At 37.1% G+C, this 144179-nt stretch overlaps 2 protein-coding genes across 9 annotated transcripts; one reads left to right on the top strand and one right to left on the bottom strand.

Moving 5' to 3' along the window:
• Positions 1-30864: 30864 nt before the first annotated feature.
• On the top strand, positions 30865-80675 carry syt2a (synaptotagmin IIa). Its single transcript, XM_048178845.1, is given in 11 exon segments — positions 30865-31060; positions 56543-56764; positions 59512-59613; positions 59616-59671; positions 69799-69930; positions 70208-70375; positions 70483-70533; positions 70535-70651; positions 74741-74858; positions 76702-76835; positions 76917-80675. Coding segments are annotated over 10 exon segments (1290 nt in total). The 5' UTR covers positions 30865-31060; positions 56543-56568; the 3' UTR covers positions 77133-80675.
• A 5896-nt stretch (positions 80676-86571) lies between these two features.
• LOC125259734 (protein phosphatase 1 regulatory subunit 12B-like) lies at positions 86572-140601 on the bottom strand. 8 transcript variants are annotated; one of them, XM_048177625.1, is made up of 8 exons: positions 139640-140286; positions 106305-106321; positions 106066-106198; positions 105637-105741; positions 105216-105266; positions 102049-102099; positions 101187-101261; positions 86572-90089 (listed from the first exon to the last, which is right to left on the bottom strand). In XM_048177625.1, exons 1-7 carry the CDS (start codon positions 139742-139744, stop codon positions 101226-101228), a joined length of 498 nt encoding a protein of 165 aa, XP_048033582.1. In that variant the 5' UTR covers positions 139745-140286; the 3' UTR covers positions 86572-90089; positions 101187-101225. The 8 variants fall into 8 exon arrangements, with proteins under 8 accessions (XP_048033582.1, XP_048033584.1, XP_048033585.1 ...); XM_048177627.1 differs by having other exon boundaries at positions 101187-101258; positions 139640-140285; XM_048177622.1 differs by lacking the exons at positions 86572-90089; positions 101187-101261 and adding exons at positions 92108-92812; positions 140472-140601 and having other exon boundaries at positions 139640-139925.
• Positions 140602-144179: the final 3578 nt, after the last annotated feature.

Below are 144179 nucleotides of genomic sequence, written 5' to 3'. Positions count from 1 at the left end.
ACAGTGATGCGAACAGTAATGATGGTGGTTTTACTGTATCAATTCGAGCCTGAGTCCTTTGGAAGTGTGTGCAAAGTAGATTTGCTTTGGCAATGCAGAAAACACCATCTTCTCAACATGTCGACAACACAGACTAAAACTACTGTGTTTGAGGGTCAAATTAAATGGTGTTCACTGGCAGCCAATGAAGACCACAAGCTGGCATTATGCAAATGTGTTATAACCATAGGTGATAACACAGGAAGTGAGACTGGAATTACTGGTGACTTTTTTCAAGCAATTCAGAATCGATTCTATCTTTTGGGAAACGACTCAATTTATTGTGTATCTTTGAAACTTTGCAGACCTTTTTCATTCACAAACAGATATATTACACACTACATGATAAGGTAATATTTGATATATATATATATATATATATATATATATATATTTGAAAAAAATCATAAAATCATAATTTAAGTCTTCTCTAATATATGTTAATTTGTATGCCCATTATCTTATAGACTATTCTATATTATTTTTGGCATTCTCATCATGTAAAGATACAAAAAAGAAAGCAAACTATAAAATCAAACTTAAGAGACAACAATTTGTAATAATTGGAATATTTATTGATAAACAGTTGCTGTGAATAGCCAAAATGAGACGGTGCAGTTGCGGTTAAGCCCACAAGGGTTAAATGCTCTCATCCAGGCATTAGCCAGGGAGTATGCTGTAGTTTCCCTTCATGATGCTTCCTGCATGTCAGTGCTTGAAGCTTTGTGTGTGTGTGCATGTGTGTGTGTGTGTGTGTGTGTGTGTGTGTGTTTTTAGACAAGCTTGAATTGCATCTTTATTTCTTGTCATGGTGCTGTAAGAAGAGCAGAGCATTAAGGGAGGGAGTGAGAGAGAAGGGGAAAGAATTTAATCAAATTTAGACCTCCAAGAATAGAGGCGGTAAGAATAGAGGAGAGAGAGAGGGAGAGAGAGAGACAAGGAAGAAAAGAGAGAGGAACAGGGAGTTGTGGCAGGACAAACTGCAGGCACCACTGAAAATGCTGCAGTGAGCTGCATAATTAATCCAAAGGGAAGGCAGAGAGGAGGAGCCAGGGGCGGAGCTTAGAACAAGCATGATTGAGTGTTACCATGCTCCTCTCAAGCTTTGTATTACTGTATTCCCTTTGTACTTTAGGCTTACCATGTTGTGTTCCTCTGTGATATTGGGAGGAGGTTAAAGACAGAGGAGGACATCGCAGCTCTTCTGCCATCAATTCATATTCAAGCGATGACAGTATTCTCAAAGAGTACACACTGCCCTCTGCATGTCTGTGGAGATGCATCTCATGTTGTGCGTCCCAAATAATTTAGATTCTCCCAATCGTGCTGAATGGATGTGTTCATTTAGCCAGAAATAAAATGGCTGTTTTCCAGTAAAGGAGTGTACAGTGAGTGAACACAGTGCCTAGAGAGAATCTTAAAAGCAGTTCTCCTCTGCTGTGAAAATGGAAAAGGAAAAAAAAAGGAAAAAAAAGATATGTAATGGCTTGAACCAGCTAAAAGATCATTGAAAGGGCTAACAAGCTTTTCAAGGTCAAGGCTGTCTCCATATGCGCTGACTTCCCCCACTTATAATTCCAGCTTAAAATTCTCACATTAACTTCAATAGACCTGCAATGGAGCACAGTAACAGGGCTCTCTGACATTTGTACATCCTAAAATTCATGCAGAGGGAAGTGACTGAATTCTTACAGTTTTTACAGTTAAAATGTAAAAGTAGAAAAGGTTGTTCCACCTACACAGTGCTAGTAAAAAAAAAAAAAAAGGCAACCTCAATTTGGGGTTAAGACAATTTGGTAACACTTTATTTTACAGTGTCCTTGTTATACGTTACATGTACTTACTCCAGTAATAACAGTAAATAATGCATAGATACTTGCAACTAACCTTAAACCAAACCCGATTACTAACTGTAATTCTATATTGTGCCTTACAACATTAAAGTAATGAAAGTTATATATTATATATATAAATTACCAGATATAACCAGAATAACAAGGTTGGAAAAGTCATCAATCCCCTGATTTAATACTTCGTAAAGCCACCTTTTACTTCAAGTTACAGCCATTGTTTTTGGATATGTCTGTACTAGCTTTGCACACCTAAATTGGGGAATATTTGCCCATTCTACCTTGCAGAATTGCTCAAATTCCATGGTGAGCAGCAATGGACTGCTCTCCATCCACAGATTTTCTATGGGATTTAAGTCAGGGCTCTGACTTGGCCACTCAAGTACATTCACCTTCCTATCCTTTAGCCATTGTGTTGTTCTTTTGGTGGATATGTTTAGGATCATTGTTGTGTTAGAAGGTGAATAACCTGCCCATCTTCAGGTGTCTAGCAAGAGATGCAGGTTTTCCTCAAAAATTTGGATGTACTTGGCAGTATTCATTTTCCCTTAAATCCTGAACAATCGCCCAGTCCCTGCTGAAGAGAAACACCCCACAACATAATGCTGCTGCCACCATGCTTCACAGGAGGTATGGTGTGTTTTGGTTGGTGTGCGGTGTGTAAAACATCTATCTATCTGTCTGTCTGTCTATATTACAAATTTCCATTTCCATTTCATTACAAACTACTGTCTTTAATTTTACTTCTTATTTAGCTGATATAACCGTACAGTACGGAGTTTGTCATGTGCTCGATTCCCATGGAATTTTTGAACTGATATATGCACTTTAAAAATGATTTAGGTTTAGATATTGAACATTTGGTCTGAGGGCGCCACAGAGGTGCATTAAAGTCAAGACTTTGAGGTTTCTGTGCTGTAGTAAATTTGCTCCACGTCCACCATCTGCTGGAGAGTCGATGTGTGATCCAGGAGAGCGCGGAGGAATCATTGATCAAAGCTGCTGTTTACTTCTAGTGTAGGGCAAGAGCAAACCTACAAAAGATCTAGAGAGAGAGAGAGAGAGAGAGAGACAGACTGGCCTCCCAAGACATGAATGCCAAATGAGGTCTGTACACAGAGCAGTCCTGCCTTTTCAACACTGTAAACACACTGCACTGAAAACAACACCTATGTTAAGGATGTCTCACAATATCTAGGAAAACTGGGCATGGGGTTGTTTGAATTGAGCCAATAAGCATTCGCCTCCCATTGCCCTTGTAATACCCTACCAACCATGTAGCAACACCCTGGAAACCACCCAAAACACATTAGCATTGTGGTGGTGAGAACAGGCAAACAGAAAATGTAGAAAACTAGTTAAAAAGGCATAATGAAATATTTACAGAACCATTAAAAATCACCCAACTGCAAAGGCATTGATATGACAAATTGAATATGGAAAGACTGCATATTGTCTGGCATCATTTGCATCTTATATGACTAATAGAGCGAGAAAGTGTTCTTTCAGCGGAGAAATAATAAATTGAAAAGTTATTGGAAAAATAATTTCCCCTTTAAAGGCTGTTTTTGCATTGGCATCAGCTGCATTATCTCATAAGTCATATTAAATAGAAATTCTGCAGCAGTGAAGTGTACAATTCTTTTAGGGAGCACAACATAAATAAATGTCACAGAAATCACTGGTGGCTCCAGTTAACACTCAGATAAACATAAACATGGGGATGTTATAGAATACATTAAGTCTCCCTACAAGCATGCAACTATAAATTACAGTCTTATATGTGGAATGTCATAAACTACTAGTCTAACTGGAAAATCAGCTGACAATTCACACATTTAAGACAAGCAGCACTAAACAATGTATGTCATTTGTGTATCCAACCATTTGAGGCACTATCCACGTTCTCCCCGAAGGGCTGGAGTCATTTGTGGACTTTAAAGTTCACAGCAGTTCACCTCGGGAGGCTGATACCGCCACAATTACCACATGGCTGCTAACTGAGAATCGATTAGCCCTGTCCTCTCCTTTCCTGGCCTTGATTGATTGTTGATTCAACTCCAAGATTATAGAGCCATGTGTAATTTGGTGATAAACATTCACACCTTGAAAATGACTGCAGGTGTGTTTGTGTGATTATTTGTGTGATTGTGCATCTGCTTGCAGTGTAAAAAGTGAAAATGTGCAGTTGTTACTTTAAAGTCGGCATGAAACAGAAGTTGTGATAGTCTTTTCTTCCCTATTGTGACACATATCCAAGTAAAATGGCTTCACAAAACAAGAGAAAATGTAGGGTGGGACTTGATTTTGTCCATGTAGAATTGATTGGATGGTTGTGGTTTGCTATTGGTGGATCTCATATGAGTGACAGGTTGCCCCGCCCTCACGTCGTCAGAGAAGAGATGTTGCTGCAAGAGAGAGGGGAAGTTATTTTGATTAAAGATTACTAGGGGACATGAATAAATAATAATAAAAATAAAATAATGTCATGCACAGATAAATTATTTATAATAAATACTTCAAAATTCCAAAAAAAAAAAAGAATTGTTGATTTTCATTTCAAGGGGAATTGAAACCTACAGTGCCGGTCAAAAGTTTGGTCACATTACTATTTGTAATGTTTTTGAAAGAAGTCTCTTGTGCTCATCAAGCTTGCATTTATTTGATCAAAAATACAGAAAAAAAAAAAAAAAACAAAAAAAAAAACAGTAATATTGTGAAATTTTATTACAATAAAAAAAAAAGTTTTTCTGAAGATTTCTAAAGGATCATGTGACACTAAAGATAACACGGGGATAAATGTAATACTCTACTATTGCTTAAAGTAAACAAAGTATGCCTTAATATCTGCATTGTAAATAATGTAGGCCTCCCAGTAGACCACAACTACCACCATGATGGTGACACTAGAAAATAATCCAAGCAACTGGCTGAACAACAGTAAAGATGACTTGATACAAACATTTAGTCAAAATGTCATATTGTAATATGTTTAAAGAAAATACTAAAACTGTCATTGAGATATAGATTCCTGGTCAGAATTATTGACACCCTTGGTATATATGAACAAAGAAGTCTGTGAAAATAAATCTGCATTGTTAATCCTTTTGACCTTTTATTTAAAAAAAAAAAAAAAAAAAAAAAAAAAGTCACAATCTAACCTTTCATTGAAATAAAACAATTGAAAAGATAGCTGCAAGCAGTAATTAAGGGGCCAAGCAGAACAGAAGCAAACAAGGAAGCTAGCAGCAGACCAACAGTGTCATAATGGACTGTCAATGAATGTCAATTTTGATGTCAATCAGACCAACAGTACTGTAGTTAAAGCCAATTTCATGTTTTGTTCAAATATAGTGCCACCAAGACGCAGTCCCACCAATTTTTTTTTTTATTTTAATTTTTTTTTTTTTTTTGTCCTCAGAGTGCCCCCATACAGCGTGTCAAATTTGGTGAAAATATCTCATTTCGTTTAGGAGTTATAGACATTTTTATGTATGAACACATAAAAAATTACCCAAACCTGACTGATTACATGTGTTCATAAAATATAGCATTTTACTACAAAATTCAAAATGACCGATACCCAAAATGGCCGATATGGGAAAATTGGATATCAATGGCATGGCATGACACCCCTAATTTAATGACCACTTTTATGATTTTTAGACAAACTGTTCAGAATTATAAGCAAAAATAGCCTTTTTTTTTATCTCCGGACCAGTAGGTGGCACTACGCCGAAATGCAGCATGTAACCTTAGGTCATACTTGTGATGACATGGAACAAGCTTTGTCTGAATGCGATAAAACGTTGAGGAGTTAGGGCCTTACGTCTATTTACAAGTGCTACATAAAATTCATTTGCACGTTGTTCGAAAATAGTTTGACAAATCAACTTGAATTTCACAACTTTTTGTCGGCATGGTCTGAAAATTATCTGGTTCAATTTTCAAAACCATTTTTTTTAGCATAAATATAAGTTGAAGTTTGGACAGTTGGTGACACTAGAGGAATTGAGTTAGAGACTCCAAATTTGCTATGGTGACAGTTCAGACTGTCCTCTATCTGTGTGCCAAATTTCATAACTTTCCCGCAAGCGCTTCTATGGGCGGCCGTAGACTTCCAGAGGGCAAGAAGTAGAACAAAAACGGATACAAGGTGCCTACGCACCTTTGGTGCTTGGCCCCAAATAAAGAATGCCAATGATTACAATAGGTGCCTACGCACCTTTGGTGACCCCTTTTGTGTTTTGATTTTGATGTTTATTTTGGATCATTGTCCTGATGGAAGATCCAACCACGGCCCATTATAAGATTTTTTTTTTTTAATCTTTTGATATTTGATAGAATCTTTGATGCCATGTATCTGAACAAGATGTCCAGGACCTCCAGTAGAAAAATAGGCCCACCACATTAAAGATCCAGCAATATATTTAACTGTACACATGGGGTATTTTTTTTTTAATACCTGTGTGCACCAAACCCATCTTGTGGGTTTGCTGCCAAAAAGGGCATTTTTTTTTTTTGAGCAGATCCCTGTCCCGTTTGGAGTTCCAGTAGTTTCTGTTAACTGAATATGCTGGAGTTTGTTTTTGAATGAGAGCAGAGGATTTTTCTTTTCTTTTCTCTTTTTTTTGTTTTTTGTTTTTTTTGTTTTGTTTTTTTTATTTTGTTTTTTTTGACGTTTTCTGACCCTAAGACTCAACTATTTTTCTGCAATTTTCCAGCTGTGATCCTTAGAGATTCGTTGGCCACTCAAACTATGCTCCTTGCTGCTCATTAAGACAATATAGACACATATCCTGTTCCAGGCATATTCATAATGTTTCCTGTTGATTGGAACTTCTTAATTATTGCCCTTATGGTGGAAATAGGAATTTCTATTTTGTGAATCTCAACAATCTTTTGCTGCACATCAGATCTTTATTCTTTGGCTTTACTTATTGTGATGGATGATTAAGGGATGATTTTCCTCATATTTACTTATTGTGATGGATGATTAAGGGAACTCTGCCTTTGTATTTCCTCATATATCTATGGTCAGACAATTTGGCAGCAAACCCACAAGATGGGTTTGGTGCACACAGGTATTAAAAAAAGTACCATATGCGTACAGTTAAATATACTGCTGGATCTTTAATGTTGGAAGTCATGGCTGTCAATTTCATGTTCCTAGTCACACTAGTGTGCTAAAAATTGTAAATATGAATAGGAATATACTTCAGAGATACTTTACTCATAAGAATTTCTAGCGAGGGAACTTCTGCACTGCATCAGCTGCTAACGCTATGAGGATGCTCCCTCGCGAAACCTGGAGTCTGAGGCATGCATACAAACACACCATTCAATGGTGATGATGATGACATTGCAATGTGTGCCCCTGCAAATACGAAGGGTTCTTAAGAACACGTCATCAGCGTCTTTGTCTTTAGGAAATGTTATGTTTGTGTGCTGTGTGAAGATAGCAGTGTGTGTAAAGAAAGAAAATAGAAGATAAGCATAATATGGTGAGCAGACAATTCAAACTCTGTGTTCCTCTATACCCTCGTTTTTTTGTTTTTTTTTTTGTTGTTTTTTTAATGCCTGCCAATGGTCACGAGCTGTGTGTGTTAGTGGTGTCAGTAGAGGCAGATACAGTGCTCAGAGTTAATGAGTACACCCCCTTTGAAAAGTAACATTTTAAACAATATCTCAATGAAAACAAAAACAATTTCCAAAATTTTGGCAAGACTAAGTTTTATATAATACCTGTTTAACTAGTAACATGAAAGTAAGGTTATTAATACAACATTTTCAGTTTTACTCAAATTAAGGTGATGCAAAAATGAGTACACCTTACTGAAAGTCCCTAGAGCAAAGCTAAATTTTAGACTACAAATGTCTAATTTAACAAGAATTCAATCAATGTTAAAACCCCTTCCCATTTCATACTCTCAGCAATGGCACCACATGTAAGAGAAATGTCACAAGACCTAAGAAAGAAAATAATTTCTTTACACCAGAAAGGTGAAGGCTACAAGATGATCAGCAAAGCTTTACTTATCAGTCAGAATACTGTAGCAAAAGTGGTACAAAAATTTAAAAAAGATGGAACTGAAACCATCTCACAGAGACATCCAGGTCGTCCAAGGAAGTTAACACCTCGAAAGGAGCGCCTTCTGATGAGAAGGGTTGATGAAAATCGGCAGGCAAGTTCACTGCAGTTATCTGAAGAAGTAGAAAGCCGAACTGGGGTGACTATTTCCCGTGACACAATACGGCGTACACTGCAGAGGAATTGCATGCATGGGTGCCGTCCATGAAAGAAGTCTTTCCTAAAGCCCAGGCACAAAAAAAAAACCTGCCTAGAGTTTGCCAGGGCCCATGCTGACAAAGATGAAGACTACTGGGACTCTATACTCTGGAGTGATGAGACAAAGATAAATGTTTTTGGAACTGATGGCTTCAAAACTATATGGCTTTGCAAAGGTGAGGAATACAAAGAAAAATGCATGGTGCCTACAGTGAAACATGGTGGTGGCAGTGTCCTTATGTGGGGCTGCATGAGTGCTGCTGGTGTCAGGGAGCTGCATTTCATTGATGGCATCATGAATTCACAGATGTACTGCTTTATACTGAAAGAGAAGATGTTACCATCACTCCGTGCCCTTGGTCGTCGTGCACTTTTCCAACATGACAATGATCCTAAACACACATCTAAGGCCACTGTTGGATTTCTGAAGAAGAACAGGGTGAAAGTGATTCAGTGGCCCAGTATGTCTCCTGATCTGAACCCAATCAAACATCTATGTGGAAGAGACAAGTTGAGCATCACTCTCCATCCAGCATGCAGTCTCTAAAAGAGGTCATTCTTGAAGAATGGAAAAAGATAGATGTTGCAAAATGTCGCCAACTTGTTCATTCCATGCCTAGAAGACTTGGTGATGTGATTAACAATCATGGAGGCCATACAAAGTACTAGATGGAGTAGTTTTTGTTGTGGGGTGTACTCATGTTTGCATCACCCTAATTTGAGTAAAACTGAAAAAATGTGTTTATCTAAGTTATATTATTAACCTTACTTTCATGTTATAAGTTAAACAGATGTTATATAAAACTTAGTCTTGTCAACATTTTGGAAATTGTTTTTGTGTGCATTGAGATATTGTTAAACATATTACTTTTCATAGGGGGTGTAATCATTTACGCTGAGCACTGTATATCTGTACTAAAATATGCGTTTCCTGTTCCAAGCAGCATAACTCTGAATAGCTAGTAGAGCTTAAGACTCGTGCTACAGCCTGACTAAACTTGAACAGGTCCGGCTCGAAACGCAAGACTGCAGAAGGTTGTTTAGATGAATGATATCTGCGGAGTCATAAGTGTGCAGCTCGAGTGAGCCTTCCTTTTCTCCCAGATCTTCATACTAAGGTGTCAGTCGCGTGGAGAATTCCATACTCTACTCGCATGGTTCATTCGGCTTTGAGTTATTTGAATGTAGAGGGGCTGCAGGGTTATGGGTGGAAAGGAATTTAGGTATCATCTTTCCCCTGGGGACATCCTCATCGCTTCGGTTTTGCCCTCTAAACCATGTCAGATGACATCAAGGTTGGTGGGCAGAGTGTATGCAGTGGCTGGGCAAACTGAGCTTTGCACACTATGGCAGTACTGCAAGCTTACCAGGCAGTTCTGCTCAAAGACCTGGACCAAGGGGAGGGCTTATCCCCTGAGGAGGGTGCTGAAAAAAGGGAGAGAGTGTTTGAAAGGCTCGTTCCCTTTTTCATTTCTTTTCTTGTTCTTCCTTTATTCCAGGCTCCCCGTCCACTCCCTCCCTCTCTGAGGAGGATGTAGGGGTACAAGAGGCTGTTCAGCACTCCTTCAGAGTTTAGCTCCAATCATGATAAAACAAAAACACCTGCCTGTAGCCTTAGTAATCCTGAAGACATTGATTAGCTTGTCCAGGTGTGTTTGATTAGGGTTGGAGCTAAACTACTGAGAATTACAAGCAAGCACTGTTCATCACACTGCGTCTGCAATTGAACGGTATGTTTGTAGACACTGAGCTCCACGTGGGCGTGTCCCAATAGTGTCAGCAGCTGATGTAGCATCCCATTCCCTTTTTTTTTCACAGCCTTCTTTGATCATGTCTACCAAGGGTGCCAATAATTCTGACCACGGTTTTCTCATGTTCTGTTTCTGCAGTGAAAAAAATAGAAATCATAAGAGATGTTTATAACAGTGTTTAGAGCTAGATGCAGCACAACAGAACTGAACAGAGCTGTACAGTGCATTAATATTATGCTCACTAACATAAGATGAAGACTCCTGTCATAGTCTGATAGAGACGGTTTTTAATTTTACACAGAGCAGGTCATTTCATAGTGGCAGACATATTGAAGTCACATGACCAGCTGAATACTTTTCATTGTACTGTACCTCAGTAGTATTGGACATTTTTGAAACAAAGAAAATATTACTGACTGCACCTTAAACATAAATAAAATAGTCTTTTCTTTTGTAAATAATTCTCATTTATTTATTTAAATGAAACATCCTGCAATGAAGGATCCTGTCGTATATTCAAAAGCCTGAAGGGCTAAAGGTTAATACTCATTGCCAGTTAGTCATATTGCATTACTTTCACTGTTTGCCTCTGGGAAAGATTATAATAATTTGCATTTAAGGATGAAAAGACAAAGCATGCGCTTATGCACAAGATGAGAACTGAATCTTTTTCAGTGTGTTGCGTGTCGCATAACCTGATATTGCTGAGTTCAACATGTTCCTGGGTCAACATTTTTGTTGATCCTGGAACAACATTCAAATCAACCAATCATATTTGAGTGACAAGATTACAGATTATGTCAAGTTTAGGCTTAAAATCATGAATTGGTTCTTCTACATCAGTGTTATTCATCTATCATTTCCCTCTGATTTTTGGGATAACTTATGGGTAGGGTTAGGTTTAGGGGTAGGAATAGGGTTAAGACTAAATTTTCAGACTAGAATGTTGTTCCAGGATCAACAAAATATGTTGACCCAGGAGCGCATCTAACTCAGCAATATCAGGATGTGCGTTAAGTGTCACAGTACATTTATAGTGATCCCTGTACTTTAAGGTGAATCAGCCAAGGAAACGTAACTACATTCAAACCTTTCTTTCTTTGGCTTTCTTTCTTCTGCAGAACACAAAAGAAGATGTTTTGAGGGGAAAAAAAAAAAAAAAATTATATTATATATATATCAGTGTTTTTTTGTCCATACAATGAAGGTCAAAGAAGTCCAGTGTTGTTTTGGACCTCAATTACTTTTATTGTATAGGCAAAAACATTAATCAAAATATCTTTGCAGATGAAATTAGGGTGAATAAATCATGACAGAATTTAATTTCATTTTTGGGTGAAGTATCCCTTTAAGGCAACTTTTTGTGTGTGCGTGTGTGTGTGTGTGTGTGTGTGTGTGTGTGTGTGTGTGTGTGTGTGTGTGTGTGTGTGTGTGTGTGTGTGTGTGTGTGTGTGTGTGTGTGTGTGTGTGTGTGTGTGTGTGTGTGTGTGTGCAATTGGTAGGCCAAACAGAAAAGACAAGAGTTATTTCATAATTTTGATTAATTGAATTATGATGACAAATTTTGATTTGGATATCTCAGATCTCTGTCTTTCAATAATCAAACTCAATATTTAAAAGATAGATTTTAGTAAACTATATTTATATTTTTATTTTATATTTATATATTATAATGAAAAAAAGAATAATATAATGTCTACACCATTCTATAATTATAATCTGGAGATGGTATTCGTCTTATGTACAAAATAAGTTTGTGTGTGTGTGCGTGTGTGTGTACGTATGTGTGTGTGAGTGATTTCAAACGGCATGTCACAGCACAGTAGTATTCGATGAAATTCATATTGAGCCACAGAGAGTTGTAATTAATCAGCAGCTGAGTGAACATTATTTTCAGGTGTGACCGTTTGGAGCTGTAAAGGGAGTTGGTGATGGATGACTTTGGTTCTCCATACAAGCAGTATTGTCCAAGAGAACAGCTGTGGGAGAGCCAGTCACCGTCCAATAGATTTATCACCACACTCTTTAGGAAAAGAGGACTTTTCTTCACAGAAGCAGATAATCAAATCCAAAATAGAAGAGAAGTGAACCACAGAATTATGAATCTGGAACATTTCAGGCCTTCGGATCAGATATCTTATGCAATAGTTTCAGCACCCCAATAAACCCCCCATGGACTGTTCCGTCTGATGCAAATTGCACGCAAAAATAGCAAGAGCTCACAAAAAACAGCATGCCCAAATCAGATTGGCTGGCCTCATGCTATTTAAAGAGTTAATTCACCCAAAAATGAAATTTATGTCATTAGGTACTCACCCTCATATTGTTCCAAACCCGTAAGACCTTTGTTCATCTCAATATTGGCCGGCTCCTGCATCAGTGTCATGCTCATGTGTCATGCTGCTCACGTGAACAGCATCGGCCAATACAGAGTCGGCGTTCTGACGTAGATCCAGGAAGGGCTGCACTATGTTTACTACATCAACAGCGTAGGAGACTGACATGGAAGAGAAGAAATAGTTGAATTAAGTCGTTATTTTTTTTTATAAATATAATTGTATTTATTTTGTGCACTATTTAAATAATGTCTTTACTGCCTATAAAGTGGTAATAACATTGGAGTCTATCGGAGGTCAGAAAGCTCAAGGATTTTCTAAAAAATATCTTAATTTGTGTTCCAAAGATGAACAAAGGTCTTATGAGGGTGAGTAATTAATGACAGAATTTTCATTTTTGGGTGAACTAACCCTTTTAGTCAGCGTGCCTAAATTTTATCAGTCAATACATAAAAAGCTACTTATTCAGATTAGTTTTAGAATACATATTTACAAGGGCACAATTAGAGTAGAATTAAACAGCATGTGATATGTCATTATGTTGTTATTATTTGCTCCATAATGATCCTGGTTTTAGGCTGGCAGCCCTTAAAATGGTACATTTGTAACGTTAATGTTTTCACATAAAAAGGACATATTCAATAATATTGTTGATGATTTGACTGCACTGAAACTATTGGATGAGAACTGAACTGAGCTGGACGATGACATCACTGTTTTCAACTGCATTATATATGAGATGAACTAATTTAATAATTTATTATCTTTATGACGGAACTGAATCAACACTGAACTGACTTCAGCTATATAAATAAAGGTGACTTGACTTGACTTGACAGAACTTTTAGTTCATTAAATGAGTCAGATGTTCATTCAGTAATCACTCAAGTGAATCATCAGTAATCATCAGATTGAGTCAAACTGGTACCTTGCGAGTCTTTTTGGACAATACATAGAGATGCAGTTCATACGAATCATTTGTTCATGAACTGATCTTCACTGGTTGCATTGTTCTTATTGTAAAGAATAAGAAGCTCAGAGCCATCACCCAATAATTAGAAATGGCCAAATTGATGACAAGAAGTTTTAAAAGTTAACTTTTTAGTCTGCTTCTCAGCGGTCTTACAGCACTTACAGCATCAATGGCAAAATGATCGAGATGACCAATCAAATCAAAGGAGGCGGGGCTTACTGTTCACAGAAGACAAGTGCGAATTTCAGCGTGATGCTTTTAGCAGTGAAAGAGTGTTAAGATGTAAATAGCTAATCATTTAATATTTGACAACTGTTTTATGATAGAAGTATTCGGCAACTGACAGTAATATCCACCAGTGATGCAAACTCAACTTTTTAATGATATTTCACCGTTTCAAATTGAACATATGCTGCTATGATTCAGGCTAATTCATAAAGAGACAAGAAATGTTTTGGGCTTTTTACATATTAGACATACGAATAAGGGTAAATGTATGCATATTTTAAAATAAAATATTATTTGCAAATAGTTCTAAATAACTATGTTATTAAGTTCCCTGAAATCCCTTTTAATCCTTTAATTATTTAATTCCTTTAAATAAAAAGACCAATAACATCCCCCACAAGCAAAAAGGGTACATGAGAATCTTGTTGTGTAGCCTGCACATTTATGGCCTGCACACCACTTCACCCCATCCTGGCTCATAACTTGTCTTCTTTGCCGATTGCATCTATATATTCTGACGTTTAATGTGCATGTCAACCTGCTCCTGTCTCCTGCCCTGCTCTTTTCCACAACTCTTTCTTGGTGATTTAGTCATACCAGTTGATGAATATTTATAAAGGCCTATGGATGATCTGGAGGTTTCACAAATATGCAGGTGAACAGATGAACAGATATGATGCTAGTGAAACGCTCTTTTCTGATACTGCTTGTGAGTTCAGCAGTTGGCGATGATGACTGAGGTTTTCTATTAATTTCACGCTGACTTTCACTCACTGTTGAATGTGCTCTCAAGCTACAGGAAATGCTGAATGTCTCCTCGAATTATATTGTTGTGATTGGAGTGGCTGATACTTGTGACCTTAGCTGCTTCTTATTATATTTTTTCCCCATGCCATTGTGACAGGAATGTGACATTCTCCTCTTTCCAACTGTTGCTTAGTGTCCACTCTGTCTTGCAGCTGTCTTTCGTTGTTGACTTAATAATAATGTTGACAATAATAATGACAAATAACACACACTAAATTGTAATAATATTTCACAATATGGGGATTTTTTTTAATCGAATAAATGAGCTGAAGAGACTTACCTTACTTACCTTAATGAGTATTAACCTTTAGCCCTTCAGGCTTTTGAATATGCGACAGGATCCTTCATTGCAGGATGTTTCATTTAAATAAATAAATGAGAATTATTTACAAAAGAAAAGACTATTTTATTTATGTTTAAGAGATTTATTTTATAAACATCCCAAACATTTGAATGGCAGTGTATATTACTATTCAAAACAGTTATTTTAGATTGTAATAATATTTCACAATATTACAGTTTTAACTGCATTTTTTAACAAATAAATGCAGTATGTATTGTAATTTTAACTGTAAAAGACTGCAAGATGCTACAGTAAAAACCTGGTAATTGGTTAACAGTAAGTTACCTTAACTAAATAAATCTACAGTTTAAAAAAAAAAAAATGGTTAACCCATTTTAGCCCACCGGCAACTATAGTTGCCGCAGTGTATGGTTGTCATTTTTCTTTTGTAAGTATTTTTCTAGATGTTTTCCATGTTTTATGTCTCAATGACATGCAAGAAAACATCCAAATAAAGGATTTCAAGAACAAAAAAAAGGTATTCACTTCCTTCCTGTGACATGAGGCTGTCAATTTCCAACCCCTACTTCCAGGAAGCATATTGAAGGCAAACCCTCCCAAAGAAAAGTAATTTTCATGTTAATATTAAGAATTTTTTGTTGACATATATATATATATATATATATATATATATATATATATATATATATATATATATATATATATATATATATATATACGTAATCGTGAGGGTCTCTAGAATCATCCAAACAAAAAATTTAGTTCTAACCTTTTCCCAACCGCTAAATCTAACCCTACCCATAACTTATCCCTAAAATCAGAGGTAAATGATAGTTGAATAACACTGTTGTGGAAGCACCTAACCCTAGTTGTAAGCCTAAACTTGACATAAATGGTAAACTTGTCCCTCAAATCTGATCGGTTGATTGGAATGCTGTTCCAGGATCAACAAAGATGTTGATCCAGGAACATGTTGTACTTGGTGAAATCACGTTCACCGTGTTATACAAGACTGCGTGATACTGTGATTCGTGAGACAGAAAATAAAAATAGGCCAGAAGAATGAGTCCTTGTTGGTTGGTGTAAGAAAATGCTTTCTGATATCTGCCAACTGTTCTCTTAGGCATTCTGCACCTTTGTGAAGGTATCGAATGTAAAAAGGCAGCTCTTTTTAACCAAGCACAGCTCCACATGCAGTATCAGCAGTTTAGAGACAAAAGCCAAACTCATTACATAACCTCTATGCTAACTGTGACAGACACCCAACTGTCAGCAATCTGCCACGGCACACAAAACTCTGCCATCTTGTGCCGCATTTACTCAATGAAAAAGATCAGGACTTGTGTCTCTTTAGCGGACTTTGTGTTCGGACCTTTGCAATCAATTGAAAGTGAAGCTGAGTCTATTATTTATCCAAATACTACTCAATGTTGCTGTATTTACCAGTATTTGTTGTGAAATACATGGTAAGAAATGGTTTAGAAAACAGTTTTCAGTTTTAAGGAGAACTGAAATATTATTTCCTTGTAAAGCATCAAATAATCTTTGCTTTATTTACAACTTCGAAAAATCTTTTCAGTGTAGGCCTAAAAATCTCAACAGCGCATTGTACATTAAATAGCATGGCATATGCAATAAACAGTTATTTTCAAAGAATCCTATATTTTCTGCTAGCTGGAAACCTCTAAGTCAAGCTATGAGGACCCCTGTGGTGTTTCTGGCTGTTTTTGAGTATTTTAGCACCTTTTTTTACTTCAATTCCTCTACCATTACATAGCTGACATATCCCGTTGAGCTGGTCACACCTGTGATTGTGTGTCCCACTCCGGAGGGCTGCTTTGGTGTTGGCACTGCTTGGGAGTAAATGAAAGCCTAACTCCCAATCTCCTTCCACGGGGCTTTTCTGTACAATGTGTGGAAAGCTCTTGCAGAAGTATGTGTTTGCATAGGGGTCGTGTGGTCCTTGTGCACTGGTGGAGGCTGAACTAAGACCTGGCTTACAGGAAATTGGAGAGGAATAACTCAGTGGTGATTCAGAGCCATGTTCTTGGTTGCATGGACATGCTTTGAGGGAATGCTTTGTTTTTCATCCATCTGTTTCATCTTTATTGTATCATGAGCCTGTAATAGCGCGTTTGACAACTGCTTTGTGACCTGTAGCACTGTGTTATCATTATATTTTTTAAAATGTAAAAAGATGTTCAAATGCACGTCTTCCTTCTGACCGATATCCTCACACATCCATTGTAGTTGATTCCACTTTCATCGTCTGTTGGTTTTATTGGCATTTCTGTCTATCTTCAAGTAGTTCTTTAAAGGAGGCCTATTATGCCCCTTTTCACAAGATGTAATATAAGTCTCTGGTGTCCCCAGAATGTGTCTGTGAAGTTTCAGCTCAAACAGATCATTTATTATATCTTGTCAAATTTGACCCTCTTTAGGTGTCAGCAAAAACACTAGTGTTTTTCAATAGTGATTTTTTGTGTATCCCTTTAAATGCAAATGAGCTGCTGCTCCTGGCCCCCTTTCCAGAAGAGGGTGGAGCTTTAACGCTGCATAACGGAGGGCGTGTCTGAAGCTTGATGCTGACAAGACCATCATAGTGACAACAGCCAATCACATTACTTTCCGGTGTTGCATGAACGCAATTGGCTAGCGTCTGCACTAGGGTATTTGCATAAGGTGATCTGATTGCCTGATGCCTGCGTTGGCCTTTGAAAAGTTGAAGTCTTCAACTTCTGCCACGAGCAACAGGAGTGAAGCATTGGTACCCACAATTCAGTTCGGCAAAGCATGACATCACCCATTCAAAGCAAATGAGAAGTGTTAATGCCGACGCCCCGTGTGAATGCAGCGTAACAGCTCACTCTTCGAATACTCAACAACAACAAAGCTGGAGAATCTCACACAGCCAAAATGATGATTGTCAGTAACAGTGTTCAGCCTTACATTGTTCAAACTGGAGTTGGACACTGATTGAGAGACTCACAAAGTAGTTGCATCTTTTAGAATGCAACTGGACATTTCTGAATGGTTAGTGAATAAATTTAATCTTTTGTGCAAATCCAGTGTTGAACTGATCCTTGTTTGTGTAGCAGTCCAGCGTAAAAGGATTTTCACAAATATATAAGACTTTACTGATGTTCTTCAGTACATTTCCTTCATAATTGAAATTCAACCACGGTGTCCTCAGTGGCTCACATTCCGGGAGTCTATGGAGACTCTTATATCCGTTGGTATATCAGATAACAGAAATGGCAGATCTGTAAACGGCGAGTAAACAGATCTGCTGCTCTCTCAGAGCTCTCTCATCTATGCTAACAGGGCAGATCATCACCATGGGCAGGGCTCTTACGTAAGAGTAGGGGGAAATCTGGAACCGTGCATTTGGAGGAACTGTTTATGATTTGTGGGGATTGTAAAAAGTGGGTGGATTTTTGCATAGGCTGGTTGTTTACTCACATCTATGTTCAACACCTTATAAAAATGAATTTTGCATAATAGGTTCTCTTTAATGCCGGGTTCAGACTACACTATATTTTTGTCTGTTACGATAGTCATTTTTGACTCCTAAATTCTTGTCATGTTGTGGATAAGAAACATGTCAGATTACATCATTGCTTGCCATCTTTAACAATGTGCATAATGTCATAGAGAAGGTGGAACTAGCAACTGACTGGTCTACTATGACACGTTTTATGAGATGAAAAGATCGATTTGTGTGTCCTTGTCGTTTACGAATTGCTACGACACCCTATGTCAAAATGGATCGAGCCAAAATCAGGCTGATATTGTGTAATCTAAACTCAGCATAAATCAACAGTCTAATTATAAGTGTTGCCACCTAGTGGACCCACCAGTTAGTGGTCAATTTGATAAGAATCCTTAATGAGATATTCCACCCAAAAATTTGTCATCATTTACTCACCCTCATGTCATTCCAAACTCTGTTCATCATACAAAGTGCTTGTGTCATTTCAGAAGACTTAAGGCCAGAACAACATTTAAAATCTGAACAGGTTTTTATAATACTAGGCATCTGGCTTTGTAAACTTGGCATCACATGCACTAAAAGACTGAAGATCACACACTCAGACTTTCCCAGTCATTCCAATAAACTCATGCAGAAACATGCGCCTCATTTCTAAGAGACAAAGGACAAATGAAAACAATATGTGTCCTAAAATAGGATCCTCTGACTGGATGGAATGAAAATCTAAATGTAAAAAAAAAATCATAGTCTGTGGCCATCATACACTACACCCAAATCTACAGACTGGTTCTGATTTTCGGCAAGTAATGTTGTCTTTTCCATACTGCAAATCGGGGCAACAATCAGGACACAAGTCGTGTAGTGTATTCTAGCCTTTGCTGTGCAGCAGGGGAGTCAAATCCTGCTCCTGGAGGGCCACTGTCCTGCAAAGTTTAGCTCCAACCCCAATTAAACACACCTGAACCAGCTAATCAAGGCATACAGGAAACTTTCAGGCAGGTGTGTTGTGGTAAGTTGGAGCTAAACTCTGCTGGACAGTGGCCCTCCAGGACCGAGTTTGGACACCCCTGCTGTATAGTATACCAGTCTAATTGCTATCTTTCACACTATCTTTGTTTTCTTTGAGCTTGAAAGTATATGATCCCATTGACTATCATAATATGGAGAAAAACAGCTGAAACATTCTTCAACTTCTGTTTTATTTTAAAGGTGCCCTAAAATGCTTTTTCACAAGATGTAATATAAGTCTAAGGTGTCCCCTGAATGTGTCTGTGAAGTTTGTTTTTTTTTATTCATTTTTTTTAACTGCCTATTTTGGAGCTTAATTAGAAATGCGCCAATTCAGCTCGCTTCCCCTTTAAATTCGCTCTCCCCGCCCCCAAGCTCGCGACTCTATAATACATTGAATAAACAAAGTTCACACAGCTAATATAACCCTCAAAATGGATCTTTACAAAGTGTTTGTCATGCAGCATATCCGATTATGTAAGTATGGTATTTATTTGGATGTTTACATTTGATTCTAAATTAGTTTCATAGTGTTTCGTGGCTAACGGGCTAAAGCTAACATTACACACTGTTGGAGAGATTTATAAAGAATGAAGTTGTGTTTATGAATTATACAGACTGCAAGTGTTTAATAATGAAAATAACGACATGACTCTGATCTCCTTGAATACAGTAATAAACGATGGTAACTTTAACCACATTTAACAGTACATTAGCAACATGCTAACAAAACATTTAGAGAGACAATTTACAAATATCACTAAAAATATCATGTTATCATGGATCATGTCAGTTATTATCGCTCCATCTGCCATTTTTTGCTATTGTCCTTGCTTGCTTACCCCCATAAAGTCTGATGATTCAGCTGTGCACAGATCCAGACATTAACACTGGCTTGTCTAATGCCTTGAACATGAGCTGGCATATGCAAATATTGGGGGCGTACATATTAATGATCCCGACTGTTGCGTCACAGTCGGTGTTATGTTGAGATTCGCCTGTTCCTCAGAGGTCTTTTAAACAAATGAGATTTACATAAGAAGGAGGAAACAATGGTGTTTGAGACTAACTGTATGTCATTTCCATGTACTGAACTCTTGTTATTCAACTATGCCAAGGTAAATTCAATTTTCAATTCTAGGGCAACTATAAGAACATACAGTTACTTAGAGCGGTGGTTTTCAATCCTGGTCCTGGCAACCCACTGCTCTGCACATTTTGTATGTCTCTCTCAGAGCGGTGGGTTGCCAAGACCAGGATTGAAAACCACTGATTTACAGAACTTTTGACTGGTATTTTGTGTGTCACAAGTCACATGGCTTGCTCAAACAGGGGTGTCCAATCCTGCTCCTGGAGGGTCATTATTCTGCAGAGTTTTGCTCCAAATCTTAACACATCTGAACCAGCTAATCAAGGTCTTCAGGTTTATTAGAAACTTCCAGACAGGTGTGTTGGGGCAGACTGGCGCTAAACTGCAGGGAATTGACCTTCCATGAGCAGGATTGGACCCCTAATGTAGACTTTTGCAGATTTTGTATCTTTAGCTAAACAAATACTCGTGTGGAAAAGCACATTTGCCTTCTACTAGTAAGCAGATTTTTTTTTTTTCAGCCTCAGTTTTGCTTTGTTTCTTTTAAAGGTGCTTTGACTGTCACTTTTAAAGGGTTCTTTTGCACTTTATGCCACAAAGGAAGCAGCATGTAATTTTGTCCTCTATTCTTTCGTCTTGTATGTGTCCTTATTCCTGGAATTGAATCATCAGAGTGGACAGGAGCTCTTAGTGCTTTCAGCTTGGACACGAATAAAACAATTAACCAGAGATTCACAACCATCGGGGGCTGCTTTGCCTTCTTGCTTGCCATTTTGTCCTCTTGGGAAACAAACAAGTAGGAGAAAGATCCAATTACTTCTTTCAAGAGGAGAAGCAATTCTCCTTAAAGTGATTGTCTCAGATCTGCCACATTAGGTTTGTTTCTTCATGGTTTGGGAGGGCTAACAACCGTAATATTATCAAAGGGCTGTGAGCTTCTGCCTCGGAGTGTTTCTGTTTGGGTCTATGTGTTCTTATTTGCAATAGTCTTCTTTCGAATTTCTCTTAGAAGGTCAATGCCAGATGATGCTTCCTGGTACCTCCTGCCTGTCTGTGTACCCTACAGGAAGAGCTAACAAGACAGCGTAGGTGTAATTCTGTTACGGATTCAGCTGTGTCAAAATAATGCCATTTTTTCATATGTGTGTGGCTTGCCACAATTGTTTAGAAATGAATCGAAAGTAGAAATGTAGTCATCAAATGAAAGATTTGTCTAGTTTCTCAGGGGATGAGCTAGTCATGGACGAACAAATCTTTTAATGTGCTCTCACATTAGCACTAATTTCAAGAAATAGCAGGAGTCTGAAAAATGCTGTTGAGAGGCAAAGAAAATGTGTGTGTGTGTGTGTGTGTGTGTGTGTGTGTGTGTGTGTGTGTGTGTGTGTGTGTGTGTGTGTGTGTGTGTGTGTGTGTGTATGTAGAGAAAGAGAGAGAGAGAAGGAAATCTTGCGGAGAGAGAGATTAAACCAGTTTATCTCTGACTTTTTCCGCATCTGGAGATAGTAGTCATGGTTATTATGGGGATTGGGACTATCCCAGAGACATTGAGCAGAGCAGCTGCACTTCAGCAACCCCTAAATGCCTTTTCCTTTTCTTTTAGAGATGCTCATGTGTCCATTACTCATACAGCAATGTGGCTGTTACTAAACCAAATGCTTCTTTTATATATAGTTTTATATTTTATATATAAGTTTTGCCTCAGTGTTGACCCAACACAGTTCAAAAATAGTTTTAGTGTACAAAACGACACAAAAATGTCTTTAAAATTAAACTTCTACCAAGATTTATGAGTTTGTGCCAAAATCTGTTGTTTAATTGGACACAGCATTTGATGTCTACAACAAAAGATATTAGAAGCATTTTCTTCTCCTTTTAAAAATTGATGTCTAATTATATTTTGCTTTCCTTTGCATGAATGTATGGTTAATTGCATTTTATAATTTGCATTTAGCATTGTTTTTTTCCTGCCACCCTTATCAGAAAGTGACAGCTGAGAATGTTTTATAGTATGCTACTCTGTGCAACCTTGTATAATACAGAATATTAGTAGTCCTTTATTCAAGGCCTTAAAAGGCCTTTCTCCAAAATTTAACTGGAATATTTGAAGCTATTGTTACATTTAATGTTGTTTATTAAAGAAAAACAACTGTATTTTCCCCTTAAGGCCGGGATACACCAACCTGACGTCAAAGAACTAGCAGCAATGAAAGCCGACAGTGTTGAACACACCGAAAGAACTTCAGCCGACTGTCAACTAGCATGCGCGTTCTGTGCCTGCGTATAAAGGAGATAACTGTCTATTTAAGCAGATATATTTGCCTATATTTGTTATTCAAAAATGGAAAGGGAAACTAAGACCATAAACAAAGCAGCGCTTGCTTACCATTTTGAATATCAATCGTGCTGATCACGTGCTTTATTCCACTCCGCTCATGTTATAATGAAAATATTCATGCATTCGAGTGCTCAGGTAAGATGACGTAAAATTAGAACAACCCTCTGTCTGTGCCGTCATGACTTATTTGCTTGCTTTCATAACTTTTGCTTATATTCTCGTGAATGGACTCATTTGCTATACTAAACAGCCAATCAGAGTTCTCTCTCTCTGACAGCCTGATGCCGATTCAACATGTCGAATCGGCTGAAAAATACCCAAAGAGGACCAACTTCAGCCGACAGTGTGGAACACTGAGAAAACTTAGTCGGCCGATGTACAAAAACTGCCTGATGGCCTCCCATTGGCTTGGTGTGTTCCAGGCTTTAGTGGGCCTCAATGAACTTCCAAAGGGGGCTGTGTAGGCATCTTAAAAATATTTAAATAAAGCAATTATTAATATATTAATAATATATTTAAATAATTAGAAAAAATATTTTAATTTTAAAAGAATACAAATGAAATTTTAATAACTTTTTATTGATGAACAGAAAGTTCTTGAAAGTTTAAAAACAAGCAACTTTGTCATAATTCTAGCAGAAATACCAAAAAAATTGGCATACATAGAGGGGCATTTAAATATTGTGCTGGACAACAGTGGTCCTTCAAGTAAAAAAGGTTGAGAATAACATACTGCTTTCCACTTTATCTCCAGGGTTCTTACACCCATTTAACTGGACCATACTCATTATACAAGAAGATACATACCTAATACAGGTACTGGAATTTTGTTTATTAAACCTCTATCAAGAAATATTTTTGAGTTTAGTTTGTTCAGAGAAAAGTTCTTCAGGCCTTTGGCTTCATTTAAGCTTCAGATGTTTTTTTTTTTTTTTTTAAGAAATTGAAATCCAACCCTTGTCTTGATAAAACAATGCAGTTTTGCAATATAGATTTGTTCAGCCAGACGGCACCATGATGGGGGTGCTGGAGTGTGATAATTCAAGAGCTGCAGGGGTGGACTGTGATTTATGGGATATCTTTTATGTGTTACGAAACGTGTTCCTTGGAAACCCCACCCCCAACAATTGATCCGAGTCATTTCCCTAATTGATAGTTGCCTTGAAACTCCATGAGAGGGGCTGCTGAAAGACTAATATTGTACACGTATGGTTGTGTGTGCAGGGTCTCTCTCTCTCTCTCGCTCTCTCTTTCTCTGTGTGTATTTAGTTAAGATGGTCGATCAAGATGAGAAAAACTAAACGATCACATTTGCATTGGCTTGTTTAAGACTATTGATTTTGAACTGATATAGGTGTAAACACTGCATGTGAGGTCACTCAAAAAGACTTGTGAATTAACAATGTTTTAAATCTACTGTACAGATCTCTGAGGTGTGATGTCATTGTGCTTAGTGTTTCAAATGACGTGAATGTGCAGCGGTCAACCGGATTATTATAGGTCCTATAAGAGAGCTGTCTCATTCCCCATCATAAAAGCTATTGATTACTCCCCACTCACTCACACTCAGAGGCCTGTGCTCAGCCATTGGGTTATTGGCATCAATTTATCCCAGTCAATACTTCTAGTACTGGTCATTTGAGGTCTTTTTGAGGTCCTGTGGAGATCAGCTCAAGTTACTACGTTCAAGAGACTTTTTGATGCACTTTTTAAGAAAATTGGAAGGTAGGCAGGGAATATGGCTATATTTAAAATTGGACCTGCTGTATGATTTATCTAAATGGCGGTTGTTGGCTTTGGAGCATGGTAGCTAGTTTTTAAGTGGTCTAAGATATCTAAAAATCTAAAAAAAAAAAAATACTGCCTTCATTTACAACCAATAAATTTGTATTTTGCCTGTATATGGACAAAAAACATGGGGTAAATATATTACTTGTTTTTTTTTATCTTTTCTATAAAAAACTGCACATTTTATGAAGAAATAAATGTTATTATACATATACACCACAGTATTTTTACGTTTTTGAGAGAAGTCTCTTAAACTCATTTGGCTGCATTTATTTGATCAAAACTACAATAAAATCACTAATTTTGTGAATTATTGCAAATTATTGCAACTGTTTTCTTCGTTAATATTTTAAATAATGTAATTTATTCCTGTGATCAAAGCTGAATTTTCAGCATCATTACTCCAGTCTTCAGTGTCACATGATCCTTCAGAAATCATTCTAATATGATGATTTGATGCTAAAGGAACTCTTTCAGGATTCTTTGAATAGAAAGTAAAAAAAAAAAAAAAAAAAATTTGAAATAGAAATGTTCTGTAACATCATAAATGTCTTTACTGTCACTTTTGGTCAATTTAATGCATCCTTGCTCAATTAAAGTATTAATTTCTTTAAATCAGCAGATGTTGGTTTAGTCATGCTCACACAAACATAGAGATACTTTGGTAGCTCCACAGTGTTTATTTATACAGTGAATGATACTCATCCCCTTTAAAACGCATGTCGTTTAGCATAATATTTCAGTCTGTTAATGATAAACAAGACAAGCCCAGTGAGAGGACCTGGTTTATAGCGGCCAAGAACGTCTTGCCCGTGCCAGAGCCGCCCCGCCCCGCTCCCGCTACAAGCTGTTTGCAGGATGCTCTATCTGGAGGTATTCCCTCAGCACTCACACCCGCTCCAGAGCTGAAACACTACACCATACTGAAGAGGCCAGACACTGACACGTGGGACTGGGGAAACACTTACAAAAGCATTTTACAAAGCAAAATGAGGGAGTATAGTTTTTAGGTTACTACCGGTGGGTTTTAGATTCTTACTACTGATATAACAGAAAGCTTATGTAATAATTTTTGATTCTCCACAGCAGTTTTAGTAGGTTATGAGTCACATAGGCCTCTGGCTATGGCTGCCTTTAACTGCAAATGCACTGCTGCTATTAAAATTTATTAGATTAGAGATCTGTAACTACTCTCATGAAATGTATTTAATTGCCTCCTGGTATGAACAAAAACGTCTAGAGCAGAAAATTCTCCTTTTGGACATGTTGCTTCATTTAAATTTCAACTATTCAAATGACTGTATCTGATTAAATATGGAGAGGATTCATTGTGAATCATTTACTGCAAGCTCTCAGGAAGTAGGCAGGTTGAGGTTGAACGTTCAGTTGTCGCAAGATATTTGTTTCGCTCATTTTGGTGTTGATCTAAATCAGGGAGTCCCAAAATTTTTTGCCAGCCTCTGCGCTTTTAAGTTAATATTTCATTCATTCTTTATTCTTTGGAGCCATAGCCGTGTAGGCTAGTGTTGAGATCAAGTCTTGTCTCCAGATCCAATTCCTCTCTCTTTGCTCTCATATATATATATATATATATATATATATATATATATATATATATATATATATATATATATATATATATATATATACTGATCAGGCATAACATTTTGACCACTGACAGGTGAAGTGAATAACTGATTATCTCTTCATCACGGCACCTGTTAGTGGGTGATATATTAGGCAGCAAGTGAACATTTTGTTCTCAAAGCTGATGTGTTAGAAGCAGGAAAAATGGGCATGCGTAAGAATTTGAGCGAGTTTGACAAGGGCCAAATTGTGATGGCTAGACGACTGGGTCAGAGCATCTCCAAAACTGCAGCTCTTGTGGGGTGTTCCTGGTCTGCAGTGGTCAGTATCTATCAAAAGTGGTCCAAGGAAGAAACAGTGGTGAACCGGCGACAGGGTCATGGGTGGCCAAGTCTCATTGATGAACATGGGGAGCGAAGGCTGGCCTGTGTGGTCCGATCCAAGCAGATGAGCTTCTGTAGCTCAGATTGCTCAAGAAGTTAATGCTGGTTCTAAAAGAAAGGTGTCAGAATACACAGTGCATCACAGTTTGTTGTGTATGAGGCTGCATAGCCGCAGACCAGTCAGGGTCCCCATGCTGACCCCTGTCCACGGCCGAAAGCACCAACACTGGGCACTTTTTTTTTTTCTTTTTTTTTTGAGACAGTAATTGAAATCCTTGAGCTATTATTTTGGCAGAATACTGGTGAAATGCTGCAAATTTCAATACACAGAATTGAATTGATAATAAGCTATACCACATTTTACTTCGATTTCTATGCAGCCACATTTATTTATTTTAATTTGACTTTCTTTCACATTTTTAACTTTTCATCAACTCACAAACTCCCATTAGGGAAACCCTGATGTAGATCATGATATCAATGAGGAAATGGTGTTAAAGATAACAGGTGTTCACACTGTTTCTGCAGAGGTCGGTCTATTGTCATTGTGAGTAAACAGAACGAGTGAATGCAGAGCTCCATCCGGCCTCAAAGCTACATCTAAGGACAAACGTCATTTGGGGTCCAAGCCGAGGTCACCAGTGTGTGTAATAGATCCAGAATCAGTCAATATTCTGTGGTCACTGAAGGGCTAGTTCCTAAAAGAATCTTAATCACATCACTTATAGCTTCTACAAAGGCTGTTTTGCACCATTCAAATCTCTTCAAGACTTTTGAGGCAAAAAGACATGTTGAAATGCTAATGTACATCTTTATTTTCCAATGTAGTCTGCCAATTTTGAGACACTTGAGTGTAGCAGTTACCGTAGGCCATGTTTAGACACTTTTGAGCAAATATAAGTGTCTTTGCTACATGAAACAGACCTGTGATTTTTTTTTTTTTTTTTTTTTTTTTTTCTTCTTGGAACCATTCCAAGATTTTCCCTCTAAAAGAATCCAAGTCTCCCCGTTAATGTGAGTAATCTTGTACTTGTGTTTGCAGCAAATATTGACAGTGTGTAAGGGCCGAACGATCCACAGTGGACTAGGTGGAGGACTGGAAAAGGCCATCCCTTTCTCTCCTGCTTAGAGTGATTGAGGCGTTATTGATTTCATTTTCATCAGCTCTGAAGGAGGTAGCCACACTTAAGGGAGATGGGTAATTTTTTGTGACATGTAATAAAAGCCTTGCGAGTCTCCAGCTGTCGATCTCCGGGGGGCCGAGACTGAAATCACAGTGGACCAACACACAGTACAGGCAAACCATGAATACGCCGTCCCGTGCTGTTTAACTCTGGTGTACATATTAACACTTACATCAGCAATGAATGCTGGGGAACACTAGTTAAACCCTGGAATTGTCTACTGTACATCTTTCTCTCATTACATTTACCTCACGGCTATCGTTTTATTTTCAGTCACAAATAATGAGGGGGTTTGAGCACTTCAGTGCTTCCATTAGCTGCAGAAAAAAATGCTTTTGCATTGATTTGAGGTTGACGAAACTGTTTAATGCAGCAAAATGATACTGTATATGATGCATATGTTGAATTATAGGTTGAGTGTCTGTATTATTAAGGATTTTCAGAGCTCTTCAAATGGTGAAATGGCTTTTGTAACATATTTTAGATGTGACTGTTAGGTCACAGAGTTGCTTTACTAGTGAAACCCATTATTTAGTGTTTTACAGTGAATATTGGTTCTTTATATATCAATATTTGGTATTGACTGATAATTGTGCCTGTGTGCGATTAACCCAAGTGGTCATTTTGCCTAGTTTCAGTTCCAGTCCAAAATGGATAGTGGGATTTTTTTTTTTTTTTTTTTTTGGATTGTTTTTAGACATTTTTAGTGACTTTGGAGAATATGTTGCACAAAAAAAATAAATAAATAAAAATAAAAATAAAAAAAAATTAATTTTCAGTATTGACTCAAACTAACATTCATTTTTTTGGAACATGGTAGTTAGGTTGTAGCTGGTCAATGCTGGATTATGTGTTAACCATCAAGTGTGGACCTGGTTGACCTGCTAGACTGTTTTTGTCATGGGCTCAGCTTGAAAAACCAGGTCATACCAGTTTAAGGTAGACATGCATGTTAGGTTTTGAAAAATGGTGGCTTGGTGGTTCAAGATTATGTAGCAGTTCTAACCCGCTTGATCAAATGTTCTACCAGCTCAACCACATCTCCACCATCTGGTAGTCCAGCTGCTCCACTTAATATTTGACCAAATGACAAACAAATTATAATGTATCAAAAGCTACCTATAAGACAGAGGATGGCTATATGTTAATCACGTTTTCCATTTTAATTGTTTTCTCTCTGAGCCCACATATGGTTTCATAACAAGCATGACTTCATATGGATATCAGTTAGCACATTATGTGCCCTGTGGCTGAATAGTGTTCATTTTACCTAGTGTCAGTTCTAAAATATGCACAGCCTTGTCAATAAATTGCCAGTGCAGTGCTTTGTAGTGAATTTTGAATAAATATTGCATAAAATATTGCAAAAAAATTGTGCGTATAACAGGCTACAATGGGGCTAAAGGCACACCTTAAGAAAAATGTGCTTTTCACTATTCCCATAGTGTATGACTGAAGAAAAATAAATGTTTTTATTGAACATTGATGGAAAAAAACAATCTTGAATGTTTAACAATCTTGGTGGCAAGGAAGGCCTTTTACCCCACACATGGGGTAAAAGACACACAGTATTTACACAAATACTTTAGCTAAAGTAATATGTTTTTAAAAATGTGTAAGTTAAAACCTGTTCAAAACAACCACTTTAGCAGTTTGTACTATTTTCAGTTCATTTTTATAAATAAAATAATTATTTTTTATTCAATAAATATACTGCCATTAAAATGTTCATTTTAAAAATACAGAAACAAAATTATTTAAAAAAAAAAAAGTAAAGATTCTGTAAGCATTGAATGAGGTCCCATAATAATTTAATATAGCTTTACAATAGTAGCAAATAAATAAATATGATTAATACCATATTTTTAAATATATAATGGTTTCATTATAACGGTGATTATCTCTAAGGTGGACACCCAACCTAATATGTTAATTACCATCAAAATTTTTACCATGTCATGTCAACAAATGGAAAAGCTAGCCAGCTATTTATTATCATGTTAATTATTGTGCCTTTTGCCCAAACAGCAGATGCGCTGTTTACCCCAAACCATACTTTTACAAATTCTTCCGTTATTGAAAAACTATTGCTTTATTTACATTGAACAAAACTGAAAATCATTAGTAAGACCTTTGTCTCCAAATATAGTCAATAATTTTATCGTTTCTCATTTTCTACATAAATCTACAACATTTTTAAAAACATAAAATATTAGATCAAATCAGTGCAGAATCAACTTTCAAGGATCAGCCAGTGTATCATCAAAAGTGGTTGTTAAGAAAAGTGCTGAGCTGAATTTTATGTACATTTTGTGAATTGTAAATAAACTTAATGAATAATCTTTTTTTTTTTTTTTTTTTTTTTTTTTGCAAAGAAGTTTTTTTTAAGTATGTTTTATAAGAAAATACTATTTCACAAAGTTCTGTCATGAAACTCTAGATGGTACAGGCTGATAGTTCCATTCTCAATCTGCTTGCGATCACATCATTCTCTACAGAGCACAGATGATTGGTTCCTGCTTTATCAATAGCCAATGAGTTTACAGTGTGCTTTCAGAAACGCTCCACCTTCCCCAGCTCCACCTGTATAGATCTGCTAGGCAAAAAAGACAAAAAATATAACATAAAAATATTTTAATAATTTAATGACACTCTCATGTTCATGGTTCTCTAATATTGGTTAATGGTGAAATCACATGTATGTAAACAGATAAAATAGTAAGATTAAATAAAATGAATTAAATAATAATAAAAAAAATAATAGCTATGGTTCATTAGTACTAACATGCTGATCATTTTGTTCTTGTTAATACGCAGCTCCCTGAATGCATGTCCATTTATTTATTTATTAGGCAAGTTGTCATGTTATAAGTGGAATAATGTATAGTGAGTTACATTATCCCTTACATATCAGTCGACCGCTATTCTCACGCCCTGTCTTTATGGTTTTCCTCTGTCTTTCGTTTTCTCTACTGCAACATATTGTGAGCAGCAAAACCTCTGCAGCCCCCCTCTTTATAAATTCATTCAGTCGCTCCATTTTCCCTCCTCTGTCCAGAGAGCAGTTCAGTATTGTATATTACAGTCTCACAGCCTACATTTAAGCGAAAAACAACAGGGTGTTTTGAGGTCACCGAGTTTGATGAGGCTGTGTTTCATACTGACCCGAGCTGATTACCCCACAGCGCGAGAGATGGAGACATGAGAGAAAAGAAGCGGGATGTATGCAGAGCTGTGTGAGCAGCATCTCCAATCAGGCAGCTTAGGAAGAGGACGGAATGGGAAGGGTGGGGGAAGGAAAAACGGAGAGAGAGGGAAAGGGTGTGTGTATTTGGTGGTGATGGTGGGGGGGGGGATTTCTCTGTGGGAGAGAGAAAGTGGCAGAGAAAGCGCACAGAAGGAAGGGAGGGGTGTACGTGTGTGTTCACTGGAGTGTGTGTGTGTAGTGCTGCAGTAACGAGTGGAGAGGGGGAATGACTGCAGTTTCTCGGGCTGATGGAAGAGCACGAGCAGGAGACATCCGCACGCCGCTGAAACGTTAACCCCTAAGTGCCTCGCTGGTGTATGGCCCAGACGCTTATTGAGGATTAGGACCGAGGAGATCACTGCAGTCAGGTGTGTGGTTTTTCAGTGTGTTTTCTTCTTAAAGGTGCTGCGAAATGGGATGATCTGGATATGGGAAGGTGGGCTGTGCTGCACTGGATGCTGGAAAGATTGTCCAGGGCACTAGATGGTTATGACTTAATCGTGCAGCGGAGAGGGAAGCCCGTTCAAGAGTGGCCTCTCTGTATACTAGAGTACTGCAGTGTGATTCATACGTATGTTAGTCTTGGGTAACTCTTCTAAAGCATCTTTAATAGGCTTTTTGTGAGTCTGAAGAAAAGTGGTCTCTAAAGTGATCCCTAGTGATGCTTTAAGATGTTTGACTGGGAAGTGCTGCAATGGTCCCGAGCTTGGAGTGTTTGTCCCAGTCGGCCCGTGTCTATCAGATTTGATATGTTTGTTTAGTTGAACTTGTGTTGCACACTGATCTCGGGTCAGCTTTCTGTCACACCTCACTGAGGCTGGAGTCACAGACCCCTCACAGGAAGCTGGTCCCAGAACGGTGCGCAAGGGCAAAGTCAGCCGCGAGCTGTCGGCGGGTGGGTGTTTACTCTGTCCGTGCATGATGGGTGCAGGTCGGTTCCTGGAGAGTTTCCAAAGGTCAGTCCCGCTGACAGCTGCCGCGTTTCCCCAGAGGGGCAATGGGAACGACACCCTCCTCCCCACCGCCGAACAGCGGCAAGACAATATGCTGCGCCTCAGTGGTACGGCTGCTGTAAAAGCGGATCACAGGGATAGACCACAGACAATGGAGTGCATTAAAAGAGCTCTGCGGTACAGCAAAGAGAGGCTGGAAACTGAATACCTGCTGTTTGCTGTCATTTAAATGCACTTTGTTGTTGCTTTCAACCTTGTGTTTTGCAAAAACTTGATGATAACATTATTGTCAAACATAAAAATACTCTTCAGATATTTCCATAGTGGACAATCCAGCAGTTGTTTTCTATCAAATACTCTCAGATTGAACTGATTTTATATTTCCTGTCACATTGGTTGCTCTATGTTGTGTATCTGCTAGACGCTTGAGTTAGTGGTTATATTGGATGCTAGAAGTGTCAATTGGACACAGTGGGATGAAAAGGGAACTTCCTTAGATGCTCGGCAGCTCTCTCGCTCCCTTTCTCTCTCTCTCTCTCTCTCTCTCTCTCTCTCTCTGGCAAGCATTTTTCTCGCTCTCTTGGGATTCTCCTGCAGAGGACTGGGGATCAAAAGGAAGGGACATTCTCAAGGACAAATGCTGTGTCATCAAGGCTTCAGACCTTGAGATGGAGTACAGTACAGTGTGGCATTGAGCTTAGATATATAAGGGAAAATTTGAAGATGTTTTGAGTATATTCGTGCTTTATAGCTTGTCTGATCACTCTGGTTTCAGACATTGAAATTGCTGGGTTGTTTTTGCTCCTTTTTAGGGTGCTTGTGTTAAGTCTGTATGTCCAAATGTGTTTGAGACATGTAATGTGAAGGATTAAGACATGTAAATGGTCAATTACCATGTTTCTAATGCCACAGAGGAACATCAGAACATCCCAAAATTCCTTAGGTACAATACAATGGAATCAAATGAGATAAATGTTGGTGTTCAGTTAGAGTTATACATTCGATGTGGATACAAGTTCACACTGAGATTTTAGAATTCTGATTGAAAATATTGTTGAGATCTGAAACTGCCAGAGGAGAAACTGGTCCTTTTCTCATTTTTATTTTTAAGTCTTGCAAGTTTGTTCTATTTACAGTATCTCGGAAGTTCGGAAATGAAACGTCCATTGAGTGGTGCTATAAGGTTAATGCACTATATCCATAACACAGTATTGTGCAACTGTGCAAAAATAAGTCTTTATTAATCAATAATCTGCCCCTGTAATCATAATTTCTGTGAAAAGGAAAACAATTTGTTGGTGTTTTACTGTCACTAGTGTTCATTTCAGCTGGAAACTGCAGTGAATTGTGTGTATTGTGTGTCTATGATGATAAAGATAGTATGTCCAGTTAACTTTGCCCTTCATCTATATTTTATGGTTTCTGTCAGCAGCCAGTTATTGTAAACTAATGTATTTAAAATAATTGTTACCATAATTTTAAAAAATAAAAATGAATGTACTGAAAGCATGATGTAAAATGAAAACAGTATTTTCCCAGTATGCAGCTAACCAATAATAAATCTGAGAGAAACCATAAAACAGCTAGTGTCATTTATCATCATGGACACTTTCTCCCATCTGGTCTCGCATCACAGTTTTACGTTATGAATTACACATGATAAGACACAAGCGATGGTCAGTAGTACAATGGATCATAGCTTTTATTGGCAGGAGAACATTATTTAAAACTTTCCCTGTGGGATTGTGTTAGAGAGGTCAATTCAGAAAGAAAAAAGGACAAAATCACTGTGGAATGCCCCTCTCTTCTTCTTTATGAGGAGAAATGCCTCCTTTCAGGATATAGCTCATTACTTTGGAAACCATCACTGTTGTGTTCTTAATGTTCTGTCTCAAACTCAATCAAAAAAGTAGTGTTCTTATAAAGTTAAAGCAATAGTCCACCAAAAAATGAAAACCATGTCATCATACTTGCCCTCATTCCCTCAAATCCTGTGATCACAAAATTAGATTTTAGTAGAATTTCCAGGCTGCTGCTTTTCTTATATGGTGACCAGGGATTGTGAAGCTGCATAAAGGACAAAAATGTGCGATAAAAACAGTCATTCTCTATATTACAAGTCCTCAGAAGCCATAAAATAGTGTTTTGCATGCTACCGTCCCAACTTAGTTCACTCAAAAGTCTAAATTCTGACATTGTCTACTCACCTTCATGTCATTCCAAACCTGTATGACTTTCTGTTTTCTGCCGGAGAGAAAGAAGAGAATTTTGCAGCTGTTTTGTCCATATATAGTCATTTGGGTCCAAAAGCTTAAAGCTCGAAAAAGAATATAAAGAAGACACAAAAGTAGTCCATTGGTTTAACCCAAGTATAGGTTTAACCCAAGTATAGTATAGGTAATACAACCACTTTATGAACAGAGCGTGACATCATGACAAGTCACGTGATGCACAAGAACCAATGAGCTTAAAAAATTAGGACCCCACGACTTTTATTGTATGGACAAATAGAGCTGAAAGATTCTTCGGTAACACTTTACAATAAGATCTCATTTGTTAACATTAGTTAAAGGGATAGTTCACCCAAAAATGAAAGTTATCCCATGATTTACTCACCCTCAAGCCATCCTAGGTGTATATGACAATCTTCTTTCAGACAAACACAATCAGAGATATATTTAAAAACATCCTTAGTCCTCCAAGGTTTATAATAGTTGTGAATGGGGGGCTGCGTATTGAAGCCAAAAATAATGCATCCATCCATAAAAAAAAGTATTCCATACGGCTCCAGTGGGTTAATAAAGGCCGTCTGAAGCGAAGCGATGCGTTTTTGTGAGAAAAATGTCCATATTTAAAAATGCATAAATTCAAAAAACTAGCTTCTGGTGGACGACCATACGCAGAATGTGCAAGTCGATTTGTGGTGGAAGAGTATCCTTTTACCTGATGCACAATGTAATGACAAACATGAGGTGCAGAGGATAGTGCAAAACAAATCACCGGTCACAGATTATAAGTCTAAAAGGATAAGAGAAATTTCAGAGAGTTTTGATATAAGAGAAGAGGAGCTTGAGTTTGTTGCACAGCCCTATTTGTTTGAACCGTGGCATTTACTTATTTGGCAAAACTTTATCCAAAGCATTTTTATGAACACACATTTCCTGAGAATAGAACCCATGACCTTTCCATTGGTAACACCATACTCTAATTAGACTACCACCAAACCAGCACTAACATAATAATTCAGCATTAGCTCAGGTAGAGTCTTACCCAGGAGTGGTACCTCAGATGTGGCCATATCTGCATCATAACAACCATCCATGAGTAGAGGAAGCCAGTGTGAAACTAGCTGATTTGGCTAATGTGTATCTCTAAAAAGAGGGTGTGGTTATGAGCCTGTTTGTCATGGTGCAGTGAAGCCGTATTGCCCTCAATAAAAACAGCTGCTTAATTGAAGAGCCATAGGGATGACAATAAACTGAAAGATACAATTCGTAATTAATGATGAAGAGCAGCTTCACCCTGAGGATAAAGCGCCGAGGCTAAAACAAGCCTGTGAAACAAGTTAAAGGAGTCCACCCGGAGCTATATTTGGGGTGGTTTCTGAACAGTGTAACAGTGTAAACATTTGTTCTGAACATTTGTAACAGTGTTACAAATTTGTTTGCGTAAAAGTCATACACTGATTTGAAATTACTATTTATGACATTTCAGTTGTAATCTACAAATCTGAGAGCTGATTTAGTATATGTGATGTGAGCAGTTGTTTTGTAGTCTTTGAATAGTTTCCACCCTCGCATTTGTTTGTGTGTCCAGTTCAGCCCAAGGGCCACAGAAAACCTCATTGAGTGGCAAACAGAGCGGTCTGGAGCCGCTGGGATGTGCGGGGGAACACTCATTTTCATCTCACTGAGCTCAATCAGATGGCGTTCCAATGGAAATGTTCAACCATCAGTAATGAAATGCCCAAGGACAAGATCTGTTTTTAATACGGGCGTATGTTTGAGCATTGGTTATAGGAACATCCCTTAACCAACCAAAGAGATTAGAAAAAACACTACTGATATTTTTATCAATTTTAGTTGTGATTGAATATTTAATAAGTTGCATGATGCATGTTTTCATTTATAAACTAAAAGTATTTTATTTTATTTATTTTATTTTACTAAAAGTATTTTAGTATTGTTTTTTTTTATATATATATATATATATACTTAAATTGATAGTTACACATGAAAAACTTGTCAGAATGCACATATAATTTTGAATAACCATTTGTGGAGAAAGATGGATTGAACGTTTCTGAACGGTTAATGGATAAATGTGTTGGCCTTTCACCTTTTACATTGCTCTTTACAAACATGTGGTTATAAAGTATATAAACAAGGTTTAAAATAGACAACAGACATATGGTCTCTAAGACAACAATAGCTTTGGCCACATTTGTTGTGGAACTGGCTAACAGACACATCGACTGAAATGGTGATTTACTCAAAAATCCTAAAAAATAAACAGTGTGACATTTACTTCTTCTGGAGGATCACTAACAGTTGGTACAGATCTGTCCTTGAGTAACAACTTTTTAGCAAAGCCTGCCTTGTATTGCTCCTTGTTCACAAAAGAGTCTGGAGTGAAATGATTTGTGCAGACTTAAACGAATGTAGGTATATTTTGGGGTGCATTATCTTCAAAAATAAAACTAATCCACTGCATCCTCAGTGGCTCAGATGTTGGGAGAAAATGAAGAGTCTTATGTTCACACACGCAGAACACTGGGATTGCTTATTTTGTCACTACAGCTGCTTGAGCGTGGAGAAAATGGCGGACAGCGTACAACTCGCTGAGGGCGGAAACTATGGTAATGTAGGACTGTCAGTCAGCAACCGTGGGCGGAGCCTGAGCAGTGTGACGTCACACTGCTTAGAGAATCAAAACAGCATGTCTAATGGTTGAGTGGATACATTTTTATCATTGTAGGGTGGTTGTGTTCACATACTGCCAACACAAATTTATGTCCAAACACCATGTAAAAGTGGATTTTGCATAATAGGTGCCCTTTAGAGCCTTCTGTGTGAATGCAAGCTGGGAATTTGATCCTGATATCAGACCCTAGTAAGATTACCGGAATCAATTCTGGATTGTGAGAACAGAGCCGGAGCCGATGCCATGAGGATTTTTGTCTTGACATCATAATTTCACTTTGTCTTTACAAGACTATCCAAGAAAGTTTCAGATTTTCCAGAATCTCTAAGAGGTTTCCTCAGACTTTAAATGCCACTTCTAAATGTATATTGAAATATTTAATCGGCCACAATAATGTAATGTTATTAAACCATCTCAACAAATTTAAATTATGTGACTAATTGTGATCAATTTTAATTAAATAATTGGCATATCATGTATTTAAGTTAATTCAATTAAAGTTTATAATCATTTGACAGTTTTAATGAATACTCTTGCGGTAAAAGGAAAAAAAAAAAATAAAGATGAAAACATGCTGCATCTTGTTGCCCTTGGTGGAGAACAAGGAGTGTTCAGCCAGTCCATGTCCTCATGTCCGAGTGTGTGGTGTCTAGTACGTGTACACTGTCTCAGATGGTTTGTTTTTTACAGCGGGACTTCCTGTTCATACATCTTCTGGTATTATGTGGTGAGCTGTAGGATTTTGATAGTAAGCTCCTCTGTCTTATTGGGACAACAGTTTAGATTCTTCTCATTCTTCTTGCGTTTGACAGTAATGGTGGTTATAGCTTCCATTAATTTTTTTGTCACTTTGTGTTTCGGCTGATAGCCGGTCTGTGTTCAGCTTTCTATGTCTGTCGTATTTGCTTGCTGTCATTGGTATTTGTGACTGTGCTGCTAAGGCACAGAAATATGGTCTGCAGTCACAGCATCATTGGAAAAAAAAAAAAAAAAAAAAAAATCAGTTTTGTAATCAGTCTCTTTGTCTTGTTCTCCAGGGAAAATATCTAAACATCCTTAAAACAAGTTACATTTATTTTTAAGTAAAAATGCAAAAGATATTAATTACATTAGATATCAATATCATGTTTCCTGTCATGTGCTTCCTTTGCTTCATGTGTTTTGTTCTGACTGGTTTATTGTTTGATTGATCAGGTGTGTCATTAGTCATTGGCTGTGTCTAAAATCACATACTCTCAAGTAGGTACTTATTTTGTAATAACAAAATAAGTAATAACTTCACAACTGCTAAAAAAGTATGTTCTAATATGAGTATATAGTATGAATGTGTGCAGTATTATTGTAATCTGGACATACTACATCCGTCAGTTCTGACGCTTCACTGCCATTCACAAATCCTCTCCCGTGGCCTCATGGGATAGTAAAGTGTCCATCGTATCCTCATTTCACACTCTCGCCGAAAGTAATGGGTCATCTGAGTACTTTTTGCCTACTCTTTTATGAGTACTGTGAATTCAGACACTTCTTTTGTCACATACTGTTTTTCACCAAGTATATAGTAGGGAAGTATAAGATTTCGGATGCAGCCCTTGAGTATACAGGTGCTGGTCATATAATTAGATTATCATCAGAAAGTTGATTTATTTCACTAATTCCATTCAAAAAGTGAAACTTGTATATTACATTCATTCATTACACACAGACTGTTATATTTCAAATGTTTATTTCTTTTAATTTTGATGATTATAACTGACAAATAAGGAAAATCCCAAATTCAGTATCTCAGAAAATTAGAATATTGTGAAAAGGTTCAATATTGAAGACACCCGGTGCCACACTTTAATCAGCTAATTAACTCACAACACCTGCAAAGGCCTTTAAATGGTCTCTCAGTCAATCATGGGGAAGACTGCTGACTTGACAGTTGTCCAAAAGATGACCATTGACACCTTGCACAAGGAGGGCAAGACACAAAAGGTCATTGCAAAAGAGGCTGGCTGTTCACAGAGTTCTGTGTCCAAGCACATTAATAGAGAGGCGAAGGGAAGGAAAAGATGTGGTAGATAAAAGTAAGCAATAGGGATAATTGCACCCTGGAGAGGATTGTGAAACAAAACCTATTCAAAAATGTGGGGGAGATTCACAAAGAGTGGACTGCAGCTGGAGTCAGTGCTTCAAGAACCACTACGCACAGACGTATGCAAGACAGAAGTTTCAGCTGTTGCATTCATGCCACTCTTGAACAACAGACAGCGTCAGAAGCGTCTCGCCTGGGCTAAAGACAAAAAGGACTGGACTGCTGCTGCTGAGTGGTCCAAAGTTATGTTCTCTGATGAAAGTACATTTTGCATTTCCTTTGGAAATCAGGGTCCCAGAGTCTGGAGGAAGAGAGGAGAGGCACACAATCCACATTGCTTGAGGTCCAGTGTAAAGTTTCCACAGTCAGTGATGGTTTGGGGTGCCATGTCATCTGCTGGTGTTGGTCCACTGTGTTTTCTGAGGTCCAAGGTCAACGCAGCCGTATACCAGGAAGCTTTAGAGCACTTCATGCTTCCTGCTGCTGACCAACTTTATGGAGATGCAGATTTCATTTTCCAACAGGACTTGGCACCTGCACACAGTGCCAAAGCTACCAGTACCTGGTTTAAGGACCATGGTATCCCTGTTCTTAACTGGCCAGCAAACTCGCCTGACCTTTACCCCATAGAAAATCTATGGGGTATTGTGAAGAGGAAGATGCAATACGCTAGACCCAACAATGCAGAAGAGCTGAAGGCCACTGTCAGAGCAACCTGGGCTCTCATAACACCTGAGCAGTGCCACAGACTGATCGACTCCATGCCACACCGCATTGCTGCAGTAATTCAGGCAAAAGGAGCCCCAACTAAGTACTGAGTGCTGCACATGCTCATACTTTTCATGTTCATACTTTTCAGTTGGCCAAGATTTCTAAAAATCCTTTCTTTGTATTGGTCTTAAGTAATATTCTAATTTTCTGAGATACTGAATTTGGAATTTTCCTTAGTTGTCAGTTATAATCATCAAAATTAAAAGAAATAAACATTTGAAATACATCAGTCTGTGTGTAATGAATGAATATAATATACAAGTTTCACTTTTTGAATTGAATTAGTGAAATAAACTTTCTGATGATATTCTAATTATATGACCAACACCTGTATGTAGGCTATAACTCTCATGTTCCCATTGTCTTTTGTCTAGCTTTGTTCATGTAACCCACTGTTGGTGAGTTTGTCAAATCTGTCACGTTCAAGTCAAGTTCTAGTGCTCATGTTTATGTTGTGTCTTACACCGTGTCCTAACCAGACGCGATGCAATAAGATTCCAGTGACAAGCAATTTGACTGTCCACACTAGACGCAACGCGAAAATGAGAAAGGATAAAATCAATCAAAATCCACAGCCAATCAGAAGAGAGTGTGGGCTCTCTCGGCAATAGCACAGCGGACACAATAAAATGGGCAAGTAGGCTACTTAGTAAAATTCATAAATATTACACAATTTAAACATTATTTAAAGTACATACAGAGTGACTGAACCAACCTTTGTCATAGAATACACTTGTTTGTTCGCATTGAGTTGACAAGTTTGAACGTTCTTGTGCCCATTTATTTATTTTCAAGATCTGAAGAGAATTAGCCAGTGTTGTTTTCATTACAGCTAAAAAGCTGGGAACACAGAACGATATTCATGCTCACGTTAGACGCTTTTAACATTAAATAAAGCACATAAACAGTACGTGATATTATCATTGCCATACTTTGTGTTGCTGTTCCAGCCGCGACGTCGCGGAGAAATGGAAACCGTTTCTAAAATAGAATATTCGTGTGTCGCTGTCACGGCTGGTTAGGACAAAAACAGACACCTTTTATCGCTTGTCGCATCGCGTCTGGTTAGGACACAGTGTTAGTTCTGTTTGTTTTCTATCTTGTTTCCCATTTATTAATAAATAGCACATGGGTTCAACTCTGTTTGCCTTCAGTGGACTGTTACAGTATCTCTTGTTTTAAAGGATGTTTTTCTATCACTATTGTGTGTCTTTTATGCCAACTCTTCAGACTAAGCAACATCTAAGTATCAACTAAACTCAAATGTGCTAACTCATTTCTCATTTTCTAATTGGTTATGGTGTCAAGTCTGCTAATTCGTCAGACAACAATTTGCATCAAGAATGTACGTGGTGATAATCATTCATAACTTGACAGCGAGGTGCAACAATGAGATGCTCATGGAACGAGACGCTGAAAAAAGACGACTTGTTGTGTTCATAAGAAGTGATGGCCAAAAAGTTAAATCAAGACAAAAATACTGTGTACTATGCTTTTTAGATTAGTAAAAAAAAAACAACAACAACAACAACAACAACACTAAAGGTATGATGTTTTTTTCTGTATACAATGGTACTATTTCGTTGCGTTACCGAATGAGCAAATATTTGGTTTGTATTTAAAATGCAGTCCAAAAACATCATGCTTATGCTGTGGAACTAAACATCTTTTTATACTTTCTGACTATTTGTCTGTCACACTTTTGCTGTCTCATCCTCTTTTTTATCTCTTTCTATCTCTTTGCATTGTCTTTTTACAGTTTGAAAAGCAATACTTTTTGACATATTTAAATGACTAAATGCACATTTAGCACTGTCTGTCATTCTCAGTACATAATTACTGGTGTTTGCCAAGGCAAGCATCACTATTACTCATACAAAAGGTCACTGATATAAACTGTTTATTAAACTGCATAACTGGATGAATAATATGTCAAATCATGCAGCTTGTTGTAGAGAGCTGTTCTCTTATTTTAAGCCTAGTGTATATCATATTTGATACGCACATTTCGAAGGCCTCTAAACTCTCAACATGGTTAAAACTTTGTTTAAAAATCTTCTCCACATGCCTGCTGACATCTGATTGATAGTTTTGACTTTTTTAATAAGGCCTTTTAATATAATTGTAAAGATTGTGTTTCACATGTCTTTTTGCTGTGAAATATTTACTGATTTTTATAAAGTAAACATATGAATCACTTTGATATTGTTAATAATATTTCAAAGCGAACACTTACTGGACTGAAGCAACTTAGGTTTACTTGATTATTCATACATCATTTGAAAAATCTTGTTAAAATGTATCAAATATGATACTTTAGGTTTTGAGGAATGTTTATTTATTCGTATCTCAATAATCAAAGTATTGCATTGCATTATAGGTTTTGCCCCCACAATAAAAACAGAGCTTTGTTCATAAAACTATGATACATAGTGACAAATGATATTTATATGCAGTTTATGTGAGTATCTGCTATACTGTTATAAAGTTCACATTGATTTACATTACAAGCTATCAGAATTTTATATCACTTTTTGGTCATATAAATATCAGCAACTGCAGCAAATTATATTTGTTTTGCTCAGTTTGTTTTTTCCCTCCTTAGAGTATGAGCTTTATATTCTCACTTAATATATCATATTATATGAGCCATAGAAGCCTGATGTATCAGATATTTTACTCAACAATAAACACATATGCAATTTTTTATACAGTTTGTCTATAGGTATAATAAGCTATTCCATTTAAAAACAAATAGATTATTCTCATATGTCAGGCTTTACAGGGTTAAGCAACTGGACCTTAATGATTTTCTTCTGTTGGGTGATTAAACAGACAACATTTGCATAGAATTGTATTGAAAGAGTAACCTGAATCATATGTTTTTAAGGTGGACATTTCAGTATGTAGAAACCTGCCACAGCATCCTGACAACACCCTTGCAACTGCATTGAAAAAGAAATCTAGTCTTACAACAGTGGACACAAGATGAGATTAACTGAATAACTGTCAGCACTTCCCATCCCTGAGATTTGTCTGGACAGAATCATGATATTTAACGATTTCATAAAATCAAACATGACATTTTGTTATTTCTGCCCTATCGGCAACCCAGAATACAATCATTTGAGTGATTTATGAGTTGAACTAAGGTTGAAGTTGGTCAGCTGGAGTCTGGCTTGTGATGCTCGTTAATTTAATTAAAACAATTTAATTAGGGAGAGCTACAGCTCTTTGAGCGCGAGGAGGCGAATGATGCAGCAGAGGCTGGGAAGAGCCCCGGGTCAGACTGCTGCTGATTCCACTGCTCTGAATCACACTCACCACTGCAATCTTCATCCTCATTCAACGTTTCTACTGTGACCGAGCACCTTACAATCCCTCTGAGTGATGCAATAACAGTGCAACTGTGATAAATGTTCTGGAAGATGTTTTTAGTTATCATATGGAAATGGGAAATAAGAGTGCCTCTTGTCTTCGATGTAAGATTTTAAATGCAGGATTATTACGATTGTAAATTTGCCAATTTTTTTCATGTGTGTCAATCTGACACAGGGTTTATAAAAGTGTTCTTTTTATGCATGATAAATTATGTAATATATTAAAAATTAAATTAAAAATAAATTAATATATAATACAATATAATATAATCATATGTAAACGTATTTACACTCTTAATGACATTAATGACAAAATTACTAAAACTATATTGGCAAAAGTTTTGGAACACCTGCCTTTACATGCACATGAACTTTAATGACATCCCATTCTTAATCCGTAGGGTTTAATATGGAGTTGGCCCACCCTTTGCAGCTATAACAGCCTAAACTCTTCTGGGAAGGCTTTCCACAAGGTTTAGGAGTGCGTTTATGGGAATTTTTGACCGTTCTTCTAGAAGCACATTTGTGAGATCAGGCAGTGATGATGGTGAGAAGGCCTGGCTCGCAGTCTCCACTCTAATTCATCCCATAGGTGTTCTATCGGGTTGAGGTCAGGACTCTGTGCAGGTCAGTCAAGTTCCTCAACACCAAACTCACTCATCCATGTCTTTATGGACCTTGCTTTGTGCACCGGTGCGCAGTCATGTTGGAACAGGAAGGGGCCATCCCCAACTGTTCCCACAAAGTTGGGTGCATGAAATTGCCCAAAATGTCTTGGTATGCTGAAGCATTAAGAGTTCCTTTCACTGGAACTAAGGGGCCAAGCCCAACCCCTGAAAAACAACCCCACACCATAATCCCCCCTCCACCAAACTATACACTTGGCACAATGCAGTCAGGCAAGTACTGTTCTCCTGGCAACTGCCAAACCCAGACTCATCCATTGGATTGCCAGACAGAGAAGCGTGATTCTAACAGTTGACCGTAGAATATGTAGTAGTGAGGAAATTTCACAAATGGACTTATTGCACAGGTGGCAACCTATCACGGTACCGCGCTTGAATTCACTGAGCTCCTGAGAGTGACCCATTCTTTCACAAATGTTTGTAGAAGCAGTTTGGTGCATGATTTTATACTAATAAAATCTAGGTGCATGATTTTATACACCTGTGGTCATGGAAGTGATTGGAACACCTGAATTCAGTGATTTGGAGTGGCGTCCCAATACTTTTGGCAATATAGTGTGTGTGTGTGTGTGTATATATATATGTATATATATATATATATATATATATATATATATATATATATATATATATAATTTTAATTTTAATAATTTTGTTGTTTTAGTCATTTTTAGTAATGTAGTTGTGATTGTATAATTTTAATAATTGTTTTAAATGTCTATATGCTGTTGTTATTTGGTTTATATTTCAGTTTTATTATTAGTTATTTTAGTGAGTTTACATCCCCAGCAAACATTTGGACGTTTAATGACCGTTGAAAAGACGTCCCTAACGTCTTTGACGTTATCTTACTAATTAATTAATTAATTAATTATTATATATTGAACTACACATAGTTAAAAGTCAAAGTAACAATTATACATGGGACCCCAGATAATTGTAGACATGTACAAATGTATCTGAATTCATTTTTTAGGAAATGTTCTTTGTTACATATTTTTACCGATTTATGCCCTCCTACTATTTTTGGCCAGGGACACGACGTTGCCTTCGAACCAGTGTTTGCTGGGTCAAGTTAAACTAAATGAAAATGTGAAATGTTGATTTGCTTTATCAGTTCATGTTTATTTCATTTCAAGTAACAATTTGTTTTAATGCTTTTAGTTTGTGTAGTTAACTATAATAACCCTAGAGAGGGCTGAATTGTCTGAAATATGGTGCTGTTAGCATTTTGCTAACTTCTGCCATTTTGCTAACTTCAACTACACCCACTCTGTGTGCGGCATGTCAACAAAACCCAACAAAATAAATCACAGATAGAGAGTTTCACCTGCAAAGCCACTTTCACTGTCGTTATATCAGCCAAAGTCCTCCCTCTCTTAGACAGCAATAAAATGGCAAAATTCATGGTTCTCATTCAAGCATTACGAGTGCTGACCCAACCAATCCAGCGGATTTATCCTGCTGAGCCGAAGCGCCAGCGGTCAGTGTCTTTCATTTGTCCCTTCAGTGAGGCCGTACGCTCATTACAGAAGCAGCACCTTGAATTAATCCCACTATAAAGCAGAAAAGTGCTGTGACCGTGCACACCATAACTATATTATCATGCTCAGTTTTGTTATAGCTGAGGGCCTGAGAATGGGTGAGCTTATTTATGTAGTTTTCTCACGTCTGGCAAACAGCTGTGTAAAGGGAATAGGAAGCTAGTTGTGAAGGCTAGAGAGGGCAACAGGCCTTGGTCGTCTGACTGTGACGTTTTAAATTATGTCAACTGAGGACTTGTTGAACAGCTGCAGTTTGTCAATGTTGTGCACTCAAGGTTATGAGGCAGAACAGGCTGAGGTACCAGCTTCAGAGGTATCAGCTACAAACAATGGAAGAGCTCAGAACAGTGCGACAATTCAAAAGGTTCATGAGCTTTAACATTAATTGTTTCCATAATTGTATTTTTAATTTAGAAATGTTTCTAGCAGTTAGCTGTTCTAAATGTCCAAATAACTTTATATGTATATATAAAATATTATATAATAATAATTGTGAAATATATTTATAATTTAACATTTTTTTTTTATTTATTTTTTTTTTTATGCAGTTTATTCCTGTGTTGCAAAGCTGAATTTTCAGCATCATTACTACAGTCTACAGTGTCAAATGTTTGTCAAAAACATTTCTTATCATTATCAATGATGAAATCAGTGCTGTTTCATATTTATGTGGAAACCGTGATATGCTACCATTCAAAAGTCTGGTGTAAATAGATTTATACTTTATGCATTAAAATGATCAAAAGTGACAGCAAAGACATTTATGTTACAAATCTGTGTTTCTGTTGGACTTTGGGTTGTTTTTTCCATGTTTCCTGATCTGTTTTCTTTGTTTGCATTTGTTTCCTTGGTGACTTATTGTTTGATTCTGACATTTATCCTTTCGTTGAGTTTGTTTTCAGTTAGTCTTTGCTCCATGTCCGTGCCTTTAAAGTTGGTTGTTTTGTCTGTATTTTTTGAGTGATTTGTTACGTTTTGAACGCTGCTGCGAATAGACCCAGCTTTATTTTCTTCTCCGCAACAGCCAGCTGTGACAAATGATTTATTTCAAATAACTGCTTTTCTTTTGAACTTTTTATTAATCAAAGAATCCTAAAATAATGATGTAATCATAAATCCTCAATTGAGCACCAATAATAATTTATAATAATTGAGCATCAAATTCAGCTTTGATCACAGGAGTAAATTACATTTTAAAATATATTAAAACAGAAAACAGTTATTTTTTGATCATATAAATGCATTCTTGGTGAGCATAAAAAATCTTAAGTATTGACGGCACTACATATACTTTAATATGTAATACATATATATGTGCATTTTATGATATTAAGAGATTAATTGACATAGGAGCAGGAAGGGATAATCTTGTAATCAACCATCCACGAGTGCTATTCAGAAAACAGATGAAATTATGTTGGATTGCTGATAATGGTGAAACTTTTTCATTCTCTGTCAGAAACCATCTTTCTCCTGGTAACTGAATCCTGTCAGTATAAGTGAAGTTTGAGCTTGTCTAATATTTAATGATGCTACACTGGCACAAATACAAGCATTATTATGCAAACATAATTGCAAGATTGAAGAATTAATTAAAATGGCTGTAAAATTGCAGGGTTTTGGACGTACTAAAATCAAATCATTGTCTAATACAGGACACATTGTCAAACTGTATTCAAGTTCATTTTATCCAAATGCAAGGACACAAAATAATGTTTCTTGTTAATATTATTTTGTTGTTTTGAGCAATATTGTGCACCATGCCATAACTGTGAGCTCTGATTCTGTAGAGACTACCCACTCTCTCTAGTTTCTGTTTAGCCAAACATTTGGCAAGACATGCAGCTTTTGTGTTGCCAGAAGTGTCCTGCTATCACGAAGTTTACCTCAGTTTGAGTAAGACCATTTACATAATAGAGGATTTACATTGATCATTTGATTTATTTGTAATAGTTATATCATAATTTGTTTTAATTTGGGGTTTTTTATTTACTTGTGCATTTTTGTTAAAGAGAGTTCACCCAAAATTGAAAATTCTATCATCATTTACTCAGTCTCATGTTCCACACCCACAAGACCTTTGTTCATCTTCAGAACATGAACGAAGATCTTTTTGATGAAATCTGAGAGCTTTCTGTCCCTCCATACAGCTAGGCAACTAACACTTTAAAGCTTCAAAAAGTTCATAATCAATAAGGTTCATTCTCTTATGTTACACAGAACGTTTGAGCATCAGCAAGAACCAGTGAGGATCATTCTCGTATGTAACCCACAACGTTTGCGCTTCCACAATAGGTTTGTTCTTGCGTGTCAAGCAGGTTCAGTTGAGCTTCTGTTTTTTTCACTGATCAGTGTTTGTATGTGAATAAAAGGCTAAATTCAATCTCTTCACCATATATAAAACGACCGTGTCTTTTCAGAAAATTTGGACTAAACCACTTAATTCATATGGATTCGTTTTACGATCTCTTTATGAACGTTTTGAAGCGTCAAAGTGTCAGTTGCGTAGCTGTCAGTGGAGGTACAGAAATTGCTCAGATTTCATCTAAAAAGATCTTCATTTGTGTTCAGAAGATTAACGAAAGTCTTACGGGTTTAGAACGACATGAGGGTGAATAATTAATGACAGGATTTTCATTTTTGGGTGAACTAACCCTTTAACAACAATAAAGCAGTAAATATCACAAAAATGAAAAGTTATATTTTACTCCAAGAATAAAAGAAAAAAGAAATTATATCTTGAATGAAGAAAATGCCTGTGTAGGGCCATAAAGATTTATTTTGGCATTGTAACAATATTTTTACTTTATTTTTATTTTTTACAATTAATCACTTTCAATGTATTATATGTGTTCCAGATGTTGTTATTTTAGGGACTTGTTTTTTGTTTCCCATTATTCACAGTGGTGATTCTCATTCTCATTCTATACTTTTAATTAACATAAATTAAAATCTGTGCAACTTCACAGTTTACATTTTTGCGCAATGCTTTGGTTTTATAAGAATGAGTTTTTTTTTTTTTTTTTTTTTTTTTTTTTTTTTTTTGCATTACAGTAATGGGAATGGGGAAGGGGTGAAATGGGTTTAATTATCATGAAATTAAAGTCATAGTGCAAAAGAAAATGTCAATGGGCTTCATTTTCAAAGTATCATTTCATTCTTTCTTTGTTCTCTTTCTTTCTTTTTGACATAATATCACAAATATGATGGTTTCCCTCACTTCCCAGACTTTATGTAGTTGATTTGCAAACTTGAATGTCATAAAATGGATAATCGTGGACAATTAGCGCCTTTAAGAAGCAATAACACATGTACAGTGAATGCAAAGTGTTGATGTGTGGATTGCATAGAGAATTTCCTCCCACACTGAACAAGAGAAGTTTGGCAGATGCCCTGAAGCAATTATCATTACGGAATTCAGCAGTCATATCTAGACGCATCTCCAAAGGTTTGATTTGGTCTGCCAAATGAGTCCTTTGGAGCAGGTCCATTTCTGCTTCTTCTGTTCACTCATCCTGATCCAGTTTATTTGTGCTTGCTAAAACTTTGAGTAAGTCAAATGTTTCATAGCCATTGAGCTTGTTGGCAAACGAAATGGACAAAATAGACGTCCATTCTGCTGATTACATCTGATTATTCCTAGACATCATAATCACTCAGAGCAGACTGCTTTATGTGAGCCAGACTTCTATTGTATTTGTATCTGTTTATTTGTTCTGTTGTATTTACAATATGTGCTCTGGCACAGATAAAACAGCAGGAGTATATCAGAGAGCTGTAAAATCAGTGTGAGTGCAGTGAAGATAATAGGTCCCATAAAAAGCAAAGTGTCTCTTGTCCTCTGAGCATATGCAGTCACCCCGGAGAAAAGACATGGACACAAGCTTCTCGCACGTCTCTATCTCCCTCAATACAAACAGGGGGATAAATCTCAATCTCACTGAGTCCAGTGATCATATCACCATGTTAAACGCACAAGAAAGACTCTCTAGACTCTAGAGAGGCAAGAGGAGGAAATGGCAAACACTGCATCACATTTTCATTATGGTCTGATTTAGACAATGAGTTTATAATTTCAGCCTCATATGCTCTGTAATTATCTAAATAACTTTCATTGTAATTGCAAATTCAATATTTTTATTGTTCTTCAGCTAGACAAAAATTGTTCTGAAAGTGATTCCAACAATATCATTCTTCTGTGCTGCTATCATTATAGCTGTGGTGTGGACTCTATACTATTCTTTTACAATTTTTTTAAAACTTTACCATTATCATATTTATTGTCTTGGTGTGAACGGGCTTCTATAGATACTGGTGACGATAAATGATAGGAGTGTGATGAACCACTTCGCTCACAAGATGAGACAATTCACAATATTGGGTTCACTAGAACCCAGCAGTTTTCCTCCTGTGTCAATGTGAACAGACCATTGAGGACTGTGTTGAGGAGTTCTGTGCACTTTGCCACCAGGTGGGCTTTAATGCCATTGCACTCAAATACATTTTTTGTAACAGACTCAAAGGTGCACTATGTAGTTTTTCGTCTGCTAGAGGTCGCCTATTCAAAACAAAGGCGTAGCTTGATGATGGCAAGTTTGAGCGCGGAATCTTGGGACATGTGAAATCTCACAACCGGTAGAAAAGAATCAGGATATGACTCGGGCAGAAATCATGTTCATGGATACGATTATTACCATTACTCTAGTATGAAGCAGAGCAGGACCGAGTGTTGTGGGAGCAGAACAAGGCCGCTGGAGCGATTGTTAATGAGAGACGAATGCAACACTCCACTTTGCGAGCAGCGGAACACAGTTACCGGCGCCGCTTCCGCTTTTCTGGTCATGAGTATGAGGTAACGCAGGCCATGGCTGTGTTATAGGCATACCAGGCTGATCTGATCCAAGGGGAAAGCATCAAGCAAAAAAACAAAAGGAATACTGGGTGCAGTGATATATCTATTCCTAAAATTTTACAAATTTCCCTTTTAACCCCCTGCCAATACAACAGTTCTTTGGGACATTCCCAAAATATATGCACATAGTCCCCCAACATCCCATAATCTCTTCAGCACTGTGGTTTTTGGATATTTTAATGCAAAAATTTTACTTATTGCAGCTTTAATGATCATTTGAACTGAAGGCACTGTTTCGTGGACTCTGGCCTAGTAATTTGACTTTGCCGTATTACTGTGCAGTTCCTCATTTACTGTGGGAATTGCGGACGAGGGGTCCCGCAATCCCATATTACCCACCACACTAAAGTCGTCCTACTCCAGAGTCTCCACACGTCATGGCTGCCATGCTAGTGTTCTCCCTCATCATTGCTGCCAAGCCAGAGCCTCGTCACGTCATGGCCACTATGCCATAGCCTCGCCACGTTTGGCGGATGTGGAGCTTGGTCCAACTTTGAACTTGCCAACCATGACCTTTGTAGTCTCAGGTCCTGTGGACTCAAGTTCAGTGCTGCCAAGTTTGATGGTATCAAGTCTGGTGGTCTCAGCGCTTCCAAGTCCAGTAGTCTCTAGTCCAGTGGTCTCAGCGCTTCCAAGTCTGCTGGTCTCAAGTCCAATGGTCGCAGCGTTTCCAAGTCAAGTGGTCCCAAATCTAAGTCCGGTGGTCCCGGAGATCATCCCTCTATTCAAGGTGCTTCCAATAGTGGTCACACTATTCTGTGTGCGTGGGCTGCACACACTTCCGGTGGCTTATGCTACAGTTCCTCCCAAAGGTGGCAGGGTCTGCTACAGCTTGTCCCAAGGCAGCGGCGTTCACTACGCCATGTCACATCCAAAATCTCACAACCAGGAGCACTGCCCAGGTCTTTGTTCTGCCATGGCCTCCTTTATCTCTGGTGGTTTTCTGCTCTGCCATAGCCCCCTGATTCCCTGAGCTCATTTGCTCTGCTGAAGTGGTTATCTCATTCGCCAACTTGTAGCCTTGTTCTTCATCTACACTGGCTCCATCACATTGACTGCTACACGGTCTAGGTCCACCACCATGCTATGATCCAGGGCCACTTCCACTTCATGGGCCTGGCCCTCCATCTCTCCTACTGGACCGCTCCATTCCACATTATTTTGGGGTGGGAGTTCTGTTCATGTTCATGTGTGATGTTCTGATTGGTTCCTTTAGTACATGAGTAGGGGCTGGACCAATCAGACACAAGTATTCATTATATTTAATCAATAACCCAACTACAAAACTAGGTGCCAAGATAACAAGAAAGATAAGACTAGTTTTACATCCCAAAGGAATGTAGATAGAGAGAATGCTCTCAACGGCATTCCCTGTTGAAACAGACACACAAATGCCCATAAAAAAGGACTTCTTTCCCTTAATTCATAAACAGACCTTTCTATGAATTAACAAGCATATTCCCAGGACAATGTGTGTATTGTCTGTAAGACAATTGTCTTGTTACCAGGGTGCATTAAATTAAGAAATTGCTGCGTTTTGTGCTTTGGGAATACTTCTTTGTATGGTCAGCTCAAAATACTGTGTATAACATGTCAATGAAATTGACATTGAACTTGACAGCCTTAGACTGTGACGTCACTGGAATGCACGCTTGTCGGATGCTATAATTAGATGTGCCACAGGTGCATCTTCTGGTTTCTTTGTCTTCAGAACCATACTGTTTGTGTGTGTGACATGGTTGGCAGAAGGCAGAGGTGTGTGTATCCGTGTTCATGAACCCATGCCTGAATATGACACACACCAGTTTTGCTTATGTGTTTGGGGAAGAGCATGCTGCCCTTGTGTTTGAGCAAATTGCTTCGCATCCGCTTTGCTTATTTTGAAGGAGTAGCACCCACAATGCGAGTTGTGGGGCTCACACGATCTGGCCGAGGAGCAAGAGACGGGTCCGTCCCTATCACTCACTCTCTTTCCAGATCACAATGTCCTTTTGTCCAATGTCTCGTGTTTTCCATTGGAATTGGATGTGAATTTGCCGTCTCCGAGAGTTCATCCCGTGATGATACAAGGGGCAGTCACTTATGCGGTGGCCAGATTACACTGGTCACAGTAACAAGAGACCCCCAAAACACTTATAGTTCACTTATTTATTAAAAATATATACATCAAGTGTCTTTTTGCCCTTTACATCGTCCCATTGGACTATCGCGGGTGCGAAGTCACGTGTTTATACAATGCTGCCTCAAAGATATGCTCGTGAGCTATCTCTCCCCTGGTAGCGCATCATCAGAGGCTTTTGACAGTGAGCCAGGTTGGTACTGCGCTGCACACCATGGCTGTGTTACAGGCATACCAGGCTGATCTGATGAAAGATTTAAGCACAGCCTCTCATCCAGACTGTGTTAAATTGTCTGATATTGACTAAATTTAATTTTTGGGATTAAATAAGTGAAATGGCATCTGAAAAAATAAAAATAGGACCTCCATGATGTTAACTCGTTCATGGGGAAAACTTCATTTTGTTCTTCATGAGTCTTTGTGCCCTCGATGTCAACTCATTCGACTTTAGTAGGTGCAAGTCAGCGCTCCCCACCAAGCCATGCAGAATAACTTCCACGCTGGTGGGGAAGGCGTTTCAGTCAGCCAGTCTGGCTGGTGATGCTCTGCACACTGTGACAGGCATACCTGGCTGACCTGCTGTAAGAAAGGCGAGAGTGTGGTAAGTCGCGCTCCCCCTCGTAAAGACCAGCGTGTCACGATCAGCAGCCTCAGAAAGACCTGACAATAGGACTATCACCTCTAAGAAGAAGAGTCTAAGAAGAAGAGTCTTCTACAGTCAATACTTCCTGGTTTGAAAAAGATGGGGGACTGCATCCGATTTTAAAAATCCTCAAGGCTATAAACCATTCCATTAGAATGCTCAAGTTCTATCAAGATTATTGTGTCGCAAATTCAACATTGCGATTGGTTCATCACGATCAATCTTAAAGATGCTTATTTTCATAGAATAATGGCACAATGCAAGAAGTTCTTGAGGTTTGCTTTCAGGGGTGAAGCTTACCAATATTGGGTTCTTCCATTCAACCTAGCCTTGTCACCTCGCACTGAATCAGTCTCAGGAGCTTGTGTTTCGACATTGAGATCGATCCTCGCTTATCTTGCCTCTCTCAGACTGAGATGCAACGCTAAGGAAAGCATTCTCTCTCAAGCCGGAGGGCAACTTTCATGTGGGTTAAATTGCGTTTGTGCGTTTGTGCCTTCTGAACAGACTAGTGCAGCGCTTTCTGCTTTGGGTTCAGGACAAGTTCCTGTTTCTCAGGGCGATTTATATCCCCAGATATCTCAATGTGGGAGCAGTTCTACTGTCCAGACAGAGCATATCGGTAGTGAAATAAATCTGGTTAAGATTTTATGAAATGGAGATGGAACTCTTCGCCTCCCAACAGAAAGCGTAATGTCCCATCTACTTCTCTCTGAGTCAGACGGGGTTTGACAGGGTGCTACTGGGGAAGCATCCTCTGCTTGTCCGCTTCATTCGTGGGGCCAGGTGGCTGAGGCCTTCCATTTGAACCAAGATCCCTTCATGGGACTTAGCTATAGTCCTTGAGGGTCTGGTTAAGACCCCCTTTGAACCTCTAGAGTCAGCTTCTGACAAGCTTCTAACTCTGAAAATGGTTTTTCTTATGGATAACACTTTTTTGAAAAGAACTGGAGATTTGCATGCTCTGTCCATCTTTCCATCCTGCTTAGACTTTGCCCCAGGAATGCTGAAAGCGAACTTGCATCCTCATCCTGACTACCTGCCTAAGGTTCCTTCCTTGACCGGTCACTCTTGAAGCCTTCTGCCCACTCTTGAAGCCACTGTTCACAACGCCGGATCAGGAGAGACTTCACAAACTGTTTCCAGTCCATGCTCTTCAGGCCTGTGTCCACCGCCAGTGGCGTAAGTCAGAGCAACTCTTAATCTGCTATGGAGATCAAAATAGGGGGGCAGCTGCCACCAAGCAAACAATGTGGTGAAATTGGGTGAGGGATGCCATTGCTCTAACCTATGAGGCACATGGTCAAGCTTCGCCTCTAGGAATTAGGGCTCATTCCACCAGTGGGGGTATTTACTTCATTAATTTCCATATGTGCACATTCAGTGTTGATGGTCACTGCTTGCAAAACAAAGTTCCTTTAATGATGCAATCACAGCTACATGCTCGAGTAGTACTGTACCCAGTAAGAAAGATTTTTCTGTGGCCACAAAAATATTTCTGAGAGTTGATGAACAGGTTAATTGATTGTAACATTAATTCTGCTACATCAAGTTAATTCTGTTAACTTTATTAAATGTTTTAACTAATGTCACTTCAGTTTCTTAGTATGAATTAGCCTATCATATGCAGTAAAAGACAGCACTGTAGAAGGTTTTGAGACACAAACTCAACTCTGTCATGCTGATATTGTGAGACAGCTTTTCACCTCGACGAGAAAAAATGTCACATTTTAAAATCACCACACCCTAAATAAATTATATAAAGTAGTTTCTCCTGAGTTCTAAATGTTTTGTTTATTAACGTCCCAACTTCCATCATTTTCCATTTGGAGCATTTTCCATAATTTTACTGTAAGGCAGTTGAAATTACCTTGGGATCGTTTAGTCAGCCAATTTCCTTAGATCAGAGGTCTCTTTTTTCCACCATGAATTAGTAATATCATATAATTGGACAGCTGTGGGCTGGTTGCAAGCTGTTCAAACAAAGTGCATTATTTGTCAGTATTTGTTAAATCTTGAAACTGATCCAGGCTCTGAGTCATTGTGTAAATATGTCAGATACAACTGAAACATAATGCAAATTCTTCTTGTATCAAATTCAGAGGTGGAGTTAATGCTCTGATATTAGTCACTCAAACATCTGCAGTAGTTGCAGATGAATTCTGTTCTGATAGGATAGCAGAGAGCAGGCAAAAATAATACAAAATAATTTTACTTACCATTATTTTAGCCTATATGTCATGTAAATAATTTTACATATTTTGCACCAATGCAATTCAAAGTAATATTATTGAATTTGACACAATTGTTTGACATTGCAATACACTGCAAAGAATTATTTGCACTGTATATTTAAAAAAAAAGAAAAAAATTTTTGTTTTAGAAGAAAATACTATTTCAGTATTTCTACTATTAATTCAGTGTGATACTTGCTGTTTCTTTGTAATTACTAGCAATCAGAGTGAAAATTGTTTCAAAGTGTATCCAACATTTTTTTTTTTTTTTTTACAGAGTATCCTTTACGCATTATAGATTTTGAAAGATTTTAAGTTGCTTTTAGATAATGCCTTGATTTTTTTTTCCTTATTCAGTTGCAAAATAGATTTTTTTCTTATTTTATGCTTAAATGTAACCGAAATTTAAAAGGTTTTGTATTTTATATTAAACAAAAATGTTGGATTCTATAACTGTTTATACAGTGTAGTGTAGCCTATTTTCTTCATTGTATTGCAATCTTTTGGGGAACAAATTAACTTCTGCTTGAGTGTGAACGTCAGATGTTTCATTCAGATTTGCAGGTGCTGAAGTGTCATTAATCAAACTGCCATTCTCAAGAGGCTGTTGGCTTCAGGCTCTGACTCATGGTGGCAGTTTCTATCCTTCTTTGCATCTTTTCTTTTGTTAGCTCCTCCCGCATTCTGTCTGTGGGCAACTTGACTTATGCAATGTCAGATTGCATAACTGCAGCATAGCGCATTTTGCCATACATTCTTAGTGCAGGAATGAGTCCTTGAATAATAAAACAGCTTATCCCATGAATTGTCAGCTTCATTAAATTATTCACGCAATGCAATGGGCACGGACAGGCTCTCTGCCACTGGAGCAGAGAATTGACACTTGAGAAATGAGAAATCCTTTTTGTTTGCCTATATCTCTGTGTTTTTAATGAAATCAGAGGGCTAAGTCTCCTTTCATCATGTTTACCATTCCTTGCGGCACGGATGGACCAGTTTCTGTTCAGTCATTTTGAAATTTGAAGTGAGAGTTTTATATTTTTTGTAATATATGCCTAAACCTACGCTTCCATTAGATATTTTCTATGTGAGGGGATTAAAGTAAAACATTTTTTTTTTTTTTTTTTTTCCCACATTTTCTTAAAAAATATAAGAAAGTCTATTTCCTGTGTCCTGGAATTTTTCAGGGCATAAAACATAAAAGGCCACTTTTAATGTTTGTTAGCTGAAATTTATTTTCTGCATTAATTAGATTAAAAAAAATTAAGAATATAAATATATATATCCTTAACCCTATTATTTATAACCCTAATCCTATGAACCATGTATTCAGTCCTGCCCTACACTGATGACACCCACTTACCGACAGTTAGCACATCGCCTTTCACATCATTGGGCACATTTCAATAATCAAGAGATCAGACAGTATATGCCATATTATGTTGACAGTTACAAATCCACAGTAACTGTCTATGCTGGCAACATTTGCATTTTTAATGGAGAAGTCATTTAATTCAGGTTCCCTCGAAGAGGGTGTTGGAGGCGTTCAGAGATTCAGGAATAATCTCATCACACTTATTTTATCTTGACTTTCTTTTTCCTCATCAGGGTTTCTGTTTGTGTAGCCATCAAGCATGAAGTGGAATTTGCTCAAGAAGAAACCTGCAGCCATGGTGGGCCCCGAGCCCACCGGTGCCAGCGTCCTGACGATGGCCCCTGTTGTTTCTACACCTGCAGACAACTCCACCGAGCAGCAGGGCCCAGTCAGCAAGAATGATGTCTTTGGTGACATCAAAAACAAGTTTCTCAATGAAATGGACAAGCTTCCACGTAAGTGCATGACTATATATGTGGTGTTTTGTGATATTATGAATTTTAATTTTCCTGACATTTCTACAGTAACTGTAACTTCAAGCGTCAAACTTGGCTCAGTGCTTCAGACTCTTTTCTAACCAAACGGACCATGTATTGCCTAGATATGCCCTAGCAAGCACTCAGAACTTCCTAGAAAAGCCCTAGCAACCATTAAGAGCATCCTAGCAATGCCCTAAATAACAATCCTAGCAGCTACAAAGCAACCACTCAAAACACACTAACAATGCCTTTGCAAACCATAAAAACATCCTGTAAACCATCTAGCAATGCCATAGAAAATGAAAACAAGCACCCTAGAAACCACCTAGAAATGGCCTAGAAACCACCCAGAGCAACCTAGCAATGCCCTAACAACCATAGAAAAACTTAGAAACCACTGAGCAACACCCTAGAAAACCACAACACTCTAGCAGCCTCCAAGCAACATATTAACTGCATAGTACCAATTTGGAACACCCTAGCAATGGCCTAGCAACCGTCTAGAACATCATAGCAACCACCTATCAATACCCTAGTGACCACTCAGAACATCCTAGCAAAACCCTAGCTACCATTAAGTACATATCTAAGCAGTGCCCTAAAAAACAACCACAACACCCCAGCTGTCATTTAGCAATAGCCTAGAATACTAGGGCTGTCCCCAAATAAAGATTTTTGTAGTTGACTAGTAATCATTATTTCATTTAGATATTAGTTGAGTAATCGTAGGATTACATTATTTACTTACTTAAATATATATAAAGCTTTCTGGCAAGCACTGAAAAAGTAATGATTATGAATGTGAAAATAGCAAGGAGACATTTTACCGTATTGTTCAGAATATTAGATGACCCTGATTATAAGATAACAGCCCACCACCCACCAGATTTTAGCCAAGGATTATTGGAATCTTTTAGGATTATCAAAATTAGTCTCAGACGACCAAAATGGTCAAAATCGCACAGTGTGCACCCGTCTTTAGACGATATGCATTTCTTTGACTGTTAGGTTTTAGTTGTTTTCTTTTTGTGCTCGCAATCTTCTAACATTACATTCTGACACATTGTTTTACGCATATTTGGTGCCACCTATTGATACGGATGTATTATTGACATTTAAATCTCTAGACCCATAAAAGACTAACCTATTTCCTCAGATGTATTTTTAAGTAAAAAAAAGAAAAAACATTGTCTTATATTCGGAACAATACAGTAATTATTTATTAATAAACTGAATCAGTGTTGGCTGCAAAAATTAAGTTGATATTATCACAGGTACTTCTCTAAGATGTCACTTCATCTGGAAAACATCTGCTGTATACAAACATCTGATAAATGTCTCAGAAAAAGCAGTTTTACATACATTCTAAATCATAAACATCTTAAAGGGTTAGTTCACCAAAAATGAAAATTCTGTCATTTATTACTCACCCTCATGCCGTTCCACACCCGTAAGACCTTCGTTCATCTTCGGAACACAAATCAAGATATTTTTGATGAAATCTGATGGCTCAGTGAGGCCTCCATAGCCAGCAATGACATTTCCTCTCTCAAGATCCATTAATGTACTAAAAACATATTTAAATCAGTTCATGTGAGTACAGCGGTTCAATGTTAATATTATAAAGCGACAAGAATATTTTTGGTGTGCCAAAAAAACAAAATAATGACTTATTTAGTGATGGCCGATTTCAAAACACTGCTTCAGGAAGCTTCGGAGCATAATGAATCAGCGTATCGAATCATGATTCGGATCGCGTGTCAAACCGCTAAACTACTGAAATCACGTGACTTTGGCACTCCGAGCAGCTGATTCGACAAGCTGATTCATTATGCTCCGAAGCTTCCTAAAGCAGTTTTTTTAAATCGGCCATCACTATTTTTTTTTGTTTTTTTTGTTTTTTTGGCGCACCAAAAATATTCTCGTTGCTTTATAATATTAATATTGAACCACTGTACTCACATGAACTGATTTAAATATGTTTTTAGTACCTTTATGGATCTTGAGAGAGGAAATGTCATTGCTCCCTATGCAGGCCTCACTGAGCCATCGGATTTCAACATAAATATCTTAATTTGTGTTCTGAAGATTAACGAAGGGTAAGAACATGAGGGTAAGTAATAAATGACAGAATTTTTATTTTTGGGTGAACTAACCCTTTAAAGACATTTTCTAAATGTCTATTTAACATCTGACAGGAAACTTCTTAGAGACATAGATGTGTAAAAAACATCTTGCAGATGTAAATACAGACATCAAATATACGTCTCCGTGATGTACATGTGCTATCAGGGTTTTACTACAAATAAAACCAAAAAACCATGGTTATTGTAGTGAAACCATGGTGACCAAAAAATTAGCCATGGTTTTGCTACACTAACCGTAGTTGGACAGCATAGAAATAACCTGGCAAGCCACTCAGCATCTGCCTGTGAGCCCTGCATACTGTATAAACTATAACCTTCTAAAACTTTTAAAATGTTGCAAAGTCAGCTTTGTCAAGCCAACATTAATGCATGTCTTTACGATTTTCTTTGTCTAATTGTAGAGAGAATATTCCTTAAGCTACGTCTTTGCAGTTACCTACAAGCAGTGAGGTCTTTGATCAAGGAGTAATGATCAAGACAGTTTTGGCTCTCTTAATGGCCCTGACAATCTAGATTTCTATTTCCAGACCCTGTTTTCAGTTCCTCCATTTTTCTCTGTCTTTCTCTCACTTTCAGTGCCTCCCTGGGCCATCATCGCCATCGCGATCGTAGCTGTGATCCTCATTCTCACATGCTGTTTCTGCATTGTTAAAAAGACCTGCCTTAAGAAGAAAAAAGGCAAAAGGGAAAGAAAGGAAAGGGAGACGTGGGAATGAAGAACATGAAGGGAGGAGAGGTACGACCACCCGACACCAATGCACTTCAGCCATAAAGGGATAGTTCACCCCAAAATGATAAACTCTATCATCATACAGTACTTACTCATTCTGATTAAGCTCTGTATATTCCTTCTGTCATGACATAAAATGAGATGTTACACAAAATGTCCAAGTTGTCCTTTTAGAGTAAAAGTAGATGGTGATTTATAATGCCAAGCACCAAAATGACATTAAAACAGTGTTATTTTAGTGTCACCAATATACTATTTTTGTTTTATTAATATTTCAATTAAGGTTTTATTTTTATATTTTAAGTAATTGAAATTTTAAGCCTACTTTAATTTGAACGTTTTAGTCATTTTGTTGTATGTTTATGGCATTTATAGTTTTTATTTTTTTTTTTTTTTTTTTTATTATTATTATTTCAGTTTTAGTTTTAGTTATTTTTGTACATAAGTTAAACTAAATGGAAATAAGAAATGTTGCCTTGGCCATTAGTCGAAATAAAATAAGTTTACAATTTTATGTATTTATTTTATTTTATTTTATTTCAGTTAACACTAATTTTATTTAGTGCTGTCAAATCGATTCATTGTATCTAACATAAAAGTTTGTAAATATGTAAAATATTAAAAGAAAATAACATAAAAGTATAATAAATCCACATAAAAACAGCTTACAATGTTAATCACAGCAACCTGATGCTTTTTTGTCCTTTTGGAGCTTGGCAGTATAAACCACCATTCATTTTGTGTGGTAAAGTAGCTGTTTGCACATTCTGATAAATATCTCCTTTTATGTTTCACAAAAGAAAAGAAAATGGTTTGGAATGACATGAGACTCAGTAAATGATCACTAAATTTTAAATTCTGAGTGAACTATTCCTTTAAATCTGCAGTCACGGCTGTGTACAAAGAGACAGAAAGATTAACATTTTTCCACTGCCTAGTTTCCATCTGTTGCTAATGAGTTTAATAGGGTTCGATACATATCTAATCTGAATCTTTCTCTTGCTTAATGATTTTAAAGCTTTTTCTCATGCAATATATTTGAAATACTCAGCAATCTCAAAACACCAAAGCTTGTCTGTTTTAAAAACGGCTGTGTTACTACCTCACATATCCTTAATATAGCTTCTAGGTCAAGTAAATGGATGGTTGGTATTCTGGAAAGATTTTTTAGCCATTTAATATTCATGGAATATAAAATATTCAGTGTTGTACGTCATTTGCTGCCTGTAAAGCAGGAAAGCTACATGAAAGATTTCCCGTCACATCGATTCATTTGCCGTGTTCATATAATTTGGTTTCCAGAAAAATGTATGTGCTGTTAATCTCTTGTGCTTTTGTGTTAAAAATGACACATTTTCCAGCGAATGCACAGCAGCACTAAATCTCTTTTTTATATCTGTTTTGGAAATAAAATAGCTGAACAGCTAAAGAGTTTTGCTATATTTGCTGTGTTGTGTCAGATCCCGCTGTGTGCTGTATACTGTATTTGCTATTGTGACAAGCTAATTTTCCTCTGGGAATCATTAAACTTCTGCCTGTCATATCCTAATATATCATTTTCTTTATAATCTTGGCAAAAAAAAATTTTGTGCTAAAACATCATCAAGACAGGCTTATTATTTAAGGGAGACCAGGGGCTATTGTTTTTCCATTTTCTTTCATAACTTACTGAATACTGCATATCTGTCTGCTAGCTTTTTGTAAGTATTTTATATACCCATTTATATGTGGCAAAAGTAACTCTTTAGACCTGTAATGAGAATGACAAAACTATGAAGTTAAATATATATATATATATATATATATATATATATATATATATATATAATAAAAGAAAAACTCTAAAATAATAAAATAGAAACTCTGACACATATACTTCTATTCTTTACTGTATCTCAAATCATTGGATGTGATTATTATTATTATTATGTTGTTGTTATTATAGTTAACTAAAACTATAACCATAAAAAATAAGCCAAAAACAAGCAATGTTTAGCAATGAAATAAAATAAATGAAATAAAACATTAAAATTATTTTTTTCAGCTAGTTTCCAAAGGAACATTTCTCATTTTCTTGATGTACTAAAATAACTAAAACTAAAAAAAAAAACTATAGAGTGAAAAAAAAAAAATAGTAAAAATGACTAAAACCTTAAATAAAATTTAAATGAAACTGTAAATATACAAAAAAATAAAAATCCATAATAGTATATCAATGATACAATGTTTGAAATAAGAGCAAACTATATATATATATATATATATATATATATATATATATAAAATGAATATCAGTTTATACGTACGTCACCAAACTGGCTTATTTATGCATTATTTAGGATGTTTAATGTATTACAATTGCCCTCAGTCTCCCTTACTGTACAGTAAAATGTGGTTTGCTTCTCAAATTTCATTGGTTAAGATTGTTATATGCGATGTTTAATGTATTATCCAATAGCATAATGTGTCGATTTAAAGCAAAATGTGTCCTTTTTGATACATGTCCATTAAGTGTTACTTGATTTCCTCAACTTGATTCTGTCTTCTTGTGAGTTCAATTTCTCCCTCTCTCTCCATTTCTTCATCTCTCTATCCTCCCCGCTTTGTGTCTGATATGTGCTCCATGTATCTTGACTGTCGTGGACCTGTCGTCTTACGGTAGGTGTGACATGGCTTGCAGCGCCCCTCTCTGACCGCCTGGTGAAAGCTCAGACCAGGGCAGGGGAAATGAGCTATGAAAAATGGCTGGGAATGAAATCTTTGGCTTCTTCTTGAGTCTTGCAAGCTGCAGGGGTGCTGAGGTTGCTTGAGGACTAGTTTGGGGTTGGTTTGGGGTGGGCTCGCATTCCACCAGTTTGATGTGCCACATGTGGCATGTAAACACTGGCGGTTTGCGGGATTAAAGCCAAAGGGGTAGAATGAATGGCCCTTTAGAAGTGGATGTGCATTTGGTTATGAACTTAAACTTCATCCTAGCTTACTGAGAGACACCAACACACCAATCCTCACTAACATGCATGTTGAAAGGGTACGGTTGGTGGTTTGTCCTCTAAAAGCTGTTCCACCCATCGAATGTCATGATTTGGCCCCTTAAATTATCCATAAGATAAGCTGTTATTCAACAAACATACATATCTGCATACTTTAAACCATTCTTAAAGGCAGTTAGCTGGCTGTAAAATAAAGCAGGAGAAATGTCCAGATGAGGTGAAGCAGCATTTGAGACAAAGCCCAATGCATGCCCTTCATACAAGCACCAGTGAATGACCATGACTTGACTTGAGAGTAACTTTCCTGGACGACCCATTGTGTGGAAACGAACAAAGAATCTGTTACTTTCTTCCTGATATGTAGAGAAGAGCCGTGGGATGAAGTAGGTGGCGTGGGAAACAGCCTTTCACCAGGAGACCTATTGCAATGTTTTTGTTTTATTTCTTGTGTGTGTGTGTGTGTGTGTGTGTGTGTGTGTGTGTGTGTGTGTGCGTTCATGTGTGCATGCAAGTTTAGTGTGCTTTAGTTTGAAATACCATTAAGCGTGATGTTTGTATTTTCAATGTTAAAATTCTTTCTCCTATCCCAGCTCATAAAGGTGCTGTAAGCTATTTCTGAGAAACACTATTGATATTTGAAATTGAACCACAAGGAAGAAAAAAAAAAAAGAACATACAGTACACAAGAGTATATAAAATCAAGAGTTTGTTTTTAGTTGCCAGCAGCACAGCAGCTCCAGACAAACAACGACACTCAAAACTGTCCTGTTACTACTAAATTACAACAACAGCATATCTTGGTTCTGTGAAACAGCAAAACCAAAGTTACTCGCGTCTGGAGCAGAAACAATGCAACCACACTGTCTGTTTTCAGGCCGTCCCACTTCAGTCTCTTCAGCACTGGAAATCTTTTCTAATATAAGCATTGTTGGGCTCGTTACTCAAAAAATGTAATTTATTACTTGTTACTAGTTACTGTCCAACACTGTTAACGCATGAACTAAAGCTCTTGCTTGATTATAACCAGTGATATTCCTCTCAGCTTTTCCCTTTTGTAATGTCTCTCAGCCATCTCTCTTTCTACAGTCTTTCTTCAAATCTCTCTCTTGTTCTCTCTTTCTCCTTCCCCATCATTAATGGACATGCCCCCTACTGATGCTTACTCTCTCCTCCTCCATCATGAATGGACACGCCCCCTACTGCTGATTGGCTCACTTTCTCTCCTCCCCCATCATGAGTGGACACGCCCTCTACTGCTGATTGGCTACAAGTGTCTTGTGCTGCTCGGTCCGATCCACTTTCAATAACATTTCTCAGAAATTGTTTACTGTATCTTTAATGTAAACAAAGTGGAAATACGTGACCTTTGCTGAAATCATACAGATTTTTTTTTTTAAATGGTAGCCTGAGCTATAAAAATGTGGTATCATTCCAGAGCCACAGAAAAATACATACTCACAACTGATTGGCTGATTGAACTATCCCGAACTATGATGTCCAAGACAGCAGATTGGGAAAAATATAAGCCACCAAAAATTATACTATTTCACATCCAAAATTTGGGGTCATTAATTGTTTTAATGTTCTTGAAAGAAGTCTCTTTATGCTCACCCATGCTGCATTTATTTGATCAAAACTACAGTAAAAAAATGTAATATTGTAAAATATTATTACAATTCAAATGTTGTAATATATTTTAAAATGTAATTTATTCCTGTGATCAAATCTAAATTTTCAGCATCATTACTCCAGCCTTCAGTCACATGATCCTTCAGAAATCATTCTAATATGCCTGCTCAAGAAATATATTGCTGCTCAAGAAACAATTATTATCGTTATTATTGATGAAAACTGTTGTGCTGCTTAATACTTTTGTGGAAACAATGATGTATTTTTTAGGATTCAAAAGAACAGCATTTATTTGAAACAGAACTCTTTTGGAACATTAGAAATATCTTTACTGTCACTTTTGATCAATTTAATGCATCCTTATTCCCCAAAAAATCAACATGCTGTGAATTTAAAAAATCAGGCAACTTTAATTTTTCATGTAAAAACATTTTTAAAATGTCTTCATGATTAATAATTTCACATAATGCGCACACGTTTTACTGGTTGTTCATAAATAAAGCACATCATAAATTTTGGGCACATAACAGGCCAGTTGTGAAAAGCTTAAGTTATGAACTTAAGTCATAATACAATAAACAACATGGTTAATCATTACATGCTGATTTGATCACAGGGCTGTTGGTGCAAATAATCGTTTACTGTCAGTGACTGATTTCCCCTTCACCGTTTATTCCATCTGCCACCTTTACGAAGATGAATGTGCCGTAACTTAGCATGACTGCCTCTGAATGCTCAATGCAAGTTACGTAAGAGAACCACCGCACACTTCATATTAAGAATACTGCATTAGTATGTTACATCATTAATCATCCTCCAGATTTAATGCCAGCATCGCAATGATTTCATTCACTATGGCTTGAACAATTATGCAATCAATACAGAATATTTTCAGACTTTGCATTTTGTGGCTTGGCATGCATGAATGCATTCTACCATGTCAGTTAGAATATAAGAAATTGTGCTTTTTATGTGGGGGTGTGTGTTTGTATGAGTGTGTTTGAATTTGTGTGTGTGTATATATATTTGGGGTGAGTGTTCAGGAAGGACAAATGCTCACCCCAAGCATATTTTGTTCTATTTAGAGACATTCTGATTCAACTCTTTTCGTTCATCTTGTATTCTTGTATTTGTTTTCTTTTCTTGTTTTTCCCAAAGCTGAACCAGACATCTCCATCTATGTAAGCTAATATTTGCTGTTATACTAGCATTGCGTTTGAGGCTGCATAAATTCTTCAAAGTTCATAACAAATCTCAGAAATGCTTGATCTCATGAACAGTCACAGTGGGGATCCGGTATGAGCTTGCTGAGGGTCACTGCTAACCCCAAAAGCGGTGTTAGTCATGTAACAGGGTTATGTAGTACATCTCTTTTTTTTTTAGAGGACACAAATGCTAGGCTAGCAGACTGAGTCTTTTGGTTATCAGCATAAAGTCTGGTCTACTTTACCGCTTACCTAGCTAACAGGGAACATTCTCAGAACCATTCTGGCAAGATTCTCTCAAAGTTATGGACAAACATTCTTCCAGTAATATTGATAGAACATTCTTTCAAAGTTATCTGGTATTTAATAATGTTCACAAAACATTAGCACAAAAACAATATACATCATTCATGGAAGATTTTTTTCTGAAACATTTTAGTTACTACTTGCTACTTGTTTCACAATGTTCAAAGAGCATTCAAAAGTAAATTATAAAATGGAATGTTCCCTTAAAGGCACACTATGTAAATTTTTGCCACTAGAGGTCGCCTATTCAAAACAAAGGTGCCTTGATTTCGTGGAATAATGGGCGGTGTTGTCTTCTACAGCTGGTGGAAAAGAATCGGGATGGGACCGGGCAGAAATCATGTTTTTGGATGCGATTATTAACTTTACTGTAGTATGAAGCAGAGCAGGGCCGAGTGCTGTGAGAGCTGAACGAGGCCACTGGAGCGAGTGCTAATGAGAGACGAGTGCGACATACGGCTCAAGAGCAGTGGAACTTTTATTATGCCGCAGTCGACACTTCTGCTTCTTCCAATCAAGCGTATGTGGGGTAAAGCAGTGCTGTTCGTCATATTAGATACATTTGTGTGTTGAAAGTTGTTATATGCTGTGAGACACTTGTTATTTACTCACGTAAATCAAGAAAACAAGATTTAAACAATAAGATTTACTGTGTTGAGCTATATAACTTGATTAGTTTTATGTAGATGAATGCATCCAAACAGTTGCACAACTGTCTATTAAAGGTGCCCTAGAATCGAAAATTTTATTTACCTTGGCATAGTTGAATAACAAAAGTTCAGTACATGGAAATGACATACAGTGAGTCTCAAACACCATTGTTTCCTCCTCCTTATGTAAATCTCATTTGTTTAAAAGACCTCCGAAAACAGGCGAATCTCAACATAACACCGACTGTTACGTAACAGTTGGGATCATTAATATGTATGACCCCAATATTTGCATATGCCAGTTCATGTTCAAGGCATTAGACAACGGCAGGCAGTATTAACGTCTGGATCTGTGCACAGCTGAATCATCAGACTAGGTAAGCAAGCAAGAACAATAGCGAAAAATGGCACATAGAGCAATAATAACTGACATGATCCATGATATCATGATATCTTTAGTGATATTTGTGAATTGTCTTTCTAAATGTTTCGTTAGCATGTTTTTAATGTACTGTTAAATGTGGTTGAAGTTACCATCATTTCTTACTGTATTCACAGAGACAAGAGAGCCGTCGCTATTTTTATTTTTAAACACTTGCAGTCTGTATAAGGGGAGCACGCGATTTAAAGGGGCCGCAGCCTGAATCGGTGCATAGTTAATGATGCCCCAAAATAGGCAGTTAAAAAAATTAATTAAAAAAAAATCTATGGGGTATTTTGAGCTGAAACTGTCAGTGGACACCTTAGACTTATATTACATCTTGTAAAAACTGGTTCTAGGGCACCTTTAAAACACATAATATATTAAAGTGTCTTTGCTTGGAAACATTTTGGATAATTTAAGTACACAAGTCAACAAAATATATAATCCTGTCCAAGTGGTTTTCGGATATTTTAATCAAAAAATCTTTCATAATTTTTTTTTTTCCTGGACAAGAACCACAGATCTAGAAGGGGGTACATTTGCCATCAAGAAACCAAGATTGATTCATTTTTATTTTTTTAGGGATATAAAATATTAAGGGGTTAGTTTACCCAAAAATGTTTTACTCACCCCCATGTCGTTCCAAACCCATAAGACTTTTGCTAATCTTCCTGAGAGATTTCTGTCCTTCAATTGAAAGTCCATTCCACCAAAACGTTAATGCTTCAACAAGTTCATACATTTGACATATTTTACCATATTTGATGTGCTCTATGTGTTGATCATACTTTATCTAAAAGCCTAAATTAAAACCGTTCATCATATAAAGTGATTGCGTCTCTTTAAAAGACATGTATTAAAGTGCTTGATTCATTCTGATTACTTTTACATTCTCTTTATGAACATTTTAAAGCAATAAACTTTTGGTAGAATGAACTTTCAGTGAAGGAACAGAAATCTCTGAGAGTTCATTAAAAATGTTCATTAAAAATGGGGGGGGGGGTCGCAAAAGGCACTTTCACGATCAAAGTGCACGCCACTGATAAGCATTGTAAATGCACTATTACAGTATACACATACCAATGAAACGCACAGATCTCCTCTTGTGCATCCTCCACTGGATGAGGCAATATCACTTTCGTTTCTATTTCAGATATCTCTTTTATAGATGCCATCAATGCTTTTGCCTTTCTAGATGTAATTACCGAAATCAAAACTGTCCATAAACTATAAATCCTCACGAAAACTTCAGTCAAGCCAGCTCGTGCGTCAACCTGAGAGATCAGCCTCCTTACCTTAAAGTGTCAAATTTCTCAGTTTCTGAATGGACGGTTTGGCTTGATTGACAAACGCTAACGTTCGGGCATGATTTATATACCATCAACCTGTCCTAAAACGTTAGCACGCTTTGATAGATGGTTTGGAGATCGTGTGTTTCTCCGTTCGAGAGCGCATTTCCTGTTCACATCCGTGACAAAACAGCTGATTATTTACGAACGGAAGCTCACAGAAACGTGAAAATGGTCTCATTTGAAAGAAAATATCCTAAGCTAAAAGATGGTATAGTGTGACTAATTGAAGCAGCCCTTATCAAAAGTGCGGGGGTCGACTTCTATCTTTTAAAAACTGCGGGGGTCCTGACCCCGTGCCAACGGCGCCCTTGAAGTAAATGATGACAGAATTTTCATTTTTAGGTGAACCCTTTAAACTGGTGATAGACCAGGATTTTAAATCCTCATTCAAACCTTAGCACATGTTCACAAGCGGTTATAAAGAAAACACAGGAGATGTTAGTGTGAAAGGTGAGCAGACCTTCAACACCATTTCTGTCCACTCAAATGTAAGAAGTACAGACTGTTCCCTACAAAGTGCAATATGTAGTTATGTGCACAAATATAATTTATTCTCTACTCAGTGCCTCAAACTAAACTTTTAATAAGATTTGTTGCCACAGACCTTGCATACTTTGGCAAATCTAGCGACAAATAACAGCGCCCACATATTCCAAATTATTGGGAGAATTTTAGTAGCAAAGAATGTTTCAAAGACACTGGCCTTGACTTATCTGTAAACAAAAAAAATATGAACATATTTTCACCAAAAACATATTCTCCTTACTGAAATTCATTTGATTTTTCTTCTTTTATGATTACATTACTGAGTTATGTTTAATACAATCTAATCAAAAAAGTCAGATTGTGTTATAGTATATTCTATAACATATATATCACACAATAGACAAGACCTTGTGAAGTAATATTTCTGTAATATTCAATTACAGCACAGGGCACAAAAGTATTAATTACAACAGAATCATTATATGAAATTAAATCACTAACAGAGTAAATGACGATATAAGTTCATTAAGATTCATTTCGCCTTTTTTCCATTGTCATTTTGAAGAGCAGCAGGGAGGAACCATGGGAAATAATGATGTGTAAAATAACACTTATTCTGTGATCTTTAGTATCTGTCTGCCACAACGTTTCTTCCAAATTGTCCATCATTTTACGTTGTATATGAGTGCTGACTTTAAAGCACCAACAGTTCCCTTATGTATCTTCTCAATCTTTTCTTCCTGAGTAAAAGCGAGACTCAGAGTTTTATTATACCCTGCATACTGTGAATCAATTTATGGACAGACTGCTTTAGAAGGACTAGAAACCTTCTGTCTGTCATTCCCTCCACAAAAGTAATGTAGATTGTTGCAAATGGTGTCATGAAAGGAAAAGTGAAATCAAGTCATGTTGCTATGAAGGTCATCGCTGACACAGTTACATACAATAACACCCGGGTGGTTTGACACCTGGCAAACTTCAGGTAAGCTGAGATTTGGCCCAACGAACCATGTTTGGGGAACTTCATTTACCTTCCATCACCTTTGCTCTAGTTTCTCCTGTAACGGCCATCTGTGCTTTTGTCTCTCCAGAAACAGGAAGAGGATGATGATGAAGAAGATATAGACATGGGAATAACTGAAGAAAAAGAGGAGGAACCTAAAGAGAAGGAGAAGCTCGGCAAACTACAGTTCTCCCTAGACTATGACTTCTCTGATGCCAAGGTAACTCAGTCACTTTACTTTTTACAGTATGTTTAAACAAATCAGCTTAATATCTAAGGGAAAGAGAAATGTGTACAAATTTTGCCTTTGCAGCTAGTGGAAATAAAATATTTTTTATTTATTTAATTATATATATATATATCCTTTTGGTTTTGAAAAATCCTTTTGGATTTGAAAAAGTTTAAATGTAGAGAATCTGTGGAGTCAAGTAAAATAACATTTTTTTACACCTTGAATACATGTGCATTTTAAAGATTGACAATCTTTTACAATGTAGCTGACAGTGGGCATCCTGCAAGCTGCAGATCTTCTCTCCATGGACAGTGGTGGCACCTCAGACCCGTACGTCAAAGTTTTCATTCTCCCAGACAAGAAGAAGAAGTATGACACCAAGGTGCACAAGAAAACCCTTAACCCTGTCTTCAATGAGACTTTCCACTTTAAGGTAGAGTATATATTTCAGTACAGTACGAGTTTACATCATCATCAAGTGTGTGTATCGCAAGAAACACAACTCTGTCACTGCACTCATGAGCTGATGTTGATTTCTAGATTCCGTTCAATGAAATGGGAGGAAAGACTCTGGTCATGTCTGTGTATGACTTTCGACCGTTTCTCGAAGCACGATGTAATCGGTGAGGTGAAGATTCCCATGAACACCCTGGACCTGGCACAACCCATCGAGCAGTGGAGAGACCTGGACAGCGCAGAGAAAGAAGAGGTAAACCTGTCCTTCATCTGTCATTCACATCATGTTAACTAGCAGCTGTCGCCATCTAATAATAATATAGTTAATGAACCAGTATTTCTAAACATGCTTTTATGCCCATAATGTTACATAATGCTGTTCTTTTCTACCTTAAAGGGTTAGTTCACCCAAAAAAGAAAATTATCCCATAATTTACTCACCCTCCATCCATCCTAGGTGTATATGACTTTCTTCTTTCAGCCGAACACAGTCAGAGTTATATTAACCCTTAAATGTATACCTCGGGTCTTTAGTGACCCGGGACATCATTCACTACCCTCCTCCTCATTCATTTTTTAAAGTTAGACATCAACCTTCTTGGTATTCCTCAATCAATTCATTATAAAGAATATAACAAGAAAAAAATCATAAAATTATAAAAGAATGCCTATTTTTGTATTCATTTTTTTGTAAAAACTGTATAGGGTCGCTAACGACCCGAGGTGTGTATGAGTGTACGTATATTTTTTCTTCCCAACAATAATTGAATCTTAGATGACGGAATAAGTGCAATTCACCTTTATTCCACCAGGTGGCAATGTCTGATACACAATGCTGAAGTGACGACTCAGACAGAAAACAAAATAATAAGAAAAACATGAAATGGCTCAGCGATTTACTGCAGAGCAAGTACTGAACGCAATCAAATATGACTGTAACTCTTACTGGATGCATCTGGTGAAGCTGTTAGCGATCGAAATATTGATTTTGAAGATGTTGAAAATTATATAGTTTTGAGAATACGTTTGAGATCGCGAATGGGCTCATATTCATGACCTCAAACATAAAACTAGCCTATTATTTGCTGAATTTACTGGGAAATGAGCTCTGACGAGGACAGTGATGATGGCATAAAACATCTGCTCAAAAGGAGCCCTTTCAAGCTCCAAAAGCTAACAAATATGCTTTATTTTATTCTTCTGTAATTGTTACTCTAATATCAGAGGAGTTTTATATTATCGCGACAGGTAGAGAACCTTCCGTGTTAGATATAGATTCGGGTCAATAAAGACCCCAATATGTAAGAATGATTGGCGAAACAGTCATGCATTTAAGGGTTAAAAAACATCTTGGCTCTTCCAAGCTTTATAAAGGGAGTGAATAGTATACAAGATGCACATCTATCCATCATAAAAGTAATCCACACGGCAAATGCGGACACGCAGAGGATAGAGCAAACTAAAACACTGGTCACGAATTAGAAGTCTAAAATGAAAATTTTTAAAGAGAAATTTTGGAGGAACTTGAGTTTATTGCCCAGCCCTATTTGTTTGAACCATGAGAGGCATCTACTGCTTGATGTGAGACACTATTAATGTATTATTAATTGAAAATGAAATCCATTTTTCAAAAATGATCACTGTCTTCATTTACTCACCCCTATGTTGTTCCAAACCCGTAAGATTTTCTTTCTTTTGTAGACCACAGATGGAGATGTTTAGCCGAATGTTCAAGCTGTCTTTTTAATACATTTTAAACTTAACAGTGAAGAAAAATACCATAGAGATGCATAAAAGTCAATAGCTTTCTGTGAGGATAAGATAGAAATTATGTTCTTATTCAGTTATAATGTTCCTAATCAAATCCAAGATTTAAATATGCAAATAAAAATATACACACCGATGAGCCAAAACATTATGACCACCAGCCAAATATGCTGTTGGTCCTCCATTGACTGCCAAAGGTGTGCTGTGGTATCTGGCACAGAGATATTAGCAGCAGGTCCTTCAAGTCCTGTAGGTTGCAAGGTGGAACCACCGTGGATCAAACTTGTTGGTAGGGTTGCAAAATTCTGAGAATTTTCAAAGCTGGAAACTTTCCATGGGAATTAACAGGAATATATGGGAATTAATGAGAATATATAGGAATTAACAGGAATTAATGGGAATAAACAGGGAATTTGCAAAATTGCAGGTTAGCCTATAACAGGGTACTTAAACATCTTCCAGCATAATTTTGGTTAAAACAACCAGATTTAATGTAATTTCAGTTTCATTTTACCCTGCACGTCCCTCAATCACATTCACACAGCACACGACTTACTGCAAGGATATTGAGGCCACACCCTCTGCATGCACTGTGCATTCCCCCAGTCCATAACAAGCACATTTGATCAAAAATACAGAAAAAACACTAATATTGTGAAATATAACTAAAATTTTAAAAAATGGTTTTCTATTTTAATATACATTAAAATATAATTTATTTCTGTGATGCAAAGCTGGATTTTCTGCATCATTTCGCAGTCTTCAGTGTCACATAATCCTTCAGAAGTCATTCTAATATGCTAATTTGATACTCAATTACCAATGTTGGAAACAGCCGTGCTGCTTAATATTTTTTTAAAACCTGTGATACTTTTTTTCAGGATTCTTTGATGAATACAAATTTAAAGAACAGCATCTATTTAAAATAGATATATTTTGTAACAATATACACTACTGTTCAAAATTGTGGGGTCAGTATTTTTTTTTCTTTCATTTTTTGAAAGAAATTAATACTTTTATTCAGAAACTATATAAAAAGTGATATTAAAGTGATATTATTAGAAAAGATTAGAGAAGATTTCTATTTTGAATAAATGCTGTTCTTTTTAACTTTTTATTCATCAATGAATCCTGAAAAAAGTATTACAGGTTCCAAAAAAATATTAAGCAGCACAACTTTTTCCAACATTGATAATAATTGAGTATCAAAACAGCATATTAGAATGACTTCTAAAGGATCATGTGACACTGAAATAAATAAAACATAACAATTGCTGCAATAAAAAATATTTATATTTAATGTTTGCTAAATTAAAATTAATTGAATGCAAAAAAGAAATAACTGTTATTTCATGTTATGACCAAACAAAATGTTTATATTTATGTTTGTATATGATATATTTTATATACATATTATACATTTATGTAAATTTAACAAAATTTCCAATTAATTCCTATAAAATCTCATAAATTCCTGTAAATTCCTGTTAAGTTTCCAAATTGGAATATTTCCAAAATTCCCGAGGTTAAGTTCCCGTAGAAAGTTTCCGTAGGTTTCCAGAAATTTACCGGAAACTTTCCGCCCCTTTGCAACCTTACTGGTTGGTCCAGCACATCGCACAGATGCTCGATTGGATTGAGAGGAATTTGGAGGCCAGGGCAACACCTTCAACTCCATTCCTCATTGCCCAGAGCATCACAGTCCCTCCACCGGCTTATCATCGTCCCACAGTGATCCTGCTGCCATCACTTCCTCAGGGAAACGGCACACACCTACACGGCCATCCACGTGATGTAACGGAAACGGGACTCATCGGACCAGGTGACCCTCTTCCTCTGCTCCAAGGTCCAGTTCTGGTGCTCATGTGTCCATTGTAAGCACTTTTGACAGTGGACAGGAGTCATCATAGGCACTCTGATTGGTCTGGGCTACGCAGTCACATACATCACTGAGTGCGATGTGACACATTCCTCCCATAACATCATTAAACTTTTGTGTGACTTGTGCCACAGTAGTCCTTCTGTTTGCTCAGACCAGACGGGATAGCCTTCGTTGGCCTTGTGCAACGATGAGTCATGGATGCTCGACACCCTGTCACCGGTTTGTTCCTCCTCAGACCATTGTTGGTAAAATCTCACCACTGCTGACCGGATTTAACCCACAAGCCTTGCTGTTTCAAAGATACTCTGACCCAGTCGCCTTGCCATAACAATTTGGCCCTTGTCAAAGTCGCTCACATTTTTATTCCTGCCCATTTCTCCCGCAGCCAACACGTTGATTGTGAGAACTGATTATTTGCTTACCATCTAATCTTCCCAGACCCCAATATGTGTCCTTGTTAGGAGATGATCAACAATATTTGCTCCACCCGTGACTAGTCATAATGTTTTGGCTCATATATAGAATTTGCATATTTAAATTTCACAGATTTAATATATTTTAATTGGTGGTATGTGATCGGACACCCAGCGTTTGGCATCATTCATGTCAGACCTTAGTAAACATTACTGAATTTTCAAATATTGGGTGAACTGTCCCTTTAAGACCAACAATTTTATTTTTCCCCCAACACAGCCTGAAAAGCTGGGAGATATCTGCATCTCTCTGCGCTATGTACCTACAGCTGGAAAACTCACCATCTGTATCCTTGAGGCAAAGAACTTGAAAAAGATGGATGTTGGTGGACTCTCAGGTACACACACACATAATGCACTGCCTTTTCTCTTTTCTTTCTCCTCCAGAGAGTGGGTGGAGATAAACTCACTCAGAAGACTGGATGTTCCTGCATATGCCATAACAATAAAATAATGTTTTGATTTGTGTTTTCTCTTTTCTGTTTGCGCTTAGACCATATATATTCGTATTTTATTAATTCTTTGTTTCAGCTTTAATTAATTCATTAATTGGTCATGTTTCTGTCAGACATGCACAGCAGGCTTCAGTGATGCAGCAGCACATTTGTGTCAGGCCTGTGCTTTAGTATCAGTGGTAGCCATGCAGAACAGATAGCGCTCACGTGCTGACTCTGCAGTCCTGCTTGCGCAGCGCCACACGTCCCCTCTAGTCAGTGCTCACTGCTGCCATCTGCTGGCGGCTCTGAGAACAGCACCACTTAAAACATTGCTGGGACCAGGATTAAAGGGTCCAAAAAGTCCTTCTTAACCTTCAAATCTTGAGTAAAATCTGAAGTGATTACAGAAAAGACCCAGGGTGCATCTTAATCATCTCCCTAGCTCCCTATCATGTAAACAAATTTGGGCAGTTGTAAGGACAGTAAAGACCCTGGCACACTACACATTGTGACACTGATGGTGACATGACAGCATCCTCATTGTACAATGTTACTACTGGTATTAATGAACAACAGAAGAACTGATATCTTTCTGACATTAGTTTTTAATGTTATTTAAAGTACATTATGATAAATGCTTTGCTTGTTACATATATGTGCAACATTTACATAAATTATACATTTCTATCATGTGTCATTATGTGAATTAAGTTGGCTCACACAATTTATGCTTCTTACTTCAGAACTTCTGTTAAGGGAACATAGTGAGCATCGATGCTCCCTGGTTATCACATGCATTATTGTGGGACTTTTTAGACAACAGACGTTTCAGTGCACTGGAAGGATGAGACAAAGCTTAAAATGGTCAACTCCTTGATCAGTGCCCTGACTGCTGAACTTGGGGGCTGATTGAGATGCACTCATGGTGTCTGTGGACTAATGGTTTAAGCCCTTGGTTGGTTGTAGGTTTGAACCCCTGCAAAATGCAATCCATGAGCTTGCACTATTCATTTAGGGGGACTGTCCCTGTAATCAATGTTTTACATATACTGTATATATTAGGGGTGTAACGATACACAGAAGTCACAGTTTGGTGAGTACCTCGGTTTTGGGGTCATGGTTCAGTATGATTTTGGTACAATAGGTCACACTTTGGTTTAGGGTCTAGTTCTCACTATTAACTAACTATTAACTGTGACTTTTGCTTCAATAAACTCCTAATTACTGCTTAGTTAGTAAGGTAGTTGTTAAGTTTAGGTATTGTTGGCTAGGTAGGTATTAGTTTAGTATTATTAATATACTATACTCATATTTTAATTAGCGTTTATTTTTAGCATTATTTTTTTTATATTTTATATTTATATTTTTTAAGTTTTAGTAATTTTATGTTTAAGTTTTTCATATTTAAAAAAATCATGTAATTTTTAAGTAAATTTTAATTTTAAAAAAATTCTGTTTAGCTTTAATTTTTAGCTTTACTTTTAGTACTGAAACATACTTTATTTCTAAAGTATTAAGGGTACTGTTTTTCATCTGATATTTATATTTTATTTTATTTCAGCTTTATTTATATTAGTTTAGCTTTATTTAAAATTGTCACCAACTCAATCAAAAGTCCACATCTGGAGAAAGCACAATGCAGACCTTTCTTTTAAGCATATATGTAAACAACATACTTAACATAAGATGCAACATATGAAACATATATACTTGCATAACAACTGGCACTGGTAAATCTCTACAGATCCCTACGTGAAGATTCATCTTTTGCAAAACGGGAAGCGACTGAAGAAGAAGAAGACGACAGTGAAGAAGAACACACTGAACCCGTACTACAATGAGTCCTTCAGCTTTGAGATCCCACAGGACCAGATGCAGGTACGCTTTACACGACTCAACACAAGAGTTTACCTTTTTGTGCTCCTTCAAACTTTGAGCACAATATCTGTTTTTCCTTAGAAAATACAAGCTGTGATCACGGTGCTCGACTACGATAAGATCGGTAAGAACGACGCCATCGGGAAGATCTGGGTGGGAAGCAAAGCGCAGGGCACTGAGCTTCGGCACTGGTCCGACATGCTGGCAAACCCACGCAGGCCCATCGCTCAGTGGCATCCTCTCAAACCTGAGGAGGAGGTGGATGCCACGTTAGCAGCCCTCACTGCCAAGAAGTAATTCTGTTCTTCTTCCTTCCCTCTCTCCTTTACCTCCTCCCTTCCTTCCTTCCACTTTTCAACATGCACTACATGTCATCTTACCCAGTCAGCACTGAATTACAACCATGGCCCACCAGCCTAAAGGTATTAAAGAAGACGATTCGGCCTCATCATCAGCTAAAACGAGATATTGGATCAGGGTGTAATGAGCAAGACTGTTTCTACTTTCTACAGATGTTTTTGAGGACAGGCCGAGCTCATAGGTCCGTATATCCTTGAGGTTTATTCACAGAAGTGATGTAAGCTCACATTCACACCCATATATCCAACAGATCAACAGCATTCCAAAGTTTTCCATCGGGGACCAGGGATAGAAAACACTGCCTCTTCCACTGCCTAATTTAACACATTCCTTCTAGATTCTCTGGTCATCTAGATGAAATCAGTTCTGTTACATTTGTTGAGTCTGAAAGGACAGTTGAAGAATGGTTTATCATTATGAATAAGTATAAAAAAATAAAATAAAAAAAAACTAGAGGAAATGGGAACTGGGGAGATAATTGGACTAGATGCTCCTGACCCAACCAGAAGGTATCTTTCAGGTGTCGATTACACTGCCTGCAAAACAACCTCTTCTTCCATTCTTCGGTTCCAGCTGTCAGCTGGCTTCTTCCACTGCCCAACATCCTACCAAACCCTGACAAAAAGGAGACAAGCCTTGAAACATCACGAAATAAGCAATTCTTAGCTGCCAGGGACGTCTTCCTGTTAGCATTGGTATATTTGTTTCTTTGTGTTGATTTCTTGTAAATGTCTTCTGCCTCAGCACTTTAAATGAAGGTGTGTTTTTGTTCCAGTCAATGCTTCGTTCTAGTCAAACTGCTTTTATTTTTTCCTGCATTCTGGAGTTTTTGTGTGTTTTTGATGTTCTGAACCCGCTCATTTCAGGAATAGTTCACAAAAAATGCAAATTAATTCATCATCGTCTTTCTTACGGCAGTGGAACACTAAAGGAGATGTTTTAAAGCATGTTCACGCTGCTCTCTTCATACAATGGAAGTCAATGGGGACCATCCAGCTTAAAAAAATATGACTCATCCATTCAAATACCAAGTCTTCTGAAGTCATTCGCTGCATCTGAAATCAAATACTTCTCTACTGTATAGTACGTGAAAAACAGTATGCAAACAGAGTAGCATGTCCGAATTCATAATATTCGAAAAAAAAACAGTAGGCGAAAAGTACCCGGATGACTTACTACTTCTGGTGAGATTCTGAAGTGTGCATACGATGGACACTTTACTATCCCATGAGTATACAGATGAAGGGACGTAACTGACACTGGTAGATCATGTGACAGTAACAACAAGGCTGTTGTAGTACGTCCGGATTTTACTCATACTAAAAGCATATAGAACATACTTTTTCTACGGTCGTGAAGGAAATTTGAATTCAAATGTAGTACCTACTCAACATTACGCGATTTCGAACACAGCTATAGAAGAAAGGTTCTAGAACCTCAAAGGTCAGGTGATTCATTTATAGAAGCTGTTAGGGGTTCCCATCATGTGATCGATTTATGGATTTAACTTCATTAATTTTGTTTTAATTCACTTTTAATATTAATTAAATTTGTAAACATACTTTATCAGTAGAAAATATTGAAATAACCCATTAAGCAAGAAAGGATCATGCACTTACTTAAGACATTTCTCATTTTATATAATCTTTTTGGCATATAGGGTTCTTCAAAACATAGTCAAGAACCCTAGGGTTGTCACATGTAGATGAACATGCACAAATCAAAGATTAATAGAGAGTCTTTTAATAAGCAATGGACACACAGGAGTATCAGAATCACAACTACACATTAACAGGGCTTAAATACACAGAGGAATCAAAGATAAAATGGAACAGGTGTGGGTACTAATTAACAAATAAGGAAACTAACTAGGGAACTGAGGAAAAAGGGAACAGAGCAGACAGAGTGAAAATGAAATTAAAACAGGACATAACAGAGCATAACCGTTACAAGGTTTCTGTACAGAACCCCAGTGAATCCAGTAAATCTCACATACTGATATTCAAGTCGTTATTCAAAAAATTCTATAAAAATCTTGCTTGGCACATTTGGTCGCCATTCACTTTCATTTTGTGGAAAAGAGCAGCTTGAACATTCTTCAAAATTTCTCTCTTTGTCTTCTACGGAAGAAAGTAAGTCATAAAGTGAGTGAACTATTCCTTTTCAGAACTTCCATCACTTTTTGTTTTCATGTTATTCTCAAATGTTTAAACCAGAAGTTCGTATGGTTTCACGAGAAGAGTTGATAGAGGGTACTGTTATGTGTGTATTTACTGCACATCTTACCAAACCGCTGAACTTATTTGCACTACTGGAATTGCATTCTGTACATGTTGCTCTATCAATCTCAATATGTGCTTATGTGATGGCGCATTCTTGATTCGAGCTGTCAGAGTTTGCATTTGTTTAAAAAGCGAAATTGTATCAACTGAAAGCTGCTTTAGGGCTTACAGTATGAGTCATTGTGTGAGGATGTGAATCTCAGAATATCATTTGCTTAAGACCGACACAGAAGTAAATCTTTGTGTATTTTATCCTCATATTGCCTGGAGAAACTCTTTTGGCAATGATGATACCTTGTGATATTGGTTCAGTTGTTAAGTATTATGGAAATTAAGCAAATTCGCAAACCTGATTTGGATCAAGACGTTTTTTTGGAGCATGATTTATTGAGTATAGACTTAATCAGGCCAAAAGCTACACGTAAAGACCCACAAGTGGATTTGAGTGAGACTTTGTTGTGTACATGCTGTGACCCATTAAAAACGCGCTCTCATAAGGAAACGTCACTTTACCGGCTTTTATCCTGCACCAGGCAACATAGAAACATCACTTTACTGCCACAATCAGATTGGATGAGTGTAGTAATTTTTATCCAATTACATTTAGGGTTAAAATGAAGTCTGTGATCATGAAATTCAAAAGCCCTATGATTTTGTCTTCCTGTGAGAACACAAAGGATTTTATTGCAGAATGTCAGAGACTTTTTTTAAATAATGAAAGAGGACAGATTTGTCAGAAAAAATGATAAAAGCACAAAAGAACTCAATTCTGCTCATGTTCTATATTCCAAGAAATCTCGTAATAGTTATGTGCGAGGAAGAGAAATGTTCACAGTTATCCAAAAAGTGAAAATTCTGTCATCATTTACTCACCCTCATGTCTTTCCAAACCTAAAACATAAAAGAAGATATTTTAAGGACAGTTTTTGTCCATTCAATGAAAGTCAGTGGGGTCCAAAATAAGATCGGACACCATTGACTTTCATTGTATGGACATTTTTCAAAGTATCTTCTATTCTGTTCCACAAAAGAAAGTCATACAAGTAAATGATTACAAAATTTGCATTTTGGATGAGCATTCCCCTTTAAGTCTTTAAAGGGTTAGTTCACCCAAAAATTCTTTAATTAATTACTCACCCTCATGTCGTCCCACACCCTTAAGACCTTCATTCATCTTTGGAACACAAATTAAGATATTTTTGATAAAATCAGATGGCTCAGTGCAACCTCCGTTGACAGCAAGTTAATTTATGCTTTCAAATGCCCAGAAAGGTACTAAAGACATATTTAAAACAGTTCATGTGACTACAGTGGTTCAACCTTAATGTTATGAAGTGTCGAGAATAATTTTTGTTTCCTTAAAAAAAACAAAATAATGACTTTATTCAACAATATCTAGTGATGGTCGATTTCAAAACTTAAATCTGAAATGACTGCCAAAGTCACGTAAACCATTGAAATTTCCAAATGTTTCTAAACACTTATAATGTAACGAAGCCTCATTTACTGAAATCACGTGACTTTGGCACTCTCCGGACCACTGATTTGAAACAAAAGATTCATAAAGCTTTGAATCTTCATGAAGCGGTGTTTTGAAATCTCCCTTCACTAGATATTGTTGAATAAAGTCCTTATTGTGTTTTCTTTGGCGTATACAAAGTATTCTCGTCACTTCATAACATTAAGGTTGAACCACTCTAATCACATGAACTGTTTTAAATATATCTTTAGTACCTTTCTGGGCATTAAAAGTGTTAATTGTCTTGCTGGCAATGGAGGCCTCACTGAGCCATCATATTTCATCAAAAAATATATTAATTTTGGTTCTGAAGATGAATGAAGGTCTTACGGGTGTGGAACAACATGAGTGTGAGTAATTCATGACAGAATTTTCATTTTTGGGTGAACTAACCCTTTAAGTTTTAAATATTTTAAATAAATATTTTAAATATATTCCCACCATCAGATGAGGTTAAGTGTGGGGCAAATTATTTTATCCTATTTTTTTTTTTTTAGTAAACACATACAATAAAGAAAATTGCAGTTGAAGCTATTTTGTGCCATTCAGATATGTAAATATCTGAAGACTGCAGAGACTTCATTTGAAAGTCGTTTCAGTGACGTTTCCCTGTATGAAACAGAAGCAGCTCTTTTGACAGGCTGTGTTCAGTTGCAATAGCAGGTATTTCCATCCACATTCACAGTGCCATTTGACATTTTTGCAGGTCTAATGAATGTGTGATTATTTGTTTATCATGCTTTTGTTTTCCTGCTAGTATCGAAACCTCATTTAGGGATCACTGTCTTTGTTTACTCTGTTAATGTCATTTTTTCAGGTTTAATCTCTTACACAAATATGTCCCTTATTTCAAAGAACGTTCACAAAAAACAAAAAAACAAATCGTAACTTGCAACTAACACCCCCTCCCCAAAACCCATAGGCGTGTAGTTTGACCTATATATGCATAGTTCCTACTTTATGATACTGCATGTTACAATACAAAAAGATGCGCATGTTTCAGAGATGAAGCAAAAAATATATTGTGTACCTAAGTAGGTGTTCTTTGTCATTTTAATAACAAAACGGAGGAGGATAAGATACTGTGTATATTTTCTAATCAAATCAAATATGCATTTATTTTCTGTGAGTGGGTACTGGAGAGAATATGAAGTAAACTAGACTAATATTCATTTTCAGATTCAATCCATGCCTGGACATCATGAGCAAATACTGTATGTTAAGTGCTTTGTGTGAACTAATATAGAATGAAAACGTAGCCGCATGCTTGCCGTCTACTAATATTGTTAAGGAACAAAATGTTTATGTATTCATTAATTCATTTATTTGAAATGAGTTCTTTATTTTTCAGAGTAATATTTCTATGTCTCTTTGTCAGAATAAGTTTGTGGGAAGTAAAAAAAAATTCCAGCGGGGGCTCCAAGTGTATATTTTCCCCCCATCCTGTAGGATCCTGTAATCAGCAGAGTATCTCTGTCGAAAAGTTTTGGATCATACAGAATCATTACGAAAATTGTACACTTTATTAATTTTTTTTTTTTTCCTTCTTTTTCACAGTCAGTGCCAATGAGAGAAGTCACGTTTACTGCCATTTTATCTGACTTTACGTCATTTTACGTGATTTTTTCAGACCAACTGATTCCTACCTTGGCGACAAAGTTGCCAGAGCACAATAGTATCAATCGTGTTGTAGAAAACTTGGAGTCCCCATTGTTTTCTAAATAGCTTTTCTTTATGAATCTTTTACATAATAACAGCGTTTAACTAGCCAATAAACAGTAAGTTTGTGTGTGCGAGTGTGACTAAGATAAAGCCATAAGACTTGAGCTAAATCTTTGCAGCTCAGCTATATAGATGATCCTAAAATACGTCCTCCTTTCATAGGCCGATGTTCCTCCTCAACATTCCATGTAGTCTGTGAAGCTACGGGGCCACACTGTTTCCTAAAGTGTGCTAAGTTAAGAATTATTGGCAGTTTAACTTGCAATAGTCAGTCTTTTTGTTAACAATGTGTCTTATCAATTTGTATTGATGTTTATTATGATGATTTCAGTCTTTATTGAGTTTCGTAAATGCCTTGATTTAACACAAAGTGTGCAAGGGACGTCTGTATGAACATACACATGTGGTTGTTGCCATTCCAATATGTATGTATAAACATGCATTTTCAAAGGGCAAAGTTTAGAACGATTGTCTAACCACGAAAATGCATTTAGCGCAGGATGTAAAAGTTCTTGTTCTTACCATTTTAATTATAATTCACAATCCCAAATTCGATATGGGAAAACTAAAAAATATCATGACATTTGGACAAGAAGATTCAGCAGAATGATGTAGAAATTCAGCTTTCCCAAGTAATTTCAATCAGCATTGCTTGAGGTTTGATTGTGATTGTATGTGACTTTAAAAATAATGCATAGGCCCTTTAATAAATAATCATTTGTTGTGAATTACTCAAGCACTGCCATTCTGCCTATATGGCAGCATGCACAATGAACATTTGTTTGAAACATTCCTGATTGCCAACCATAGAGTTGTTACTTGCAAGCAAAGATATGTGGGAGCAGTTTAAAAATCCATCTTAATCTTGCTCTCCATGTATAAATCAGCTTACAAAACCAGCTCAGTTGTCTACGTAACGCTCTGTGACTGTTTTATGTCATACAAATCAATGAGAGTCTGCATTAATGCCCATAACAGAGACGTTTTCACCATTATTTTGAATGCTAGCCGATGCTATCATGTCTGCTTTGGTGTAATCACATAGCAAAGTTCTGGGGAAAAAGAATCAAAAGCCTGCCATTTTGTTTTATTTGATTCTGCACTTTTCATTCTGCTTATCTGGAGTTGTAAAATGCTCTTTTTTCTATCCGTGGTGTTTTTTTTTTTTCCTTTTTATTAATTAATTTATTTATTTATTTATTTTTGTCGGTGGGAGACTGCGAGGGTTTGGCCCTCAGACTATGTTTGTACCTGTTTCGGTGTTCTCGTGTGTGTGCGTGTGTTCATGTCCGTATTGTCGTGCCTAGTGTGGATCAATCGCATGCTTTAGCCCTTGATGGGACACTTTGAGAAAACGTTGCTCACAGACTCTTCCCACAACCCCCTAGTGGACAGTACATGAGCATCAGCAATCCTTGTAAAGACGTCAAGGGAACCAAATAGCTCTACAGATTTATTATGTGTGTTACCAGCTCTGTACTGAAACAAATAAGAAAATAAAGGCCTTTTAATTACACTTAATTCTGATTATAATGTTGTTGTATGTTATTTAACATTGAATTCTTTTTTCTTTGACAATCTGTAAAAATGCAGATATTTAATAAAAGGTGGTAATGACTTCAAAAACCCTTACAAGAAAAGAAGTAAACTTCAAGTTTTTGTTTAAGTATATATATTTTTTTTTTTTGTAGTAAGTATACTAATATCTGTGTACTAATGGTTTACTGTACTTGTAAGCAGTGTAACGCATTACAAGTAATGTGAAAGTAACTAGTAAAATAACACATTTTCTTTTAAATTTACAACAAAATATCTGTTACTTTTCAAATAAGTATACGTAGATTACATTGTTGTCCCATTTATTGACTGAAAGTTCTCCTTCCCTGCGTTCCATTCGGAAGGGCTCATCCCTATGCCCTAATCCCTTCAAAGGGTTTACCCTCTGGAGTGAGAGCTTCGATGGGATGAAGGGTGTATGGGTCAAAAAACTATTTTTTTTTGGAACGCACTTCAGTGTCATCTTAACGAGACAATCAAGAAGGCGCCTTCATCTTTTTTTCCTCTGGTGTACTCTTTGTATTAATACGCATGAATTTACTGTAGTAACATTATAAGCTACTGCTGGTCTTTTACTTTAAATATTTGTATAGTGTGTCTATGAATTTGAAACATTTGAATGGACTGATAAAGTGAGCTGTAAAGTATTTTTGTTGAAGTACAATGTCGTTTTGAACATAATGTACCAAATCTAACTCTGTGACGTCAAACAACTTCCCTGTTCAAAGGATTATGGGGGCCCTAAGTATCCATCAGTTGTTCCCTTCGAAATCCTTCATTCCAAAGGGCCCTTTGAAGTGGCCATTTTTGAGCACTTCGGTTTAAATGACCCTTCAAAATGGCGGCCATGATTGTTTTCACTCCGAAGTGCCCTTCGGAGGGCGATATATCCTGTTTGGAAGGCACCGTTAATCCCCATGTTGAGAGTCATAAGTGCAGAGGCATTGTTGGTAAACATGATGGTTATTGTAGTTCTAGACTATTATGTGAGCAGGAATTACTCATCTCACGAACAGATTCAGTATTCCTCAGAATGAATAAAAACGGTGAAATGCAAACTCAGAATATTATGCAAACCTAACACACATATATTTTATGTATTTAATCACACTTTATTAAACACTGTATTTGCTGCTGACTTACGTTGATCCAATTCAACCATACAAATAAGCAAAAATCATCACATTTGTGTTTTTGTATTATAATTGCCGAAATAAGTGTTGAACTTTCTACTGCTCCTATTCTTCTGCAATCCAGAACAGCAGCACAGCTGAAAAGTTTTGTTGGAGCAGCGCCCTCTACTATACAGGGAGTGAAATTGCTTATTCATTTCACTTTTGTTATTAAAAATCAAACAAGCATGCCCCTCCCAGATTAGAAAAAGTCCATAAAAAGTAAAAAAGTAGCACAATTAGTTATTTTTTTAGAGAGTAAAGCTACACTATATTGTCAAAAGTTTTGGGACACCTACCTTTACGTGCACGTGAACTTTAATGACATCCCATTCTTAATCCGTAGGGTTTAATATAGAGTTGGCCAACCCTTTGGAGCTATAACAGCCCCAACTCTTCTGGGAAGGCTTTCCACAAGGTTTAGGAGTGTGTTTATGGGAATTTTTGACCATTCTTCTAGAAGCCCATTTGTGAAGTCAGGCAATGATTTTGGACGAGAAGGCCTGGCTCGCAGTCTCCACTCTAATTCATCCCAAAGGTGTTCTATCGGGTTGGTTAACTGTTGGTTTGCTAGTTATATACTTCTAGCCCACTATTTACACATTGAAGTATACTCTCACTGCTAACTTAATAGTTTGTATGCTGCAAGTACATGTGTATAAGTATACACTAACAGTATACCAACTACCAACAGTAGTTGCAATAGTAAATAAAAGTTAGATGTAAACTTGTTAAAAGTGTGCCAATTTACTCCAAAGAAGTATTTAAATAGTACATTATACTACTAGTACATAGATAGTTGTATACTTAATACATATAGTATACTTGAAAATTATTTTTACTCAAGTTTATACTTAAGAATAATTTATTTACTTTATTTTTGTAAGGGAAAGGGAATATATAGAGGTCTGATGATAAATGGCTGATGGAACTTAAATCTAAATGCATACCTGGCATTGCACATAAATTTTTTTTTTTTTTTTTTTTTTCAGAAGTGCATAAAAACACCAAACACTGGAAATACATTTGAGTGAAGTGGTGGAACCTATTAAAAATGGCTGTAATGATCTTGCAGACAGGCAGAGGGCAGCACTGCACCTAAAAAGGCACTTGACTACATTTTCTGTTTTTTACAGTGTGTTATTAATAATCATAACAGGCAAACAACAAACACAATCATAAACAAAGTGCTGTGAGCTTTGGTTCAAGATTACAGGTTAAAAACTGTGGACAGTGAAAATAAACAAAGCATTTAAAAAGGCATATTAGGTGTGATGTTTTCTGTTTTATCCATATAGATACTCTTAATTACACACAAAAGGCATAAATAAATATAAAACACATTCAATAATGGTGCTATTTATCCATTCTTCAGCCCGTCAGTTCATATATAAACACTACAATTGTAAAAGTAAACAGGACCGATGAATTGATATGAATTTAGTTAAAGAAGAGTGACATCATTCCTCAGTGGGAACATTCCTTTGACAATGTTCTGGCAGAGCTTCTAAAGATCATATTAGGCCGCCTGCTTCAGGATAATTAGATATGATTGATGATCAAACACTCTTTTAAAGGTATGGCAGTTTGTACAGCTCTTCCCTGCTGAAAAGGCCAGAAAAGTTGGTGTCACTGGTGTGCTGATACTGGTGTGCTGGTGTTCCCACAAGACTTCTCAACAGCAAGAGTTTTCTAGTCAACCAGCTTCACCAGAAACCTAGTTGACCAGCCTCACAAACTAAATTTTGCTGGTGAAAAGTATATTTATGCTGGACTCACACCAATCTGGAAAAGGTTCCAAATAGGGTTTTTTGCAGTAATGCCACAGAAGAAGCATTTTCGATTGCCCATAGAACCTTTCAGTGAACAATTCTACTTTTAACTTTCCCTACTTTTATACTTTCCCTTTTTTTTCAGCAGTAAATTCGCTCTACTATTTTTCAAATAGATTACTTAATTTTATTATTATTATTATTATTAATATTTTAACTTCAAAATGTTTAATCAAAATGTCATAACTGGACTTTCTGGGCGAAAATGAAAGTGACTTCTCTCTGGTGATGTATGCAGGACTTCTAGTATTGTCACAATACTGAAATTTCAATAGGATACCTTGAAAAATATCGATATTCGATACCATTTTCGATACCACTGGGAAAACTGCCATATATACTGCCATATAGATATTTTATTATCTCATAATCTTTTGATAATTTGGGTAATTTTGTTGCAATAGTTTACAAAGCACAAGGAGGCTTTATTTGAAATGGAACTAAACTTATGAAAAAGACAAGTAATAATAACAAGTAAACAAACTGCAAACTATAGCACAAATAAATACAATCTAATAAAGACACAAATGAAATAAACAGCTTTATGTTTTTTTGTTTTGTTTTGATTTGTTTTTTTCAGGTGGGTCTAACAGTATTCAGGTAAGAAATATTACAGAAATGAAAGCAATCAAATGTAAAATAACACTGGATAGTCTTCATTGTAAAAATTACATGCAGATTAATGCTTATTATTAAAGTTACAAAAGTTATTCAGTCAGGAGCAGCGAGTGATTTTCTCTTAGTCTTCTGTTCTATGATTAACATGACAGACAGCAGCAGGTTTATTAGGCTGCTGTCACTTTAAGAGCTTATGCACGGATCCAATATACTGTTACACAACTTGATTTCTTTTCCAACTTTTTGCTTTCCAAAACTGACTGTTTACCTGAATACTCGGCAAGACAGGCACTTTTAAATAATTTTGTGTGTATTTGACCATTTAAGTGCAATAAGCCACAAAAAAGAACTCAATTTGTTACTCGTGAGCTGTTTGACAGGCGACTTTATGTGCGTACCACTTATACGTGGTTTTGGTGTGAGTGCGAAACAGGAGTCAAACTTGTGCAAAACACCCACAACCCCACGGCAAGATTCAGGCCCTGTAACACCAACACTATGCAACCAGAGCGAATAAAAACAAGTGAGTGAGAAGAGGCTCGAGAACGCACAGCTGGTGTCGGCGTATCAATACTGCAGAAAAGGAGAATTGGAATTGTTTCAGATATTTCTATATCGATAAGTATCGAAATATCGATATTTTTTGACAACACTAACTTCTATAATAAATTTGTCTGCTTATATCCCGCCCCTGCAAGCTCATGCTCATCTGCCTCCACTTTTGAGTGCAATGCCCACATCTCAAAATCTAATCACCAACCAATGCACAGAACCAATCCTACATTTCCTCTTTTTTGATAACCCATTACACTCACATGTGTCATAATAAGAAAGAAAAGACCTGCTGCTATGTCCATTTCAGCACGACTTGAATAATCTAAATAACTTTTTTGCAATGGAAAGGTCTCATGGCTGTTAAAGGTTCTTCATGGAGCCATAGATGCCAAAAAAGAACCTTTATTTTTAAGACCTTTAAACCAGCCTGGACCAGTGTGGTCATTCATTCTGGATGGATGGATTTTAACATTTCATACACTGATCTTGAAACATTTAGAGTTTAGAAAGGCCACTGAGAAAACATTCAATTCATTGGATGTTTTTGAAGAAGTTCTTAGGAACCAGTACTGTGGCTACAGTGTTATTCGAGTATCCTACTGCAAACACCAGGTCAACCCAGTATGAGGTGGTGAAACCAGTTAACTAGTTCAAGGTGTGCTTTGGAACATTGTTAACCAACCAGGGTAGCGTTTCCCAAAAGCATCGTAAGCCTAAGTTGATCGTAGCGCCATTGGTGGCATGGTTCTGTGATCAACTTAGGCTTACGATGCTTTTGGGAAACGCTACCCAGGTCCCCACCAGCAAAAATGTATTATTAGCTCTAACCAGGTCAATTAAGGCCTCGGTATACTTCAAGCAAAATCGAAGAACAAACTGGTATGATGTAATTGCGAACAAAACCAGGCCAAAGTGAAGTTTGTTTGGAGTTCATTTTGGGAGTTTAAAAAGGGCTTGCCAAAGTGAACTTTCTGAAAAAGTTTGCTCCGGGTGGTAAACAATTTTGTACTAGCATTGGTAGATTGTAGCGGTATACTGTTAGCAAACATCCCAATACCAAAGGTATTTCAAACTTCTTTTTTCCCCTAAGCGAAGAACGAAAAAGAACTTGTGAGTATTTTGAGACCTTTAAGATGGTTGACCTCAGCTCTACTAGCTAGCTGAGCAAGTTTTAGCTGTATTTTGTAAGAGGGTGGTTACTTTCTGTCTTCTCTGGAACACAAAAGAAGATATTTTGAAGACTGTTGTTAACCAAACAGTATTGGTGACCACTGAATTCCATTGTATTAACAAAAACAACACTTTATACATTTCTCAAAACATCTACTTTTATGTTCAACAGAAGATGAAACGCCATGAGGGTGAGTAAAGGATGACAGAATTTTCATTGTTGGGTGAATTATCCCTTTAACCTTGGAGCTGCCGCACCAAGAGTAAGAGATGACAGACCATTACCCAGCATGACAATGGTCAGGTTGAAGTCAATGTGAAGTTCTCAGATTTGTTCTCTCTCTGTTCAGTGTTTCTCCTCCCTATTCACCCGGTCGTCCTCATTTGGAAAGTTTACTGATGACTCTGATTAAGGCTCCATTCTCATCTTTCAGCCGCTGGTTATCAGACTTGAGTTCTGTCAATACCTGAGATTGATGAGAGACGAGAAAAAAAAGAGATGAACGCTTTTGATTATTAACTTCAACAATATTTAGTGGTAATGTGATGTCAAAATTGAGGTGCCCATGACATGGCGATACACTTTATGATGAATAAAACAGTTCTTGTATACCACTCATATCTCATAATCTCACGTGACTGTATTTTGTTTTATGTGTAAAAAGCTTTCATTTCTTTAGGTGTAAAACATTTTTTAGGTGGGAAAAATATGTAATAAAACATGCATCAAATGCTAGATCATAACACTACAACATATGATTTTCAAATTGACCTTTATAAAGGAATGGCAGTTAGCACGGCCATGTGAATGTGTGCTCATGCATAAAGAAGTGTGACCCCTTTTCCTACTGCAGTGACTAAAATAGTGCCAGAACTACAAAAGCTTTAACGAGAGAGCAAACCCAGCCACTCATGACTTCATATCACATCTTTCCAACCATTGGATACAAAAACAAGGTTTTTTTAGTGTTTTTTTGGTGCTAACTCTCTTTTAGAAATAACCAGCACACACACAGATGCTCACAGCACTGTGAACAGTTCTGGCATTCAGCATGAATAAAATACAATTTGAAAATCAAAATCATAAAATCAAAATATACATTTTTTTTTTTTTTTTTTATGGACTCTTGCAGTATTTATTATTATTTCTTTATTATTATTATTATTATTCATGTCCCCTCCTAATCTTTAATCAAAATAACTTCCTCTTCCTCTTGCAGTCACATCTCTGCTGACGTGTTTACTGCTGTGAGGGCGGGGCAACCTGTCACTCACATGAGATCCACCAATAGCAAACCACAACCATCCAATCGATTCCCCATGGACAAAATCATGTTCCGCCCTACATTTATTCTTGTTCATGCCGGCTTTAAGCAATAAAGGCACAAATCCTATCTTTCTTTGGAAAGAAAACTTTTAGATATGTAAGATAAATTATCTAACATAATTATCTAACATTTACATAACATATATTTACAAAATAGGTGTGTCACTGTCTGACTTTAAGCAGTGCATGCCAGTTAAAAAATTATTCTGACTTGATACATCACTGTAATGTATACCATCAAAATACCGTGTTTCAAGAGCGGTGGCTCATTCTGTGCTTTTCGGCTACATGGACTCTGGTGACAACAGAGCTGTTTCACGATTGGCCGGATTCACCGATGACAATGACCACATGTGTTTTGTGTTTAGTCTGACACCTTCAAAACCGCTAATGATCACAAATCCATGGTTTATAACAGTAAAAGCTCATGTAATCGTAATGTTATATTGTGTTATGTTTCTCAAAATAAGACTGATAAAATATATAGACCTCACTTCATTGGTATTTAAATAGTATAGGTGTATGTTGAACTTTATGTATACTTATGTGCTTAATACAGTACCTGTATGTACAAGAATAAAGTATTGAATTGTTTTTATATAAAAGCATCTGAAATGGCTGAACATCTTTGTATTTGATAAATATATCAGATGATCCACTGCATCTGTGATAAAGAAGGCAAACACTTGCATGATCATCACTACAGGAAGCAGAAAGTGTCTGACTTTACATTTCCATTTTCAGCTCCTTCCTGACTGCAAGCAGCAAATCTCAATGATCGGTTAAATCCAGCCGAAGTCAAACATTATAAGGATTTTGGCCTGTCCCATCTCAGTGGTCTTCACCCTCTCTGCTGTCTACAACTATACAAATCATTATTCATTGAAAATCAGTTCACCAGATGATTTTACAATACATATTTTATTCATGAAAAACATAATATTTTTGATAATAATTAACCCATATTTTTTTGCATGCTCTCTATAATCAGATGTTCGTCCAATAATCAATATGGAACATTTTATAAAAACCCAGGAAATGACAGCATTCATCAAGCTCAAATATTCAAACCTGTTACCAAATTTATTGTGAGAAAAATTATTATTCCTTTGGGTGTTATATTTAAGTAATTTTATGAACTGTTCATTTTAATTTTTTTAATTGACTTTTTATTGTTTTCTCTGTGTAATATAGGCATTCAATATTCTGTAATGACATTTATAACCAGTGCGTTACATATAACCAGTGAGTTACTGATTCTATCATTATTCTGTTTTTGTAATTTTACTTAATTATATATTTTTTTATTTATTTGATTTACCTTTTATTGCTATCTGTGTGTAATATATGTATTCAATATTCTGTAATGTCAATTATAACCAGTGAGTCTATGTGTTCACAGAGACTGTGAATGTGAAGCGACAGAGGCTGTGAATTGATTTGGACATTGCTGGAGTGTAGAGGCGTTTGGTCATGGGTTTGGAAGATCTATAAATATCTTCAAAGCCACCGCCTGGAGAAGGAATGTGAGGGGCTGCCCTTCCCCAGACCCAGGACAGAAACCAGCGAGAAAGAAAGAATGGATGAAAAAGTTTTACTAATACAAAACAAAAAAAATGAAACAGTGAGACCTGCCTGAGAGGTGTACAGCAGCGGGGCAGAGGAAGAGGACTACAGGGTGCAGCGGAGAACAGGAAGGAGGAAGGGACAGAGAGAGCGAGCAGAGGACTAGAGATCCTCCGTCTCGGGGAGAGAGGCCGTCTGAGTGAGGTGGGCAAGGGTGCGCAGCATTGCTTTGTTCTCCACTAGGAGGTGCGCATTCCCCCTGCGGAGAGCCTGCAGCCGAGCCAGAGCAGGAAGGGTCTGGAGATACAGAGAGGCCCAGACATGATGAGAGCGAGAGTGAGTGTGAGAGAACATCAAAGAGGGCTTGGGAACAAAAAATGGACAGTATTAGTGTGCTTGAGTTAGTTGAAGCAAAGTCAACATGAAATCAAATTTAAAGGATTAGTTCACTTTCAAATAAAAATCAGCCCAAGCTTTCACCCTCAAGCTATCCTAGGTGTATGACTTTCTTCTTTCTGACGAACATAATCTGAGAAATATTAATAAATATCCTGACACATCCAAGCTTTATAATGGCAGTGAACAGGGTTCACGAGTCCATCCACATCCATCAATCATAAACGTACTCCATCATGGCTCCAGGGGGTTAATAAAGGCCTTCTGAAGAAAAAATATTCATATTTAACAAGTTATGAAGTAAAATATCTAGTTTCCGCCAGACCGCCTTCCGTATTCAAGTTACAAAGAAAGTGTAAACTGTCGTCGCGTCAGTTACACTTTTTCCCTAAGTTGAATAGGGAAGGCGTAGGATGTAGCATAAGCGTTTTGAACTACTAGAGTTTTACACTTTCTTTGTACGTTGAATACGGAAGGCGGTCTAGCGAAAGCTAGATATTTTACTTCATAACTTGTTAGATATGGATATTTTTTTACACAAATGCATTGATTTGCTTCAGAAGGACCTTATTAACCCCCCGGAGCCATGTGGAGTACACGTTTATGATGGATGGATGAAGTTTCTTTGGCTCATACTCATGAACCCTGTTGACTGCCATTATAAAGCTCGGATGTGTCAGTATATTTAGTTATATTTCTCAGATTATGTTCATCAGAAAGAAGAAAGTCATATACACCTAGGATGGCTTGAGCTTGAGTAAAGCTTGGGCTAATTTGAAAGTGAATTAATCCTTTAACCCTATCAATTATAATAATACACATTCCTTACTGTGTGTGATTCTTCATTGTACATTATACACATGCAAAAAGATGCTCTGCCTATGAACTGACTTTTCAGCTGACTTCAATCCAGTGGTATTCTGGAGGGACTGCATATGTTGAGGGCTGCCCACACGTAGTGATGTCACATGAGCATTCTTATGAGGTGTAATTAATTAAGTACACTGGGTAAAATAGTGTGTAATGTTACTGATTATGATAATGATACTATTTTGGGCTATTTAGCTGTCTTTTTAATATATATATATTTTTTTATTGCTGAATATATAAAATGTTTATAAAATATTTTAAAATTGTCAAATTATTTTTTTAAATTAATTATTAAATTACATAATGATATGAAATATATCTTTCTACTAAATATTTCTGTAATTCAGAAAGTGTTAATCTGGTAAACTGCTTTATATAGCCACATTTAACTTAGCTTGAAATGCTGTGAGGGGCCACAATGCACCACTATTGTTTTTTCTCTCCCCTCAAACCATCTTTTTGAGCTTTATGATCCAATCAATTTTTTTTTTTTTTTTTTTTTGTGATCCACTCAATTCCCAATGGATTAAATCAAGCCCTGCCCTACATTTCTTAAGGAAATTTCTAGGGCTGCCCCCTAATAGTCGACTTACCGTTCAACGAAAAGAGGACTTGGTCAACCAAAATTTTATTAGTCACTTAGTCATGGAAAAAAATCTACAGGAATTGGCAAAGTCACGCAGTCTGTGATGGACAGATCATTAACAGCTGGTCTATGTGGTAAATATACATCGGGCAGGACATCCAAATGCTCATTCATCGACCTCAAATATGGCTTATCGCATAAAACAGTAGTAGCAAGCAGAGATGTTCACGAGTCTTTTATCTGGAGTCCGAGTCAAGTCTGAAGTCTTTAAGCTGGAGTCCGAGTCAAGTCTGAAGTCTTTATCACTGGAGTCTGAGTCAAGTCTGGAGTCTTTTGTCACGACTCCGAGTCGAGTCTCGAGTTATTAAAAAAAAAAAAAAAAATTCTCATAATCAAATCCTATTTTTTATCCTAAGTTGTATTTTATAAACAAAATATTATGATCTTTCTATCACCTGTTTTATTTGAAATTAAGGTCCATGATGTAAGGGATAATGTACATCCAGCTTGTTACTTTATAATCCATTACAATGTACAAAACAGTCGTCCTGGCAACACGAGTATTCATTTTCAATACAGTCGCTAAGTGGACGCAAGATGGCGCCAGTGAGTCACGGTTTGTTATACAGCTTCGTTGTTATTAAAGGTTCTCTAAGCGATCCTGAGCGGAGTAACTTCCTGTTGACGTTCGAAGTCTTGTCAAACAAAACAGAGGCTAGCTAGACCCTCCCTCCGCCTCCTCCTCCCCTCCCATCCATGCTTCCTGAAACAGTCATGAACGCGCATTTAAAATCATTCTTGTCGGTTATTGGCTGGAGCGTGTTTATTATGATTCGTGGTCCAGGCTGCACCAGTTTGTTTTTGTTGCCGTTTTTGGAGCTTGTGGCGACTACAGAGACCGCGTTTTTTTACAGTGTGTTCAGGGGACAGGCAGCTATCGGATAGTAAGGAGATGTTTGCTGTATGTGACAAAAAATGTTTTGGCCTAAAAATGCGTGACATCACTTAGAGGACCTTTAATGACAGTCATTATCAGAAAATATCAAACCTCGGAATGTTTAAAAATATCGATAGAAAACTCTACACATGCTGATTATGATATGTTAAAATATGAGCTTTAAGTAATAAATTGATTAACATCTCTTTCTATCTCTCTCTCTTATGAACACACATTAAGAAAGAGAAAAGCTGCATATAATACGAAAAGATTGATAAAATGTAGTGCTAGATTTAAAGTCTAGATTTTTTTTTGTTCATATTTTAACAGGCTGGCAATTCAAAGCTATGCAGCTACACCACAGTATAATAGCTAGTTGTGTGAGTTAATGTGACTAACCTTTGTGGATGCGATGTCTCATAAAATTTGATGATGTTATTCCGGTGTCTTTAATTGTTTTCCCACATTCTGTGCGTCTAGCTGATCTGACGTGATAATAAACAAACGAAAGAACATATGGCACGGTGGCTCCCGTCATGTTTCATGGGACTCTTATTATGACATTTCTGAGAAGAGTCCGATCTACCATAACACATAAGGAAATAGCCTATATGTAACGCAGATATTATAAAACCATTTAAACACAACACAAATTCTTTATTTATTATATCAGTAGTTAAGGGTAAAAGAGTCGTTTTTTAAAATATTCTGAGTCTTTTGTGCCGAGTCGAGTCAAGTCTGAAATCATTTCAGGTCGAGTCCGAGTCCAAGTCTGAAGTCTGTAAAAATGCGACTCGAGTGCGACTCGAGTCCGAGTCTCTAACTCGAGTGCCCATCTCTGGTAGCAAGTAGTAGCAACTTGACATGGCCGCTCGCTTTAACGTTAACCTAGAAAAATGTGGGCTATTCAAGTGTTTGTGCAGAGTGTAAAAGCTAAATAGTAGCACGCTTACTGTATGACAGCTAACATGGAGGCGCCAGCGCGATCACTTGCTCTTAAAATACTCCATCATTTTTGATCATACAGATAAGAGTAATACATCTTTTGAATCTGTGAAGAGTCTACTTTTAATTGTGTGCACTCACAATGACAACAATACATTGTGCTTTTGTAAAATAATAAAAAAGCAAACAAGGTGCGATTTCTGACGTCTCTCTCTGTTAACTTGAGCAAGACAAAAAAGAACCGAAACTCCATGTAAACTTTCCTCACAGACATGAGATATATATTTATAGAAAGTGAAATGTCTACTTTTAAATGAACCACTTCAAATGGAAAACAAGTATTCTCAGGTTGTTTTATCCATATGAAACGTGTATATATAGGCGAATTATTAAAATGTTAAAGCAGTCTCCTTGCTGTTTTTCCCCGACGCATTCATAATCATTACGTTTACCAGTGCGCTGTGGCAAGCTTTATGCATTGAACGCTGATTAGGCTATTTAGGCATTAAAGGCTCATTATTATGATTTATATGGCTTATTAATAAACATGAGATTAGTCAACTATCACTTAAACTACTAGTCAACCAGAAAAATCTTCAGTCGAGGGCAGCCCTAGAAAATTCAATTAATATATATATATATATATATATATATGTGTGTGTGTGTTTGTGTGTGTGTGTACGTATGTAATGTATTAGAGTATGAATCTTGTTTCAATCTCAAATAGTCACGTTACAAAAATAAAATGAGTATTTCATGTTGCCTTTAGAATGTGAATATAAATATAAGCATGCAAAGATGATCAGGTGAGAACGTAAATCTGTGATGGATAAACTCACTGACACAAAGCACATGCAACTGTAGTCATTCACAAATAGGACATTCACATCTTCATGACCACTTACATGAAATCAAATCAAGTTTTTTTTACTAAGGGAAGTTCTGTCTTCAGCTTTTAAACAGTAGTAATCACCACTATTTTGTTATATAAAAGTTTCACACAGCGCAGTGTGAAGATTAATGAGCAACGTGAGACTTCTGTGGTCAACCTCAGAAACTTCCTGAACCAGCATGTGGAGAAACCCTGAGGTTTGACACCGTTTCCAAATGCGGTTTCACGGCTTACAGCTCTGGGATCAGGCCGTTGAGTTTCTCCAATGCATGAAAACCAACAGAAAATGACCAACGCATCCAGCATCTGTTCATAGCTCTTTCATTGTTTTGTCTCTACAAAAAGCATCTGTAGTCAGATATTTGAATGGGTTAACTCTCTAAAATTGCTCACATTGCTTTGACAAACAAAGGTAGGCATGTCATATCAGGCATCTCAGTTATTCATGACTCAATATCACAACATGCTTTCTAGAAGTGTTGAGGATAAAAGGTTGAGCCTTTCCTTTACTCAGTAGCTCTGTTACAACAAAGATCCCCCTTTATTAAGGTTCAAAAAAAATTTTTTTTTTTGGTTCCCTAATTAACCTTTTAGTGAACAGTTCTTAAAAGAAATGTTTTTTTTGTTATCATGGACAGCATTTTAATAATCTAAAGAATCTTTTTCCACTATAAAGAACCTTTTGTGCAATGTAAAGGTTCCATGGATGTTAAATGTTCTTCATGGAACATCAGTGGCAATAAAGAGCCTTTATTTTAGATTTTACATGAATAAATAGTGATCATAAACAGCTGCTGAGACAGCATTCTCAATTGAAACAGAGTAGAGGTTTGGATTCTGAAACAGTATTCAATACAAGTTAAAAAAGTGGATAGAGTTTGCCCGTAGCATGTTGCTAAGCTAATAACTCTGATAAGCATAAAACGTTACATATATTGTGTAAAATTGTCAATTTTAATTAAAGGTGCCCAAGAATGCTTTTTCACAAGATGTAATATAAGTCTAAGGTGTCTCCTGAATGTGTCTGTGAAGTTTCAGCTCAAAATACCCCATAGATTTTTTTTAAATTAATTTTTTAACTGCCTATTTTGGGGCATCATTAACTATACACTGATTTTGGCAGCGCCGCCCCTTTAAATTGTGTGCTCCCTGCCACACGAGCTCTCGATTATATTACAGTGCATTTACAAAGTTCACACAGCTAATATAACCCTCAAATGGATCTTTACAAGATGTTCGTCATGCATGCTGTATGCATGCTTCGAATTATGTGAGTAAAGTATTTATTTTGATGTTTACGTTTGATTCTGAATGAGTTTGATGGTGCTCTGTGGCTAACGGCTAATTCTACACTGTTGGAGAGATTTATAAAGAATGAAGTTGTGTTTATGCATTACACAGACTGCACATGTTTAAAAATGAAAATAGCGACGGCTCTCTTGTCTCCGTGAATACAGTAAGAAACGATGGTAACTTTAACCACATTTAACAGTACATTAGCAACATGTTAATGAGACATTTAGAAAGACAATTTACAAATATCACTAAAAATATCATGCTATCATGGATCATGTCAGTTATTGTTGCTCCATCTGCCATTTTTCGCTGTTGTTCTTGCTGGCTTACCTTGTCTGTGCACAGATCCAGACGTTAATACTGCCTTTCCTTGTCTAATGCCTTGAACATGGGCTGGCATATATGCAAATATTGGGGTCATACATATTAATGATCCCGACTGTTACGTAACAGTCGGTGTTATGTTGAGATCCGTGTGTTTTCCGGAAGTCTTTTAAACAAATGAGATTTATATAAGAAGGAGGAAGCAATGGGGTTTGAAATTCAATGTATGTCTTTTCCATGTACTGAACTCTTGTTATTTAACTATGCCAATATAAATTCAATTTTTGATTCTAGGGCACCTTTAAGTGGAAAGATATTGTAGCATTAAACAAAGTATACTATTACTAAGTATAATTTATCATATGTACTTTTGGCTGTGTTCACACTCAGAATCACCATGATCACAAAAGAAAAAAAAGCATTCATGTAGTTGTAGAATTCGTAATTACAACTTGTAAACTAAATTTTCTGAGAGCCTGAACATTGTAATGCCATGTGGAGAAAAACTTCTGCAGTAAAATGTAGTAGTTATTTCGTAATATTTCTGTATAATAACTCCAATGTCTTCACAATGCAAGAATAATATGAAAATAAACAAAAGACACAATAAAGTTTAATAGCACAGAGTAACTATCAAATGTGTATGTTTATTAAGGCATTTGCATAACATCTGACTCTTAGGGACTCTTAATATCAAAGACTTTAGATATAAAAAAGATGGTGCACTCATTACTATGAATGGGAGAAAGTGCAAAGTGCAATATGGCAGAATTAATCCTACCTTCTAAATAAAAGAGCCAATCGCTGATTGCCGTTAGAATCTCTGGGCTGTGTTTCCCAAGCATCCCAAGTTGATCAGAGAGACCATTGGTGGCAATGGTCTATAATCTACTTAGGCTTACAATGCTTTTGGGAAACGCAGCCCTGGTTGCTACAGAAAGAGTCAGTGTTCTGAGACATGTGCTAAGGACTGTACATGCGCATTGGCTGGTTCATCCTGAAAAATGCAGTTTTTTTTGTCATGATTTGAGAGTTTAGAAACAAAATTTATGGGACAGATGTTGTCAGATCTCATTGGTGATTTCAAAAATGAAATGTAATCGTAAGCTTAGTGAACAGCATTGGAGAATTTGTTGTTTTCCCATTCAAGGAAATAGGACTAAAATAGTTTGGATGACTGAAATAGCTGCCCGAGATGAGAAAGACGGCTGCCGAGTAAAATGACTTGCCTTAAAGGGACTTTGTTAATGTGCAGCAATATTATTGATTTGACAGCACTGATGCTTCTGGATTAGAACAAAACTTGAGCTGAACTGAGCTGGATGATGACACTATTGCTTTCTGCTTCAAAGCTGAATTGAAGTTGTTGAATAATTGATGAATTTTGCAACATTGACAGTTATTGAACTGAATTGAAACAACATTAAACTGAATTGACCCTTCGCAAAGACCCGTCCCCCTTAGTTACTGTTGTTTTGTCCGACAAGCCATGGCGCTGTCACGCCACATAGAGTGAAAAATACGTCGTGGAGCAAAGAGGACACTGACAACACGTCGACAGACAAGACAGAGCAGGTTACTTATGATATTAAACAAAGTCCCAGCTTTCAAACTGTGTAATTTTTTAAGAAATTCGAACACTAAAAACCATTTTGTGACTCTTTAATGTGTCGTGACAGATTGCTGTAGCACCTCAGCTCAAGCGGCTCCTGAACCGATCATCTCTTCCTACTAGTTAATTTATAGCATCAAATAAACATGAATGAACATGAGAAAGAATGTTGTTTCAAACGCGGAAAGATGTCAGTACACACCATTTTTCAAGTTCAAGTCCACCGAGGGTAATCTTCTAACTCCTGACTGCTTTGTCGGACAAAATGGCATATTCAGCATTATGACTGGTTAGATCACTTGTCAATCAAACTCCCGGCGAAGGGTCAATTAAGCTGAATAACAACATTATTGTCTTCTGTAGTGATGCTTATAGCTGAGATGAACTAATTTCATAATTGATGAACTTTACACACTTATTGAACTGAACTGAATCAACATTGAACTGAACTGACCTGAATAACGACACTATTATCTTCTGTAGAGCTGCTTAGAGCTCCAATATATAATGAAGTTTGCATCAATGATTATGTTATTTTCCTGTTTATGATTGTGAATCTGCTTTGAATTGTATAAAGGTGACTTGACTTATTGTCTTTATTGGATAGTAAGCCTGCTATCAAGGAATTACAGTAAGAGATCAAGTTATTCTGAGAGCTTTAGAGAGAAAAAATAGAGTATGAATACAAATGTGTGACTAAGAGAGACATTAAGTGATCTAAATGACCCACACCATGTTGTACTGCCATGAGTAATGGGTGTGTGTTGTGTGTGTGTGTGAGCAGGCAACCACGCGTGGGGCAAAACCACTCACCATCTGCCCCTCTTTCACCCAGTCCAGCTGAGGATGAACTCAGGACTGGTAGCGAAACCTCACTGAGGGCGTCTGCTGGGGCAACAGTGACATCACTGATCAAACAAATACAAGTGCTTCTCATTTCTAATGTTGATAGGATCAATGAAGTCAGAGTCTGTTGGACCTACTCATCAGTGTTTGACTAGCTGCATAAATACAGTTTATCCCTCCGTGGTGTACTAGAACTAAAGCTGTTTGCATATTTGCAAAATAAATGACACTGTCATCCGCATATCTTGGCCGAATCTAATCATCTTTGAACTAATCGGAGTCCAAACAGCCCAGAAACCTTGTTTCCTCAATTGCAACATGGATCAATTATCCCATTGAGCCTGGCAGACTACAGCACCCGCAGAAATCTCATCTGCCTCACATTGATTTGGCCTTTCATATATTTGGCACTGTGTTCTTCTTGGCCCCTCAAAATGCCAGCTATGTGCAATTACTGCTGGAATGCTGAACAAAAGCCGCGCCGTGTCTCTGTGCTGGATTCAGTCTGGCCCCGGCGTAGCTGGAACTAGGTCACCACGTACTGCTGCAGCTGTGAGATGCTACAGAGCTTCGCTGACAATACTGATGCAGAGCGCAACGGCCATGGCTAGTAGCGAGCAGGGTGGCAGCAGAGTTTGCTAACATGGGTTAAAACAGGCATGGTAGTTACACTAGCTGTTAAACTTAAACTACAAGCGATCTAAAATTTTCATCAGTTAATTCAAACAAACTGTCCTAAATTTTGAGGATAACATGCTCTCGAAAGTCACCACAACTCAGGCTCAGAATAATACAGCAAAGCCACATTTAATAGACATTTTCCTTTTACCTTTAATTCTTCTTCCATGTCTGAAACCTTCTTCTCCAATGCTTCCTTTTCCTACACAAGCAGACAAAATAATCATATTACAATTTTCTTAAATTTTATAAAAAAAAATCACTTTATATTAGGTGTCATTGACTATTATGTACTTACATTAATAAAAGTTAATTGTTAGGTACAATGTCCTTGTGTTCATGTTATATTGCAATGTACTGTAGTTATGTATTTAAAGGGGGACTCAGTAGTATTTCAAATACACTGTTTGGAAGTTAGTCGGGCTTATACCAACAACAAACATCTAACCAATCAGCATTAGGGGGCGTATGACGGTCGAGGAGAGAGAACGAGCAAGAGGGAGATTTGAAAATGAGAAAAAAAAAAAAAAAAACAAAAAAAAACTGCAGAACAAGAAATGGGACACAATACAAAAGAGCTCGAAAGAATATCACTGGAATGAAGGTTTATGCCTGGGCAAAACGCTTTAGGACCCGCGTTTATATTAGAATATCTTTCCAGAACTGGAGAGAGCTAAGTAGGAAGGCCTGAAAACAGACGCAGAGGCGATCCCGCTATTTATGCGAGTACACTGGGTTTTGATTGTCTGGAGCTGCTGTGCTGTTTGCGACAAACAACGAACACTTTGTATTTACTCGTGTACTGTATGTTAATTTTTTGTGCTTCCTTGTCGTTCGTTCATCAACTGTGCTTTATTTTTCGTGAAGCATTTTGTTCCATGTCAGCTGTGATAAACAGACATCTACTCGCATTGCGTGTGTAACAGTGGTTAGATAGTGAGAATTGTACAGGTAAAGCACTGCATACTGACGATCGCTAGAGAATGTAGTGTTTAGCGTCATTGATAGTGCATTCACCTCACGTGCCAGCAGCGATCGTGCCAGGGTTCAAGACCTGACTCGGAGCAGGGTGATTAGGATTGGAGTGTGAGTTTTGGAGGCGGAGCAATGAAGAGAGAGGTGGGTTTGTTTGGGTTGATTTCAAATATCAATAATGTCCAATAGCATAATTCAAGATCTACTTTGTATAATTATAATAGGTAATAATAATTAATTACATAGAGTTTAGGTTTAGGATAGGTTTGGTTTAGGGTTAGTTGCAAGTAATTATGCACAATTTATTGTATTTACTATATTAACTACATGTAATGTCTAACAAGAAAACTGTAAAATAAAGTTACTTAAAACACTTGTGCTGCTATTGAGGTGAGATATGGGTAAGGTTAGGACAGGTTTGGCAGTAAGGGTGGGTGATTACTGTGATTAGTAAAATGAATTGCATGCAGGCATTTTAAAGGGGACATCGGATGCCAATTTTTCACAAGTTAAGTATGATTCTTTAGGGTCTTCATGAAAAGTCTATAAAATACTTTAAATAAAATTTCTTAAAGCTTGTGTAAAAAAACCACCCTTTTTATCTTGTCAAAAACAGCTCTGTTCATAGCAAGCCGTTTCGGGGCATGTCCCTTTAAATGATAATGAGCTACTCTTCACCCCACACCTATCTTCCGTGGGCGGGCTGTAAACACTATTTGGCAGGTATTGCATTGAACTAACCATTCTTATTTATGCAGTTATTAATGCTCAAAAACGATTAAAATACATTTGAAAATTACTTAGTTAGTCATTAACTAACACCTTTATAAGGCTTTTATTGTAGTGTTAACATGTTATCTTTACATAAAATGTACACAATTTGTAATAAGACAATCACCTTAATGCATTGTTCATTATAAACAACATTATAAAGGTTCTAAATAGAAATGACGACATATATGTTTGTTCAACTGTATTATTTATTTTGATAATGAACAAGCTGCGATGTCACGTTTGCAGTGCTTTGTTGCATGTGCGTGAGGCGCCGGCGCGATCAAACAGCAGTCTTTGCAAGGGACTTGCCTCATCGTCATAGCAACGGTTCGTGGCCAGGTCAGATTATGTCAAAGTTTGTTGGAAAATCATACCACACTGCTCAGACATTCCCCGACCCAACAAACGGCGATTAAACATGTTCAGTCGGGTGAAAACAAACTCCGACCAATGGCAAAAGACGCCGTAAGGGGTATCACATGGGTATCACACTAGCTGCTTCTCATTTCGGGGGCTGCGTCCTGATCCAACAAACTCCAACAGATGTGTTTGTTGGCGTTTATCTGTGCGGTGTGAACTGGCCTTTAACTTTAGCCGCATTCGTTGTGGAACTTGCTAACTAGCACATTTTTAGGAAAGGCAATTTGCAAAGATTCATAAAAAACCTTGAACGTTACTCAAGTCTTCTGGAGGTACTGATCTATCCTTCAGGAGCTTTTTAGCAAAACATAAACTTTTTAGCACAGACATAAATGCATATAGGTAGATCCGGGGGCACATTCCCTTCAAAAACAAAATTAACCCACTGCGTCATCAGCGGCTCAGATGTCGAGAGTAAAGGACGACTGCTATGTTCCTTCTTATATCCATTAACAAAATGCCTCAGTTGCTTAGGAGACATTCTTGTCTACACCTGCGTGGTGTCGAAACAATGGCGGACTGTTTACAGCTCACTCAGGGTGGGTCTATGCTAAAACGGCAGTGTCCGTCAAGAGTCATGGTAGGGGCCTGTGCAAATTTACATCACTTTGCCAAGAATCTGTGAATGGCTTGATCTGACAAAGTACTTATGATTTGTAGGGATTAAAAAAAAGCACTGGGTGGATTTTTATCATTATAGGGTAGTTGTGTAGACACACTTCCATCACACATTTATGTCCAAACACCATTTAAAAGTGAATTTTGCATCTGATGTCCCCTTTAAAATACAAGTAGAATGTAAAAAAAAAAACAACAAAAAAAAAAAACATGTATGTTCACAATAAGTGGCATTGTATCAAATTATTAATTTAATTGTTAGTACATAGTAGTTAAAGACACTTAATATAAAGTGGGACCAAAAATATTTGTATAATTATATTAAATAATTAAATTAAATCAAATTGTTGCTAAAATCAAGAAGTCAAAGCAGAATAAAGAATTTAAAATAGTTAGGAAAGATGGTTTATTGAGGTGTTGTGAGAACAGCATAAAAGAATATCAGTTCAAGATCTTAACACTTAAAAGAACAGGCTGGAATTCCTCAGAAAGTGTCAATAACGATTATATAACGATGATATTTATATATACCCTTTTCTCTGATTCAAATACAGTGGACCTCTCTGATATTCTGTCCTGCCTCTGAAACACATTCACGAAAGATTAATGAGCAAAAGAGAATAATTGCACACAGAAACAAAACTGTAAAGGAACAAAATAAAGGCATTTTAAATACATATTCAAAGTAAACTATTTAAAAAAGCTGAATGTTTTAATAAGCAATTACTGCTGGACCAGAATCTAGCTATTATTGTCTTTTCACAGATTGTGATTCCTTACAGATGCTGTGAGTTTTAACAAAGCCAGACCTTCTGGAGCCCGACTGGATTCAGAGGGCCAGCATGTGCTATTGTTTTTAATACAGGCCCCTCCTCTTGGCAGATGATGGTCATACTGGATGATTCAAGCCATTGAAAATCTCTCTCCCCATCTACTGGGATTGTCCTCTTACCTGTGTGACTCTGTCAAGCTGTGAGCGGATCTTGGTGAGCTCCTGTTTGCTGTCGTCCAGTCGAGACTTCAGCTTCTCATTCTCGGTCAGTGCATCCTCATACAGCTGATAAAGTGAAACAAACAAGAAGAGATTAAATTAGCATCTCCACTGGGAGCTGCTTTCCTGCCGCTGGTCAACAGAAGACCGCTAATGGTCTGCACTGGATAAACACAGAACGCTATTAACTATTAAAAGGGAACTACATTCACATTAAGATATATGTACTATTTTGATTTGACTATATTTGAATGTAAGATAAAAGTTAGACAGATACTGTAAGCAGGGTGTACGTCATATAACTTCTTTGTCTTTGGGGATAGTATATTAGGAATAATATCTTATATAATTAATGTCAATAAGTATTTTATTAATCAAACTTAACCTGACCTTCTTATAGTCCTTGCTGGCTGAGTCGTCGTCTGTTTTGCTCAAAGAGGCGAGTCTGTTCTCTCGGCGCGTGTAGGTGCTGGTCCGAGATGACAGTCGGTCTGACGGAGACTCCACACCACTGGAGTCTGACCTGCTCATAAATAACAATCAAGTAAGCAATTTTTATGAATTTATCTATCAGTAAACAGAAGCAAATTAAAGAATAATGTTTTTTGACAAGGAACAGAGAAGATTACCTTGATGCCCGTTCTTGCTACAAAGGGAAAAAGAAAGAAAGAAAGAAAGAAAAAAAAAGTTAGATTAAATATGTTGAAGTTGCCATTTAACATAAGGTGGTGATAAACCTCATTATACTAACAAAAAAGTACCAGAACATATGGTAACACTTTAGGGTCCAATTCTCACTATTAACTAGTTGCTTATTAGCATGCATATTAGTAGGATATTGGCTGTTTATTAGTAGTTATAAAGCACATATTAATGCCTTATTCTGTATGACCATATTCTACATCCCTTAATCCTACCCAATACCTAAACTTAACAACTACCTTACTAACCATTAATTGAAGCTTGTTACCCTGACCAAGATTTACCTCCCACACAACTCTGAGAATCCCCACCAGTTGATTGTCTACCATTCCCAGCAATAAGTTACATGTTGAAATAGTGCTCACCACCTATTGGTACAAGATACAGCTTCTAACATCTTGTCCTGTTTTTTATTTTTTATTTTGAGCAGTAATTAGGAGTCTATTGAGGTAAAAGCCATAATAGTTAATAGTTAATAGTTAATAGTTAATAGTGAGAAATGGACCCTAAATTTAAGTGTGAACAAAATATATTCATTTGTTTCGAAAATGAAAGAAAGTCTGTTGGGTTTGGAATTACATGAGGGTGAGTAAATGATAGAACTTTTATTAAACTTTATTTCTATGGTCCACTTTAGACATTCTACTATAACATTGCAACTACATGTCAACTTACTTTCATTAATTTGCAACTACATGTCAACAAACTCTAATTAATTAGTAGACTGTGTGTTTGGATTTGTAGAATAAGATGTATTTGCAAAGTTACTTATAGTCAGTAGAATGTCTGTTGGAGGAGCATGAAAATAAAGTGTTAGCAGATATTAAGAAGACAGTCTACTAATACTCTGACTGCTGTAAAACAGTTGTTCTAACTAACCCTTTGAAGTTTACTTTACTTAATGTAAAGAATTTGTTGAACTTAAAACAATTTAGTAATCTGTACTGTTTGCATGCTATGCCTTTGTTACTCAGACAACCCAAGTTAAAATTACTTGATGGTTTGAGTACCATTTTGTCAAGCAAAAAAAAAAAATAAATAAATAAATAAAATCAGGCTGTGCAAAAGTTTTTCCTCTCTATTGAGCCAGTGTCTTGCAATCAACCTTGCTCGAGTCACACACAGACATCAATATTCAACATGCAAAACACAACAAATGGTAACAGTTTTTTTTTTTTTTTTTTTATTAATAAGACCGTTACAATTTTATTTGCTGTCATTGTTGGGGTAATACTGACACAAGACAGCAAATACAATTGTAAAATAGCCACAAACAGTAAAACAAAGCAATTACTTTATTCATGCCACAATGCACTCTGGGAGTACACTTCCTCAGATCACAGATATAAATGGTTTAAGTACACTCTCAGAAAATAAAGTACATAATTGTACCTTTAGGGGTACAATGGCTTGTCACTGGGGCTGTACCCATTTGTACCCTTGTGATTTGTACCTTAAGAGACCAGTTTTGTACCTTTGGTGACAATTTTGTACCTTTATTTAACAACATTTTTACAAAATTGGCTTTGACAGCGTACAATCATTGACTATAATGAAATATATATATTTTACACACACACACACTGAATTAAAATCAGAATTTATTAAATCCTTTTCATTTTCACATTTTACAACATTTCATTTGAAACACATTTTTAAACATTCCATATGAGTCCATCTTGCCGGGTGTTTAAAATGAACACTGAAGCAGTGTTAAAGTTAATGAGATAATTGATTGATGATTGAGTGATGATTGACAATTAGTGGTGACACCTGATGTTAATAAGCAGAATCACTGAAGAAACAACAAGGGAAAAAGAGAGAGACACAACAACTACAACTGACTTCCAGCAATTAAACATTATTACACTTATTATTAACCAGTTTGATTTTATTTCTGTCATACATCAACAAAAGTTCTTATTGAGAATTAACAGATGTTTAGATGTTAATGTTTTAATGAAAGTTTAGTTTGAAGTCACCATGATGGTGAAAAGCATTTCCTTTAGTTGGGCTCTTGACTCTATTTATTAACATTAATGTATCTCTGGCTGCTCCAACTTTGTGTTTGTAGAGCACATTTGTTATGGCCAGAGAAACTATGATCTGAGCTGTGTTTCCCAAAAGTGCAGTGAGCCAAAGTTGATCAATTTAGGTTTACAATGCTTTGGGAAGCACAGTCATAATGGTTGTGTTTTCTCATTGTGAAATGGCCAGATTCATTGGTGACATCCAGTATTAACTGGTGATATATATGTTATATTATTTCTTTATAGTAAATCTCTGTTACCGCTTGAGATCCAGCAGAGCTCTTATAATCTGAAGGGATTTTTTTTTCCTAAACACACACAGACATCAAGAATCAGCATATGACCCTCAGCAATGGTGACAATCAAACAAAGAGCTTCATGTTGCAGTGCATGATGGGAGACACCAATCAAAACTCATCCATGGCTCCCATCATGCATTGCTGCATGAATAAATTATGCAGCTGATTTGTCCTGTAATTTTCGTAGATTGTTCCTGTTTGCTTTTATTTTTCTGTTGTTTTGTTGTGACAGTAGCTTGTTTTGTGATGTTCAGAGTTGATCTGTTTGACAGTATTTTGTATTTATTTATCGTCACCGTTCTTGAGAATCATATGCTGATTCTTGATGCCTGTGTGTGTTTAAACATTGAAGCTTCAGTGCATGATGTATTATTCTTAAAAAAAAAAAAAAGTCATACTGCTGTTGGATCTCAAGCTGTAAAATCACAGGACTACAATCATTAATACTAAAGCTACACATCAAGCACACAGTCAGAGATTTAGACTCTAAATGACATCAGACATCATGATGATTATATCATCATCAAATTATATTGTGACCAGATTATATTTTCTCTGACCATAACAAATGTGCTTTATAAACACAAAGTTGGAGCAGCCAGAGAAAAATTAATAATAAAAGGTAAAGAGTCAAGAGCCCAACTAAAGCAAACACTGACCTCTTTCATGGTGACTTGAAATGAAACATTCCATAAAACATTAATTAACACATTTTTTCTCTCTTTCCTTCAATGATTCTGCTTATTAACATCAGGTGTCACCACTAATTGTCAATCATCACTCAATCATCAATCAATTATCTCATTAACTGTAACACTGCTTCAGTTTTACTTTTTAACACCCGGCAAGATGGACAGCCTCTGCTAAGCCTTTTTTTTTTTTTTTTTTTTAAGTTGTTGTTTAAAGATTTTAATGATATATCATTAAAATCTTTAAACAACAACTTTATATATCATTAACATTTTTAATGATATATATATCATTTATATATCATTTATATCATTTATATATCATTAAAATCTTTAAACAACAACTTTTACAAAAAAAATAAAAAATAAAATGGCTTAGCAGAGGCTGCTTCTTGATATTGTACCTTAACCTTTAAAAGAAATGGTACATATATGTACCTTTTAATGCTTGGGAACATATATGTACCTTTTTGACCCTCAAAAAGGTACAAACATGTACCTTGAGGTCCAATAATAAGCCCTATGGGGTACGTTAGTGTAGATTGTACCTTGGGGGACAGAAATTGACTCGTACTGTACCCTTATTTCTGACAGTGTAGGATCAACTTGATACAATTAAGTTAAGCTTACTTAATTGAATTAAGGAAACGATTTTGCACAATTGAATTAAATAAACTGAACAAATTTGTTTTTACGGTGTAGTTGACATTATTATTATTACAAAGTGCACTTTTTAAAAGTGTACTTAACCCTTAAATGCATACCTCGGGTCTTTAGTGACCCGGGACGTCATTCACTACCCTCCTCCTCGTTCATTTTTTTAAAGTTAGACATCAACCTTCTTGGTATTCCTCAATTAATTCATTATAAAGAATATAACAAGAAAATAATCATAAAATTATTAAAGAATGCCTATTTTTGTATTCATTTTTTGTAAAAATTGTATAGGGTCGCTAACGACCCGAGGTGTGTATGAGTGTACGTATATTTTTTTCTGCACAACAATACTTGAATCTTAGATGACGGAATAAGTGCAATTCATCTTTAATTCATATTCATTCATATCCATACTCATTCAGACAGAAAACGAAATAATAAGAAAACATGAAATTGCTCAGCGTTTTACTGCAGGGCAAGTACTGAACGCAATCAAATATGACTGTAACTGTTACTGGATGGATCTGGTGAAGCTGTTAGTGATTGGAATATTGATTTTGAAGACGTTGAAAATTATATAGTTTTGAGAATACGTTTGAGATCGTGAATAGGCTCATATTAATGACCTCAAACATAAAAATAGCCTATTATTTGCTGAATTTACTGGGAAATGAGCTCTGACGAGGACAGTGATGATGGCATAAAACATCTGCTCAAACGGAGCCCTTTCAAGCTCCAAAAGGTAACAAAATATGCTTTATTTTATTCTTCTGTAATTGTTTCCCTAATATCAGAGGAGTTTTATATTATCGCGACAGGTAGAGATATTTCCGTGTTAGATATAGATCCGGGTCGATAAAGACCCAAATATGTAAGAATGATTGGCGAAACAGTCATGCATTTAAGGGTTAATGTGTTAAGAAACAGTCGCGAAAATGTACTCTCTTTAAGTTCACTTAAGTGGCCTTTTATTTCAGTAATACTCTGTAAAACCTTGCTGTAAAAAAAAAAAAAAAACACCAAATTCTGACAGTAACATGAAACATACCATAGAAAAAAAAATGCATTCTGGGCAATATTTGTTGTTTTAGAGAAAATAGCCTACAGGAACATACTGTGAATTAACAGCACTCAAAGTCGACACTCAGAGGCTGTGTTCCAAATCCACACTATTGTGCTGAATCCACCATTGTGCTGAAGAGTAGAGCCTGTGCTTCAGTCCAGGGCAAGATTAAGAAACACTGATGTTATGCTGCATGTTGCTTTATTTAACAGGTAATAATAAATCTATTTATTTATTTTTTATTTTTAGTGTACTGCAGTTGGCGAATTTAAGGCAGTCATTTTCTGCAAATGAAATGAGTTAACTCAAGTTTTATTTTAGTGCATTTATGGTATTTTTTGCTGTAACATACTGTAAGTGTAAAGTAGATTACAGTTAAGAACTGTATATTTAACAGTATATTAATGGCAACAGTGTTGCCAGTATTGTACCATTAATTTACAGGTCAATGTTTTACAGTGTATATTATCTGCAAGAACAGAATAAAAAAATATATATGTTTAAGATTTGAAGTGCACTTTTTTCACAGTGGAAGTGTTACAGATCCCTTGTTCCCCTGGACTCCATTTCCCATCATCCTCCTGTTTCGTCACCTGCACCACTTCCCTCGTCTGCGCCTCATCATCACGGCACCTGCACCTGGATTATTGTTAGCACTCCTTTATATGGCACTCACTCCCTTCACTCCTTGTCTGTTCTTAATGTTGATTGTGCGTTATGCTTGCTGTGTTGTTCCATTAAAATACCCATCATTGTGGATGTTGCCTCTTTATTGCATACAGCACCGTGACAGAAGAACAACGAAACTGCTGGATATCCACAAACCAAAAATATTGTTCCTGATTCCTGTGGCTAGCTCCCCCAAGCCTCTCACACCGACTAGCGGCTGACCAGCTTAGCCTCTTCCAGGTGGGACGTTTGGAGAGGTATTGGAGGATTTTTAGTGCTTATTTACAGATTGGTGATACTCATTTGATCGCCCTGTTTTTGGTGGACTGGCGAGGACAATCCGCTTTTTAAGATTATGTTTCCAGTCTATAAATTTAGTTTTGTATTTAAATTCCCAATTCTTTATCCAAGAGGCATGTTAAGTGTTCCTCTCGTGTCCTTCCAAAAACACGGGCAGCCTGGCCATGAGCTCCGTCCTCCTTAACTCAGTGAACTTCCTGTTCCCATTGGACCCACACTCCTCCGCTTCCAGAAAGCGGAGGAGGAGAAAGCGACCCGCTAGTCTCTCCAGAACCCGCATTTAGGGTATTCCAGAGCCCGCTTTTCCGAGCTGCTCCATCCCTGGGCGAGCCGCCAGAATGCGGCCTGGCTCATACTGGACCGAGCCAGTTTCTAGCCGCCGCCGCCGAGTGTAAAGTCCAGCCGCCGCCGCCGAGAGCCGCTCCAGCCGCCGCCGCCAAGCCAGCCGCTCCAACCACAAACTTTGAAGTTTTTCTCCTCTTAAGACTGTGTTCCCTCCCTGCCTCCCTCTCCCGCCTCCTCCCACTGTCCACATATCCACCTCAAGCCACCTCACCCAGGACTCCACCTCGCCCGTTTGTCCATGCTCCCCCTTGGCTCCAACCTCCCTATCTCCCCCGTGGCCCATTAATCCGCCAGGCTCCATCCTCCCCCCAGTTCCGCACAGTCGTTCGTGCCTTCCCTCACATGCCACTCCTCGGTACCTCGTCCCTTGTCCCTACGCTCCGTTGGCTTCCCACTCCCTCCTGCGTCCCTTTGGTCGGCTGTCGCTCTGGCTCCTCTGCGGCCTTTAGCCCCGCCTGCGCCTGCGGCATTGCCCTGTCCCGCCGGATTACCGCCACCTGGGGTCAATGTTCGGCTTACCCGCCATGGCCGCCTTCGGCTTTTGAGCCCGTGGAGACCTCCTCTCCAGTCTGCTCCTCCCCCTGCTCCGGCTTAAGGTCTCCAGGGCGCCCACCCCCGAGGACGCGCCTACCGGGAGGGGGAGGTACTGTTACATCCCTTGTTCCCCTGGACTCCATTTCCCAATCCTCCTGTTTCGTACCTGCAACTTCCCTCGTCTGCGCCTCAAAAAAATATGCACTCCCTTTAAGCACTCACTCCCTTCATTTGTTCTTAATGTTGTATTGTGCGTTTAGTGCTCTGTGTTGTTCCATTAAAATACCCATCATTGTGGACTTTTTTCACAGTGGAAGGTTTGTTTTGCATTGCATCGATCTAATTACTTATCTGTATAAAAAAGCTATTTGATGTGAACAAATCTAAGTTGTTTTCTAATTGGGTGATTATCCGATCAGCCTGATCAGATCACAGTAATTGGGTGTTACATAAACAGTACCTTGGTGTGCAAACAGAAGTTTTTAATTGTGATTGAATGTGATATAATTGAGCTGCAACAGCAGGTCAAACCGAGTCTGCTAGACTTCTTAGTCTGTCAATGGGAGTCTGTCATGCAAAAGCATGGAGCAAGAGTATGATTTCATGCAGTTGCAAACTTGTGCATGTGTTTCTACATAAAAATGACATTGTCACAAAATGTTTTTTTTATTACACCCAATTCCTCTCAGTTAAAATCACACCAACTACAGTTAGCAATGACAGCACAACAGTTCATTTCAGGAGGATTTGTTCTCTAATAAATGTTCTATTGTAATAAATTGTTGCTAATTTTTATAAGATAAAGATTTCTTTCCTACATTTCCTTGTACGAGCATATAAATCAGTTTGTATTTAATGGGAGTTAAACCTGTGGACAGTAAATCTTCTGAAAGAATATTTAATAGGCTTCCATTTTGGGTACATGTTTGTACGTAGATACGTATTGTAAACAACACCATGCAGCATCAGCGTTTAGATGACCTTTCATCCTAATTGAGTATGTGCATAGATGGTAAATGACTCATGTGAAGGTCTGACAGTCCAAGCAGAAACATCCATAACAAAGATGGGAGGCTACAAGCCACTCATAATTTAAAGCAGTTAAACTACAGTCAAGCTGCTCGGCGGGTGCAGATTCCACGCGGGTCTGGTAATATGTTCTCTTTGCTTCAGATTTAAGGCTGTTGAGTCCAGAGAGAAAGCTAAAGGAGGAAAGGCAGAGAAAGATCTCTCTCTGTTCCTCTGCTAAAGACAGCACATCCTGTTTGGACACTGTGCAGCACACTTGATTATGCATCAGAGAGGAATAACAGTCCACTGTCTCCACTGTCTGAAGGGGACCTCTGAACAACACCAAAAAAGGACATGCAGAATCAGTCACTACAGCCAGACAAGGTTTGGCAGAGAAAAAGAAGAGCTTTTCATGTACTCACAAAACAAATTACAGTAAATGAGATCTGTTAAATGAGATTGTTCTGTGACTACAGGAACTTTGAGACACTTTTCACACTCTTATTAGTTTAAATTGTCCACTAACTATGTCCAGCAGTGTATAAGTACATAACCTCACCAGAGAATTATCATTTTTGCCTTTTTTTTCTGACAGTCATGTTCATTCCTGAAAAAGAAGTGCTCTTAATTGTATATCTATATTTTTGAACTTAAAGAGAGTTCACTTTCATGACTATGGTTCTTAACAAACTTAAGTACACTTAAAAAGTGCACTTTGTAGTAATGTCAAATTAAAAATACATTTCAAATCATCATGTTTTAATAAACTTTTGTTGTGCTTTAAATAAATACACTTACTTTGATGTGTTGACTAACATACTATAACATAATATTATAATAAACTGTACATTTACTAAATTTAAATGTACTAAATTGTAACTTAAGCATTACAAATGTGTAATTACAAATATATTTAAACACGACACCATAAATGTTTGTCAGTACATTCAGCAGTACACTATATATATATAAAAAAAACGATAGAAGTAATTATGAAATGACAAGGTATAAAGATGAACTTAAGTCCTACTTAAGTGGGTCAAAAAGTTCAGCTAAATGCATTTAATATACATTTAAAGTATAAAACATTTTCAATTAACTGCAGATAACATGCAATTAAGTTCATTACATTCATCTTGCACTTAAGTATATTATTTTGAAGTATATTATTTACATATGTACTCTTTTCAAAAGCATGCTAAAATATACTTCTTTACACAAGGGTTTGTATCACATCTCATATAATGTCTACATGCTTTATTTTAAAAAGAGTTATTAATAGCGCATTAAACTGCGATAGAGACTGATCACCACATGTTTTCTTTGTGTGCACTGCGAGACGGAGTGGAACACGGACGAGCAAAGTATACTTGGGGTTTCAGGCGCGTGCCTAAACGGTCAAATACACACAAAAATATGTCAAAATCACAACATTCTTGGTGAGTATTTGCATAAAGACAGTTATGTCTTAAGTGAATAAACAGTTGTGAAAGAAATCTGATGCATGTCATTGGTTTAGATCCATGCATTCCATCTTAAAGCCTAATGCAAATACCTGCTATTATAATATTGTGATATGAAATTTTGGGAAGATTGACCACCCCTAATATGTAATAATACAAATTAAGTAAATTTGCAACAACATGTCAACTAGGCGTCATTAGAGTATTAGTAGATTGTCTGCTTAAAACCCCTGAGTTGGCTGTCGCGCCGGCGATACCACCTTGCTTTTTTTCTTATTAGCGTGAAAGAGACTCAAAGTACTCCGTCAATTTTGGACATACAATTAAGAGTTATACACCATTCTAATCTGTGAAATGTCTTCTTTTATTTGTGTAATAACATGTTGTGTGTTTTGCAAAATAAAGACAACTAACATGATGCATGATCTGTCGTCTCTCTCTGAATGAAGTCCATTCTGATAGTCCTCAGAAAATGAACTGTAACATAGTGAATACTAATCACACAAACATGAGACATATGTCTAAAGAAATGTTGAAATGTCAGGTTTTAAGTCTTGTAAGCCAAATTGAAAACAAATATTCTCTGTTTATGTAATCTGTTTGAAAAGAGAGAGATGTCAGTCTTCCGTGTGTCATCTCATTATCCACTAACGCGGCCAAGCCCACAGAGATACTTGCAACAGAGAGTGAATGCCTGCATCAGCTTGGAAAAACACATCAAGCTTAGACAGTTTCTTGTACTTTTCATCGTTTTGAGATGCAGTGAGGAATCATTTTAAAAGGATTTGCCTCAGAGGAAGAGCATGACTAGTTTCAATTCAATTTCGAGGATCAACTTCATCAAGCCGATGATTGTGAATGGTAAGTTTTTTTATTCTTAAGTTCTTTATTCTAATCGCGATATAGTGCATGTGAATATTAAACCGCAAAAAGACGAGATAAATGCAGGCTTGATAAGCATGAGACTTCTTTCAAAAACATTATAAATAGTAATGCATCATCTCTCCAGCACCATACACCGGTAACAGAAGAACGGACCCTTAAAACGACCGGATTTCCACAAGATCTGAAATGGAGTTCAATCTTCTTTCTGAAGCTCGTACTCCTCCCGTGCCTCCCACTACCATGACTGCGGCGGAGCGGCTCATCGGACTGCTGCAGTTTGGACGTTCACTGGAGAGGTATGTGGAGGAGTTCGTAGAGCTCGCTTATTTGACAGATTGGTCGGATGCTCATTTGATCGCCTTGTTTCTGGATGGACTGGACGAGGACACAATCCGCTTTTGTGAACCTGACGATTATGTTTCCTTAACTGATACTATAAATTTAATTTTGTATTTAAACAGCTCCAAATTCTTAGTTGAAGAGGTTCAGGATTTTAAGTGTCCCTCTCATCCAGTCCTCCCGGAAACACGGTCGGCCTGGCCAGTCTGTCAAGCTCCGTATTCCTCCTCATACCCCTCCAGTGAATTGTCTTCCTGTGTCTCGCTGGGCCCGCACACCTCCGCTGGGTCCAGAAGGCGGAGGAGGAAGAGGAAGAAGGGCAAGCTCTCTACCGTCTACTGCGAGCCCTCTCCAGTCTCCTGCGTGCCCTCTCCAGTCTCCTGCGAGCCAATTTCTCCAGTCTCCTGCGAGCCAATTTCTCCAGTCTCCTGCGAGCCAGTTTCTACAGTCTCCTGCGAGCCAGTTTCTCCAGTCTCCTGCGAGTTCTCTCCAATCTCCTGCGAGCCAGTTTCTCCAGTCTCCTGTGAGCCCTTTCCGGTTCCCGTGGGGATTTTAATTGTTTACGAGGGGATGGACTGGACCCCTCTTCCTGCCGCCATCGAGCCAGTATTTCCAGCCCTCTTCGAGCGAGCTGCTCCAGCCGCCGCAGAGCCCTCTGCTCCAGTCGCCGCCGCCGAGCCAGCCGCTCCAGCCTGTCACGAGCCTGCTCCAGCCAACCATGAGCCCGCTCCAGCCACCAGCTATGAACTGTATGTCTCCCTGCTGGTCCCGTACAGCCCTAAGTCTGTGTCCCCTCCCTGCCTCCCTCTCCCACCTCCTCCCATATATCTCCATGTTTCATCTCCACCTCCAACCTTCTCGACCAGGCCTCCACCTCGGCCCGTTGTTCCATTACCTTCACCTTGGCTCCAACCTCCCTCGTCTCCACCGTGGCCCATCAGTCCACCAGTTCCGCCAGACTCCATCCTCCCTCCGGTCTCACATTGGTCACTCGTCAGCCTGCCCTCACCTCAGGACTTCACTCCTCCGGCTTCGCTCCGTCCCTCCGGCTCTGTTGGCTTCCTCACTCCCTCCTGCTCGACCTTGGTCGTCGGTCGTTCTGGCTCCTCAGCAGCCTTCTGGAGCCCCCCTGCGCCTCGGTCGTCGGAGCCGTCGGCTTCGCCATGTCCCGCCGGACCTTCAGTGCCGCCTGGGCTCGACGGTGTTTCGGCTGCGCCAAAAGCTCCGGACCCGCCATGGCCTGCCGAGACCCCTGACCCTCCATGGCCGCCCACGGCACCTGACCCTCCATGGCTGCCCACGGCTCCAGACCCACCATGGTTCATAGATCCGCCCTGGAGACCTCCGTTCCTGTCTGCTCCTCTCCCTGCACCTGCATGAGGTCTCCAGGGCGCCCAACCCCCCTCCCGGTTGTTCTATCCATGGCGCCTACCGGGGGGGGGGAGTGGGATGTCTGTCACAGATCCCTTGTTCCCCGGACTTCATTTCCCACAATCCTCCTGTTCTCCACACCTGCACTCACTTCCCTCGTCATCTCCCCATCATCACCTATCATCATCACCTGGACTTCCTCGTTTGCACTCCCTTTATATTGGACTCACTCCCTTCACTCCTTGTCCGTTCTGAATGTTAGTTTATGTGTGTTATGGTTGTTACTCTCCTTCATTTGATTAAATACTCTATTTGTGGATATCCGTGTACGGCTCATCTCTCCAGCACCATACACCAGTAACATTTCTTTTGTCATTGTATTCTTTCCTTAGTTGACTCAGTCACATTCCTGACTGAATGGCTCATTATGCAGCTCATTAGGGGCAGGGTCTTAATCTCCTTAGGTGTGAATCACAGCATTATTCATCAAGATTCACGCCTCTTTGCATATAGCCTGTTTAAACAAAAAGTGTCTTAGAAATTTAAAATCAAAACTGTTTTATGCATCCGAATTATTTTTTTGTAAAGCAAAAACCCTAAGCTAAAATATACAGTTCCCAAAAGTCTTGTGAAAAAATTTTTGAGTATGTGTTTTGAGGAGACTGTCCTTCAAAAAAGAAACGACCCTATAGGTCGTTTTTCAAGCACCTCATTATGACCTATATTTACGTTTTAAAGTCATGCGCCCTCTAGCTGGCGTAAAAACAATGACAGTGTCGTGCTACGTCTGTCGTCATGAAATGACGTATGACTGTCGTTACCAATCAAAATGCGTGTTCATTTAAATGCAATGTGTGGACTTTTTACACCATTTCTCCTATTTCCATTTAGCAAAACTCATTTTTTTATTAACGACTACACCCACCCCATCCCTAAACATAACCTTGGTGATTTATAGTGCATATACTCTTTATGAGCACATGCGTTCCCTGGGATTGAACCCACGATCGCATGATCACATGATTGCATATTGTTATTGCAATGCTCTGCCAATTGAGCTACGTGAAACCCGAAATATGATGCAGATAAAAGGGAACAATGCATTAAAATGAAATGTCCTGTTGTCGATAGGGGCGCAACTTTAGTAAACGCTCCTATGGGTTCGTATTTCAGGGAAGTGACAAACGACCTATATGGTCGTATTGGTTGGAGAACATGATGGTTTTAAGGCCTTATTTCAGTGACTTTTTTTTTTTTCCAAAAAACATGCATATACGTAATTCTCTCAGAAATACAAACATGTACGTGCTTGTTATAAACTATATGTTTATATGCAACTGAAAAAAGCACAAATGTCAGGGCATGTCAAAACTATTCCAGGACCCCAAATCAGCCTCAGACTCCAGAGGGGTAATATCTGCTAACACTTATTTTGATGCTTTCAACAGACATTATACTGACTAAACTAATCCGAACCTTAACGCTTAACCCTAACCTAACAGTCTACTACAGTCTACTAAGGTTTTGTCCACACGAAGCCGGAGCTTACCCTAAACCGATATTTTTTTTTCCTCGTCTCAAAAAATATCTGCGTCCACACGAAACCACTGAAACGACTCAAAACGATGTAGTATACATGCCAGACCATTATGTGGCGCTGTAATTCTGCCGCAGAAATGCACTTAAAGCAGCGAAGAAGACTTGGAGCATGCGCATAAACCTTGCACGCTGAATACAAACTTTAGCAAAGCTTAGAAAAAACACTTTATTTTGGTTCAGTAGCTTCTGCAGCATGAACGCAAGCATGTAGAGTCTGCTATTGCTGTTGTTGGTGCTGTTTTGTGGTGTTAGCGCGTCTGACTAGGGGTTGACACGTGGGGTGATGACATCATCGTTTATAGAAAATATACGGATTGCCCCGTCCACATGACAACGCCAAGCCGGCATTTTCAAATTTTTCCACTCTGGGACCCGGTTTCAAAAAATACCGGTTTCACCTTTCGAAAACGCCAGATCTGTGTGGACGAAACGCCTATCCAAAATAAAAAAGTTAGTTGATATGTAGTTGACATGTAGTTGACAAGTTACTTATAGCTAGTAGAATGTCTAAAGTGGACCATCGAAATAAAATGTAACCTTACTTTATGATGGATACTTCATGAAGATTAAAATTCTGTAAAACAACAAAATCTAAACAGATAGGACTTATGAAAAGTAGATAAAAGATTAAGGAATGGTTAAAAAAAAAAAAAAAAAAGTTAGCAAATACAAAGAAAAAAAGTTGTTTTTAGGTTGATTTTAAAATACGTTTTGGAATCAACCTAAAAGAGGCCATATAGTTTAAGAAATACATATAAAATTATGTAGAAGTATGTTACAGTGAGAGTATCTCACTGATCATAACTGCATATGCTACTTTCTGGCATGATTCTGTGGTGTTTTTACAGGGAAATAAACAGAAGGATGAGAGCAAGGCCACAAGCCACTAGAGAGACGGGTCCATTTGAATGTTTACGCAGTATTTCAGAGAAGTCTCTCCTTATGTGGTTATAGCACGCCGACCTGCTCTCCGACCACTGCTCTCCACCAGCTTGACCTCCGGCACTGACTAACTGTTGTAATATGTGGCTGGTTTGTGTTTTACTGGCAATCATTATGATTTCTCAAAGTGAGGCAAGATGTCTTATTCAAGTGTTTACATGTAGCCACAACAAAAAAAAAACTATCTGAAACATTCACAGTGTATGCTGGTGGTCTTGTTTAGTTCTGTGTGGTCACATCATGTGGGGTTGCTGAAGTCTGCATTTAGTGGATATGTGGTCTTGTTCTTATGTCTGGTCATTCTGGGATCTGAAGTCATCGTTATGCACAACAACAATTTTTTTTTTTTTTTTTTGGGATTGGCATCCTTTGTTGCTCCAGGAACAACATTCCTATGAAACAACTCTCAGTCTACAATCAGAGAGAAGTGAAAGGTTAATAAGAGTGTTGTTCAAGCCTATAACCCTATCCTTATCCTCCAAATTCTATCGGTTAATAGGGGTGTTGTTCCGAGAACCTACTTGGGTAAATCATGTTAAACTGGAGGTTTAAAGTCCTCGGGGGGCATCATTACCCATGGGCACCTGCTGGCCCTGAGCTCACTCACTGTGTCTACAGAGAGAAAGAGAGTGCACACTTTCACCACAGTAAACCATGTAAGGCAGCGCTGATGCTGCTGCGCACATTCCATCCTGCTAGTAAAAATAACACTCAATCACATTAATGAGAACGGCCTCTTCAACACAAATACAAGCATGCTGAAGAGAACAGACGCTAGCCCACCATTTCATTGAGATCAAACTCACGTGTCAATTATACAATCACTTTTTGAGGTTCGTCTTGTGTAATCCAAATTGTTTCAATCAAATTTTTAAACTTTTTTTTGTTGTCTATTGCATTATAATATTGAAAAAGAATATGAAGTGACAAATATTGACAGTTCTATGCTGTTATTATACAGCATAATTGCTGTTTCTAGCATGTTACATGTTTGGGAACAGTTTTTGAATCTTGACATTGTCATCCTGGAATATGGCCATGATGTGTCTTCCTACATGGTTGTTTAAGAAATGAAAAGCTATACACTCCATCAATTAGGGTTAAAAGAACTGTTCCCAAACATATAACATACTTACCTGTGATGTCCTCTATAGTTTATTGTTATTATCTTACCTTAAATAAAGCGGAACTCAGTGATTTGCATCCCCCTACAGGTTCCTTCAGTGAATCCTGTAATATCCAAGGACTCCAAATACTCTGACTATAACGTACAACGTCACCAGCGCAGTAGTTTTCAAATACTACAAGAAATCTCATGGAGGAGGGCAATTTTCGAAATTGTCTTATACATAATATATATATATATATATATATATATATATATATATATATATATATATATATATATATAATATATATATATATTATATTTTTAATATTATTTTATCATTTTTACATATTATTATTACATCTATATATATATATATATATATATATACACACACACGCACACACAACAGTTCGTTCTATTTCTCAAATATTGCCTTATTGGCTGAGAGGTCTTTCCAGCCATGCAATATTCTACCAGTATCACCACGGGAACCGTTTCACTGTTTGAATCACTCCACTGTCAGCATTCTCACAGTGATTGCCTCACAGCGAATAAACCTACCATATTTTTATGGATACTACTGTTATTTTGTAGTGGAATGTAGGTTTAAGAGTTTTTTAGGTAAGAATGTAGATGTTTAGACCTCAGATATGTGATTAATATGTAAACATAGAACCTATTTGAAAATTTGTTTTTTTCGGAGATGTAAGCTCCAGGCCGCCAGCGACCGTTCAGCGCTCATGTACCCGCAGAGAACAGCTTCATCTCAGTCAGTGCTTTGGGGATTTGCCTCTGGTTCTTATATAGATTGTGTTTAAACATGAGGTATAATTCATTTTGGGTATATATAATGGTTGGTCTTATTAATCAATTACTTGTTCCAGAGCTAATAGATTTGGATTAATATTATGTTACATAACTTTAATTACACTGAAATTAAATCCTGCACAAACTAGCGCTGCTTTTGTACATTTGACTGAACTGTTCGCTTGTGTTTATTTCCTATTTTATTTATTATACTGTTATAATAACTATTGCTGTTGATTTAAATATTATTGTTCAATAAATAATATTTTATATAAATAACATGCTATATTTTTTGGTATTGAGAGAGTCTGTTAGTGATTTCAGTGAAAGTTAATACGCCATGAGATGACAGCAAAGACTGTCTTTATGAGTGAGCGAGTCAGTCTCAAAGACTTTTATATTGAAATGGACTGAAACAAGGAAAGGAGGATGTTGTTTTTACTTTAAACAACATCCTATGAGTGTCACGATCACCGTCTGCTCCTGTCAGTTCCCGGACTACACTTCCCACAATCCTCCCTGTCAGTCACATGTTCACATCACACCAATCACCTGTTGCCACATCCACCCTAGCACACCACACTGATCACCACACCCAGCTGCTGCTCATTATCAGGACTATAAAGGACTTCCACTCACACCACCTCACCGCGAAGTATTGTTAACATCCTGTTGCAATTTCCGAGCATTTATTCCCTGTTTGCCTGTCTGTTCTCGACCTTGTCTGTTCCTGTTTATTGATCCGTTGCTGCCTGTCCTGATCCTTGCCTTGTATACTGTTCTGTGAGTGATATCTGCCTGCCTTTTGACCTACCGCCTGTACCCTGACTACGACCCTGCCTGTCCTTTGCTGCTCCTGTTTGTTCCTGATTGTCTCTGCCTGTACGACCATTCTCACTGTAAATAAAACGCTGCACTTGGATCTCCAGCCTGAGCTTCCCATTCATGACAATGAGACACAACTGACAAATGCATTGACTAGCGCTGTCACAGGAATGTCTTAAATGTTAAAAGAACAAAGACAAAGAAATCGCTTTCCTCGGTGGACATTCCAACTGATTTTGTGATTATGAATGACCTGAAGAATCTCAGCTAGATGCAAGTAATGCACTCGTTTAGTCACTAGGTGTGTCCCAATTCGCGTACTTATGCACTATTCTATGACGTTTTTTAAGTATAAATAGTGCGAGTAGTGTGTTCACACAGAAAATTCCAAAAAGAAAAAGTGCACTTTAAATACCCGGATGATGCACTAAATTAACGGAAAAAACAAAGTGTGGAATGTTGGACACTTCGTGCACTCAAATGTCGCAGCTTTAATTACGTAGTGGAGGGGAAGGGAGGATCGGACACCATTGTTAAATGACAAAATAACCTTATACCATTCACGCACTACATGGATGAGTGCATAGTGCACAAGTACATAGTGTATAAGTGCATAGTGTATAGTGCGTCATTTGGGACGCAACTAATCTCTCTCTCATAATACTCTACATATTACAATGAGTTTCAATGAAGAGACTCAACGTTCCTTCATTACTAGTTCTAAAGTGACGTTTTAGAATTAGTAATGGAGTCTTGGGCTCAAGTGCTAAACTGTAAACTTGAGATTTGAATCTGTGGAGGAAGGAAGTAGTTCCTCACAAAAGAGGGTTTTTAAAGACAATCCGTTGTTGTTTCTTATTTATTTACACACTCGTTCCGTTATACTGTTGCATAAACGCAATATTGCATATCACATATCGCATGGCTACGAGTGTGATATTGCTCATAAATATATACCCTCTACCAATAATATTAAAATTATGATAATAAGAAATTTTGGTAGAGGGTATCATGGTGGGTATTATTAATATTATTAGCTGGTGTTTAATTTAATTTCACATTATGTGAATTCACTGTGGAATATTCTTTGGATGGATTTAGACAACTTCCTTTTGGCCATGTGATTTTGAATTAAAGGATTATTACAGTTTGTTTAAGGGTTGTCTTTTTTGGTCTGATGAAGAGTTGTGGGCTTCAAAACATCACCAAAGTGGGATTATAATAAATTTGGCACCATAATGTGCCAACTTTTTTTCTATATTTACCTTTCTATTTTGGTTGGGCACCTGCACTTCCATGCTTCAGTTTATTCTTAGCATATTAACTTTTTGAAAGCTCTTTTATATTGGTTTCCTTGGGGGGGTTCAAGCCTTAATTGAGGGTTCAGACGCTCCTGGAATTCACACCCTGACTGGCATTGCTGACAGAGCTCATCCTTTACACTATTTAAGATCTGAGAACAATTTAGTCAATTCTCTTACAATGGTTGAATGAGGATTTGGTTAAGCTGGATTAGTGCATCAGGACAACTGTACCTTCACTGCACATCAAAAGCATGTGAAACTGCGTTCAGTTACAGTGTTCGCGCTGCAGGGTTGCTCAATTCCCCATGCATTCAGCACATATGAGCTCTATAACTCATATATACTATGAAGTAACAGACTGAGACTGCTTCATGCAGCTGTGGGCTTCACCCTGATCCCATAACTCCACAAACTGTAACATTTACAGGATCTGGCTCATGCTGAAGTATTTATACACAACCTCTTTAATCCTCTCTTTCCCCTCATCCCTTCATCCCCCCCTTTGAGAGCCAGCTAGTCCGTCTGCCAGCTTGCAAAATGGAAAATGTGAGCATCACCATACTCAAAAGGAGTATTACAACACACAACTCCAAAAAAAGACATTTCTGGTTTGTAGATATTTCTTGCTCTCTTTCTCTCCCCGCTCCCACCGCACTTTATGCGATAAGCCAGATATAAGAAAAAACAAATCAAGTCATTTGTTTTCAATTGTTTGATGGCTTTATAAGGGCTGATCTGATCTGCTCTGTTTGAGAAACAATTCATCAGAAAATATAAATAAATAAATAAAATAAATAAATAATAATACTCTTGTTTCAAACCCATGCACTTTCATTCATTCTTTATGCAATACAAAAATATATTGAAAAATTAGCTGGTTGCCCTTTTCCATGCAATTACAATGAATTCGGAAAAAAAAAAAAAAAAAAAAAAAAAAAAATATATATATATATATATATATATATATATATATATATATATGGAAACGCCCTAGAAAAGTGGGGTTTTTGACAATATTGGCATGAATCCTTTTTAATTTGTGATAATTTTGCACTGATAAGGGACAACACAATCTACTACGAAAACATATTTTATTACATAAACAGTTTATACATAGAATTTTTTTTTTTTTTTTTTTTTATTCATCAAAATATCCACCATTAGCAGCTATCTGACTGGGTTCTAATTGGTTTATTGTATTCTAAACTTAATTGGCAATCAATTGTTGAAGCTATTAAGGTGTGCTGACCCAAAAATCTTTTACAAACCTGGGCCAAGTTTGAACCAGTAACCAAGCATCACAGCTGGCAAAGGGGCATGTCTGACTTTGACATGTATATATTACCATTATTATGTAATCAAAATAAAAATTATTATTGCAATGATAATGTCAAGTTACTTGATACTAATGTATTTGCACCAAAATGATAAGGATTAATGCTGATAGCGTCCAAAACCACACTTTGCCAGGGGTGTTTCCAAACTTTTGGAGGACAGTGTATATAGAGCCAATAGTGAAAATAGCCCACCCTGTTAGTAGAGGTTATTTACACTAACTCTGCCCACCACTGTCTGGTTGAGCCAGACAATATTACAAAAGAAACCTGTTTGATAACAGGATCAGTGGCATTGGAGAGTAATCCGCCTTTTTCCCATGCCATTCTTTGCCCTATTCCCATCACATATCAGCTTGGAGAGGCATTTATTTTAAATAAAAATTAAGAAAATATTCAAAAAGTGAAAATAAAGTGCCTAAAGATTATTTAATAGTGGGAATAAAGTGTTTATCGGGTAGGGTTAGGGGAGGTAATGTCAAGTGCAAGTAATGTCCCAATAAAGAAGCATCCATTTATGAATTTATTAAATATAGCCATATACACTGAACATGATATACTGTTTTAAAACGTACTTGAAAATGTACTTTACTTTAAAATGTACTTTAAAATGTCTGTTTACTGTTTAGTTAATTTTCTGTCATGTCTGTATTAGTTCTCATTAGTTGCTATGGTTTCTGATTAGTTAATCTTCATCCAGCTGTTTAGTTCCCTCATTTACTATGTGTATATATACTCCCTGTTCTGTTCAGTCCTTTGTTGGTTATTGTTTTTGTCGAACGTGTTCTGAACCTTCTGAGTTTATTTTGGATTAAAGACCTTGTTATCATCATCTCCTGCGTTGTGCACTTTATACAGCCACCAATGTGTGACAGTACTATAATACACTGAGGTGCAAATAGTATCTAGCATCTAAAACTATTTACACTGCCAAAAATAAATCACACCAAAACTGCTAGTAAATTTCTCAAATGATTACAAAGAAATTACAAGTAACATAGTGAAATAAATGCATTTTTTTTTTTTAAACTGCTAGTAAATTTCTCACATGATTACAAAGAAATGGCATGTAACATGAAATAAACATAAAACATAAACATTTTTTGGGGGGGGGGTCATATTGGACTGCACCAGTCCTCATTCACTTTCATTACACTAACAGGGTGACCAGGATATTCTTTAAAAAAAAAAAAAAAAAAAAAAAAAAACTTGTTTGTGTTGCATGTATTAAAAAATACAGGTTTGGAAAACATGAGGCTTAAGTAATGATGACACAAATTATATTATTCTTAATGTGAACGATCACTTTAAAAATAACTGCTCTCACACACCCAGTCAGATGTGTTTGTGGATTTATTACCCTGTATTCTATTGTTTGGGGTAAAAAGTCCTTCATAAACATGGATTAGAAGATCACTGAAAACAAAACACATGTGTTTATTCTTTTGCTCTCCTTAACTTTCGCTCCCAAGGAGACCTCACGCGCACAAGCCTCCCCTCGTCATGGAAACTTCAAGCCCACATGTGCAATTTTGTTGATGGGAAAAAAAAGCTATGTTATGATTAGAGGAAACATAAAACGTCATGACCATTTTCTTCAGCTAATTTTGTCCTATTATGTGGCGAGCCTCCCGTTATAATCACTAAACATTCAACCTCTGTAACAGTGTGCAGACCAATGTTGGGGAGTAACTGACTGAAAGTATATGATACATTTTGCAGTAGAGTAGCTCAGCAGATTTAAATATATTGTTGTTTTTCAAGTAACAACAAGCTATTTATTTTTTTCAACAAGTATCTTGACCAAATGTTACATTGCTGCTTTCATTTCACATTGTTTGCACACACTAAACCAAATCAATACTTTTGAAACTGCTTCTGTGTCAAGAAAATCGTCCTCACACACAAAAAAAGATCCTAAGTGTTTATTTTTAACTAGTGATTTTACTAGTAATTTAGCATATATTGATGTGTAAATGTGAAAAAATAACTTAAAGAGTTGTGTAGGCAGGTAGTCTACTTATTCTTTTTTTTACGATAATGGGCATTAGTGTGACGTTTGCTATCACTTTTTTTTAAATTAAGTTGTTACATGTTTGATTATATTTTGTAATTGTTGTTGATTAATGATAGAAAATATTAATCCTTACAATCTGAATTTAAAGCTATATAAAATGTTACAAATTATTGCTTATATTGCAATACAAGCAAAAAAAAATATTTTGTATTGTATTGCCATTGATATTTGTATCAATGATACTGGTCTTGATAGTACTTGGAATAAAATTAAGACAATAAAGTTGCCCATCCCTTTTCAATTTATTCTGGTTAATCGCTTTGAACTAAACTTTCCTCTATGTAGCATTAGTTTATGTAAATTAATTGATTTAAAACAAATATTCACCAATTACAGCCCTAGCAAAGCATTTTGTTCTTTTTTTTATAGAGGAATATTTAGATAAATCTTGCTGTTTTGACTCAACATTGTGAGTTACGGCTTAATGTATTTATTTGCTTTTTAGCTGTATTTGGTGTAAATTTATCCATTTAAATTTACACTTATGTAAATTTATCCAATTAAATTCTAAATTAAATCATTGGATAGTTAAATTTAAAAAGATACTGCCACTTTAAATATCTTCAGTGTGGTTATAGTAGCTTGTGTAGTGAAGCTAACTGTTTTAAAAGAGTAGCTGGACTAGTTTTGTACACACTGAGAACATTGTTCACACACGCAGGTCAGTGGAATGAGGAAAAAAATGCGACAAGGTGAGTTTTTAAAAAATTACTGTGTTTTTAGAATGCCTTGTGAATTCACGAGATCTGCAAAAGAGATGAGAAGTGAGCAAAATGAACAAAGATGTCCGTCTAGCATATGTTCACATATAAAAAAATGGAAAAGCAGCTCGGTGCTATGCAAAAACGTTCTGTGTGAACAGCCCCTAACTAAGAGTAGCTTCAAGCTTGACTAACTACTTTAGTTTCTTCCACAACACTGTTGCAGACAGAGATCAGTGATGTGAAGCAGCATGTACATTTACGTCAAAACTGGACTTTCGCACTCAATTGAAGGTTTGCAAAAGCAGATTAATTGCAGTCTGGTTCCCCTTCATTCTGCATTACCTTCCTCTAGACAGAACAGATGCAGCACCTGCTGATTTTATGGGCATCTTTTCGCTGAAGTAAACACAGTCTCCACACGTCAACATGGCCTTTATTGGTCTCGTTCGCTCACAGACTTTGGGTTTGTTATGAGGTTTTGAAGTGGCAAACAGCAGCCAAAAGTATAACTGAAATAGCAAGGGGTTCAACAAATGCTGTCTGAGGATCAACTTATTACGCAAAAGAACATCCTGGATTGATCTGGTGAGATTTAAAAACAAAGTCTTATGAAATGCATTATGGTAGCAATTCTCGAACCTGGCATTTGCAAGCCACGTGGAGCTGTTTTTGCACTTTAATTTACTTCAGTTTAAACACACTTGTAGTTAAAGCTCAATGACTGTGAAGGACTATCCTGTCCTCTTTACAGGTGGTGCATCGTTCCCTGTCACACACAGATATGGGTCTCACATGTCATCAAACTGACAGGTTTTTCCTCCTGGAAAATGGAAATTTCATTACAGAGATTTTATTCACATAAGAGATTTATTACAAAATGGTTGTGTCTTTTTCCAGACAAGGTGTTTAAATCTAATAAGGGGAAATATTGGATTATCTGGGTGCAGCGTTAGCTTATATGCGAGATCAGCTCAGGACGGATTGGGAAAAAAATTCTATTAATGCCTGATAATACAAGACAAACCCTGTTCGCAAACACACACCGGCTCAAAACATTTCCCAGTAATGCCGCAACCTAATGAAAATCAAAGACATTCAGAAATGGTCAATGCATGTTGACAAGAAATGTCAACCAATGTCAGCAACATCCTTCAGTGTGACATACATGTCACAACCTCATTATACATGAGGTTTTTCAGACAACATGGAATATTTGTACTTTTAAAAATGTATTTATCGATTCATTATTTGAGCAAACAGATACAAAATTATGAAAAACTAGAAACTTGACAAGAAAGAAGAAAAAACAATAGTGACCAGTTGCAGTACCTAAAATGTGCACTTTTCCATATTTAGTAGTGCAAAAGAAAAGCCTCAGTAATACTACTGCACATTTGTTAGGGATATGAACAGACCCATAACCATAAATATTAAACTTAAGCATGTAGCTCATTCTGCGCTGAATGATTCCTCAAATCACATCGCTTGTTTAGGAGAAGTATGCTGTTGCTTTTACTTTATAATCAACCAGTCTTATGATTTTTCTCTAGTGGATAATAAAATAAAATGAATGAAACCCTATTAACCACCCAGAACACCTTAACAACTACCTAGCAACCGCAAAGTTGGTGGTTCATTGGTCAACCGCAAACATTGGCATCACCCACAACATCGTAGCAGCGTACTCCACTTATACAATATTTTATAACAAAACCTAACCAAGAAAACCTCCTAAAAATGTTCAGATTATTAACAGTGTTATTTTAGTGTTGCACAGTTGGCTTGCAGCACAAACGAACTGGATGCAGGAGTATACAACAAAAACTAATAGTCGACTAACCGTCAGTCGTCGGGAAGTGGTTTAGTCGACCAAAATTTAGTTGCAGGGGGAAAAAATCCACAGGAAGTGGCAAAGTAATGCAGTCTGTGATGGACAGATTGTTAACAGCTAGTCTTTGTGGTAATTACAGTACATCGGGCAGGACATCCAATGCTCGCCTATCATTCATCGACCTCAAATATGGCTTATCATCTGAAACATGTAAGTAGTAGCAACTTTACATGGTTGCTTGCTTTAATGTTAACCTAAAAAAATGTGGGCTATACAAGTGTTTGTGCAGAGTGTGAAATCGAAATAGTAGGGCGCTTACTGCATGACAGCTATGGAGGCACCAGTATGATCACTTTTGGTCATTTTTGGTCATACAGATAAGAGTAATACATCTTTTGAATCTGTGAAGAGTCTACTTTTATTAGTGTGCACTCACAGTAACAACAAAATGTTGTGCTTTTGTAAAATAATGAAAGCAAACAGTGTGCAATTTCTGTCCTCTCTCTGTGAACCTGAGCGCGCCAAAAAAATCCCAACTGAAACTCCATGTAACCTTCCTCATAGACATGAAAAATATATCTATAGAAAGCGAAATTTCTACTTTAAAATAAATCTATTCAAATGGAAAACAAATATTCTCAGGTTATGTAATCCATATGAAACATGCAAATAGGCGCGTCCAACACTGTGGAGATGACGAGACAACATCGTCAACTTCAGAACTGCAGCCAAAATTACAGAAAATTCTAGTTTATCAATTCATTTTTAAAATGTTAAAGCAGTCTTCTTGCTGTTTTCCCCGAAGCATTCAATCATTACTTCTGCCGGCACGCTGTGGCACGGTTTATGTGTGCGCTTGAACGCTGATTAGGCTATGAAGGGGTTAAAGGCTCTTTATTATGATTTAAATGGCTTATTAATAAACATGCAATTAGCCGACTAATTGCTTAAAATGAACGACTGCTTGTCGACCAGAAAAATCTTTAGTCGAGAGCAGCCCTAACAATTTTAGTCCCTGAAAGGAGGGAGTACTCGATACAAGCATCACTGGTGATGGGTACATATGGGGCACAGATCTCTGGGAGCGAAGTGAGCTAAACCCTAGAAAGGGCTGAAGGGTGAAAGCCTGAGCAAAAACTCTTGCTCCAAGATGAGAACAACCGTCTTAGCTCAGCTCTGGAGGAAGGGAGGCCTCAACAGGAACAAATTCCACAGGAGGGGCCTGCAACACTCAACCCCGCGACTTGATAATCAAGGAGCTTCTGGCGGAGAGACTGCTCTAAGCTCGAACTAGATAAAGCTACTACCAAAGCTCTAGAGAGTGGAAACTTCAGAATAGTGCTTTCCACTCTCTAAATAAGAGGAAGTTTAACAACACTCAAGGATAACCACAGGGGAGACTTTCTTACGAAAGCCTACGGCACCTGGCTAACTGTCAGTGCCTAAAACCACTAGGGAACTGAAGCTCAGCATATCGCTTCTACTCTAATACCAAGAGGAGTCTCAGCTCAACCTAGGCAAATTGAGGAGGCTGGAAAGCCTGGTACTCGCATTAATAGCCTAATGCAGAAGGCGGGCCCCGGCTGGGGACGACTCTCACAATGAGAGGAGGCATACTAGGATCACTAGCTGCCAGTCCTAAGCTGGACAGGCTTTCCTAGGAGTAGCCTACTCCGAGCTACGGCATGCTAGAAGGCGGAAAAGCTGCAGCAGAACTGCCTCTGTCTAAAAGACATATTCCTAAAGTACTAGCCTAGGCCGGATATCAGGGCACCCCAAAAAAAAAGGGCCGACACACACGCATTCATGACCATCCTGGAGCTCAATGGATCAGAGACTTCAGCCTGACAACACTAAAGAAAGGAGGCCGGCTCACAACACAAAGTTGAACTAACCACTTGGAGCTCAATGGAGAGTGGTGAGTGAGGTGGCTTCCTCTTGTTTGAGAGTCTCTATTCGAAGCCACCTCACTCACCACAGGGTAATGTCAAGGTGGCCCAGAGAGGGCCGACACCTACAGTAATGATCTATCTGGAGCTCGGGAGAGGGGAGTCTTCAGCATATCGCCTTTTACTTTCTAAGTGAGAGGAAACCACTTCACTCAACCTAGGTAAGGCATCAAGGGGGCCTAACAAAGGCCATACACCTTAAATCGTGATACTACCTGGAGCTCAGCAGAGCAGTGGTTTCAGCAAAGCGACTCTTTTCAATGAGAAGAAGCCAACTCACTCAACCAGAAGGATTATCAGTGTGGCCCCCAAAGGCCCGAGCACCTGACATATATAAACTATCTGGAGCTCAGATGAGCGGCAGCCTAGAAAACCGACTCTCAAATCGAGAGGAGGCCATGCCATTCATTACAGGTGATATTTCGTTCTGAATGTTACCTGCTATATAAAAACCTCACAAAGAGAGGAGGCACATAGTAAGGGTGTCACGATAACCTTCTCTAATAATGGGAGCTCCAGGGCCCAAGTTAAATGCTCCAATACATAAAGTATATATATATATATATATATATATATATATATATATATATATATATATATATATATATATATATACACATCTTTAATATAAAGCATCAAAAAGAATAAACACCCCCTTTATTCCTTTCTACAGGGATCTGAGGTCACTGAATTTATAACGGCTTTCATGAAGGGAGAGGTAACCTAAAAGCTCAACCTGAGACCTTAAAGAGCAGAGGCCTAAATGTAAAAGTGGCCTGCCATACTCTTCAGTCTGAAAGGATGCGCTCACTAACAAGCTCTGTGCCGGACCACAGAAGCATCCCAAATGATGGAAAAAACACATCATCGGTCCAGCCTCAGGCCTGATGTAAAAGCGCCTGTGATGAATAAATGTCCCCTTTTTATTCCTTTCTATAGGGAGCTGAGGTCACAGAGGTCTATCTGGAGCTCTATCTGCTGCTGCATATGTCCTGCCATATACAGGCTGGACCAGAGCTTTCAACATATCTAAGCTCACGCAACCCCTCAACATCTGCATAAATGACATGCCGATGTTGACGAATGCGGGACAAAAATTGATTCTTCCATGCCCTGACGATCTCAGAGTGGAGATTAAAAGGGAAAGGAAGACTCATATACATGGGTGCAGATAATAACACGTGACTGGGGTTACCACGGGAAACACACACAGTGTGATCAAATAGCTTGCGCTTCTCGCCCAAACAAACAATGCACAAGTAATGAATCACCTTCGATAATGAACGCGATATTGCGTAGCTTGTCAGTGATCTATGGTTCTGTCTATTAAATGGCGCTCCATTTGAAAGCAGGTGATGGCGATTTAGCGGTAATCAGGGAACCGGCTTTACTGATGAAATGCGTGTGACAATCGCATGCGATATATCGCCCAGCCCTAGTACAAATACGTGTACCCCTAACTGGAGTATCTCTGACATACTATAGTTTTTAAATAGTTTGAATTAATTTTATATTTTAAGTTTTCATTTTAATTTTAACTAAAATTTTAGTCATTTTAGTCTATATAGTTTTTTATTGTTTTTTTATTCAGTTTTATTTTTAGTTATTTTAGTACATCAAGTTAAATGAATGAAAATGAGAAATGTTCCTTGGCAGCTATAGTAGCTGAAATAAAATAAGTTGAATTTTTAAATATTTTATTTTAGTTGTTTATTTTATTTCAAGTAAAAAAAAAAATAAAAAAAAAAAAAATATATATATATATATATATATATATATATATATATATATATATTATGGTTTTGCTTAACTATAATAACCCTGATATTTATCAACTATATACCATCAACTTAACATTTCTTTAGTCTTTTGTCTTTCCTGATAACGCTGCAAACTTTTATGCTCTGCAATAATTATTAGCAAAGCACTGTGGGACGAGTAATTTAAAAACTGAGTGAACCGTGACCGCAAGGAATTACTCCCACATCCTGAGTCAGTGTGTACATCACAGACACCGCAACTCTGCTCATTCACTGATGTCAGCCCTCAATCACAGCACAACAACACCGTCTTATGAGCTCACAAACATGCTCAGGTGTGATACGAGCACCAAAAGAGGAGTTGAATTTACAACATGATTATAGATTTTTACAAAAGCAACAAAAACTACACAGCCATGACTAGCCTTTTAGTACAAAGTATAACAACATGTTGTTATGCTTTGTACTAAGAGGCTAGTCCTAGCCACTCCCACAGATCAACCAGCTGTCTTTGATGATCCACTAATTACTAATAGCTCAAGAAGACTTGTTTGAACCATTGATGTGTATCCTGAAGAAGGCAGTGTCGCCGAAACGTGTAGCTCTACACTTCTAATTGTTTTTAATGATTTAGCCCAGCTGATTAAAGGCTTTTTACTTTCACCACATGAGTGCCTTAGAGAATTTCGTCCTCAAAATATGATTATGAATTTGCTTGCTAACATATTTAGGACTATTTCATGCAACTTTATTCATACTGTACACTGATTTCACAATAAAAATAGTTTTTGTTTGTTTTAATCCTATAAAGCCTATTGTATAATATTTGATACATGCATTTCTAAGGCCTCTAAACGATCAAATTATCAAAACTTTACAGAAAAACCTGTTGTACACAACCTACCACATGCCTTCCCTAGTGAAAAAAAAGTATACTTTATTGTATTTTAAATATATTCCCTTTTTCTATAGTACACTGCAAATATACTAACAAAAAATGTACTATCATTAAATATATAAAAAGTATATTAGTATCATATTTTCACAATGCAACTTTTAACACACTTTAAAATAATTGTACTTTAGTATATTTTCTAAAAAATATATTTTAGAAAAATATACTTGAAGTGTAAGTTCAGTTCATTTTTTAAAAGTGTATTTATTTGCACTTTATAAAAATATATTTGAGGTATATTTTAACAGTGTGCTGAAAATGATCATTGTAACAATGCACTGAAAGTGTATTTAAAAAATACATTATTTAATATCCTGAAGTTGTAGTGTATCTAATGTTAAATTTGAGTATATTTTTTAAGCTTACTTCTTCATCCTTGGAATTCATTATATTACTTGTGCTATTTATTTCAGTATGAATGCATTACAAGCCCATTTAGTATATGCAGTGTAGCCTATACAATTTCCAAATATGTGTAAATGTTTATTAAGTTTACACTGGCAGAATCATTTTACAGTCGTACACACAAATCTATATTAAAGGGATAATTCACCCAAAAATGAAAATTTGATGTTTATCTGCTTACCCCCAGTACATCCAAGATGTAGGTGAATTTGTTTCTTCAGTCGAACGCAAATTATGATTTTTAACTGCAACCGCTGCCGTCTGTCAGTCAAATAATAGCAGTGGATAGGAACTTCAACTATAACAGTAAATAAAACTTGCTTAGACAAGTCCAAATTAAACCCTGCGGCTCGTGACGACACATTGATGTCCTAAGACACGAAACGATCGGTTTGTGTGAGAAACCGAACAGTATTTATATCATTTTTTACCTCTAATACACCACTATGTCCAACTCCGTTCAGCTTCCTGTTAGTGAGGTCAAAAAACGCGTTCTGGTGACGGAAGTGATGTCTCGCCATATACTTCAATGAGCGCGAGACATCACTTCCGTTGTCAAAGCGCGATCTGACCTCACTCACCGGAAGCTGAACGGAGTTGGTCATAGTGGTGTATTAGAGGTAAAAAATGATATAAATACTGTTCGGTTTCTCACACAAACCGATCGTTTCGTGTCTTAGGACATCAATGTGCCGTCACGAGCCGCAGGGTTTAATTTGGACTTGTCTAAGCAAGTTTTATTTACTGTTATAGTTGAAGTTCCTATCCACTGCTATTATTTGACTGACAGACGGCAGCGGTTGCAGTTAAAAATCATAATTTGCGTTCGACTGAAGAAAAAAAGTCACCTACATCTTGGATGCCCTGGGGGTAAGCAGATAAACATCAAATTTTCATTTTTGGGTGAACTATCCCTTTTAAACAACACACCAGCAGCAACACACGTAATGCGAAAAAATATGTCGAGTGGTTAAACTTCAAATGTCTCTTCAACTTGGTCTGTGACCAATCAGATTTTGTTGCTCACTGCCTTCAGCCAATCAGAGCTGCTGACGTCACGGTCGTCGTCTGAATCCCCTCGCTCAGTCACTCAGGTGAAGTATAATGTCGCAATGTATAATTTATTTAATAAAACACTGAAAGCGCAATACATCGCTCAATCTTGGGCATTCTGACCAGTTCAATCAAGTGACATCGCAGCCTGACCGTGATGGTGACGACAACCGGCTAATCTAATGGCCTACGCGATCCTGAAAGAACCGGAGAAAAGTGCTGCCATTGGGAGGTGAGTTGTAGTCTACCAGTTAACAAACTTTATTTTATTTTCTTTAACAAACGGAGAGCGTTATTTCGGTTTGATATCTCCTTTTTGAGTTTGTGTGTGGTGGTTTATGGCACATGTTTGTATGCAGCACCAAAACATTCATATGATTGGTCAAATCGGCCCGTATTCTGTACGATATTAATTCATAAAGTGTTTTATGCTTGACTATGTACCGAAAACAATATCGACATGCCATACTGATACAGTTCCCTGCTGCTAATCCTCATTTACTGTTCAAAAATAGTATTGGTTCAATGTAGGATTTAGACAGACTATTGTAAACGTGAATAAAGAGTTGAACATGCTGTCTTATATCTTTGGTATATTCTGTCAACAGATGCTGTTCTTCACGAGTCTCTGCGGTCATATTGTGCCATCAGACACAAGGAGAAGCTCATCAAAAAATGGAATAGGCCTATAATGTGTCATTTGTATTTGTGTATAGAGGGTCACCATGGTCCAATATGTTTTTTTCTTTAATGAAAAACATGGTAAGTTTTGCTGAATCTAAGTTTAAATAAAAACTATTGGATTTGTCAATGAAATATGTCTCTTCATTAGTGATGTTGTTACATTTTATTTATTTTAATGGCCTTGAAAACAAATGCATTCAACTTTGGGAAAATGTGTTAAACTGTATTTAAATAGTAGCACAACTGTATTGTGTGAGATTTTGATCCGCTTCAAATGCTGACTATATTATACAAAGTATAAGTAATAACAAAGTGTATTGTTATTGACTGCAAAGTGTGTAATGTTTAATATCTGGAATAAGCCAAAGGTACTGAGCATACAGTATATACTATTACCTGTAAAATAATATATTCAGTGTATATTGCTTGTGTTTTCTGAAGACACTCATAATTATTTTGTAATGTACTTAAATCACAAATAAAGTGTACTTATAACACAAAGTGTACTCATAACAGAAAGAAAGTATACTTATAACACAAATAAAAGTATACTTATAACAGAAATAAAGTATACTTATAACACAACGTATATTATAACAAAAAAATATACTTTTAACACAAATAAAGTATACTTATAACACAAATTAAGTACAATTTAATATCACTAATCAAGCATGTAATTAGTCCCTACACAGACATATACTTAAAGTGTACTAAGTATACTTGAAGTTGTTCCAATTTAGCACACATAAGTATACTAAATATACTTAAAGTTGTATTTTAATACTACTTAATTTCAACTTAAATATACTTAGTACAAAATTAGTTGTTTCAAAATAGCACACTTTAAATGAACTAATCATTAGCACACTTGAAATATACTAATAATTAGTCTTGCTGCAAGTATACTTAGTATACTTTTTTTTTCACTAGAATTCTGTTGTCTGATTGATATCTTACTTTTTTTAGCAAGTAAAAGGCCTTTTAGTATAATTGTAAAAATGTCCACCTTCAGATCAAGATATATTTGCCTTTTTTTAATAAAGTAAACGTAAAAATGAATTTCATATTGTTATTAATATTTCAAGATAAACATTTACTCAACTGAAACAACTTAGTTTTGCTTGATTATCCATATATTATGTTCAAATGTATCAAATATGATCTATCAGGCTTTTGAGGAAGGTTTATTTGTTCATCTCTCAATCATCATTGTATTGCATTACATTATATGTATTTTGCCGTCCACAATAAAAACCTACAGAGCTTTGATCAAATTATGTATTTAAATATCATCTTATTAAGACATATTATTGGGAGATAGAGTGACAACTGATGGCTATATGCAATTTGCATATAAATACAAAATTTCTGTTATACTGCTATAAAGATCTCATTGATTTACATTACAAGCTATCATTTTGACCATATAGGCCTACTGTAAATAAAAACTGCACCAAATTTCATATTTTTGCTCAGTTTGGGCCTCTGATTAAAAGAGGTGTTTTATTCCTCCTTGAGTATGAGCTCCATGTTCTCACTATTTCATATTATATTAATCAAAAAAGCCTGATATATGAAATATGACACAAAACATAAAACATATACTTTTTTTTTTTAAATTTACTTTTATATTTGGTCAAAATGGTTCAATAAACTCTTTAATTAAATATATGTGTGTGTGTGTATATATATAATTATTTCATATGTCAGACTTTAAGGGTTAATGACAGCATTACAGCATCAGCTCCATGAATTCCATACGTTTGTGTAAAACCTGATGATCATGTTCTTCAGCATGACTTGAGATGATCCAAAGACCATCAAATGAAGAAGAACAGACTGTCTGTACAAATAATCACACGATCAATGTCAAATTTATTCATTTATTTTTGTTGACTTAGAAATCTAAAATTTAAGGTGCTCTTCTTTGCTTTAACTCCAAAAAACACTGTTTATTTCCAGGTTTAAATGAAAAACAAAATCCCATATGTGGACTTTGGACTCCACTGTAAGTACCAAAGTATGTAAGTACCAAGTATGCACTTGAAAACTAGTTTTAATGTTTTAACCTGTAAAACTTGCTTTGACTGCTGTTGAAAACAAACAAAAAGCATAAATATAGCCTAAAATATAGTAATTCATGTAAAAACAATGAACATTTGGCATCCTCCAGTGACACATGACATGACAAAGTTACATCAGATTGAACACAATGCTGCCTATTGAAATGTGACAAACGCTAAGCAAACACAGCTGGCTCTTACTCTGAAGGTTTTGGTGCTGGGGGACGGAGAGGAGGGTGGTGAGTCCGACAAGGACTTTCTGGAGCGAGAGGAAAGGTCCTTGCTGCGCGAATAGAGCGATGACATCTCTCTTCTGGATAAAAAGGAAGATCCCTGACAAACGCAGGCACAGTTTCACACAGCTGTGGAGACGGCCATGGACTGCTGGACGTGAAGTAGCCTAAATACGCTCAACAGGTGCAAACGTGTGCGTCCAGAGGATCACGCGGAGCGTGTGTGTGCCGAGACTGACAGGCGATCTGTGTTTCTGTTCCTTCCGCACGGCACGGTGGTCATTAGAGAAAAATGAAAACAATTAGAAGCACCTCTACACTTCGCTATCTCCACTCCCTCTATCTCTATTTCCGTCCCACTCCCTCTCTCACAAACGCATAAACAACAGTCGCGGTCTGCTCCGGCTGATGTTCTCTCTTTGACACTCACTCATTCATACAGACACACAATGAGAGCTAAATAAGGAGAGGACGTTTCTTTGTTAACTTTACAGACGGCTGAAAGCCCTCCCTCACTGTTCGGTCTACATACAATTACTCCACACAAACACTGAAAGAACAAAACTGTTTTCACTCGGTCCCACTCAGCTCCGTCGCTCTCTCACAATCTCTCGCTCTCTCACACAGTCTTTTCACTTAGTTCTTCTCTCATATTCCTTCTCCTCTTTCTCTGGCTCACTACCAGGTGCTCTAGTTTATATCTATTATATTTGACTAATTTAAACAGAAAATGATTGTAAAAATGAAAACCTGTTGAAATAAATAAAATAAAAAAGATCATTCTGTCATCATATACTCACCTTCATGTTATTCTAGACCCGTATGACTTTCTGTCTTCCTGTAAAGCACAAAAGGAGAGACTTTGAAGAAAGTGCTGGTCACTCCTTTCCATGCGATTTCAATGAATGACAACTGGAAGTTTCCAAGCTGAAAAACATTTGTGTTATACTGTATATTGACTTGGAAGATTTAAAATACTGTGCATGAGGCATATTAAGCACTTTTATGGGGCTTATTTTGGAGTTTGAATGTCTCAGTCCCCAATGACTATGGAAAGTAGCTAACAGTATATTTCTTTAAAAATGTGAAAAATGATTAGATACATGCAATTTATATTAAGTGTCTTTAACTACTATGTACTAACATTTAATCAATCATTTGATACAATGCACTTAGCTATACATGTTTTTACATTGTTAATATTATTATAATTACCTGCATGCAATTACATCTGTAATTAATTCCTGTAATTACATCTATAATTACACTGTTGACCCATCCCTTACACCTTAACCCATTAAACCTACCCATACCACCAGACCTGTCCCTAACCTTACCCGTATCCACCTCAATAGCAACACGTGTTTCGCAAACATGAACACAATAATTACATTGTACTTTTTTTTTTCTTTTTTTTTTTTTTTGATGTAAGTACATAGATACGGTGGCCCAGTAGTGCACAACACAACAAAATTAAAAAAGCAAACATAAGTTCACAACACAACGGAAACAAGCCACAACACAACGAAATAAAGCCACAACACAACGGAATTAAACCACAACACAACGGAATAAGCCACAACACAACGAAATAAAGCCACAACACAACGGAATTAAACCACAACACAACGGAATAAGCCACAACACAACGGAATTAAACCACAACACAACGGAATCAAGCCACAACACAACGGAAATGCTCCGTTATGTAAGCATTAAACCGTTATGTTTTTTTATGTAAGCTAAGTATGTAAGCATTGTATATCGACATGGTATATTAATTAAAAATCAACTACATTCACAATAGCTTCATATTTATACTTGTGAATGATTTGACGCGATACCACGGCGCATGATAAAGGGAACATCCACCAATTCCACCAAGTGGTTAAAACGTATAATTTGTATTCATTAAAATTACTTTTAACATTTAAAAACAGACATGTTCAAATTCCAAAGGTTGTTAGTTCCTGTTGGTAAGACTGACAAGCTTTGGAATTTGAATATGTCTGTTTTTAAATGTTAAAAGTAATTTTAATGAATACAAATTATACGTTTTAACCACTTAGTGGGATTGGCAGACGTTCCCTTCATCATGCGCCGTGGTAGCGCGTCAAATCATTCACAAATAGGCCTAAATATGAAGCTATTTTGCACGTAGGTGATATTGAATTAATATTTCATGTCGATATGCAGTGGTTACATACTGTTTAAACTAATTGTGGTATTGATATTACTGCCGACTCTATAGAACATTGGCAAGGAAAACTAACTTTACCGAGCTCTGAGAGCCCCCTAGTGGTCGGGAGCATTTCCGTTGTGTTGTGGCTTGATTCCGTTGTGTTGTGGCTCGATTTCGTTGTGTTGTGGCTTTATTCCGTTGTGTTGTGGCTCGATTTCGTTGTGTTGTGGCTTTATTCCGTTGTGTTGTGGCTCGATTTCGTTGTGTTGTGGCTTTATTCCGTTGTGTTGTGGCTCGATTCTGTTGTGTTGTGTCTTGATTTCGTTGTGTTGTAAACTTATGTTTGCTTTTTTAATTTCGTTTATGTTGTGCACTACTGGGCCACCGTACATAGAAGTTAAAAACACCTCATATAAAGTTGGACCAAATTATTTTTCACAGAAGAAATACAGTTAAAAGAAAAAATACAGGTTTAGAACAATATGAGGATGAGTAAATGATAACAGAAATTGTATTTTTGGGTGAACATTGCTTTTAACAAGTCCTACCTGTATTTCCACTGTACTGTAAAAAATACTGAGGAAGTATAAAGTATAAAGAACCCTATAATTTACAGTGAAAAACTATATTTTAACAAGGCTGTCAGGGACAGTCCAGGCTCCCTCCACACACACACACACACACACACACACACACAGTGCTCACTCTCCTCTCTGATTACTAATCACACACACCTGCAGCTCAATGTCTCACCCAGCATCTCTACTACATGTAACCCCCTTGATCTGTATATTTACATTTTTTTTTTTTTTATAGTCATATAGTGAACTTATTTTTTAACTCATTTTTATTTGTACACAATGCAATGCTTCTGTATTTGTTGCAATACTACGGCAAACCTCTAGAGGTCAGTAAACACTGCAGTATGTTGAGTGAGTCATTCAATGTAAAATTCAGATGAAGAAGCCAGCAGCTGAACTTGCTCGCACGAGGTTGGCATGAGGTGCAATAAATTATTCAATTTCGTTATGTTTCTTCATTTCAATATATATTTACTTTTACTAAGACTCTTATTGATTGTCCAGGTTGTCGATTCATCCTGTCACTGAACCAGTCAATTCTTCTGATTGAGTTTTAGGTTTACGAGATCTCTTGGTGAGTTTTGCTGATTTATGCATTACTTTGAACTAATTGACATTTATCTTTCTCTATTTGTAGTCATAAAAACCAATCAGATTTATATATAATGTTTAAGAATGTAATTTTGTATGTTCAGGAGGTCGAATTGTTACAGAGTTAATTTGTGTACAACATTAGTTATCTGCAGGGCTCAACGCTATTTACTTCGGTAAAGTTGGTTTTATATTCGCACATTCGGACTTCTGATGAATTCAGACTTTCCAATAAATGTGCAATAAATTAATGTTTGTGAATTTTAAGCAGCGACATGATATTGACAACCAACGATTGTCAACTTACAACATTTTTCACAGTCGATCAAAATAGGCAAGTATTGTTTTAATGGCATATTTACTTGTGAATGTCCACTGAATGTCCAATGTAGTGTGATTAACAAGGCTATTGAATACGGATGTCCGAATGTGTGAATATAAAACCAACTTTACCGAAGTACGCTATTTTTTCTGCTGGCCCGTTTAGGCCAGTGGTTCAATTTTTTACTTGCCCTGCTCAAATTTTCATTGGCCCCTCAACAAAAAATTAATAAAGTAAAAGTAAAGAAAACGGGCCTATAAAATAAGCCTAGTTATTGTTTCCGTTGTTTTTGATACATTTAACCTTAATAAATACGGTTATATGACACCAAAAGCTGCTAGATTAACTCACTTAAACGTTAAATATTCTTAGACAAGTAAACAGTAATACAATAGGAACATATGAACAAATTACAAGTAAAAGCACAAAAATGCAACAGAACAAACATATAAATGAAATAAACGGTGCTTTTCAGGTTTTTATGTAGGTTTAAACAGGAGATTTTCAGGTAGGCTATAGAAATTGTAATGTAATATATAACTATAAATCTATAGTAGCCTGACTTCGTCATACTCATATTCTAGGCAGAATGTGAGTCTGATACTGCTCCATTGCACTTGAATTATGGGGCGTGTCTTAACCAGAACCAGTAAAAAAAACAAACTCTGCACTCAATTGGATAGACCTACAACCAACCAGAGCAACGCAGTAAGTGACGTATGTTGAACTTGTACTTAAACTTTTGCCGAATCCCGTTGGAAGGACGGCAAACACATCTTTCCCATCGACAAATGCCTTGATTGCGGTTCTTTGTTCGTCTTTTAAAATTAAT

This window comes from Megalobrama amblycephala, linkage group LG24 (genome assembly GCF_018812025.1).
Source record: "Megalobrama amblycephala isolate DHTTF-2021 linkage group LG24, ASM1881202v1, whole genome shotgun sequence".
Lineage (NCBI taxonomy): Eukaryota > Metazoa > Chordata > Actinopteri > Cypriniformes > Xenocyprididae > Megalobrama > Megalobrama amblycephala.
Note: the sequence above shows the minus strand (reverse complement) of the source record. Positions and strands in the feature narration are given on the sequence as shown.

Coding starts and splice junctions, on each gene's coding strand:
- LOC125259734 (XM_048177622.1), bottom strand. CDS start 139,744: ATGTCATCGCTCTATTCGCGCAGCAAGGACCTTTCCTCTCGCTCCAGA. Junction 102,100..105,215: donor TATTTGAATCAGAGAAAAGG/GTATATATAAAT, acceptor CTGCTTGTGTAG/GAAAAGGAAGCATTGGAGAA. Junction 92,813..102,048: donor ACATGGAAGAAGAATTAAAG/GTAAAAGGAAAA, acceptor CTGTATCTCCAG/ACCCTTCCTGCTCTGGCTCG.